Here is a 123,578-nt window from a genome sequence, read left to right on the forward strand (position 1 = left end):
GTATGGTTGCCTCTAGTGCGTCCCCTGCCAGGAACTGGCCTGCAACCCAGGCATGTGCCCTGGGAATTGAACTGCGATCGTGTGGTTTGCAGGCCTGCACTCAATACACTGAGCTACACCAGCCAGGGCTCTCCTCATATTTTTGAATTATTGTTTCTTCATTCTTTTCTGTTTGGTCATTTTTTTTCTTCCTTCTGGTCCACTCCATTGATTTGAGTCCCAGTTTCTATCACTCTTTGTTCCCTGTGCGTTTTCCTTCATTTCACCTAGTGTAGCCTTCATTTTTCATCTAATTTGCGACCAAAATCAACCAGTTCTGTGAGCATCCTGATCACCAGTGTTTTGAACTGTGCATCTGGTAGGTTAGCTATCTCTTTGTTGCTTAGTATTGGCTCTGGGGCTTTGAACTGTTCTTCTGATTGATCCATTTTTGGTCAGGTTGCACTTGTTATGTATGAGTGGTGGAGCCTTAGGTGCTCACCACGGGGAGGGGTGGGAGGGCAACCCAGTGGCTGGGTTGTGATGCTGTATATGGGGGCAGAGTCAGAGAGGCAACAATGGCACATGCTCCGCTCTCAGATATTGGTCCCCTCTGCTGCTTCCCACAAGCAAATTGGGCCCTTCTGGTGCTGGTTCCTGAGTGGGTGGGCTTGTGTATGTTCTAGGATTCTGTGGATTTCTCCCATGAACTCTCCTGTGAGGCTGGGAGCCACTCCTGGCACCTCAACCCCTGCAAGTTTTTTCAATCGATGCTTTTAGGCTTTATTTACTGTCACTGGGGCCCTGGGTTGTATGGTTTGTCTCATTGCCTGTTTTTTTTTTTTTTGGCCTGGTTCATCTGTGCACAAATGTGTGTCCACTGTCTTTGAGTGCCTCACTGGGTTTGCTAGTTTCCTCCCTGAGCCCATGTTTGCCAACCACCGCCTTTTCCTGCTGGGACCCCTCTCCACTGGCCACCAACTACAACCCTCTTACTGGTCTGGAGGAATGATTCATTGTTTTTGACTTTGGTACAGTTCAATTTTCTGTCTGTTCTGGTTGTATTTTTGTTTCTAAATCTTTGTTGTCTTTAAATTTGGTTGTGTGAGGAGGTACAGTATTTCCACCTACACCTTTATCTTGGCCAGAAGTCTACCCATTCTTTCTTAGGCCTGATTGCCCCAGGGAACCTGCCCTTTCCAGCACAGGGCTGCACCCACCTGTGGCATTGTTTCAGGCTTAGGTAGAGCAGGGGAAGTAAGGTAGCCAAGAAATTAGGAGAGTTCTTTGCAGACAGAATGAGGACTCAGGCTATGTCAAAGCTGAGGGGCAAGGGTCCATCACCCCCTTTTTCTATAGCCCCCCAAGTCCTTCCCTGAGGGCCCTTTTGTGACCATGCCTGTCTTAGGTTGTCCCTCTCTTGGGGAATCTTACCCATCATTGGCAACCAGTCATCTGCTTATGGCCAAGCAGGGTGAAGTAAAGGGGGGCAGAGGTGGTGCCCCTACAAGGAAGATAAGCTTTGTCTCCTTAATGGCTTATGATTCCAAGGTCTTTCACTCAGCCTTAACCATAGGGCAGGGGGTGGTTACAGCTTCTGAAATCAGGCAGAGGGTTTCCCAACACCTTTCCTAATCCAAGGTTACAAATGTATTCTCTTAATATTTTCTCCTAAAAGTGTTATATATTTGCCATTCATATTTAAGTTTTTAATTCTGAGGTTTATTTTCATGTACGGTATGAGATAGAAAATAATTTTTTTCATGTAATCTAATTACTGAAGCACCCCTTATGAAGTTCACTGTTTCTTGCACTGTTACCACAATCATATTCATTTCTCTAATAGCTTTTGAAATTAACTCTTTATCTCAGATGATTTTCACTTTATTAGAATGTATGTAGTTGCATATTTATAGTGATTTACCCTATGTGGTATTCAGTGTGTATGTAGGTATATGTGTGTGTTTCAATTTTGCACTTACCTGGTTATTATTTCTTCAAATATTGTTTCCCCACAATTCCCTCCATTCATCTGGAACTTTTATTGAATGTGGGCTGGAGCCTCTTGATCTGTTTTCCATGTTTTCTCATATGTGTGTGTGTATACATGTGTGTATGAATGAAATATGTATATATGTTTATCCATCTATAAGTTATCCAGCCATGTAAAATGAAAAATAGAGACATTTACTGAAGAAGATACAAGATATAAGAAACATTGTACTTAGGACAATGATGCCTCAGACCCATTCAAAGTAGGCAACTTGGGACCTCACACAGTTCTCCCAATCACCGTCAGCTGCCCCATTGTAATTTCTTGTATTTCATTATAGCTGAAGTTTCTTCCTTTTCAAAGGTGTTTTTAGTTTTGGAAAAAGCCAGAAGTCGCAGGGCACCAAAATCTGGGTGATTTGATGTTTTGCCAAAAATCTCTGCATGAGACATGATGCATGAGCAGGCATGTGTACATGATGTAGCTGCCAGTCAAGATTTGCCCATAGCTGTAGCCTTCTGAATCATCCGAATAGTTTCCACAGAGGAATGTTCAAGATTACTGCAAAATCTAATGCAGACTTGTTGCTGTATTGGCTCAGTTATTTTGAATGTGACAGCCACACAGTGCACATGCTCACTCAACAGTGTCTATCACCCCCACTGACTAGTACAGTGAAGTCATCACGGTTCACACATGTGCATTCCAGTCCACTCTCATTGGCTGCCATGTTACATCAATGTTGTGCCAACTGTTCTTATATATTAAAAATGGCTGGACTTTTTCTGGATATATGAAACAGGAAATTATATGTATGTAATTTCTTTGGCTTGCTGCTGTATTTTAGAAATGTCTCTCAGCACATCCTTTCATTTTAGTAAATTCACTCCAGCTATTAAGTTTTTAATGGCTATAAAAATTTGCAGATTCTCATAGCCTCTGGTTGCATCTTTTTTTCCTAGTTGTTTTTTATTTTATTTGTGCTTGTTTTTTTTATAAATTCTTATTCATTTTCTTTTATGTCTTTTCACATCCCAAAATATTTACTGTAAAATAATTGTCAAACTATTCTATAAAATTAAGTTGTAGTAAATTCATGTATAAATTGCTTATATACTTTATTCTCATAGCCTTGTTTTCCTGTTTTGTCATTTAGACTCATTTTGAGTAAGAGGTTTATCTGTTTGTGGTTTTTCATTTGTTTGCTTATTTTCTTCCCTCATTTCCTGTACTCACTCACTCCCCTTTATCTGTTCTGTGGCTACCTTTGCTCAGACTCAGTTCCTTCCATTCAAAAGCATGTGCTACAGTGGCATTTCAAAGTTCTGATCATTGCCTTGGGATATAAGGAAGGTTACAGATCTAATCACTGAAATAGTGCTCAACTTTGTTCAGTTCCCAGTTGCTGTGCCTTAGCTTCTCTACCTCCGCAGGTCCACAGCTCTATGTACTGCTGTAACCTCTGGAACAGCATTGGCATCAGCTTTGTATTCTATCTAGCCTATCATAAGTAGTGAACTTAGATTTGGAAGAGATGGGGTATGTCTAAATGTCATCTTAACCAGAAATCTTCTCATAGTTTTATAATTTTATTTTTTATTCTTTAAAGACTTTATTTATTTGTTTATTTTTAGACAACAGGGAAGAGAGGGAGAGAAACACCGTGTAGTTGTGGTCGCCTGTTGTGCACCTCATACCAGGGAACCGGGCCCACAACCCAGGCATGTGCTCTGATTGGGAATTGAACCAGAGTCCCCGCCCACGCTGGTTTGCAGGCCAGTGCTCAGTCCACTGAGCCACACCAGGCAGCGCTATCATTTTATTTCTGAAAAACACTTAAGTCTTTAATTGATCTGGAGTTTATGGTGATGTAGTTTTGAATTAAGGATCTAACTCTACTCCAAATAGCTAACCATTTGTTCCCACATTTATCACATTATTTATTGAATTGCTAATGGCCTATACTACCTTTTATTTTTTTAAAGGCTTTATTTATTTATTTTTAGAGAGAAGGGAAGGGAAGGACAAACAGAAACATCAATGTGCGTTTGCCTCTTACATGCCCCCTACTAGGGACCTGGCCCGAAACCCAGGCATGTGCTCTGACTGGGAATCAAACTGGCAACCCTTCGGTTTAGTAGCTTGTGCTCAATTCACTGAGCTACACCAGCCAGGGTGCCACTACTACCGTTTAAATAGCTTTCAAATATGTCTTACTCTTTTTATTCCCATTGTTACTGCCCTAGTTTAGGTCACTATCATCCCGTCGCCTTTCATCTAGCTTGCTGTCGTAACCTCTTAACTCTTGTTCCTCAGTCCCTTATGCACAAAATGACTTTTGTGTAACACTAAACTGATCATGGCACTCCCTGCATAAAACCTTCCAGTGACAATCCCATTCTCTCAGGGTGGAGTACAAACTGTTTAATGGGGTTCGGGCATTATATTAGCTTTCTCCAGCTTCATCTGTTGCCATTAATTCTGCTCGCCCTCATCTCTACTGTTCACGCCCCAGCTGTTTCGCTTCCTGAATATGACACGCTCCATCACATTGCCAGGAACATGCACTTCTGTGCCTCTGTCCTACCCACTCTGTCTTGGATGACTCAGTCATCGGTCCCACAGGTTTCATGATGATGTCTCATTTTCAAGGGAGCCTCTTGTGATCTTCCTTGAGCCCAGATTAGGAAATTCTCCTATATGATACTTTCCCTGTTATAACAAAAGTTGTACAGAATTGCAATTTCTTATATTCTTTCCTATTTACCTCCCTTCTAGATTATAAACCATTTGAAGGAATTATGTGTTCTACTTCTAAGTCCCTAGTAGCTAACATATACTATTTCTACAAATATTTTTTGAATTTAATAAAAATTTATCAAGTACTCATGGACTGCTGGTCAAGATGGTGGCACAGGTAAACAAGGCCACCATCCTTACATAACTACATCAAAATTACAACTAAACTACAGAACAACCATCATTCAGAACAACAGAATTAAATAAGAAACCACATCAAGATTGGTAGGAGGGGCAGAGAAATGAAATGGACTAATCCGACACCCATGTGTGGTGGCTAAAAATCAGGAAGGATCTCTCAGGAGTGAGGGTCTCAGCCCCACACCAGGTCCCCAAGCCCAGGGTTCCAGTGCCAAGAAGATATGTCTCCATAACTTCTGGCCATAAAAACCAGCAGTGATTGAGGCTGTGGAAGACTAAAACTTCTGGAGTCCCAGCCACTCCCTCTTAAAGGACCCTTGCACAGATTTATTCAGTCTCACTCCCTCTGAGTTGCAGTGCTGGGGCAGCAGATTGAAAGGCATTAAAGGCATACAGGAAGGAACATAAGTGTCTGGCATCAAGAGCTGGGTGGCAGCTTTCTCCCGGACAGAAATGTTGGCAGAGACCATTGTTCCTTTTTTGAACCCTCCCCCCACAGAGCCAGAGGAAGGTGCCATATCTGAGCGCCATCAACCTGGCTCACACAGTATGCCCTGCCCTGGTGATTCCCTGGGACCCTGTCCCACCCAACTTTCAGGCCCACCCAAGCTGTTTCTAGCGGCTTTTCCATGTGAATGGCTCACTTGGGCCCATGCTTCAGGTTTTCCTAAATTCTCTCAGACAAGCAGCACATGGCTTCAGCAAGTCCTACACCTCTTGCTAAGTTGCCCCAGGCCCAGCACTAGCAGCAGCCAGCCTTGGTACACGGCTTATCCTCTCCTGGGCACCTCCAAGCCCAGCACAAGTAGCAGCCATCTGCAGAATGCTTTGTAGGTTATACTGTGTGACCCCAGAGAGAACAGAGGCAGTGGCTGACCTTGGCTGTGCCAACAGCAATCAAGGCTCAACTTCAAAAGGAGGGTGTACACAGCCCACACAGTGGGTGCACCTTGAGTACTCAGATCAGGCAATAGGGGACAATCTGTAGAAAATTCTAAAAAATAATAACTCTTTACTTGTCAAAGCTGTCATCAATATTTTCTCCAGCTTTTTACTTGCCACTTAAATCAAATTTATTTTAATTGTTGACATAGAAGTTTGCCTCTTTTAGTTAAATTTATTGATCTTTACTTTAGTGATTCCTTTCCTTGCTTTTAAGATTAGAAAGAGATCTCCCCTATCCAGAGATTGAATAAACATACACTTACATTTTCTTTTTTTTCTTTCTCTCTTCTCTTCTCCCTTTCCTCTTTTTTTCCTCCTCCCTGTTGTCTCAAGGCCAGCTTTAAGTAAACTGAGCCACTAAGCTCACCCAATCACTTTGGTCTCTTGGGTATCCTGTAGACCAAGAAAAACGTGGGGTTGGGATGGATTTCTCTACGACACAACCTCCTCCCTTTTCCTTCTACATAAAAAGCAGTTCAGTGTCGAGCTCCCTAATAAGCGCATGTACGCCTGACAATTAATAAACTGCTGAAGTGAAAGGTGGCCTTTAGATATTCTGTGTATGAATTTAGCCAGTTATACAGAGAGAATGAAAAAAAAATATGGCCTGATTCTGATCAGATGCTGCTTGTTTCTCCTTACACCATGGGGTTCTGTTCTATGTCATTTCCTTTGAAGTCAGTGGGAGCTCTGTGCAGCACGGAGGGCCAGGCAAACACCGGCCTCTATACATGAAGGTGAGAACTGCCATTACGATAAACTATTCAGCAATGCGGTGGAGGGAACATTGGTTTAACACACTTGGTGGCTACCCTGCAGATCCCACTGTCTGTGAGAGCTTTGTTCAACCAGAGCAAACAAGAACTTTTTGAATCTTGACATACAAGGGCTCATTCAGCAGAGCATCCCCTGTTATGAGAGGAGGCACAGTGCTGGGCAGGCATTAAGGTTCTCAGCCGCAGCACACTGAGGGCATTTCTCTCACATTCTCTCCGTCTGGAAAGAGACTGTTTTCATGACCCCCAAACGGTTTTCTATAGATTGGAGAGATGTATAAATATTTTTACATGTTTGTACTCATATAATGGGGGGGGGGCAAATTGCAGTCATGTCAAAGTGGCCAGGCCTTTTCCAGATGGAAAGAAAGAATGCTTTGCACATTTTAGGGGAGAGTGTTACCTCGTGAAACGCCGCAGAGCTTGTAAGAGAAACAATGAGAGAAACTTTAACATGGGAAAGATACTGGGAATGAAGAGTCATGTGCATCCACTTTCTGTTTCAGGCGCAATTAAAAAGTTTCAGAAGTTATTGATCTGAGAGGCAGGGAGGGAGAGCAAGAGAGAGACAGGGAGAGAGGGAACAAATAAATTGTTCCACTTATTTCTGCACTCACTGGTTGCTTCTTTTGTGTGCCCTGACCAGGGATGGAACCTGCAACCTTGGCCTATCAGAACGATGGTCTAATCAACTAGGCTGCCTGGCCAGGGCAGAAGCATATTTTGTTAATTAGCCCACAAACACTTTCTCTCTCTCCCCCCTTACAATGCATTGTGTACTATTTTTCAGAAACCCAAATCAAGGGATGCTTTCACGTTGTTATACTACAAATATCAGAATGAACAGAGGTCAAAGAGCAAATCGTTCAAATTTGGTGATTCCCCCCCCCCCCCAACCCATCCGCTGACTTTTAAACAGACATGCCCGCTCACCGATTTCTTCATATCATTCTGCTCCTGTCTCCACGCCCTGGCTTAAGCTGTAGGCTACACCCGGCTTCGAGGCCCCCTCGCTTCCAAGGATTCCCCCGCAGAGCAGGACACCTACATTTGGTGTCTGTAATTCTCCTATTTTGTTCTTTTAATTACAAGTTTGAATTCTTTCCCAGACAACTTGTATCTACCTCTGCCTATAAAAGACCCTTTCCACAATGCATCAAGTATTTAACCTGTAGACAATATTTAAGTCTTTGGGCCTGGGTGAGATCACCAAGGGAGGAAACGTAGTTGGAAGAAAAGGCAAAGGACTAACTTTGGAGCACCCCAAATTTGAGAGATTGGGGAGAAGAGAAAATATATCTGGGAAACTATTCCCTTTTAGTAGAGGGAGCAGCATCCTTTTTGGAAATAATTGTTATAGGACAATTGTTATAGGACAATTGTTATAGGACAATTGTTATAGGACAATATAACCGTTAGAAACTATTCTATTCCGTGTGAATACGCACTAATTTATTTAGGCAGTCTACCACTAGCTTCTTATAACTGTTTCTCCTGCTCTCCGTTAGTTTATCCTCACTCCAATCTACTCCACATACTGCTTAAGTTAACCTTGGACTGACTTTAGTCATTTGTGCCTGGATAGAAAACGGAAAATTGGTTAAGTGCAATATATTACATTTATAAGATGAAATAAATTACTGTTCTTAATAAGAAGATACTTGCAAAATAATGTTGAGTGAATAAAGCACAATCCCAGCCTATGCACAAACACGCACACTCACATACACAACCAGAAACAAATCTGTTACCTGTCAGAAGTGTAACATGTCCGGGGTGACTTTCCTCTTTTATGCTTTGATGTGTTTTGCAAATTTCCTTCATGAACTATAGTTTTTCTAAAAGTGTACTTTAATTATGTTGCTTCACAGGCAGAAAACCAGTTTTGATTCTCTAGTGCCTGAAAGGGTAACGCCCAAATACCTTAATTTAGCGGTGAAGGCTCTTTAGACTAGAGTCCCAAACTCTGTTTCAGTTAAAAAAGTCTGCTCATTGTCTTCTGGATGTTCCCTGTATTTTTTCTACTTCTATACTGTTTTGAAAGCTAGGATTCTTTTAATTTTCCTCCTCTACAGGTAATTTCTACAAATCGTTGAAGACACTGTTTAGGTCCTGCCTTTTCCTTGGTCCTAAGAGGTCCCCAAATACTAATGACTCTATTATCCATTCAGCATCAACCACAGGATGCTTTGCATTCTTATAGTTCTTTTTCTATGAGTTCAAAATTTATCTCCCCAAATGACATTTTTGTTTCTTAAAGAACAGGTTCTGTGACTTAGATTCACACGCTGTGGAGATTAAAAAAAGGGTTGTATTGCAATGCCAGATGCTGGTACAGAGCTCTAAATATATTGTATTGGTAGTCCCTGAGCCACCGTGTCTTGTTCATAGTAAATGTGTAACAAATATTTGTGTATGTGTGTATTTATATACATGCACACAAACTCTGAATTCTTTACATGTATGTTTGCATCTTCTAAGTGCATTGGGCTTATCGAAAGACTAAGAATACAATTTCAGCAGGTAATTATTATAAAGGAAATACTTTAAAAACCATATAGTTACAAAGTATTGCTTAAGCATTCTTTCTTCCTTCACAAAGGGTCACTGGTCTTTTGTTCAGGGGATGTTCCTTTGGTGCTGTCTCCTGAAATACAACGTAGCTTTACTTTCTTCCTTACTCCCTGGTTCCAAAGTCTAATCTCCATATGCATTCTACCTTCGTAGGTAAAATGCTTTCCTGCCTCAGTGAAATCTAGCTCCCAAATGGATTGCTGTTGGTTTAGGGAGCAACTTGAGGGGTTTGTATTTGGCACTGTTCAATTTTCTTGGCATCTCTCCATAGTCACCGTTTAGAAAACTCCTGGTCGGCAGGATTTCTCTCCATCATACGTTCTGTGGAGATTACACAAAGGATTGTACTACATTAACTTGAAAACGTAGTGGAAAATAAAATGTGCTTTACCAAGAAAGGAAGCTTTTGAAACTCAAATTGTTCTAATAGGACCTTTATACAGGGATAGTTCTTAGTGGAGTAAAATGGCAGATATGGTGAAAGTTCCTTCTCATACAGATTACTGCTAAGTAAATACCACTATGTTTAAAATCACTTACACAAATAAAGCAAGTTGCAAAACAATATGATTATATTTATGTTCTAAAAAATATAGGTGTATATATCATTATAAAGTAAGGTTGGATTAAGATCTTCAGGAAGGTCCTGAGCACTGAAGAGCTTTTGCATATGAAATAATATCCCATTATTTACTTTAATATTAAAACCATGTTAAAGTTATAGCCCTGGCCAGGTAGCTGAATTGGTCAGAGCATCGTCCTAATACACCAAAGTTGCAGGTTTGATCTCTGATCAGGGCATGTACAAGATCAACCAGTAAATGCATAACTAAATGGAACAACAAATCGATGTTTTTCTCTCTCTTTCCCCCCTCCTCTCTCTCTTTCTCTCAAATCAATATCAAAATAAATAAAACCATGTTAAAATTAAATAAGCATAAGGAAGTCCCAACATAAAAATCTGACTTTATGTCTATGCATTTGTAAAAACATCTAATTCTCTATAAAATGTTTTTTGTCTGGTTTGCTGATGCCTTAAGTACATACTTCATCTACCTATTGAGTAATCCTGTTTTATTTATGTGAGCGCAAATGCACAAAAAAGGTGTGGAAAGGAACACACCAGGAAGGAATGAGGCGGAGCATTCCATTTTACATCTATAACCAAAATACAGTCATTTGTTTGATGCACAATTATTGAACACAGACAAAAACACACAGGGGAAGTAAAATACTTCATCTTTTCTTTCTCTATTCAAGTTTAATATTAAAATGTTTATACTTGATAAATGTTGACATAATTGTGGGGCAGCTCAAGTTATCCACCAAATTGAGTACATTGATTTTTCTTTCTCTTTAATTCAATAACAGAGTTAGATAGCTACCCAGTACATGGATTCTTCCAGATGCTGCTGCTAGTCACCATCACCACCAACATTCATCGAGCTCTTACAGGCTGCCAAGCGCTGGTGCCGAGCTCTGTGTGTATTAATCTGTTGAGCTGTCACAAAAATCCTGTGCGGTGGGACTTATTATCACTGTCATTTTACAGTTGAAGGAAAAGAGGCTGAAGAGGTTTAATTGTCTTGTGCAAGCTGGATCACATCACTGGCAAGTGATGGAACTGAGATGTGTCTCTGGCAGACTGGCTTCATATTCTGCACAGGAAAGAAGAGGGGAGTGGAACTAGTCTGGGGTTTAAGATTTTTACTTTATTTCAGAGTTGGCATATACACTTTTGTCTGATTGGGAGCTGAGTAAAGGCATCTGGATCTGGTGGATGTGTTGGTTGAAAATGACGATTATTATGAGGATTATTATAGTATTTAGTAATTATGCAGTGCTTTCTACTTCAAAGAACTGTGCTTTATGATCATTTATTAGCTATGCCTCAGAATATCTCTACCATATAAGATGCGCTTCATCATGCATATTTTGCAGAAAGAGAAACTGAGGCACAATAAGATGAGCCACATCTCAATAATATAGAGTGAAGGTGAAATGCAACCTCTTAGATTTCTGAGGCTCAGAGAAACAGCTCATCTGGACAACCTTTTAAAGGAAGGTGTCAGTTTTGATATTTTTCTCAGTATTTCATTAATTAAAAATTAAATGTGAAATATGCTAAAAATTGATGACCATTTCCTTTTAGTTCTCAATTTTGAGCTTTCGCCGCACTTCGGTCATGTAACACTTCTGCTCCCATTCGGCCTTGCTGTCTCCCATTTCTCCGCACTAGCACAATTTGACTACAGATACTGGTTTTCAGTGTCAATATTATATTGCTTCGAAGTGCTTCCATTGTCTTTAAAAGATGCCTTTTGTTCACCATAGGCATAGGACTCTTCACAGTAACTTTCAATAAATACAAACTTTGTTCAAGAATTATATTGGGATTAAAGAAAGTCTTAGATATTTGGAAGTTTGTGCACCTCAAAACGAAAGATTATAAGCACATCAGTATGACTTAGGGTGGGAGGGGGAGAGAGATGAGAAAGACCTGTTTGGTTTACTGCAGCACCCTATAAAAGGCCTGGAAAAAATACGTACACTCTTCCATAACTCTGGTAGTCTCTTTCAGTTGGAAGGCAGTCATGACCGTAGCACATAGGAAAGGCTCAATAAATATTAATTTAGTGGTTAAAACCATGCCTGTAGAGACAGACTACTGGGTTCTAATCCTGGCTGCATTACTTGTTAATTACCTGAACTAGCTGTGCTTATGTTTCTCCATCCAGAAGAAGATAGAAAGACTATCACACTCCACAAGGTCAGTTATTAAGACATTTATTCAAGTGTTTGCTATTATTTGTCCTTTCTATTTCCAAGGCAGTTGACAAATAATACCAGCTATAACTTCATTAAAATGTTGGTCATAGTGATATTTACATTGGAATAATTAGATGTCTGCACTTGCCTAACTTGTTTAGAAATGGTACAGTGTGGTACCACACAATTTTATACCCCAGAAATCATTTAAAATTACTTCAGACTACATTGGAATACAGTTATCAGCATGTGTAAAATCTATAAGGCAAAATTTTATACTTGTTTCTGGAAAACATCATATGATCGCACACATCAGTGATTCCAAGCTCAGTGTCTACTGTGAAGATTTCACAGGCAAGAGAGACCAACTCACTGTACAGCCTGAGTATAACTGCTGCACTTGAGTCCTGGCCAGGTAGTTCAGTTGGTTGGAACATCATCTGTAAACACACCAACATTTGTGTGTTCGATCTCCCATCAGGGCATGTCCCTAGGTTGCAGGTTCAATCCTGGTCAGGGTCTGAATGGGGGGCATCCAGTCAATATCTCTGTCTCTATCTTTGTCTCTGCCTCTGACTTTCTGGCTCTATGTCTCTCTCAAATCAATGGATATGTCCATGTCTCCTTGGGAAAGGACTTAAAAAAAAATTAACCAAGGGCCCAGGCAGATGTGGGTCAGTTGGTTGGAGTATCAACTAGTACACCCAAAAGGTCATGGGTCAGACTCCCAATCAGGGCACATACCTAGGATGTGAGTTTGATCCTGGGTCAGGGCACTTATCGATGGATGTTTCTCCTCCCCTTCCTCTCTCTAAAGAAAAATAATCAATTAAAAAATAAAAAAATAAAACTGCTGCATCTGAGCTAAAGACACTGGTGCCTTTGTGGGATGCACGCCCAGTTAGCCAGTGTTTAAATTTTCAAGGGTCTCCAGAAACTGGGATTACTTTTTTAATGTGACATTTCTCAATTTAGGATTTTGGGTTAATATATTTTTTGGTATGAAACTCTGTGTGTCAAACAACACACTCGAGGGCCATTTGTCAAATCTCTGCCAATTATACTAGTACCTACATAGGAGTACTCCGTGCTGTTATTCATAGCAGCGAATGCTTTCTAAGCACCCGTGCCAAGGTCTGGAGATGAGGTAGGGAGGACAAAACATGACAGTCTTCACAAAACTCACAAGTCTAGTGGGGAGACAAACAATAAATAATGATGTGGGAGAGAGTGAAAAAAAATACCGCATTTGCTGGTTTAAGTATTTGATCAGGCACACTAGTTAAAAAAAGCTAAAAATAAAGAACGTCATTATTTGAAAGCTTGGCAGATGGTGGTACCCAAGTAGATGGCTCTTTTGTTTAACAGAACACCTTAATGGATTTTGGGGGTGAAAGCTATGCATAGAAAGAGCCATAGCCTTGCACAGTTGAGGGACCATTCCTATTGTAGCCTCTGCAATTGGCACCCCTTGAGCCCCATTCAGGTTGAATTATTTGTGAACAGTGCCCCCTGGAATTGTGCAACTGGGCCGTTCTGGCAATAAACACAGACCTGGAGTCTGGCCTGAGAGGAGGATTGAGAGCTAAATTCTCTTTTTTTTTTTTTTTTGCAATTTTAAAAATATATTTTATTGATTATGCCATTATAGTTGTCCTATTCCCCCCCCCTTCATTCCCCTCCACCCAGCACACTCCCTCCCTGAGAGCTAAATTCTTTACATAATAAAGTAAGGGGGACAAAAAAAATAACCGGAGTTTTAAGTCTTTACCTAGTGGGTAGAGGCAGGAGGATGGAGAGGTGCTGTAATGGGGAGAGACAGGGGTTTGGAGGAAACAGCTATAGGATGAAGACGGGTCCCCCATTTGGCAAAAACTGGAGACAATGAACCTGGTGACGGATTCCCTGTAATTTGGAAGAGTGACACATGAAAGCATTTATCATCTTCTTTAACTGACAAGTGAAGTTGAACAACTGTTTTGTTGGCATCAAGTAGAGCCTTCGCACCTCTTCTGCGTGAATTAGGAGATAACCAGGAAAGGTGCAATACTCAAGCTCACATAGCAACACTCAGCTAAACATACAGTACTACAGTAACTTGCCTTTTAACTGGGTTTCTTAAAAAAGCTCAAAGTGCTTATACTTTTCATTTCCTCATTTGTTCTAACATTCCAGTGTGGGAGGGGGTGATTTATGATAACACTAGTTACAGATGGAGGAATGGAAATAGAGATTAAATCACTTATTCAGTGTTGCATAGTTGGGGTGGTGCAGCCCGCGCGGGAATTTGGTTCTCCAAGCTTCTGCCACGCAGTGGAAAGATCATGAGTTTTGGAATTAGAGGGCTCTTTGAACAACCCTGATTTCTGCCCCTTAATAAAAATGTGGCCTTAAGTCAATTATTTCATCTAAGTCTCTGTTTTTCTCTTCTGTAAAATTAAGACCATAAAACTTCATAGTAATGTAGTGAAGATTAATTTAGAAAATGCATATAAAGCCCTGGCACGGAATAGTCCTCAAATAAAATTAGGTCCACCCCCCCACCCCCAACCCAGGGTTATCTGGTTAAATTTCAGTACAAATTTAAAGTAATAAAAAAAAGCATTCCACATTAATACTAATTTTTTTTCTAGCCTCATCTCTCACTGACAGCAAAACATGAATAAAAATGCTTCAATACATCATTTAATTCAATGGGAAGAACTGTTGCTTCTGTAGAATTATTCCTGTAGGAGGCAATTAGATAAAAAAGAGGAATATGTGGAAGACAAGGGAGTAAATAGAGTGTAATGGTTCTAAACCTTGAGAATGCACCAGAATTACCTGGAAGGCCCGTTTAAAACACATTTCTGGGCTCCATCCCAGAGTTTCTGATTCACAGGTCTGGAGTGATGGCTAATTATTTGCATTTGTAACAAATTAACAGATGATGGTGATGCTGGTAGCTCAGGGACTAGACCTCAGAGAAGCACTGGCATGATTAATTATAATTCTGGGGTTGGAGCCGGCAGTCGGTGTTTTACCAAGACCTCCGGGTGATTCTGAGGCACTCTCAAGTCGAAAGCCACTGGTATAGTGGTGAAAGCTTCTGAGGAGACAGCCCCACTTTCAGATCCCGACTGTACCATTTACTAGTTAGATGACCAGGTTCAATGATAACTCTCAAGCACTTCTGTGTCTCTCAGGAAGCCTGAGAATGTCTGTGATTCAGGATTCCTCTCACTCTTCCTCTAAACTCTTGGTGGAAAGAGAAGTTAGTGAGTTCTACCAACCCAGGCTCTGTTTTTTATTCCTTTACACTCTGAGGCATGAAAGGCTGCTTAAATTTGGGTATTAGAGAAATATTTACAAACACTTCTGTGATCACAAAAATAAAATAAACAAGACGCCGCTGTAAATAAAGCCAATAGCAAAGGCATAGTTTGTATCTTAAATTCATAATAATGGGTTGTAAACCATTTTCATTTCCCCTGCCTTTTTAAGTAGAAAATTTAAAAAAATCTTCCTCCCCCACAGATGCTTGTAAATTTGTTTTGCAGATACTATGCATGCTAAGAGGCTTTAATTCTCCTGTATCTGGCTTGAGATACAGAATCTGCCTCAGATGTTTGATGCCTTTTTGATTTTGTAGTAGAGGAATCCCCTTTTTTCTTCTTTTTTCCCCCTTCATTCCCTGTCTGGCAGCTGACTGTGGGTCCTCATACTGTCTTGGCTCAGTGTGGCAAGTAACCAGGCTGGCCACGGGACATTCTTTGGCTCACCTACCTTCATCTTTCCCATTGCAAAAATCTCTACTCTTTTATTCCTTAATTAACCTTTTTCTGTGGTTTATTGCCAACCCAAAGTTTTCCAAATTACTCCCTGTCAGAGTGACTCCACGAAGAGAAATTGTTCCCACTGATGATGAGGTATGAGAATCGAGCTTTTATTCAATCCTGTGTTGGTACTGGGTACACTGAAGTGTTTATCACACATTTTCACTTTAAAGTCCTACAATTCAGAGATAATTATATATGTGTACACACACGGAGACATACACATATCAGATATTACAATGGAGGAAACTGAGGCTTAGTTTAGAGAGGTCGAGCAACTTGCCTGGGGTGAAAAAAAGTAACAGGACCCGGGCAATAAGTCAAAGTAACAGGACCTAGGTTCTTGGCCTCTGTTGAAGTTCCAAGTGATGATGGAATATAGAAACATAATTTGGTCCTTGCACTTAAAGAATTTAAAAGTCTTAGGGGTAGATGAGATTTTTACACATAACTCAGGTTAAAATCAAGAGCCAACGTTTATGATAATGTGTTTGGCATCTTTGACTTCTTTCTTCTTCTGCAAGGTGTACATAATAGTACCTATCTCAAGGGGCTTGGGGATTCATTAACTGAGTTAAGCACCTGAAGCGCTGAATAGGGCGCATAACGGGTTGTAAGCCTTCAGTAAAAGTGAACAATTATTATTTTCAAAGGAGGCAGACTGGAGTAAATGGTGGAGAGAGGAGAGGCCGGGTGTATGCTGTGGATCCGTGCCACCTAAATTTTCCGAGCATCGGTGTCCTCCTACGTAAAATTAGCTGGCTGGAATGGAACAACCCGAAGGGCAGCAGTAGCTTGGGGAACAGAGGTGCCACGGGGCAGAAAGGTTTCTCGGGGAGTGGGAGGGGGGGCGGATTTGCAGGCACCGGGAGGGAAAAGCCCCGCCCCGCGTCACGCCCGGGCTGCTCCAGCCCGTGAGCAGTTCCGGTGCCAAAACCCGTCCCTCTCCTGCTCCCCCGGAAGTGCTTTTCCAAGGTTCGGGCCAGAAAGAGGCCTGTAGGCACAGCAGCGGAGGCTCGGGAGGCTCGATCGCCTCCGAGTAGGGGCTCCTTCCCGGATCGGAATCCGGGGACCCTTGCCCGCCAACCCGCGCCCTGACCCCTTCCAGCTCCCGGGCCCACGGTGAGTGGCGTGGGGAACAGCCTGGCATGACTGTGGCTTTGGTCCGTGTCGGGATTGGCGCTCTCGGCTCGGGCCCCAGCTGCCCGCTGCGGGCTGCAGACTGCTAGCTGGGCTGTCGGGGTTTCGAGAAGCGGGATGTCTATCGCCGCGGTCTTTGCCGAACTCCCCGGGGCGGGGGTGAGCCGGTGGCTGGATTCTTGGGGTGGGCGGGGCGGAGCCGGGGAGAGGGTTCACCGAGCTGTTGTTGCTGTTGGGACTGGAGAGTGGGGATGGGCAGGGCCGGGCCGCGGTCCATCCGATCCCCTCTTTTCTGCTCCCTCAGTTCTTCGTGCTGCCTCCCAGATTTGGTTTTCTGCGTTCGACTTGGGTAGGGCTGGGAACCTGGACACCAGACTCAATCTTGGGATCCAGTTCCCTACTTTTTTGCCCTCTGGGTTAGCATTCGGGCTCCGTGATTAGCCCGGGTCCCAGAGGTGTTGTCTCCTCAACCCCAGGGCGGGGCGAGGCGTGAGTAGAAGCCTGGGATCTTTTGCAAAGCTTTTCGTCCAGACGCGCCTATGGGTTTCCCAGGATCGGTTTGGACTGCGTTTGGGACCGGCTGTGGATAGGTCTGTGGCACCAGCGTTCCTCCTATAATCTTTAGTGACTGGAAAGCTTGCCCAAGCTATTGTTACAGTCATTTAAAACGAACAGGTTGAGGAGAATCTGTTCAGCTAAGTTTCCTTTATTTTCTTGGAGACGTAAAATATGGTGCTGTTCTCTAATCTGTATTCCTAATTTCTGTGACTGAAGTCACTGTTGTATGATGAGTTCAGTCTGCGGTTGTTGCACAAATGGATTGCAAAGGGTTGGAGAACTGTTATACCTCTTCTTCCTTGAAGTGTTTATACCTCCTTTTTTGGAACTGTCATTTTCCTTCACTTTTAAAGAGTTGTTATTGGTAACTTCTGAGGTTCCTTCTTATACTGTTAACAGCTATGCACAATTCACACGGGTGGGCAGGGGTGATTTTTTAAATGTTTTTTTTTTTAAACTTATGAAGTATTTAGCTTGGATAACTTGAGAATTTCCTAAGCGAGACAGCAATGTAAGCATTTTTAACGAATAGATTTTAGGTAATAAATGCTGCTGAAAGGTTTGTAGGAAATAAGGGTTTTCCACATTTAATAGTAATTTTTCAATTATGATCATAAGGGAATGCAGTTAATGTAGTTTATGACTATCAGCAGATGACCAGTGTTTTTGCAGTGTGAAGTGTACAGAAATCGCCTCTGTGAAGCACGTGACACTTTCCCCACTTATATGTTAGGATTTATACTGAAGTTATTTTGGTACTTATCTCATTCTCTCTCCTCCCACTGACTGGGGAGGTAATATGAATTAGGGAAAAATAGACTGAAGTGACAAGTTTTGTGAGCTCTCCTGTGCAAAAGAAAATTTATTTCAGTGTTTTTGATCTTTGGGCAAATGGTGGATGATTTTTAAGTTCCTGGAAAGGATTGTGGGCGGAAGGTTAGTTGCTCTACATTTACCTTCAGATAGAAACTGTAGATTCTTAGCAGCCATTTGGTTAATTGTTTAAAGCATAAAGTTGGAATATTGTAATTGAGAGAAACTGGAAAAGGAGTCAAGTTAGATATGATTATGGATCCAAACTGGAGGTAGTTAATGTCTTTTGAAGGGACATATTTCAAGAATTATAACAGTTAAAAAAGATACTTGGGGAAAACCAGGTACCATTAGGCATTGTAAATTTTATTGTGTTCAAAGTCAATTCAGTAAATACTGAATATTTGCATTGTTAATTATGTTCAGGTCAGTTCAAATGATATTGAACATTTGCTATGTTAGACAAATGTGGGAGCAAATAAAGATACAGCCCTGGCAACTAAGATTCGTGTTTTGGCATTAATTTTCTATGGTGTTTCAGAAATTGTTAAGAGATGAATTATATTGTTTAAACGCATTAAACAGTTTTTCTAATTGGAGGTAGTGTGTGCTTCATGAAAAGCATTAATAGGCTTTGTAGGATACAATGATTAAGTCTTTGGTCTTGAGGAATTTGAAATCTAGAAGGGGATGTAAGATATTTGCATTAAAGTTTACAACTTAAAGAAATATATGTAATATTTAGGTTTGACCTAAAGTTTGGGTCATGAAAGGGAAATGGGTTCATTTTTAGCTGCGGTAATTATGGAGAGTGGCAGAGGTATAGTAATACTTCTGAAGTTATGTCTGAAGCTATTATTTATTGGGCAGTAAGTGACCACCAGCCTCTGCTAGTTGGGGACTATGTAGCTAGTAGATAACCAAGCCCTAATTTGGATTCAGATCTGCCTGGTGCCAAAGCCTGTGTGTTTCCACTGTATCATGTTATCTCCCAGTAAATGGGTGACCAAGTTCAGCATTGCAGAGGGTAAGACTTTTTTCTAAAAGAAAAATTTAGGTTTTGGGAATAGGTGGATAAAGAAGGCTTTTCAAATAAAGGGAATGATGTGAGCACAAGTGTGGAGGAGGGAACAGTTCATGGTGTACTAAGAGAAAAGTTAGAGGACCAAATTACCTAGAATATCAAGTTCATTTTGGGGACTAAAGGTGAGGTTTGAAATTTAATTTGGGGCCGGAACTTGTTTAAATGCTATAATTAGGAGTTCAACATTTTGGAGGTAATGAGAAACTAAGGTTTAACAGTGTAGTGTGTAGAATTTTTTGTTGTATAAAGCTGACTTTCAGTGTATGGACTTGACCCTTGAAAAACGTGGGTTGGAACTGAATGGGGCAGTTTATATGTGGATTTATTTTTTTCATTAAATCTATATAGTACCATAAATGTACATTTTTCTTAATAACATTTTCTCTTGCTTTATTGTTAGAATACAGCATATAATACATAAAACATATAAAATATACAGGGTGGGGCAAAAGCAATTTTACAGTTGTGTGGGAAATAATACAATAAATAATAATAGAAGAATAAACTCAGTTTTGTGTACACACAACTGTAAATCTACTTTTGCCTCACCCTGTATGTTGATCACCTGTTTCTAATGTTGGTAAGGCTTCTGGTCAACAGTAGGCTGTTAAGTTTGGGGGGTGTCAAAAGTTACATGTGGATTTTTGACTGTTGGGGGGGGTCGTCGGTGGTCCTAACCCCCACGTTGTTCAAGGGTGGACTGCAGAGTAAACACTGGGCAGTGCAATGGGGGCATTGAGATGATTTAGTAGGAGGGGTTGTTGGGGAAGGTTTGGAGGAAGTGGAAGCTGAAGGCTAGATTTATTTATTAAAAATATTTTTGTTTATTTATTTTTGGAGAGAGGGAAAGGGAAGGAGAAAGAGAGGGAGAGAACATCCACATGAGAGAGAAACTGATTAGTTGTCTCTCATTCAGCCCTGGCTGGGACGTGATGGAACTGGCGACCTTTTGCTTTGTGGGAGGATGTTCAGCCAACTGAGCTGCACCCATTAGGGCAAAGCCATACCTCATTTTAAGTGTGGATGATGGCGATGATGGTATTTACTATTACGAGAAATACGGGAAAGGGCGTGCATAATATATCAGTTTGAATATGTTGAATATGTTTTTTTATATGCTTGCCAAACACTGGAAATGCCCAGAGGCTTTTGGAAATGTGGGTTTGTAGTTCATGAGAGAGTGCAGTGCTAGGCATATATTAAACATGGGTGTAGATGATAATACAAAACATGTACTAGTTGAATCTATAAAAGGAAATGAAAGAAAGAATCAAGGGGGAGTTTAGAGAGGAAAGAAAAAACTTTTAGATGGCGTCTATTTAAAATAGAAGGAAAAGACAATATAGATATTTTTATATAGAGGGAAGAGAACTTGGTAATCTGTGTACTCTCTTTCATGTTGCAGATTCAGATGGGATAGAAAGGGTCCGATCATTGAAAGTCTAACTGGGAATGAAATTTTCTTGCTATTGCTATTAAGAATTCTATGCTATCATTGCCCTATTTCAGGGAGGACAAACTATTTCACATTCATTTGGTCTAGACTCTCAGATTTGGTTATTTAAGAGCTGTTTGGTTGTTTCTTTTGGACATTTGCTGGCAAGTGATATGTGAAGATTTGGAAGCAAATCTCTGATACAGTGTTCTGTTTATTTATATGTATGACTTTCAATTTTGGTTTCCACATCAAGAACCTTTAAATATTCAAGGATAATTTATATGCCTCCTATTACTACTGGGTAGTAATAGTGCCTTTCATAGGAAATAGTATTTAATTACATATTTTTCTTCTAACTCTCTTAATACATACTTTAAAAAAAGGATTTTATTTATTTATGTTTAGAGAGAGGGGAAGGGAGGGAGAAAGGAAGGGAAATATTGATGTGTGAGAGATACATTGGTTGTCTTTTGCACACCCCCAACTGGGACCTGGCCCAGCAAACCAGACATGTGCCCTTGATTGGGAGTTGAACCGGTGACCTTCTGGTTAGCAGGCCTGCCCTCAGTGCACTGAGCCACAGCAACCAGCACAGTACTTTTGATTAATATGAATAGTTTTCTCTTTAGGTCCTGATTATCTTAGAGGGATAGAATACAATACTTTTAACCATCATATAATGATACATATTTGGTTGGCCAAAAAGTCCATTTAGTTTTTTTTTTCCATAAAACAGACGCATTTTTCATTTTCACCAATAATTTTATTGATTTGGATCTTTTGAATATGTGGGTTGTCTCCCGCTATTTACTGGCTTCCAGTGGGCAGAGGCCAGGGGTGCTGCTACATATCTTCTAATGTGTAAGACAGCCCCCCGGCAAATAATTATTTGGCCAAAGTGTCAGTAGGGCCGAGAAACTTAGCACACTACTTTTGACACATTTGATCAATCACAGCACCTTCTCCATACACCTGCACAAATCTTTTTTTTGTTTTAGTTGCAATTTTACCTTTCTTAAAATGATAAAGTATAATACACTGAAAATGTTGTGTATCTTTTTCCATCTTCACTGTAAAAATGGCTGCACAAAAATTCACCAGTGCTGATAAGTTTTTTTAAAAGTGCACGCTGATATGACAGCTGTCACAATACACTTTAACAAAATTGTTTTGAATGAAGTTAAAGACAACTAAGCACTATTAGAGTCATTGTACAGAAAAAAACAGAATGGACTTTTTGGCTAGCCCAATATATAAAATCTGTTTTAATTTGGAAACTGTTTAAGAACTATGAATTTATAGAATTTTGTGTGGTTTTCTGTTTATATATTTAAGTAGCGGGAATCTGTGTATTAGTATATAAAAGATTGTAACAGTTTGCAAAATGAGGCTTATAGTTGTAATTTTTTGAGGGCAAGTTTATTCATTTTAGACTTGAGTTATCATGGAAGTGTTTATTTTCTTCTGGAAATTAATACATTCATTTTGTTTTGTAGGAATAGGTTTTTTACTATATCACAGGAACTTGGGACAGTCTTAAGGAGAGTCCTGCATCAGTGTTGTCGGAGGCGGGGGCGGGGGGGGGGGGTTCGTGTGTGCTTTGTCTGGGCTGGTTGGCTTAGTTGCTGTGAGCCTGGTATTAATGAGGCAAAGGTCAGGAGTTCCATTTAGCTTCATTCTGAATGATGGCTAGGGAGTACACCTCTGACTCCCTCCAGCTGTCTTGGAAATTCTTCAGTTGTCATTGGTCACAAAGGTGACTGGATTAGGGCCTATCTTTATAGCACTGGAAGAATATTAGAGGAAACATTGAAATGGTTAGGAACTCTGGCTCTGGAGTTATACAGACCTGTGTCAAATTCTTGGTCTGTGACCTTGGGAGAGTCCCTAAACCCCTCCAAGCCTGTATTTCCTCATTATTGAATAGGTTAATATTTTGTTTGGGCATGTCTTGCTGTTGCTTTCTTTTTCCAAGTGGGAGTTAGTTGCTTAGACCTGTGATTCCCAAACGCTACTATAGAGTGGTGTCAGTCCATGACGGCATTTTTACTTGTCTGAAGTGAAATGAGAATGAGCTAGCTAGCTTTTCTTAAAGCCAAATCTATTGAAGTTAAAACATATTTTTTCTAAAATTATCTTTTACCATTTTTGGTGTAAGCCTATTAGTTCTTTTATGAAATAATTGTGATGGTAATTGGTAGTTACTTTCTTTTTAAATGGCCTTGGCAAAATAAAAGTGGCACCTTTGATTTATTATGTACTTTTTAAGATTATGGTTCTGTGAAATCTGATCATCTTGGTTTAACCAGAACCAGGGTTTTGGAGGAGAGTGCTTGCTTATCCAACATACTTATGCATATTCAAGTTAGGTTTGTGGTACAGTCTGCCCTTGTACTCCCTACAGGGACTGTATTGGGATTCTCACAGCCATTGAATTTAACTTTGTCAAGTTTTACATTACTTATAGCACATTTCAAGGGACAGTTCAGATTGTTTTAAATTGAGTTCAAACAAGTTTCTCGAAATTACTTTTTTAAGGCTGTGTTTCCCAACCAGAGTCCCAGGAGGAAATTGGCGAACCGTGGGGGCTGCCTGAGGGTGCTTGCTGTTATAAGTCATTGCTCTGATGATTAGCCAATGAGATAAAAACCTTGCCTTTGACACAGTGGAGTAGTAGAAACTGGCTTTCCTTTTCACCTCTTCTGCAGGAAAGATCCTTGAAGCTACAGCAAGAAAAGCTTTTTTTATTTAGCATAGCAAGTAAACCTTGTACAAATATCAGTATTCAAAATGTTTCCTAGAAAAAGAATAGTTCAGCACTTTGCGTAATTGGTTATGTAAGTGGAGCCACAGAAGTCCTCCTGGGGACACAAACCAATTATTAGCATAAGCGCTTATTGAAACTGCATTCAGTTGTCTACATGAGAAGCTTATTGACTCCCTGGTTCACTTAGAATGTGTGTGGGGGTGACTAAAGGTGCAAAGCTTGCATAAGTGACTGTGAAATTAAAGCTTGACATTTGTTTCCTTTGAGTGTTTTTGGTTAGTAATTTTAAATATTGGGAATGCTATAGAAATGTGTATTAGACTTCCTGAAGCAAAATGTTCATGTTAGGTTGAAATAGCTTAGGCCCTTAGGTCCTTTAGTTTTCACAAAAACTGGAGGTTTGCTGCTTTAAATATTAAGAATGTTATTATTTTATAGAGTTTACTTGTATAATATTGATTCTGGTAAATAAAAATAATTATAAAGAATTCATTTATTTTAACAAAGCTTACGTTTTTAACAATGCTTTAAGTTTTTTTCCATAAAGCTCTACTGATGGCAGAAATGAATGGTATGCTCAGAAGGTAGAAATACAGGTTTGCTCTGTTACCTAGCAAGGGCTCACTGCCCCATGAGCATAAGCAAATGCTATGACACCTGCTTCTGATAAGAGAAAAAGCTTATATTATGAGATCAGCTGGCAAGAAGACTGGAAGGCAAGGCTCAGATCTGTCTCCTCCATCCAGGGTTTGGGGCAATATTTAAGGGTTTTCAACACCAGATCTTCCTCAGCTTTGCAAAAGGTTCTGCATTCAGGTTCTGGTCATGTCTGAGTTCTTTGCTCTGGAAAGAGAGGGTGCGGAGGGAGGGGCAGTTAGGGGTTCAACAAGTTTTTCTCCTGAGTGGTGTTCACAAGTGGTGTATCCAAGGTTTAAACTTTGGTTCTGGGTCTTGTTAGAAACAGGATAGGACCAGTTTGAGCTGGTTCTGCAGTGACATGAGTAGGACATTTCACAATGCCTATTGGTTTTTATTTTAAATATTCATAAGAATTTTGCATTTTGTGATTTTCTATGTATGTAAACAGTGTTTTAAAGTGCTGTCAACTAAAATTGGTACTTCCCAAAAAGGGATGATGTTCATTCTGTGAATGTTCTTGTTCCTGTGATAGGGCTTGTATTCAGTTTAGTAACACTGTGCTTAAGTATTGGGTTGGCAAAAAAGTTTTAGTTTTTTCCTTAGTGGCTCTAGTAGTGCTTAGTTGTCTTTAACTGCATTCAAAACAGCTTTGTTAGATTGTATTGTGACAGCTGTCATATCAATGTGCATTTAAAAAGAACATCAAAATTGGTGAATTTTTGTGTAGCCATTTTAATATTGAAGATGGAAGAAGATACGCAACATTTTCAGTGTATCTTTATTATTTTGCTCTATTATTTCAGGAAAGGTAAAACCACTACTGACATGCAAAAAAAAGGTTTGTGCAGGTGTATGGAGAAGGTGCCGTGACTGATTAAATGTGTCAAAAGTGGTTTGTGAAGTTTCTTGGTAGTATGGGCATTTTGGCCATATAATTCTTTGTTGTGAGGCTGTCTTATGCGTTGGAAGATATTTAGCAGCATCCAGTCTCTATTCACCAGAAGCCAGTAAATAGTGGGAGATAGCTGACATACTCAAAAGATCCAAATCAATAAAGTTATTGGTGAAATTAAAACTGTGTCTTCTGTTTATGGAAAAAATCTAAATGGACTTTTTGGCCAACCCAGTATTTAATTTTGGCTTGTTAAAAAAAATTCTTTGTTCTGGTGGTTTTGGTGGAATATTAAACAATTCTTGATACTTTCTATATATTTTTAACAAACAGCAAACTTTTAAAACTTACTAAGGAGCAGTAGTTTCAGAAAAAGAAAATGGCTTTAAAAGGACATTTAATAAATTTTAAGATGTTCTTTTATTTTTAAGATTATTTAATTATCAATATATTTCTAGTGTTACAAAAATAGCAGCACTAACAGAACGTTCTGCAGTTATGGAAATGTTCTGTATCTGTGCAGTTCAACATAGTGATCTTCATATATTGAACACTGAAAATGTGTCTAATGCTACACAGGGACTACATTTTAAATAGTATTTAATTTTTATTAGTTTGAATGTGAATAGCCACATGCGGCTAGTGACTACTGACTAGCTCTCATGGGTTAGAAAGTCAAGAGGGAGAAGAGGGTTAGAAATCTTCACGCCACCCTTCAGTTCAATTACAGGCAAAGATAAGTGTTTATGTAATGAAACAATGTATCTCCTTATTGTTTCAAGTTTTGTGAAGTAGTGTAGATTTTTTAGGGAGTGATCACTGCTAATTTGATTTTTTTCCTTTTATGTTGATATTTAAAATGTACTTTTATTGCAAAATCATACAGTATAATAAATGTACAATTTAAGTAATTATAAAATGAACTACCATGTACCACTAATTAGCTTAGAAAATCGAACATCACCAGGATCTTTGAAGCCCTTTATACTCCTCCCTATTTGTCTTTAATAATTCCCTAGTGCCCCTCCCACCAGCCCCTGGCAACAACTACCCGGTCTGGCAGGAGTGAGGCCTGCTTGAGTGCAGTTGGTAGAGTAATAATGTGGGTGTAATAATTTCTAGTTTTAATTAGAATATTTCACCCAAAGTGTCATACGGTATACTTGGCTGTGATATTATGTTATAGAATTACATACTTATGATTTTGTAATAGAACAGGGACGTTATTTGTGCTAGACCCTGTATTTTTACTTTGTCTCTGTGAATTGACTATTTTAGGTACCTCCTATAAGTGGATCATAAAATATTTTTTCTTTTGTGTCAGACTTATTTCACTTAGCATGATGTTTTCAAGGTTTATTATCTATATTGTAGCATGTTCATTGAGTTTTACAAAATTCCATGTACTATTTTTTATTTCCAGAAGTTTCATTTAGTTCCTTTTTAAGATTATCTTTTTTGTAGTCTTATTGCTTTTCTTGATCATGTTCTTGAGATTTTTTTCTTAAAAACCTATTAAATATATTTATTTTACATATTATATCTGATCATTCCAGTATGTTTGCAGATACAATTTTGCTGTTTATTTTTGCTGGATCTTGTTCATGTGCCATACTTTTGTGTTTGTTAATTTAGCTATGAAGTTTCTTAGAACTCTTTCTGTGTTAATTTTGCAGTGATTTTTTAAAATTCCTCACCTGAGCCCTGGCTGGTGTAGCTCAGTGGATTGAGCGCGAGCCTGCGAACCAGAGTAACGTGGTTCGATTCCCAGTCAGGGCACATGCCTGGGTTGCAGGTCAGTTCCCAGCAGGGGATGCATGAGATACAACCATATATTGATATTTCTCTCCCTCTCTCCTTCCCTTCCCCTCTAAAGATGAATAAATAAATTCTTTAAAAAAAATTCCTCACCTGAAGATATGCTTACTGCTTTTAGAGGGGAAGGGATGGGGAGAGAGAGAGAAAAAAACATTGATGGGAGAAAGATCATCAGTCCCTTGCCTTTCACTCACAGTTGCCTTTCATGCACACCCTGGCGGCGGACTGGGCCCAACCAGGATATGTGCCCTGACTGGGAATAGAACCCGCAACCCCTTGATTTAGAGATGATGCTCCAACCAACTGAGCTATACCGGCCACAGCTTACAGAGTAATTTTTAATAGTACTTTAAAATTGTATAGCTTAGAGCTTACAAGTAAACCCCTGGAGGTTAAACTTTTTATTTTGAATAATTTTAGACTTACAGAAAAGATGCAAGAATGATACAGTAGATTCTTGTATACCTTTTATACACATTCACCAATTTTTAACATTGTGCCGTATTTTTCTTTCGGCATATGTACACATTATTATGTATTTTTGTGAACCATTGAAAAAGTGAGTATGTTGTATGCTTTCTTGCCTCATAATACCTCAGGGTACATTTCCTAAGAATTAGGATGTTCTCGTATGTAATTATAGTGCCCTTATCAAATTCCAGAAATTTAACATTGATACCTGAGTCTATACTTTATATTCCAATTCTTTCAGTTTGATCATGTATTTGGTTGTCATTTCTTTTTACTCTCCTTTAATTGGGAAGAATTTCTTAGCTTTTCTTTGTCTTTAATTGAAGAATACCTGTCAGTTATTTTATAAAAGGTTTTCAGTTTGGATTTGTCTGATTTGCTCATGATTTGAATCAGGCTATTTATCTTCAGTCAGACCACTACAAGAGTGATGTATTCCTCTCAGGATATCACATCTGGATATATATAATGTCCATTTGCTCCTTATTAATGATTTTAATTTAGGTCAAGATGCTACCTGGTTTATTCACTGCACAGTTAACTGTTTTCTTCCCTGTGTAACTAGTAAGCCATATGCAGAGTGGTATCCTAGTGTTTTGTTTTTTCTTAATGAAAAGCTAGGTGCGGTAATATATATACCTTACATTCGTAGAGTATCTTCTATTTTGCTAGCCATTTTTATGGTTTTAATCTTCATAACAGTAGTACTTTTTACAGTTCTGGAAACTAAGACGCAGAGACATAGCTTGTAAGAGGAAGCATTGAAATTCCAACCATGTTTTTTTTTAAGATTCTTTTTACTTGCTTATAGTTGCCTTCAGTTACTAGATAGACCATAACTTGAACATGATCTGTGTCTTGTTCACTGTTATATTGTCACTGACTGTTGAATGAATAAACAAGTAGGCATGAGTTGCTGTTTGACCTAAATGTCTGAAGTGGTGGTAGTCCTAGTATAATTGCATTATTTATATATTATATATTTATATGTTATATATGAATATATTCATAATATATAACACATAAATATATATATGTTGTTGCTCAGAGCTTAAAGCTCATGTGGAAGGTGTTTCTGATGCTTTGCATAACAAGCTAAGATTTTTTCAGATCAAAAAGTTGATGGATTTGCACCTATCAAAGAAAATTTGCCTTTCTTGGCCCTGGCTGGTGTAGCTCAGTGGACTGAGTGCAGGCCTGCGAATCAAAGGATCGTGGTTTGATTCCCAGTCAGGGCACATAACTGGGTTGCAGGCCAGTTCCCAGCGGGGGACACATGAGAGGCAACCATACATTGATATTTCTCTCCTTCCCTTCCCTTCCTCTCCAAAGATAAATAAATAAAATCCTAAAGTTAAAAAAAAAAAAAGAAAAAATTTGCCTTTCTTGAGAGCATTATGTGATAATGATTTGTGAGGCAGATTTTCTGATACTAACTCAGTTCTTTTTCTAGGTGTGTCTTTATGATTTGGGTGATCAAAGGAAATGATTTAAGGTTTTTTCTCAGGTCAACTTTTGCATTGATACTAGGGTGTAGTGTTGGTTAAATGTCATTTTTCGACCTGGTGAATTGGTAGAAGTTGGATCCTATCTAAATTTACATCTTTTTTTCTCTTATCTCTTACCTTCTGTCCTGATTCTGTTAAAGCTGGAACATGGGCATTGAGTCTTAGTTAGAACATGAATTCATCCATTGACTAATTGATTCAGTAATGGTTATTGGGAGCTACTGGATATTAAGAACAGTGTAGTCTTTGAGGTTAAAATGATGAATTAAGATAGATGTCATTACTGTCATGTAGCACAATCCAGAGGCAATAAACTGTTATATCCTTTGTATTAGTCACTTATGTGTTTAAGTTGAATATATGTAAGAAAAGTTTTATTTATACTTGTTGGAACTTTTCTGGCAAGGGAGAAAATTCTGAGGGCTATTGCTTCATTGGTTATATAAGTATAGGTTCAAAAATGGTTAGTTAAGCTTTAATTCTTTAGTTAAGTTTTAGAATTAAACTAATTTAATTCTGAAAATTGATCAGTACTTTCATTTCAGTTGAAGCCTTGTAATCAAACCTGACCTAAGTAAATGATATTCAATCTGAAAGCTGCCATTTGCTTCCTGTGGGGTTTGGTGAATAGTGGGTTGTAGTGTCTTGGAAGTTATACAGGGTGGGGCAAAAGTAGGTTTACAGTTGTGAATATGCAAAATACAGAGTTTATTCATTTATTATTAACTATTTTTTCTACTCAAATGGTATGTATTTATCCATAATTATTGAGCATGAATCTCCAAATATTTTATAATCTGATTTAAAATCCTCAGATTTAAGAAACTTATACCAAGGCTTTGACTTCATTTGTGTTAAATTGTTTTTAAAATTCGTAGCTTTTTGTATTATAAAAAGCAGGTACTTGTATACATAAGTAATAAGACCTTAAAATTCATCATACATTTACATCATTTTTTTTAGCTTGACCTTCTAGTAAACCTTTAGCTTCATTGGTTTGTCTGCTATATATGGAGATCCTCCCTTGTCTGGATGATTTAAAAGCTTTCTTTTGTCAACGGGCATCTCTTATTTTTCCTTTATTGGCAGTAGGGACCTAGTATTAATGCTGCTTCCTGTTCTGTCACTTTGGGTTCAAACCCACCTCTGTAATAGCTACCTCTAAAGGCAGATTTTGGCGGACTTTGAAAAACTTGTTTGACTTGGGGTTCCATATGCTTCATGGCTTTGCAAAATGTAATGGCCTGCAAACCCTGCATCAGCACTTGTCATTCCATCTGCTACCACTGTACTGGCTATAGCTGGTGCTTGGTTCCTCTGCCTCCCGCGAGAGTATGGTTCATCCCAGGCCAGAGGCTGTGGCCACCAACTCCACGCCTCCACCATAAAGCCAGGTGGCCAACCCTGCCAGGGATAAAACGTCTAGACACGGGTGCCCCAGAAAACATGGTGATGGTGACCCTTAATTATTGTATTATTTTCCATACGAACAGCTGTAAACCTGCTTTTGCCCCACCCTATTTATTGCATGGTACATTTTACATTCCCATATCTCCCACTCCCTCAAAACAAAGCTTAATATTATACATACATGTTTATTTTTTATTTTATTTTTTTGGCTTTTGAGGTAAAGACTCAGGATGTTGCAAAAATAGTAGGGTTTTAACATCCTCTTCATTCAGTTTTCTGCTACATCTTATGTAGCAGTCATACAATATAAAAACCAGGAAATGGATATTGGTACATTACTGTTAACTAAACTGTGGAGCACATACAGATTTTAAGCCTTCCTTTCTGTGGGTGTGGGTGTGTAGTTCTGTGAATATTACTCCATGTATAGTTTTGTGTAAACACTACCACAATCAAGATAAAGAATTCCTGTTGTTACCTCTGTGCATTCACACACACAGCTACCACTACTTTTGTCATTTTCACAATGTTATCTGAATGGAATCATCCTGTATGTAACCTTTTGAGGTGCATATTTTAAAATTTAATTTGTTTTAATTCTAAAAGTAAAACAACATTTAAAAATGGTTAAATGATTGAAAATGTATTTTGAGTCTACCACCCTAACACAGTCATCATTTTGGAGTTTGTTTACTACAGCCTTTTCCATATGAAGTTTTGTGTCATTGTTATAGTATGCTGCTTTTTTTAAACTTAAAATATTAAGTGTGCTCTCTGTCACTGTCATAATTTTTGCTTTTATAAGAAATGTTGCTTGAAAAAAACCTTTGAGCATATAGATGTCTTCATATTTTTTGTTATTTCCTGGGGCAGATTCCCAGATGTGTGATACTGAGCCAAAGGATATGAGGGTTTCTTAGTCTTGAAACATTTGGTCAAATTGTTTCTCTAAGGGATGGTACCATTAGTACTATTTCACTGTCTCCTTGTTAGAGTGGATATTAGTGTTATTGCAGTTCCTCCCCCAACTTAATAGGTGAAGAAGGTACTTCATTGTTCTAATTTTAGAGTGCATTTCTTTATGTAACAGTTTTCTATGAAGAGTAAAATTGATTGTAATGTCAAAATGACATGAACTTTTAAAATGTGATTTTGTTTTTAAGTAATTTGGAAAAGCATTTTAATACCTGTACCAGTGTTCAACATTTCTGAGCAAGAGGTTGACTCACCAGTTCCATCCTCTTACCGTACCTGGAACCTCTTTAGCTTACAGGTTTGTTGCCTATAAAATAATTGCTAGTTTTTGCATTGTTTCTCTCCCTGGCCTCTGCCATTATCTTTTCTAGTTGCTTTTCTCAGTTTGGATCCTTGACCTTTGCCCACGTCTGTTCCCTCTTCAAAGAGCTGCTGCTCTGTCCACTGTTGCCACACTATACCTTATTCATTTTTCCTGTGTTCATGTCAGCTCATGCTGACATGTTAATGCAATACCGTAATGTTTCCTTATAGTTGAATGTAACCCTGGGTGACTGACTACACTCTCCTGGGGCTCTTAGGAGTATTGGCTGTCTTCGTTTTTTTAGTGGCTCCACAGAAGTTGTATGGCTAAGGATGTATGGAGTATAAATAATATATGTGAATACAAAATAACAGAGTAATAAAGAGAGTGTATATCTTTTACTTTTCTATATGTATTCTCAGAGCAGTAGACTGTCAGGGCAATAACAAAACCCTTAAAGCAGAAGTTTTTAATTCAGTATTACTAAGTGCCAACCATTGTGCTTAAATACTTTATTTAGTCTTTACAATATTCCAGTCCTGGCTGGTGTGGCTTGGTAGATTGAGTTACAGCCTACAAACTGAAAGGTCACCAGTTTGATTCCCAGTCAGGGCACATGCCTGGGTTGTGGGCCCCTGTCTCCACTTGGGGGAGTGTGAGAGGCAACCAATTGTACATAGATGTTTCTCTCTCTTTTTTTCTCCCTTCCTTCCCCTCTCTCTGAAAATAAATAAACAAAAAACCCCCAGAATATTCCTATAAATTTTTGTTGTAGCTACATATGTGGTGTTGAATAGGTATATGTGATGAAAAGTTGGTTATCAGGGATTCACAAAAAAATGTATTTTTAATTTTAACTTTCTTTCACCATTCCCCCCCCCCCCCATAAGGTCAAGGTTTTTCTTTGTGGATAGTCCTTAAGAGCTCTGGATTGTCTTTTTAGAACAATCCACACCCATGAAGCATTATCTCTGATAAGGATCTTTCTTAGAAAGGAGAATTAAAAGGCACTTTCAGTGTGTTGAAAATTTTACAGTTTTAGGCTTTTCTTCTTTATTCTTTTAGAGCTCCTACATACACTTAATTCCATAATAACTTTTAAAAAATAATTAGCCTTTGAATCTTTTTGAACTTTTCACAGAATTTCAGAGAAACAACCCCCTTCACACTCATACTTCATCAGTCTACATAATCTTAGATTACATAATTACAATAACAAGTACAGTTGGCATAAACTGGCGTGGGAACGAACAGCTGGCTCTTGTTAACCGTCCAGCTCATTTGGTGAGAGCAAAAGGGTGGAGATATATATATATATATATATATATAAATATACACACACACACACACACACACATATATATATATATATATATATATATATATATATATGAAAGTGGTCTACCTAATTAGAAGACTCTACTAGGTCCAAGTGACCAGCCTGGGGTAGGTGGGCATCAGGGAGTGATTTATGGAGGGATTGAAGAGCTTTATTTCTAGAAGTTGATATAGTAGAAGTCTGTTAAAAGAGTTTCCACTAAATTATTGTTCTTATTTTCATTTTATAGATGAGAAAACTGAGTCTTCAGAGAGTTAAGTAACATTCCCAAGGTCAGACAGGTAAGATGTGATGGAGACCCGGGGTTTGTATTTAGATTTTTGTAGGTTCATACATAGCATGCTCCCTTACTTGCTGTGCAGGTGCTAGATGCCTAGATGTTACCTGATTTATACCCAGTCATTAAGTATTCTTGACTGGTCTTCAAGTCATGTTTGGAGTAGTTCTTGAAATTATCTCATATTTTGGGTCCTAATTTCATTTTGGTCCTTAGTATTTCTTAGCGCTACTGCAATGTTAAAGATGCGAGTTACATTCCAAGCTGAAAATTTGGCTTATAATTTGTTTTATTTTATATTGCATATGTATCGGTGAGAACTGTAACTATGATTTTTGCAGAGTTGTACTGCTGAGGTAACTGAAATAAGAGTGTAAGGAGGAAAATGGAGTTTGGAGAACACAGATGTAGACTTTTCTTCCTGTTTAATTTTCTTCATAGTTGGGATCCGATCAATCATCTTTTCTTTCATCATTACTTATTTCTTGAAGCATCAATTGAGCCTTTAGGATCTACAAAAAAGTGTGTGTGTGTATAGTATATATATATGTGTGAACACACAAAAACCAAAAATTTGGGGGTATATATATATATATTTCATAAATATCTTTCTGTTGTTACCCAGAACACACAACAAACCTTTTCCTGATAAACTTAAATGTTTTCTTGATATGTATAGTTTAGTAGGTATTTTTAGTTTGCATTTTGCATTTTAGAACATTAAAAAAACTATACTACACTATTACCACTACTTTTCAGCTGTTAGAATCCAAGGTTATTGTTCCACAAAATAAAATGTTTATTACATAATTATTCATTGGGTTTTCTATTTTTATTGTTGAAGACTATAACTACAATGAGAGCTTCTAATCACTGTGAGAGAATTGCTATTACTACATTAAGTTTTAATTCCAGCCCTCTAAATGAAATTTGGTTATCTTAGTGTACAAAGCATTCTTTCATACAGTTTGTGAGGCTGTTAGGCTATTTTTAAATCTTGAAAGGAACTCTTAAGTTTTTGTCTCAGTGGTCCTGTGCTGAAGGTTAGAAACCACGGATGGGATATTAAGTTTTCATGTGCATAGTTGTTAATCCCTGACTTTGATATGATTATAATTGATATTAGCATTACTCTTTGAGTATCAAGTACCTCAGATACTCTTGAGTCATAAATATAAAATAATATAAATAAAAAGGAAAATTACCAGTTGGTAATATTCTTGTCCTTTTTTGGGGGGGAAATGTCAAGATACGTAATACTAATTTTGAGTCAGTTTTTACCTCCTGCTTTTTTAAGTGTACATTTACTTCATGAGGTTGGGTTTTATTTGCTTGTTTGCTTTTTGGCATTAGTCTTAGTGTTTGAATCTGGCAAAGGAATATACTGATTTTTTGATATGCCAGCTAGCATCTTTCATTTACTGAGTTATGTTCTAGCATGAGACTGTACTTGATTATGACAACAAACTTTGGGGCTGTATAGTTTGAAATTTTTATTTAAACACATTATTAAGTGTTTAAAATTAAAATTTGTTCATAGTGATATAACAGTGTGCTTACATGACCAAGTTATAATGTTAATAATGAGAGTCAATGAAATGATGTTTTTTTTAACAAAATAAATGTGATTCTCTTCTCAAATTTTACCATGTTATGTATTCCCCCTCTTCAAGATTTCTTTTTTCTGGTTTTATAATCAAACAGATTGTAATACTTTTGAATCAGAGGAAAAAGAGGGGGACCAGTTTAATATTAGCTGCTGTTATATTAATTTCTTTATCTAGTAGCAAAACCAAAAATCTCATTAAATAGCAACATTTAAAAATTAGCTTGAAAAAGAGTTTGAACTATTTCATTCAGTTTCTTGAGTTTTAATTACTGAAGGACAATTATGTTCAATTTTGTAATTTAAGAGCTAAAGGGGAAAATTCTCTTAGAAAAATGATATCTTAAAATGGTTGTTTTGGAGTTTGACACTTAGTGCCTATGACTTTGGCCCCCGCCCCTTCTCTTATTGTGAACTGCTTTTTGGATTCAAATGGTTTTGGTACTTCTTAGGTTCTTTACAATATATTTCTACATGCAACAGTGCATATAGCTGTTGAGATCTAGACCCTAACCAGAAATTCCAGCTAGATAGTTTTTTCCTTTTGACGAAGCATGGTTTTTAGAGTGCTGACCAAATTAGATTACATCCAATTTTATTTCCGTAATAAGGGTTGCTTTGGGTAAGACAAATTTTTCATCTATTTTTCACCTATTATACTTAGCTTTGATTGATGCAAAGTTGCTATAGTTGTATCTCTTTGCATTAAGGAGAAAATGAGCCCTCTACTGTAGTATATTGGTTATCGGTAACCTCTAGTAGCTTAGATTCTCAGTCTCAATAAATGTTGCCTGTAAATGAGGATAGAAAAATTATGTGTGATGGATGTAACATAGGATTGGAGAAAATGGCCTAAATTCTTTAGCCAATTTTTAACTTACTTTTAACAAAAGGGTAATATGTGTACACGGCCCCAAATTTAAAGGTACAGATAGGTTTATTGTGAAAAGCAAGTCTCTTCTCCTTACCTCCTTGTGTACTAGGTCCCCTCCCCTGAGGCATTTGCTGTTGGTACCAGATTTTCTTCCTACATTTATAACCATATCCACTTTTTCTGTTGGTTGCATAGTATTCATTGTACTGAATGTACTATAAATTAAGCTTGTTTCCTAGCTTTTGCTTTTGTAAATAATGAGGCAACAAGTACTGTATACATATTTCACATCTGTGCAAATATAGCAGTACTTTAAATTTTAGAGGTGGAATTTCTGTGCCAACAGATACATGCATTTACAGTTCTGATAGATATTGCCAGATTGTATTTCTTGGTGTATTCATTTCTCAAGTTAGATATTAGTGTTCTAAGGTACTTGTGTAAAAGTATGATCACTAGTTATATGCTGTTTATACCTGAATTTTATTTTTCAATTACATTCTAAATTCAGTATTGTTATGTATTAGTTTCAGGTGTACAGAATAGTGGTTAGACAATGATATATTTTAAAGTGTTTCCCCTGGTATTTCTAGTACCTGCCTGATGCCATACACAGGTAATACAATATTACTGACAGTGTTCCCCATGCTGCACTTTACATCCCCTTACATCCCCATGACTGTTTTGTAACTACCAATTTGTATTTCTTATTCTCTTCAGTTTTTTCACTCAGTCCCCTAAGTCTCCTCCCCTCTGGCAACCATCAGTCTGTTCTCTGTATCTATGAGTCTATTTCAGTTTTGTTTGTTCCTTTCTTTTGTTGTCTAGATTTCACATATAAGTGAAATTAGATGCGATTTATCTTTCTTTGACTGACTGACTTAGTAGAATACCTTCTAGGTCCATCCATGCTGTCACAAATGGTTGAGGTTTCATTCTTTTTAATGACTCAGTAATTGTATTAGATTTATTTTTTATTCATTATGTGGTTGCAAGGATGGGTCACTCATGTTGTACAAACTATTCATCATACTCAGTTGTTCACTTTGTCAAAAGTGTATTGATTACTAGTCGTTACTGTAATTTTACTTTTATATAGGTATGTTCTGTCTTGTAAATGAATTGTTTAAAAAGGATTTTGGCTAAGGATAAGGGAAAATCAGGACTTAAAAAGGGGAATTTGGAATTGGGAGCCTATTTTTCCAATAAGTCCCATAAGAAAGGTGTTCAGCTTACTAGGTCAGGCAATAAAAATGATGTAATCCATCATACTGCATTGTATTCGAACCACTCTTTGTATCACTGGAAAATTCAGTTCATCCTGCTGCATCCCTGCCTTGGGGAACTGTGTCTCCCCAAAACCTAGGACCTTGGTTGCGACTTCCACTACCTGAGGCAGGAAGTAGAGTTAAGTAGAGTTATGTAGGGAGGTCAGTCCAAGGAGCAGAATGCCTAGAAGGAGCAGTGAACCGAGTTAGGGGGTAGCAAGTGAGAAAGAGCAATTGAGTGAACTCAAGGTGTTTTATTCCTCCTGCTGTTGCTACTCTGCAAGGTCAGGGAAGGGTAAAGGAGGTAGCAGGGAAATGGGAAAGATGGGATTTTCCTTTCTTTTCTGTCCTGGTAACTTTCTTTGTTTATTAGTCTCATCCATAGGATCCTGACACCTGGGATTCAGGTGAGTTGAGATGAATTCGGGCTTGTTGGGGGTAGTGGAGAAGAGAGGAAGAATGAGTGCCTGTCACCATCAGGAAGGTTTATTGAGTCTGAGAATAGGGACATGGAATGGAAGAGAGGATTTTGAGTGATAAGACAACCAACCATCTATCTATGTGTTAAGCTTTTATAGTTTGTTCTTTTTAAAAAATGTTTTGTAGGCAAGTGGATGGGCAGTGTTGAGGGCATTTTAAGCATTGTTTTTTGGAGGAGAGGACAGTAAAATCTTGATTTCATGTGAATATTTTTAAGGGTACTCTAACCATTCTTACCTGAAGTGAAACATACACAGAGGCTTTGACTTAAAGAGAATGTTCTGTTATATCCTTGTTGGTTTAAAGCTTTCTCTGGTGGTCTCACTTGAAGTAGTAGCAATAATTCTCTTTCTATTCGGTTTCATGGCGGAGCAGAACAGAGTTGACTGTGTAGCCACTGTCCTTCAGACATGTCTGAATTTCTCAGTCTATTTACGAGCATCAACAAACACTTTGTGCATACTTCTGCCACGGGGTGAATGCGTCTCTTTTCCTTTAATTTAGCTTGAAACTAGTAATGGAATTCCTGAGGTTTTGAGAGGAATAGTGTTGGCAAGTTTAGTTTCAAAACTAAAGGCAAATTAAGATACCAAGCAAAACAGACTATTACTTTAGAAAGGGATCTTAAAACTCTGCTGACATTTGCAAACTTAGTGTCATATTTGTATAAGCTTTAGCTAGCAACTACTATTTTTCTAAAATTGTTGGTTTAAAAATAATTGTTATATTTATGCACTTAAAAATTTGCTTCTAACACACTTTGGGTGTGCTTGAGCTCAGCCTTTCAGCAAAATGTTCAGACATTTGGGCATCATCCCTTTTGGTCTTATTCTGTCTCAGGCCATTTAAGATAATTAAGATGGATTGTGGATGTCAGGAATTTGATAAGCTTCCATTAAAATCCAATGTTGTTTTAAAAATTGCTTAAAATGGCCTTTCAGCCTATTAAAATATGCTACCATCATCTGAATTATGAAATTTAGCTGAGTATTGCTACCATGACAAATGATAGCACTTGTCATTTTGATTTTGTTTTTTAAGTGTACTGTTTCATTGCCTTTGTAAGATATTAGTTGCATGTACTCTAAAGGATTATACTAATAAAAATAGGACTCCTCTGATGAAATCTGTTTAATTCTGACTTTTGTATGCATCTCATTGGTATTCATTTGTGACCTCAGCTAGTTATGTGAGCTTTACCCATAAAACCATGAGCTGTTTTTGAGTGTCTCCTTGTGTTAAATCTGTAATTTTGTTTTGTTGTTAGGCGTCTCTTACTGTTTTAAAATTTCTCTGGGACAAAATTGTTCTTGTACATTCTTTGATATTTGTCCACAATGCAATGCAATGCAATGCAATGAATTCCTTTGATGTTGTGGGTGGATACTAAGAGCTTATTTGCCCATTTAAAAGATACCTAATACTTACTTCGTTTTAGAGGCTGAGGATACAAAGTCCGATAAGGTAAGGACCCTGCCTTCAAGTTGCTTAGATTTTGATGGGAGATTCAGACAGTTAAATAAATTATAGTACCATGTGTCTTTTATATTTGGAAATGGTCTTGGTAGAGCCAGAGCTTTCTACCTCTGATAGAGAAGATTTTTGTACTTTGTCTGAAAGAATAGAAATTAACATTTGTAGACTAAAGGCTTCTGTATCAGTTTTCCTCCTAAATCTTTTAACATAAGCATGTTATCCATTTATACAAAAGGAAACTATCTTCTAGAGGTTATATGATTTGCTGAAGGCTCTTAGCTACTAAGTTACAGAGCTGGTATTCTTTCTCACTTAGTGTTCTTTTATTACCAGGGTTTCTTAATTTTAGCACTAGTGACATTTTGGGCCAGATAATTGTCACGGGAGACTGTCCTATGCACTGTAGGGTGTTTAGCAGTATCTGTGGTTCTACTTCGTGCCAGGACTAGGGTGAAACAAGGAGGCACCTGGCACACAAAAGTTAAGGGGTCACTCCCAGGGTCTTTAAGTGATGACCTGGCATTTAATCCTCACAATATCTGGTTCTCCCATAACAGCCTTTTGCTTCTAGGTTTTGATTCATTAAATACCCTAGACCTTGGGATGTTCCCTGGGAGCTGATGAAGAGCATTAGTGAGCAGGAACTTTCTGTGTCATTTGTCTTTATAATCCAAAAACACATACTCCCGGTTAAAAGTGACTAAAAGAAAATGGCATTTATAAGCACCAAGTAAAGGCCTCCTAAATATTACAGAACCAAGAGCCTTTAGGTGATATGTTATAGAACAAGAATAGCAATTGCTTCAGACTAATGAGAACTTAGAGCAAAAACTATATGTCGAACATACTCAGCTTATTTTATTTTGTGCCTGGAAGCCTGGCACTTACTGCTAATATTAACTTTATACCTAGAAATCCCATTAATTATTTTTCCATGTCTCTGTTTCAATAGAAGTTTATACTTGTATAGATAGATCTGTTAGTGCCTTTTGATTAGCTAGACTGTAGCTTGACACAACCTGGGTTCTTTATTTAGTGCTCTGCAATGAAGTCTTTAAAAAATAGAATAATAAAAACCTGAATTTTAGGAGTATTAACAAACAGTGCCCAAGAGGATTCTTAACAGAATGTCAGATTTTTGAATCTCAAGTAGTTTTGACTTATATTTAACTTTCTGATAAAATACTAATATTTGAGTCATGCTAATACTATTTAAAATTTTTTATACTCATAGAATTATAGCTAGATTATAGAAGTCCCTGAATTGTAGAAGTCCCTTTATTGTAAACAATAGAAAGCCATTAAATACTGTCAAATAGAAGAGTAATTTAGTAAAGGTAACTTTTCAGAAATATTATTCTGGCCACACTGTATATAAGGTATTTTTAATGTGTTGGGCAATGACCTTCACAAGGTCACTTTAGAGGCCAGTCAGCCATAATGAGAGCCTGGAATTAGGATACTTGTCCCATCTTACATCCTCCTGTTCCCACCCACACCCCCATTTTTTGAGAAAGAATCCGTGAGGTTATCAGTCTTTCCTCATAGATTATGAAGTTTTTAAAGAAATGGCTGTTTAGAATGACACAGTTTTATTCATATGCAGCAGGAACACAACAGGTGTTTGTGGAATGAATGAATGAATGAATGGTGGAATTAACGAATTAGTAACTGCTAGAATACTATACAAAGAAATAAATAAATAAAGCAGGGAATAGAGAGGGATGAGTCAAAGATAATGCGTAGCTTTTCAGAGTGTGTGAGCGGTGGTAAAGGAGAACTTGGCTAGCTTTTGATGGTGAGAATGGAAGTGGTGGAGGTGTGGAGTGATCCAGAAGAGAATGGCTTTCATTTGGAGGTGTTGAATTACATGTGCTAGTACTATATTGACATCTGGAGCTTAGCCAAGAATTTGGGTTTATCACAGAAGTGAGAAAATGTGGAGAAAGAACTGAGTTCAAAACCAGCCACAGTTTGGGTCAGAGCAGTGTTTTTGACAAATCTGTTCTTTGAGGACCACTCCAAAATGCAGACTCTTGTTTAAATGACTCTTTTACTTGAGTATGTTTATTTTAAAGAGACACTTTATGTGGTACTATAAATTGCAAACTAAAATCACTTGCTTTAAATAGTTGGCAATGGAAAATTAAAGTGATGACAACAATAATGGTATTGAATTTTAGCTAGATACTGTTGCGTGCTAACTTCTGAGCTTGAGTCTACTCAGTTTAAATTAAAAAAAAGCGAAGTACAAAGTTTGAGGGCTTGACATGCTGATTTTTCTCATGACATGATTCATTATTATATATGTGCCACCTGAAGGCATACATGCCATGCTTTGGGAAACACATAGGTGTGCTAGGGGAAGCGGAGCCGCTGTGAAAAGAGAGGCCAGCTAGTGATGAGACCAGTGAAAACCAGGAGAGAGCGCTGAGGTCCTAGAAGTCTTGGGGAGGTAGGAGTTTCAAAAAGGTATTTGTGGTGCTATTAAAAACTCAGGGAAAGGTTTGTGAAAACTTGCATATCAGTACATTATACTGTCTGTTAATACATGCCAAGAAGTTTCTGCATTCTGGTGATTCTCATATATTTGATTTAGCCAGTTCACACTGATCATCATGTAGGAATTGATCAAATACTTTCTTGATAGGTTTGCAACTTTTATCTGAAATGAGTAAATGAAAGTGTGGAAAAGGCATGTGGCATGATGAGGAAAGTACATTCCTGGTTTTCAAATAACTATTAGAACATCCTTGTGGTCATGTTCTTATTTTTATGATTGAGACTTAGCAGGGCTAGTTAATTCAATAATAAAAATTAAATAAATGAAATTTTTAGGTCCAGCCCCATAAACATGGATTAGGCCACCATATATGGACACAGACACACAATTAGTTTCTCTAAAGAGGAAGCCTTTTCCCTCCTCCTTTTAATGTTACTTTGAGGAAACCAGATTGTATATCTTTATAGGGATAGGATAATTTTGAGGAATAGTTTTCGTCACTGAGTCATATGCCAGAGTAAGGATCAACATTGGTTGTATTTCTTTGTTTCTTTTTTTTTACTTTTGGTGGGTGGGTTGGTGGGAAAATGAGTGTATTAATAGTTTACTTATATCTTTTGTTATCCATAAAATGAAAATTTGACCCTGGCTGGGTACTCAGTGGCTCAGAGTGTCATCCCAGTAAGCCAAGGTTGTGGGCACATACAATAATCAACCAATGAATATGGAACAACAAATGAGTGTCTGTCTATCTGTCTGTCAGTGTCTCTTTCTCTCTTTCCTTGCCTCCTTCCCTCCCTTCCTCTTTCTCTCTCAAATCAATAAATAAAAAAAGAAAAGAAAATTTGTTCCTGACATCTGAACATATTTTAGAAGTTCTTTGAATTTATGGCAGTAAAATGATTCTATAATTTTCTGTGAATTACCCGTAATAGTATGTTGTTCTTTGCATTATGAAATTCACTTTAAAGAATATCTAAGAACACGTTTTTTGATGCCTTATTTTCAAGCTGAATTTAGGTGGTTGGTCTCAATTTAAGATGAAACCTTTTCAATTACATGCATTTCTTTAGAAATTGCAGTACTAGAAAAAAAACCCACTAAATTGTTCAATACCATGATTCAGCCATAATCCCCTCCCTCTATTTAATGAATGGGACAAAATATACATAATGAAATACATAGTGGTGGATGCCAGGCCACAATATCCTGTACTCTACCTGTGGTACAGTGCTGTTCTGTATCACCTGACCACCATTTATAATGGTGATTCTGGGGAGCAAAAAGACATTCATGGCTCCAAAGCAACAAACCAACAAGTCATTTTTGGAATGTACCATTGTTAAGTTGGGGACTGCCCTAGAAGTCATTAATTTGGGCAGAAAAGACATGTGTTAAAAGAGACTTGAGCCCTGGCTGGTGTAGCTCAGTGGATTGAGTATGGGCTGTGAACTAAGAGGTCGCTGGTTCAATTCCCAGTCAGGGCACATGCCTGGGTTACAGGCCAGGTCCCAGTGGGGGCCACAAGAGAGGCAACCACACATTGATGTTTCTCTCCCTCTCTTTCTCCCTCCCTTCCCTCTAAAAGTAAATAAATAAAATATTTTAAGAAAAGAGACTTGAGTATCTCTGTATTACTTACTCTTGAAAGTATGTTAAAGATTTTGGGAGTCTATTTCTGTGGGGATATTTCTCTGCTTTTACAGTAGTGGGAAAGTAGGATTCACTGTGTAGTTAACCTTGGAAAACTAATTCCATAAAATGAAGGGTCTATATAATACGAATTAATCTGTTTAGTGATAAGGTTTAGGGATAAGTAAGTACTGACTGTATTTCATGCTTTGGAAACATTCAGATTGGTTATGTCAGTGAACAATGGGTCCCATGAGTTTTAATTTATATTTTAAAATGCAGGTGGTCTTAGTTAAATCTAAACAAGAACACCACTTAAAAGACTTCTAGTGGAGCATAAAAGTTCTGTTAGACATGGAGTTCTGTTTCTGCCAATAACTCGGCATTTTGAGGACAGATAGCATCCCATTTTCAATTTGACCTTGGGTACAAAAATATCCTAGGGCTGAGGAATAGGCGTAGTAAATTGCACCAACAAAAACCTTTTGTGTTTTTACATGTGCATGGAAAAAATGATACAAACTCCTTATGCTTTAACATAGTAGATTGGTCCTCATTTTATTATGGTTACTCTGTATGATTAATTTTCGATGCAAATTCCAAAAAAGTTTCTGCGCATGAATTGCTTGATGTTTTTTCTGTTATTTTCATCTTTGGTTAATTAGAGTCCCACTCTCCCTTCTCTGCCATAAGTGTTTCATTAATTTTTCTTCTCTTATTTTTATTTTCATATTTTTTAAATTAATGTTTTTATACTACTTTAAGCTTAAATCTTTTTCCTTGTGGTTTAAAAAAAAATATGGGACAGTAAAGTTGTCTTCAGATGTCTTTTATTTTCACTTTAATACTGTTTGAGTTGGCTTTTAACACATGCTTATTTTGCCCAAATTTCTCTTCAAGGAGAAGAATCACTTTTAGCATTAATACTACTGGGAACTGTTTCAAAGTTTAGTTTATTGTCTTAATGTTAATAAGATTTCCAGAAGTCCCATTTTTGTCCTATATCTCCAAAGAGTAGATTTGATTTTATTGTTTTAATTGGGTTCTATATCAGTTTGGTCCTAGATCTCTCAAGAACTTACAATTGACTTCTTTCTGATTTATTCAGTATTCAGAATGCTAATAAATTGGGAGAATACTGATATATATTCTTTAGGTAAAATAATTTAACAAGATAATACTATTAGTGACTTAAATATATTTGAGGAGACTGTTTAATAAATGTTAATATTTATTCAAGTATTTCATACAATTTTGTGGTGGCAGGAAGGAAAAATTTGGGTGATATGATTTTTGGTGAGCAATCAAAATTTATATAGCATTTTTTAATGATTATCAGTAAAATGTAACTAAAGTTAATGGTAGCTAACTGTCCATTAGGGCATATTTTGTTGGTTGAAAAATTTAGTCTGATACCTTACCATTGTTTCAGACTAACATTTTAATATATAACAGTGCATGTTGTGTGTGTGCCTGGGAGCATGGGATTCAATACATTTTTAGAGAATAAAAAATAAATTCCTGAATGGCTAATGAAGTACTTTAGTGAAATTTATTATTCACTATTGATTTTCTGAATGTGATTGATAAAGCACTGACTCCAGTTCCTGGTTTGCTTTTGATGACCACTATAATGATTTCCTCATGGATAGGCTCAGGTAATATAATTTAAAATGTTAATCCAAGACAGACATAATCAGGAAGATGTGTGCTAAAAATCACATAACATATCTGGAGAACGTAAGTAGAGATAATGGTCGATCCATTAATACGATATGGATGTTTAGTAGACTGATTAAGAGCATGGCTGGACTTCCAGTCAAGATGGAGGTGCAGGTAGACACATTACCTCCTTGCACAACCATGAGAAGGAAATAACTAACCTCAAAACAAAAAACACCCAGAACCGCCAGAAAATCAAACTGTGTGGCAGTCCAACAGCCAAGGATGGGTAGCAGGGGCGGACACTGGGAGCTAGGGCGGAGAGAATGCGGTATAACAATGGTGCTGAGGCGACAGCGGTGGCTGGAGAAACAGGCAGTCTGACACTCACACGTGGTGGATAAAAATCCGGAGGGACATCTTGAGGGCAAGTGATCCCATCCCCAGGCCAGACCATGCAGCCCAGGGTTCCAGTGCTAGGAAAATGAAGCCTTTTAACTTCTGGCTGTAAAAACCAATGGAGGTTGGGGCAGTGGAAGAAACTGCTGGTTTCTTGGGAGAGTATGTTTAAAGGGCCCTTATGGTCCTAAAACATGCATAAATCCACCTACTCAGGGAAATACCACCAGGGCAGGAGCTTGAGGGGCAGTCACCTGTAGGAAGGGGGTGAAGTGACTGGAAACAGGGCAAGGGCTGAGCAAGCCTCCAGCAGCCAGATAGTGGCATCGTCACCTCTCCTGCTCCTCCCCCACATACAGGGCCACAAAGTATAGAAGCAGGTTGCCTCTCCCGGGTTAATACCTAAGGTTCTGCCTCATATACCTTAACAGGAACGCTAAGACCAGGGAATCAAAATAGCTCTGCCTAATACACAGAAACACAGGGAGGCTGCCAAATCTAGGAGACAAAGAAATGTGGTCCAAATGAAAGAACAGAACAAAACCCTAGAAAAAGAACTAAATGAAATGGAGATACCCAACCTATCAGATGCAGAGTCCAAAATACTGGTGATCAGGATGCTCAGAGAACTCACTGAGTATAACAAAAGCATAAAGGAAGAAATGAACGCTACACTAAGTAAAGTAAAGGTAAATCTACATGGAACCAACAGTGAAGGAAAGCCGGAGTTCAGATCAATGATTTGGAACATATGGAAGAAATAAACGGCTAGAAAAGACTGAAGAAATAAGAGTTCAAAAAAATTAGAGAATAAGGAGACTCTGGGACATCTCCAAATGTGCCAACTTCTGAATCACGGGGATACCAGAAGGAGAAGAGGAAGAGAAAGAAATTGAAAACTTACTTGAAAAAATAGTGAAAGAAAATTTTCCTAATATGGTGAAGGAAACAGACATACAAGTCCAGGAAGCACAGAGAGGCCCATACCAAGACATCTGATAATTAACGTGTCAAAGGTTAAAGATAAAGAGAGAAGCTTAAAAGCAGCAACAGAAAAGCAGAGTTACTTACAAAGGAGTGCCAATAAGACTGTCAGCTAATTTCTCAAAAGAAACTTTGCAGGCAAGAAGGGACTAGCAAGAAGTATTCAAAGTGATGAAAAGCAAGGACCTACAACCAAGATTACTCAATCCTGCAAAGCTGTCATTTAGAGTGGAAGGGCAGATAAAGTGCTTCCCAGACAAAATAAAGCTAAAGGAGTTCATCACGACCAAGCCCTTATTATATGAAATCTTAAGGGGACTTACTTAAGAAAAAGATCGAAAGTATGAACAATAAAATGACAAACTCACAACTATCAACAACTGAATCTAAAAAACAAAAACAAACCAAGCAAACAACTAGAAGAAAAACAGAATGACATATGGAGATCGTTTGGAGGGTTATCAGTGGGGAGGCTGAACCAGGAGATTGGAGGAAATGGTATAGGGATTAAGAAACATAATTGGTAGGTACAAAATAGACAGGGGGATGTAAAGAATAGTATAGGAAGTGGAGAAGCCAAAGAACTTAAGTGCACAACCCATGGATATGAACCAGGGCAGGGGGAGGATTGCTGGAGAGAAGTGGGGTACCAGGTAGATGCGGGGGAAAGGGGAAATATTGGGACAACTGTCATAGCGTAACAATAAAATATACCCCAAAAGAATAAGAGCATGAGTAGTATCAAAGACTGCTAAGTTAAGCTAGTTTTCTAGATGTGCTTCTGGAGGCTGAACATGGCAAATTGAAATGCTAGGCGGAGGAGGTCACTCAACTAAGAAAGTGACAGAGCTGGGATTGAGACTCTGCTCTTCCACTCCAGGTGCGTTGCTTTTTGTGCTCTGCCACAGCCGCTTTACAGGGCTGAAGGTTGTCTTTGGCTCTTCTGTGCCTCCATTCAACACTCCCTGCTCCTATCAATCACACGTAGACACATGTAAAAATATTGGAAGGAACTTAGTTACATCCTTCTGTATACTATGTACTGGATCAGTTAATTCAGTATTGAATCTTTCTGGAAGTGGGAGGGAACTTTGGCTACTATTGTTCAGGGGATTTTTCAGCTACGGGTGTAATGGGAAAGCGTGAGAATCTCTTATGCCTTTGGTTGTGGGAAGACGGAAGTGAGAAAGAATATTATTGTTCCTAGATGCTGGACCAACGAGTGCTTTCTAGTCGATTGTGAGTCTTAATCTGGTTTAGCATAGACTAATAAACATAGATACCCATCTTTAAATGTGGAAAAACTAATAAGGTCTTATTAATTTAGAGAAGGGAAAATTTTAGGTGTTAAAAGTAATTTACTTGTAATTCCTGAGACAGTTTATAAGTTTTTGACTAATTGGGCATAATTACTCGTGCAATTCATGAATGTGACTATTTTGTTTCATTTAGATATATTAAGTATGTATTGTTCTTTGCATTTCAGTCTCTATGCAGTTATTATCATACAACCAAAATAATTGACAATACACTAAAAAGTTTTCACTCTGAGTAGCTTTGAAATTTGCCTGAGCATCATCCTCTCTCCTTCTGACTATTATTAGAATGGCCTGTTGGCTAGGGGACACCCTGGAATAGTAGCATCTCAATTTACTGGAAAGCCCACATAGTCTGGTCATACAAATTTTGTGGTTCGAATACATGAGTTCCATTTGGCTCTTATGTATTGCAGCACACTTTACATGGGCATTTTAAAACTAGCTGTAGCATCCCAGTGTTTGGGGAGATTGAGGTTGAAGTAAGAAGCTAGAAGTTAAGTAAGTAAGTCTAGTGCGAAATACTTTATGAGTAAAGTAGTGTGTAAAATAATGGATAGATTATAGGACGGGGAATCAGGAAATCTTAGCTGTCCTTAATGTAGTTTTGCTGCTAAACAAAACTTTTTTGGTCACTCTTTTATTGCGGAAATAGGATTGTAAAGCTTTTACTCTTTTATTCTTCAGATAATGGAATGAGGCTAGTTAAAGTAATGTGAACACTTATTGATACACAAGATATATGGTTGTTCATTTTTTCTTTGTTTTTCATTTTTTGAAGTTTAGGGGAGCTCTGATCACTACTTCATTTATTTTTTCTTTTCTGGGCCAGTATTATCTTTCAGATTATCTTTTTTTTTTAACATAGATTTGCCCCTGAATTTCATTATGAAAAAGTTTTAAGTATACAGCACAATCTAGAGGGTGAGAATGGCATTGATCTTTCTCTCTTATTTCTTCAAATGCTTTTCTAATTTTTTCAGGCACTCCAGATCAATGACTACCTCCTCTTTTAGCCCGCTAATAACTACCTCTGATCTAAATTTATAATTATCATTTATATTGTATAGTTTAGTGCTCAGTCATTCCATGGTTTTATATTGTTCATGGTTCTTCATGCCTTACTTGGCACCCCTACCTCTACATGCTTTTTACCCCTTCTCCTTGCACTTCTAAATTCCAGACTCCCTGAGTGCAGGACTTGTCTCATCCTATGCATTTCTTTCTCATGGTCCCTGGCACATGGGCACTTAGTGTTAAATACTCAAGGTTTTCTTTGGTAGCTGTATTTCTGACTCTCATTTCATAATGTCAGTGTTCAGTGTAAAATAACATATATAATTTCAAGGCTCTTAAACCTTTTAATAATTGTTTAATTTGTTACATACACATGAAATTGAGTAACTTATTTTCTATATTAGCACAGTGCATTCATTGGTACTGCTGTAAAACCTAAGCCTCATAGTTTTGTTTTCTGTTTTTATTTGAGAGAGAGAGAGAAACATTGAGTTGTTCTACTCATTATGCATTCACTGGTGGATTCTTATATGTGCCCTGACCAAAGAGTGAACCCGCAGGTTGGCATAGTAGGATGATGCTCTAACCAACTGCGCTACCCCACCAGGGCCTAATTCTCATAGTTTTTAAATGAAAAGAACATTAATTTTTAAAATATTTCAATAGATTCTGATGTAGTTGCTCATGTTTTTTTAATCTTGTACTTTGAAGTTTGTTTGTTTTTTTCCTGGAATGAGGTTCTTGGTTTTGACTGTAGAAGAAATATGTTAGACTATATTTAGTTGGTGAATTTTGCCCACAAGAATGTGACTTTTAAAAAGTTGCAGGTTGCTATAGTTCTCGCAGATAAGATTGTTTCCTGTTTTCTTTTTGTGTATTTTGTATCTTTCCAAGAAGTAGCCTTTTAGTTTGTCCATTTGTGTAGTTTGACATTTAAACTGTAGTAAGTTCAACTCTACCATCACTAGTACTTACAAATGCAAGTCATTCAAAATGTCAAAATTTGGGTTTGACCCAAGAGTTACAAATAATATAAGCTTTTATATGAATATATCCAAACACATGGTCTTAGGAGGAAAGGAATAAATAAAATACTGTGTTTATGGAGTGGTTTTTAAACAGTCAGGCTTTAGAATTGCTACATGCCCAAAGTATTTCTCCTTTGAACTGCATACTGTATCAGTTCATGAGTCGAATTGTAAGAAAAGTTGTTAGGCTGTGGCCGGGTGGTTCAGTTGGTTGAAGTGTCGTCCTGGACTCCAGAGGGTTGTGGGTTCAATTCCTAGTCAGGACATATACCTAGGTTGCAGGTTCAATCAGTTGGTGCACAGGCAGTCTGTTGATGTTTCTCACCTCTCTCTCTCCCACTCCCCATCCTCCTCTTTCCCTCCCCCCAAAAATCAATAAAAAAAACTTATCCTTGAGTGAGGATTAGAAAAAAATAGTACTATTGACCTCAATACTACTGAAACTTCTAGTTAACAGAAACCAATATAACAGTTTGGAAAAAATGATATATACTCAATTTAGATCATTTTAGATCTTTTTAAAAAAGATTTTATTTATTTTTAGAGAGGGTGAATGGAGGTGAGAAAGAGAGGGAGAGAAATGTTGATGTGAGAGAGAAATATCGATTGATTGCCTCTTACATGCCCCTTACTGGGGACTTGGCCCACAACCCAGGCATGTGCTCTAGCCAGGAATTGAACTGATGATCTTTTGGTCTGCAGTATGATGCCTAACCCACTGAAGCTACACCAATCAGGGCCAATGTTTGGGTATATGTAGTGTTAAAGTCAGGTTATATTTCAAGGCTTATAAAAATAGCAGTTACCCATCTTTTCTCTTCCTACCTCCAATTTCCAATCTTTAGAGGCATTCAGCTTCAATTTTTTTAGCTCTTTGTTCTGATTAGTGCCTTTATTTTTCTCAGTTCTATTTGTTAGCTTTTAATTTTAGACAGAAGATCCTGACTTCCTTCTAAGAAAAGTGAGGATTAAGTAACCTTAATCTCTGTACCACCTGCAAACATTTACACATGATTCCCTTTCTCTCATCTTTCTTTTGTAGGATGCCAGATTTGGGATTACATTCTTTATTTACTATTAAATTATGACTATACAATTTTTTTTATAGCTGAGTCACAAAATTCACTATGATTGCATTTATTTCCCAGCTCATTGTTTTCCTAAATAATTATTTGAGTTTAAAATTTGGTGTACTTTCTGCTGATGATTAATTCATTTGTACTTCTCTGACAAATCTAAAATGCTTTTCAGTATTATTGGACACAATCAGGTAATCCATTTTTTTCTTCCATGCCTTCTGGATCCTGTTTAGAGTGCAGACTTTCACATAATTCTTCCTGTTTTTCAGTAAGGCATTTTGTTTAGTTTTCTTTCATTTGTGATTTGTGTTCCTAAGATCAGGGTCTCTGGTCCACTCTCTTCAGAGGCGCATCTCTAGACTTTTATCAGATATGAGCATAATAATTGGTTATTAGCATAAGACCACTAAAATGAACTTTCAACCAGTCACCTGGTTTCCAGAGCCTTCCTGCATTTTTGTCTTCTTCATGCTTCTAGTACCCAAATCACTCCAGGATGGGGCAGCTTGCTGCTGCTTTAAAAAAAAATTTGTGGCAATGCCATTAAATATACATGACATAAAGTTAACCATTGTAACCATTTTAAAGTGTACAGTTCAATGGCATTAAATAGATTCACACTGTTGTGTAACCACTACTCACTATCCATCAGTCTCCAGAACTTTCCCATTGTCCCAAACTGAAACTCTGTATCTGTTAAACTCCAACTGCCCATTTCCCCCAGCCCTTGGCCACTATGACGTATTCTACTTTCTGGCTGTCACCTTGCTTCTTGATGGCTTCTTCATGTCAGGTTTAGGCTTCACTTTTCTTTGTCTTGTTAGGTTGGTTGTCACTTTTCTCCCTTTCTGGCTTTCCAGACATTGTTCACTTCTCATAGAAGTGTCTTTCCCCATTCTCTGTATCCTTATGGACTTTATAATTCTAAAAAAGTAATTTAAAAAAATCTTTTAAAAAAACTTTTTAAATTTATTTATCTTTAGAAGGGAAGGAGAGAAATATCTATGTATGGTTGCTTCTGGTGCATCCCCTGCTGGGAACTCGCCTGCAACCCAGGCACGTGCCCTGACAGGGAATCGAACCGCGATCTTTTGGTTCACAGGCCCATGCTCAATCCACTGAGCTACACCAGCCAGGGCTCAAAAACTGACTTTTTAAGGTGAGGTATCAGGAAAGAGTCAGAGTTAGTTATGCTTAACTGGGGGCCTGCTTTCCCCTACATTTCATATCATTTAAAAAATTTTTTTAAAATCAGGAATTTAGATACAGGTTTGCCAAACAAATAATGGCAGTTGTATAGCTGTTTTGGCTATAAAATTAGGCTCGCTAGATGGGCACCTTCCCCCCCCCCCCACTGGTTCCCATTGTATTGGCAGGGGTTTGAATCCTGAAACCTATTGTAACCCTGTAGTCCCTTCCCCTCTCCCACTAGCAACCTAAGATAGTGCCACTGTTTCCAGACATGTTCTGTGCTATTACATCAGTTTTCATAGCAGTGAGAACCTGGCCTTTCCATGGGAAGTAATCTGGGGAGATGGACTGTTACCTAGAAACTTCTGTAGGAGTTTGCTATTCAAGGTGCAGTTGAAGTATTCCTTCTCTGTGCAACTTCTCTGAGTGCCCCAGGCAGAGTTAACTGGTCCTTCTGTGCCGTGACATCTGTGAACAAGTCTATTTGATTCTGTTGCATTAGATCTCTCTGTCTACACCGGGTACCTACATTATATGGCCTGTCTTCATCTTTCTTTCTTGGGCCTAGTGTTTCTGAACAGTTGGAGAACATTCTGATAGTCTTTGGTTCACAATACATAATAAATAATTATTTACTAAATGAATAATTATTTATGATGGAATTTTCTTGGCCCTTCATCACCAGTGTCTACTGAAAGCTGTACCAGAAACTGTTAAATGCTTTTTGCTTATTACTGGGAGTTAGTTTTGTGTAGTGAGTTGGGGTGGGGCCAGAATGTCTAGGTTCAAAAATCTAGCAGTGGGACTTAACATGGAGGTGTAGGTAGACACATTGCCTCCTCTCACAACCAAAAGAAGGACAACAATTTAGAAACAAAAAACAACAAGTACTGACAGAAAATTGAACTGTATGGAAGTCCGACAACCAAGGAGTTAAAAGTAGACACATTCATCCAGACCGGTAGGACGGGTGGAGACGGTGGCTGGGCAGAAAGGGGTCACAGCGAAGAGGCAGTGGAGGACCAGGGCGAGTGAGGGGTGGCTGGTAGACCGGCAAGACTGCAGCTGGTGGAGCAGGAGGAATACTTGGGGAGTGAGACAGCCCTCACAACCTGGGGTCTAATCAAACCATTGACTGAAAACACATGTGGGGGCTGACGTGCCGGGAGAGACTTCCATTCTCACAGGAGAGTTCATTGGAGAGACCCACAGGGTCCTAGAATGTACACAAACCCACCCACATGGGAATCAGCACCAGAAGAGCCCACTTTGCTTGTGGGTAGCAGGGGAAGTGACTTAAATATGGGAGAGAGTGGAGCAAGTGCCGTTGTTCCTTCTTGACTCCTCCCCGCATACAGTGTCACAACACAGTGACATGGGTTACCCTGCCCTGGTGAACACAAATATAGCTATTAATAAAATATTTTAACTTCTGGTCAAGATGGTGGCATAGGTAAATATGGCTTGCCTCCTTGCACAACTACATCAAAATCACAACTAAAGTATAGAACAACCAGCAGGCAGAACTGTCCAAGATTAAGCTGAATGGAAGTCCTACAATTACAGAATTAAAGATGAAACCACATGGAGACTGGTAGGAGGGATAGAGATGTGTAACAGGTTGGTTCCCATACCCACATGTAGCATATAAAAATTTGGAGACATATCTCAGGAGCAAGAGGTCCCAGCCTCACACAGGATTCCAGTTCCAGGAAGATAAGTCTTCATAACTTTTGGCTGTAAAAAACAAGCAGGGATTGAGGCTTTGGAAGACAGAAACTACTGGAATCCCAGGCAGTTTGTCTTAAAAGGCCCATACACAGACTTACACTTAAAAGGCATACACACGAACTTACATGGATTCACTCCCTCTGAGCTGCAGTGCTGAGGCAGTAGGTTGAAAGGTATTGGAGACATATAGGGAGGAACTGGGTTGTCTGGCGTCAGGGTGAGGGTTAGGGGCAGCTTTTCCCCAGACAGAAGTGCTGGCAGAGGCCATTGTTTCTTTTCTTAGCCCTACCCCCACAGAACCACAGAGCTGACAGGTGGGCACCATATCTGAGACTCCATCAACCTGGCTCATGTTGTTTATCCCACTATGGTGGTTCCCAGAGGCCTTGCCCCACCCAACTTTCAGGCCCACCCAAGCTGTTTCCAGTGGCTTTTCCATATGAATGGCTTGTGAATGGCTTTTCCATATGAATGGCCCATGCTTCAGATTTTCTTTCTTTTTTAAAAATATTATTTATTTATTTTTAGAGAGAGGGGAAGGGAAGGAGAAAGAGTGGGAGAGAAACATCAATGTGTGTTTGCCTCTCATGTGTCCCCTACTGGGGACCTGGCCTGCAACCCAGGCATGTACCCTGACTGGGAATCGAATCAGCGATCCTTTGTTTCACAGGCCTGTGCTCAATCCACTGAGCTACACCAGCCAGGGCCAGATTTTCTTAAATTCTTTCAAACAAGCAATAATTCGCTTCAGTAAGACCTATACCTCTGGCTAAGTTGCCCAAGGCCCAGCACTAGCAGCAGATGGTACACAGTGTGGCCTCTCCTCTGCACCACCAAGCTCAGTACAAGTGGCAGCCATCTGCAGATAGCTTTATAGCTTATTGTGTGTGACCCCAGACAGAACAGAGGAGGTGACTGACCTTGGATGTGCCAACAGCATGCAAGGCTCAACTACAAGAGAAAGTTATACAGCCTTCCTGGTGGGTGCACCTTGGGAACCCAGCTTGGGTAACAGGGGAGGCTGTGCCACTGGACCCTACAGGACACCTACTACAGTAGGCCACTCATATGAAGTCTGAAAGATGTAGCACCTCTACCTGATACATAGGAACAAACATAGGGAAGCTGCCAAAATGAGGAAAAGAAATATGGCCCAAATATAAAAACCGAACAAAATTCCAGAAAAAGAACTAAATGAAATGGAGACAAGCAATCCACTAGATGCAGAGTTCAAAATGCTGGTTATAAAGATGCTCAAGGGACTTAGTGAGGACCTCAACAGCATAAAAAAGATCCAGTTGGGAATGAAGGATACACTAACTAAAATAAAGAACAATTTACAGGGAATCAACAGAAGAGTGGATAAAGCTGAGAATCTGATGAGCAATTTGGAACATGGGTAAGCAAAAAACAAGCAAACAGAAGAGCAAGAAGAAAGAAAATCCTGCCCCCCTCAATGAAGATAGTATAAGGAGCTTCTGGGACAACTGCAAGTGTTCCAACATTTGCATTATGGATGTGCTGGAAGGAGAGGAGAGAGCAAGAAATTGGAAATGTATTTGAAAAAATAATGACAGAAAACTTCTCTAACTTGGTGAGGATAATAGACATAAGTTCTGGAAGCACAGAGTCCCAAACAAGATGAACCCAAAGAAGCCCACACCAAGACACATCATAATTAAAATGCCAAATGTTAAGGATAAAGAGAGAAGCTTAAAGGCAGCAAGAGGAAAGTGGTTAGTTACCACAAGAGAGCTCCTATAAAACTGTCAGCTGATTTCTGAAAAGAAACTTTACTGGCAAGAAGTATTCAAAGTGATGAAAAGCAAGGACCTACAACCAAGATTACTCTATCCAGCAAAGCTGTCATTTAGAATGGAAGGGCAGATAAAGTGCTTCCCAGACAAGAAACAGCTAAAGGAGTTTATCACCAGCTAACCAGTATTATTGAAGTGTGAAAAGAAAGGTCTCTTCTTTAAGAGAGACAATATCAGAACTATGAACAATAAAATGACAACAAATACGTATCTATCAATAGTTGACTCTAAAAAACACGCAAGCAGAACAGAAACATAATCATAGATACAGAGAATGTTTAGGTGGCTTCCAAATGGGAGAGGGATCTGGGGGGTGGGTGAAAATGGGGAAGAGATTAAGAAGTACAAATTGGTAGATACAGAATTGTCATGGGGCTGTAGAGTATAGCATACGGAATAGAATAACCAAAGAACATACATGCATATGTGAATAAAAGGGAGAATAAGGCATGGTTGTTTCTTTCAAGGAACCATCATCCCTTCATCTTTTTAGTATTATTAAAATCATATGTTCTGGCAGAATGTATTCACAACTCTTTGACCCAGAATTCCATTTATAATACTTTAAAAAGGGAATAAAAATGTGCACAGAGATTTATATGTACAAGGTGTTCATTAAAATATTAATTATAAAAGCAATAAAAAGAAGTGAATTTCAGTACATTCATTATATTTTCTACACTTTCGATTAGAAACGTGTTATTACTTAAAGAACTAAAATTTATTTTTATTAAAGATCTGTTCTGGTGGATTTACAGTGGTGGATGGAGAAAAGGTAGGTCAGTTGTTGAATTCCGTGAAAGGAGTGGTAAAGTGCTTGTGTCCTTGTTAGAGCCCCAGGTGCACCACTTACTCTCGAAACTTGTGTAAACCTCAGTTTTTTCTGTACATAAAATGGGCATAATAAGTAGTTATAAAGTTTTTCATTCGATTTAAATGCAAGAGTATGTGTAACCTAGAACTGTAGAATAAGAAATAGCCCAGTAGATATTTGAGGCTGTCCTGTTACTGTTTTTCCTTATACCTATTCCCTCCTTAATAATTGTTCTCCATACCCTTCCTCTAGTCAGTCCGAACCAGGAATGGGAGTGTTTTGTTGGGTCTGACAACTCCCATTGTTTTGTAACACTATTCTAGATGTTGCTGATGCCTCTGCCAAGCTCCATAGAACTGTCACATGTTATCTGTGTTGGCCAGTGTTGAGGGTGGGGAAATAGAGTTGTACTTGCTGTAAACCTTCTTTTGCCTCTTTATACACATAGTCTCTCACTGTTCTCTTTTGGGTTTTATGTACTTTTTGTTCTTACGCCTTATTTTGATAGGAGTCATTAGGTCTTTTTTTTTTTTTTTTAAAGGTTTTGGCTGTTACTGTTGTTGTTTCATAGCATAAATTACTCTTCATAATAAGGTACTAATCCAGAGCTAGCCTTAGGTCCTTTTTAGCCTTGCTGCTTATAGGCTTCTTATAAAATGCAGATATAGCTCATTTGTAAGGCTGACTTGGCCATGCCTTATTTAAAGATTAGGTTTTGTGTGAACATTTTCTTCTCCCCTGAGTAGAAAGCTCCTGTGTTTAGTATAAGATAACCAAATGCAAAGGAACTTTTCCATAAGGGATTTTTTCCTTTTAGGGCAGATAGATTAAGACCAGAATTCTTGTTGTTGTTAGATGACATACATTTAAATTGATGGTTTTTAGGTATAAGTTATGTTCTAAGGACATGTAGTAAATAGCAACCAATAAATTATAACTGGTGATTAATTAAATAGCCAATAGCATACAGGCAAAAATGATTTTACTATTTAACACATTTTGGGAATTACATAGACATGAACTTATGAATGCCTTAAGAAGTTTTACTTTTTTTGAAGATTCTATCTACATTGATAAGTCCACAGTATTTATAAATTAACATAAATCAGATTTTTATTTATATTAAAGGGTATTAGCAATTGGGTTTTGAAATCACTTGCCTTGAGTTTATAAGTATTTTTGTTATTTTAAATGCAAGAATTCTATCATGGTGTTCGGTTAACTTTATTTTGGCTTAATTTGAAGAATAAGCTGAAGATGTTTTTAATGGCATCGCCTAGAAATCAGAAGATAGGCTCCTTGGGTAAGTTGCCACCTCTCAAGGCCTGAACCACTTCTGTCTTACAGCATACCTCTAATGCATGATTTCAGGAGCCCTAAAATTCTATGGATGTTTTTCCTACACAATCTCTGCCAAAACTCTTTTTTTAACTATATTTTTAATGCTAGGTGGGTATTAGACGTCAGTATACATTTCTAGTGCTTGATTTTTTTCCTTTAAATTTTAATCTGAAAAGACTTTTTTTTTTAAAAAAAAGGTATGTTTGGTTTTGCTTAGATTGTTCTTTTATTCATTAAAACATAGTTTCAACTCTACATGATAACTTGCTCCTGAGCTTTAGAAAAGAATGCATTTAGTGCTCCAGTTTCACTGTCCCCATAAACCTTGTATTGCATTTATATTGATAAATTCATATAAATAAATAAATAGTAATGGATTTGAGCTTTAGCATTCTAGATAGTGGAAAAAAAGCAATGCTGAACTATAAAATAGCTCTGCAGAGAAATCTAGCATTGGAAGAGGAGTGTTTTACTAACTGAAAAATCAACCTATGGTAATGAAGCGTGGACTTCCTGTGTACTGTTTTAACAGAAAATTGAATAGTTTTGTTATATGGATTCTTTACTGAGTTATTTGTTAAAAGCAAAAGAGGAAAATGTAAGTCTTTTTGTTAATAATTAATTTTTTTCTTGCCTTAAAATGACCCTCAAGAGGCAGAGGGAATTTCTTGGTTATAGAACCTCAGGTGAAAAGCCCCTGCTGGGAAGAAAGCTGTGGAGGGTGGCTATAGGCATGTTGGAGTAATTCCTGTTACTTCAGTGCTAGCTAGCTGCTCCATGGGCATAGGTGTGTCCCGCTGTCATTTCTTCTCTTTTACTCTATTCCTTTGAAATAACTTTAAAATACCTTTAAAATTGATTGGACATTTGTCACATTCTAAATTAGGGAAATGATTCAAAATTTATAAAAACAAGTTTTCCAAGACGTCACAGGGTAGATCATTTGGTTGAACATGAATAAGACTTTTGTGTTTCTTTGGAAAGATTAAAAATAATCTTTTTTTCCCTGTGGCAGTAGGGCAGGTGAGCATGAAGATTACCCCTACCTGATGTGTCAGAATTCTTGGTGGCAGTAAAAACCAATTCAAAAATATCATGTATTCTAAAAGGATATTAGGTAGAGCTCAGTAGTTCATCAAATTGTTGCAAGGGTTAGAGAACCAGATTTAGGACTAAGCATCCAGAAATAGTGCCTCAAACCACATTGCACAATGATTCCCATGAGGAATCCGTCACCAACTAGAGACAGAGAGACGCCACAGCCTTCCCAGGGACACTGACTCTGGATGACTCTAAATGCTGTCACCTCTGCCCTGGACTTGACCTGGCTGCAATTATTTCACTGGTAGCAAGAGAGAGTTCCTTCTGGTCTTTACTTTTCCCACTCACTGGTTGCCCATTTCTAGTCTGGGCTGGGCATGTGTGTTTGGCCCAGCCCATGTATAGGACATGTGGAAAAAAGTGTTTGACCTTTTGAAATTATAAGGTATGGGGAAGTTCTTAAATTTAAGATGTGGAGAACTATTTGCCCTTCTGAAATCATAAAATGAGGAATTTCCCAAACTTAAGAAGAGTAAGTTAAGATGCAGGATGACAGTGTTCACTGCATCTGCTGTTTTAGATGTAACATGTGTTGAGCCGTCACTGTGTCCATGGTATTATTATGCTAAGAGTCTTACAAGCATTATGACACATTATCCCTACAACATCAGACATAAGCTAATAGGCCAAGAGAGAGTAGGTACCCCACTCCAGATCGTAGTCAGTCAGTGCAGAGCTGGGACACAAACTCAGAGCAATGATTCCAAAGACTTTGCCATAACCTCTGTATTTAAACTGTATTAATTTTTCCCCTGATATATTTAGCTCAAAATCCTGTAAGTAAATCTGTTAAGTCGACTCTACTAAGTTTATTAAAATCTTATGTATGGTATGTGTATGTATTTAGGCATTTTAAATGAAGTTGAAAATTTTGTGGCTTTAATTGTATCTATTTTTAACTAATTGAATAATTTCTGATTCTTTTTGTCATTTTGTAACTTACTATAATTCACTTGCCACACTCTACAACCTGATAAAATTCTCTCTCTCTCAATATCAGTGTTTGGAGGCCAGTTATTGAGTGTGAGAGAGGTCAACAATGAGAGGGCCATAGAGTGCCCCAGACCGAGGTGAGGAGGTAGAAATATCACACGCATGCACACACAAGAGGCAGAGGCAGAGGCAAATATATATTGAAGAAATGGGAACACATCCTACTGAGTGATATTCTTTTTACCCGTTGTAATGGTTGAAAAACAATGAAACTGACCCTCTGCTTTAGGAAAGTTTTAAAAGTTAGAATTAATACTATCTCTAGAGTAAACAAACAGTAAGTTTTAAACCTCTGTACCAGTTTGTATTTTAAATTCACTTAGGTACTTCTATTTGAAATATTAAAAAATTGTGATATATAGGAGTGATAAACAGAAGCTCTTCTTTAACTTGGGACATAATACAACTTGGTTTTGGGGGGTGGATCATAAGGACAAACTCACATAGTTACTATGATGTCAGCCATGTTGAAGTATTTCTTTATAAATTTCTTAATTATTCCTTTAGTACAAGTCTGTCTGCACTGCAGATTTTCCTATGGTACCAAAGCTGCATTTTATAATAATGTTATTTTATTCACGTCTGCCTTTGGGAATAAATGGGCAGCTATAATTTTTGTTCGAGTAAGTAGATCAAGGGCCGTTCCACACATGTACTCTTGTAGACTGTCTAAATGTGGGCTGAATGCTAGAGAAGTACTTGATACACAGTAAATATCTATGAAATTAAAGTTGATTTTTTGTTTAAGTATTACATTTTTAATACTGAATATACTGTGCTTTTAATCCTTACCTCCCTTTGTGATCTTTTCCTAGATCTTAATTGCTGCACTTTTCCCCCCATTCACCATCCATCCCCTTTCCCCTCCCAGCTCATAACCTCCAAATGATCTAAATATATATCATTCTGTTTCTGTTCTGCTTGTTCGCTTAGTTTGTTTTTTAGATTCAATTGTTGATAGTTGTGAATTTATTGCCGTTTTATTGTTCATATTTGTTTTCTTCTTAAAGAAGACCCTGTAACAATTTATATAATACTGGTTTGGTGATGATGAACTCCTTTAGCTTTTACTTGTCTGGGAAAGCTCTTTATCTGTGCTTTAATTTTAAATGATAGTTTTCCTGGGTAGAGCAATCTTGGTTGTAGGTCTTTGCTTTTCATGATTTTGAATATTTCTTGCCAATCCTTTCTAGTCTGCAAATTTTCTTTTGAGAAATCAGCTGATAGTCTTATGGGAACTCCCCAGTAGGTAACCTCTGCCTTTTCTCTTGCTGCTTTTAAGAGTCTCTCTTTATCTTTAACCTTTGGCACTTTAATTATGATGTGTCTTGGTGTGGGATTCTTTGGGTCCATCTTGTTTGGGACTCTCTGTGCTTCCTGGACTTGTATGTCTATTTCCTTCACCAAATTAGGGAAGCTTTCTTTCATTTTGTTTTCAAATAAATTTTCAATTTCTTGGTTTTTCTCTTCTCCTTCTGGCACCCCTATAATTTGGATATTGGTACATTTGAAGATGTCCCAGAGGCTCCTTACGCTGTTCTCATTTTTTTTGAAATTTTTTTCTTGCTGTTTTGATTGAATGTTTTTTCTTCCTTATGTTCCAAATCGTTGATTTCATTGTTGGCTTCATCCCCTCCACTGTTGGTTCCCTGTAGATTTTTATTTATTTCACTTAATGTGACCTTTATTTCTGCCTGGGTCTTTTTTAAGCTGTTGAAGTACCCAGTGAGTTCCTGGAGCATCGTGATAACCAGTGTTTTGAACTCTGCATCTGATAGATTGCTTATCTCCATTTTGTTTAGTTCTTTCTCTGGAGTTTTGTTCTGTTTTTCCAGTTGAGACATATCTTTTTCTCCTCATTTTTGCAGCCTCCCTGTGATTGTTTCTATGTATTAAGGAGAGATGCTTTGACTCCCTGTCTTGACCTATTGTAGAAAAGCGCACCTGTAAATTATATAGGGCGAAACCTTAGGTAATCGCCAGGGTAGGGCAATCCATGTCACTGCTCTGTGGCTCTGTGTGGGGGAGGGCTCAGAAAGGGAACATTGCTACTGCCAGGCCTCTGGACCTTTGCCTAGGGGGAAGTTGTCTCCTAGCACTCACCCTTCTGCATCACTTCACTTTCTCCCCATATATCACTTGTGCCCTTCCAGCTGTTGCCCTGGTGCTGAATCCCAGAGGGAGTAGGTCTGTGTAAGTCTCAAGTCTATTTTGGGCCCTTTCAGAGGAGGCTTCTGTGAGTCCCGCAGTTTCTTCACCACCTCAACCCCAACTGGTTTTTACAGCCAGAAGTTATAGGGTCTTAACCTCCTTAAGTGGGTACCCTGGGCTGCGTGTTCTGGCCTGGGGCTGGATCCCTCACCCCTGAGGTATCCCTTCTGATTTTTATTTACCACAACTTAGATGTGGGACCACCTCTTCTGTGTCTTTGCACTTCTCCGCACTTTGTTTCCCCGCCCCTCATACCCATCTGTATGAATGTGACTTCTTTAAAACCTTGGTTGTAGGACTTCTGCTAGCTCAATTTTGTGACAGTTCTGGATGATACTTGTTTTGTAGTATAGTTGTAATTTTTTCTATAATTGTGTGAGGGAGAAGGCATGTTTACCTGTGCCCATCTTGACTGGAAGTTTTTTTGAGAGTACGCCTTTTTTGTGAACTGTTTTAGTGGACCAGCAATCTTCAGATGGTCAACAGTCCTGTTATCAAGCTACCAAGTTGAAAACAGGTGTTTTCATATACACAGTTTCTTGTCTTTATGGACATTAGCTAATGATGAATTTAATTAGTCATCTACAGAAGAAATGCCATGCTGGGCCAGAGCAGTGATCCATCAAGCCCAGACTGTACTAAAGAGCTACATCCAAGGAAACAGGTTAATTTTGGAATTCTGTCATTCTTAAAAGATCCCGGGCCATTTCCTGTTTTCCTTAACTTAAATACTCAGAATTCATGCGTTCATTCAAAATCTTCAACATTGCAATCCATTTTATGTATTAAGTTACAATACTTATAGATTTGTTGGAAAAAATAATTCTGGGAAAAATGCCACTTCTAACGTGAACTTCAGTTCTTTCCTTACTTATAAGCTACTTCACTTTTTCACCTGTAAAACATAAAATTATTTCACAAGTTTATTTTTTCCTACTTTAAAATCTGCTGTTATTTCTAATATGGCCCATTTGTGAGGTTTATTTTTCTCACCCTCCTCCCTAGCATTTCCTACATACTAGTTAAGTGTAGAATATTAAGTTAGTTCTTTATGTAAAATGAAGGAGACACAAGTTATGGAGGGCCACTGAATTCCTTTGAATTATTTGACTACTGTAATGAAAAGTTTTGTGGATTTGCCCTGCCTGGTGTGGCTCAGTGTATTGAATGCCATCCTAGTGACCCAAAGGTTGCTGGTTTGGATCCTGGTCAGGTACGTGCCTGGGTTGCAGGCCAGGTTCCCGGTTGGGGGTATGCGAGAGGCAACCAATGTGATGTTTCTCTCACACCTTGATGTTCTCTTTCTTTCTCCCTCCTTTCCCCCCTTACTAAAAATAAATAAATAAAACATTTTGAAAGCTTTGTGGATATTAGGTGAAGCAATTTTATAGCTGTAGTTCAGGCAAAACAGTTATAGCCTGTATTGAGTATTTGGGATATAGATTTACTGAAAGTCCTTTTATGAGACACAAATTCTACTTAAAGACATTGGTCATTCCCTGTTTGATACCCCAATATTGATTTCAAAACTATATATTATTTAGTCTTAGTGGTGACACAGAAAAGTGTTTTGTTGTTGAGAAAGAAACAACAAAATCCTACAGTGTTGTTTTTTATTAAAAATAAGGTTATATTATTTGTATTTGGTGTCCTGGGAAAGCATGTCCTCCTATCCCTCTCCTTCTTTTCATCACTCTTTTCTTTTAGGTATATTTTATTGATTATGTGTACTAGTACAGGTGTCCCAGTCCTGGCCTCCTGGCCTCCTTCCCTCTCTGTTGGTTCCCTGTAGATTTTTCTTTATTTCACTTAATGTCACCTTCATTACTTCCGTTATGTTGTTGCTATACTCGGTGAGTTCTCTGAGCGTCCTGATCACCAGTGTTTTGAACTCAGCATCTGGTAGGTTGACTATCTCCATTTCATTTAGTTCTTTTTGTGGGGTTTTGTTCTGTTCTTTCATTTGGGCCAAATTTCTTTGTCTCTTTGATTTGGCAGCCTCCCTGTGTTGGTTTCTGTGTATTAGGTAGCACTGCTTTGACTCCCTTTCTTAATAGCATGGTCTAATGCAGAAAAAACACCTGTAAGTTGTGTGGAGTGGAGCCTTAGGTAATCGCCAGCTTCACTGCTTTGTGGCTCTGTGTGGGGGGAGTGCTCAGAAAGGGGATTGTGCCACTGCTGGGCTTCTGGAAGTTCGCCTGACATTTGCCCTGTTTCCAGAGACTTCACCCACTCCCTCAGTGCAACTGGTGCTCTTCCAGCTGTTGCCCTGCTGCTGAATCCCAGAGTGGGTGGGTTTGTGTTCATTTTAAGACCTTGTAAGCTCTTTAAGCAAAGTTCCCTGAAAATCTGGCAGACCCTTCCACCACCCCAACCCCCACTGGCTTTTACAGCCAGAGCTTCCAGGGATTTATCTGCCCTGGCTCAGGAACCCTGGGCTCTGTGGTCTGGCCTGGGGTTAGCATCCCTCGCTCCCAAGATACCCCTCCTGATTTTTATCTACCACAGGCGGATGTGGGACCGCCTGTATCTGTTCCGCCCCTCCTACCCATCTGGACGAATGTGGCTTCTTTAAATCCTTGGTTGTCGGACTTCCGTACAGTTCGATTTTTCTGACAATTCTGTGGGTTGTTTTTAGATTTAGTTGTAATTCTTTTTGTGGTTGAAAGAGGAGGCGAAGCATATCTACCTATGCCTCCATCTTGACTGGAAGTCTCTCTCCATTCTTAACCATCAGCGCAATGGTTAAGATTGTTAACCATCACAATGAATTAAGATTGTGAGGGAGATTTTTTTGATAAGGGTTATTTTATACTGAAAATTCCCAGGACATAATCAAGTGCAGGGGTTCCCTACTATCTGAAAGTAGTATTTCTTTAAAACCTTTGTAGCTGAGCCCTGGCCAGGTAGCTCAGTCGGTTAGAGGATTGTCCCAATACCCCAAGGTTGTGGGTTTGGTCCCTCAGTCAGGGCACATACAAGAATCAGCTAATCAATGCATAAATAAATGGAATAACAAATTGATATTTCTTCCTTCTTCCCACTCTCTAAAATCAAGTAAAAAATCTTTGTAAGCTGAAAAGGTGTAAAGTGAGGTGTAAAGCGAAGAAGCAATTACCATTAATGTATATGAAAAAAATTTTGAGTGTTCCCAGACCCACAAAGTACCCTGCTGAATCATACCAAATAATGCATAGAGCTAAACTAACACTGACATAGTAAAAGCAGGAATGATATAAATACACACTGTGCTTTGTACACCATCAGTACTCTTGGTCAGAAGATTTTCCACTTTATCCATTTCTGAAGGGACGGAAAGAGACTGCTTTGGTGCTAGCGGAACCAGTAGTAACTCCAGCAGCTTTCATTCTTTCTGAGTGTAAGGAGTAGGAATGGCGGATGCAGGCAAGGAGCTTGGTGGTGCCACTCTGGCTGTTTGGGGTACACACTGCCTCTGTGACGGTCACTGCAGAACAAATGTTGAACACTATTTTTGCTTTAGCTAACTTTGTATTGTAAAGGTGAAAAACCTCTTCAATTTCTTGCAGTTAGTAAAACACAACAGGTCCTTGAATGATATTGTTTCATTCAGCATCATTTTGTTATAACATTGAGGAGATGCTGTAGGAACTTAACTCTTGTTTATATGAATTAGCCTTTGTTAAAGTTGGTTTTGAAATATGTCATTTTGCCACAGTTCCAAGAATCTATCCACAGTGTTAAGTGAGGACTTACTATAATCATACAGGTCTTTTGTAAAATTGAAGTAGTTACACAAACTTTCAAAAAGCTGGGGATACTTTTACTTAGAAGGCTAGTGTATATATTTATTTAGGCCTTTGAGAAACTTTAAACAATAAATTTCTTGAGTCTCTCCTCTATAAAACAGTAAGTTGTTTAAATGATATGGTTTTAGTCATTGGGTATGATTTCTTCCAAGGAATTTTCACTTTCTCCAAGTATATGAGGACCTCTTTAGTGTAACAAGGCTACATTTCCTGGGTAGTATGTGTCTTGATAGTGAAATAACTGCCCCTTTTTTAAATAATAAGGATATTACTTTTATTGTGTGATAGGCAGTGCATACATCTCACAATAACCAATAAGTTTACAATTTAGAAAGAAAATGTTCCTACAAAATATTTTCTGATAATGACATGTTAAAAATCAGAGTCTGTTGAGTGTAAGGAACTGATACCAATAAGTGTTATTCTGTACTGTCAGGAACTAAAGAATTCCACGTGAAAGGATTTTCCAGAAAGGAAAAATTAATCATTATAAGTAGTAATTTTGCTGTAAATTAAAAAAATATATTTTTAAAGAGAGGGGAAGGGAGAGAGAAAGGGCGAGAAACATAGTTGTACAAGAGAAACATCGATCTTGCACGGCCTCCAACTGTTGGCTCACAACTGAGGCATGTGCCAAGACCAGGAATTGAACCAGTGACCTTTCTGTTTGTGGGACGATACCCAACCCACTGAGCCACACCAGTCAGGTCAATTTTGCTGTAAATTTTAATAAACTGATGGAATACTTTAATATGTGTATTTATCTACTTCTGTTGTAAAGAGAGAAAGAAGCATTTCAAACATCCAGAAAAAGGACAGAAACTATTTTGATGAATAATTATGTTCCTAGTCTCTTAAATCTTAACATTTCTTTCCTGACTTCTCAGTGTGTAATGAAATAGCCAACACTTAGAGGTGATTAGATTAATCATGAATGAGTACTAATTAGTAAGTTGTGCTAGCCTAGCTTGCTCTTACTCAGTTCACTTAGACCTAAATGTAGCATATTCTTCTGGTTCATTCCTTAACGCCACAGTTTTCTTATTAATGTATAAGAGTAAACCTTCCCTCTTTACCTTTTTATCTAAAGCAGACTTTGGAAGAATGAAACAAATTTCTTAAAAGAGCAGCCTGGATTTTGTTACTCCTATGGAGCAAATGTGATATTGTGACTAATAATTTTATCCCAGTTTACTGCCGATTGTAATAGTGAAAAAGAAAGACTGAGATTTTGCATCGTGGTGGTGGTGCTGTCTCTTTCTGGTTTGGACACGATCTTTAACCAATGTATGTGCTTTGTTAATACCTTTCTCACAGGGAAGCTCTGAGAATTGTGAACTTAATACAAATATCTGGCACACAGAAGTTGGCTCATAAAGATTACTTTAAATTCACTAGCCTTGTTTTAAGTGATAGGACTTGTTAAAGTGTGATTTCCAAGTAAGCAGGGGCAGTTCTGCAAAATATACTCAAGGAGTCCTCATCCCAAGCGAAGCAGATTTTAACATTGCATTTCATCATTCAGCTCTTAGAACCCCTGCTGATTGTTTTCATTGTACTCTTGGTTTATTTTTGTACCTAAGGTCTGATAGGCACATAATAAGTGCTTTGTGAGCCTTAAACTAAGTGAAAATAAATTGTTCACATGAAAGGTATGTGGATAAGTCAGTTTGGGGGCAATTCTAGAGAACTCTCGCCAGAAGTGGTATCTTTGTTAAATGTGATCACTGAGTCATACTTGCTGTTTTCTCTGTCTCCTGGCTATCTCTTCTCTTAAGACTCTGAAGCTTGCCAGCCATAGGGTGTTTAAAACTAAAACGAGTAGGCCTTAACCCAGGGGGAGTTTGTTTATTTAAAGAAAAATAATGAAGTTCAAACATCCCAACCATGTCATAGCTTGTCTAGTCACGTTATAGTTAGTGAGTTCTTTCTGGGGGGCCATGGTGCCTGAAGGAAACAGATACATTTGAAAGGGAACTTGCCCTGAGATTACTTGGAACTTTATCAGGGATTCTCTAACAGAAATCCTAAAAGGAGTGTGAGGAAAGGGAATGCCATTTATTTTGCTAGTTGGTTTTTAATGGGACCCACTTAATTCAAATATTTAACCTTCTCCTTTCTAGTGTTATAATATAGATTATTTAAAAAACAAACCTAAAAACCCCACAATATGGTAGTTCTGTCTTCATTAATTCTTTGAAGTTGGAATCGTGGAATCTAGACTCTCTTAAAAAGGATAGTATAGTTCTATAGGTGTTTAGACAAAGATATGAAAATTGATGGATTTTGTGTTTTAAATGATTGGCAGAGGGAAAAACAAATCCTGAGGCCCTGAGAACATGCCTGATGTGTTTAAGGGTAGGAAAGAAATCAATATGGCTAGAATGGAGTAGACAAGAGGGAGAATGGTGGGAAATGAGGTTAGAGAGATGAGGAAGGGAAATACCAGATCATGATCCTATATGCCTTTGTAAGGACTTTGCCTTTAGATCAATGAGGTAGACTCAAAGGTTTTGAGCGGAAGAATGATCTGACTTACTTTTTGAAAAGAACCAATCTAACTGGGTTTTTTTAGGTGAGCAAGGGAAAGAGAGGTTGGGAGATCAGATAGGAAACTGTTGTAATGCAGATGAGAAATAAGGTGGCTTGGACCAGGTGGTAGGTAATATTGTGGATATCATTTGAAATGGAGCTTCCAGGATGAACATTTAATGGATGGTCATGAATATTTCTGCACATATCTGGTTGACACATTTAAAAAATATTTTATACTGGAATGGAAGTAAAAGGCAGAAAACGTCACCTGAACAACAATTAAAATAAAAAAAATTATTTTACTTATCTATATTTATAGAGCAGGGAAAGGAGGGAGAAAAAGAGAGAGACAAACATCAATGTGAGGTTGACTCTTGCACATCCCCAACTGTGGACCTGGCCTGTGACCCAGGCATGTGCCCAGGCTGGGAACTGAACCAGGACCCTTTGGTTCACAGGCCAGCACTCAGTTCACTGAGCCACACCAGTCAGGGCTAGTTGACACATTTTTAATGATGTTAAGATTAATCACTGCGTTCAAGTTTTGTCAACTGACTTATCCATTTAAGTCATTTAAGTTTCTCATCAGCCTTTTTACCTAATGGTTTTGACAATCATTGATGACTTTTAAATATCTCTTATTTCATTAGGAGTTACAAAATGGTGATTTCCTAATCCTATCACTACTTCTATGTTTAAGTTAGGAACCTTATAAAAAAAAAAGAGCTTTCATTTATTGACTGCTATATTACCCTGAGGCATTTTTCACAAAGAAAGCCAGGATAAATGCTTGATTATTCCCCTTTATCGATTTTCAGATGATAATTCTCTTTTATTAATTTTCAGTTGTTAGTGCCCTAGCAACTTCCAAAGATGAATTTTTATATGTTATGTTTCAGTCAATGGTAGTCATTTTTTTGATACTCAGAATGTCAGTATCATTTGATGTTCATTTTCTCTTAAAATATGTCTTCAAAGTAAAAACTAGAAAGTATATTCTGAGAAGTCTTCCATTTTTGTCCCTTATACTGTTTTTTTCTCTTATCTCTGTAGATAACCCTTTAAAAAATGGTTTTAGTTTATCCTTCCCATTGATTCCTTTTTGAAAGGAAAAAGAAGCAAGTCTGTGTTAGTATTTGTATTCCAGCTTTTTACAAAAAGAGTAGCGTTTTGTGGGATACTGATTGAGCTACAGGATTGAAAATAGGGAGCTCCTGGGTTCTGTGAAGGTTATTTCTGAGACTTGTCAGCCTGTCACTCCTCATGAAAGATTTTCTCTTATATTCTTAGCTCTCTTCACAACCAGCACTTCAAAGAACACACATATTTATAAGAGAAAAAACCCTCACTCACACCATTTGGCAGTATTTAGCAAAATTGCCTATCTAGCAATCCCCCTTCTAGGAGTCTTTCCCAGAAGTTGCACTCACAAAATTAGGAAGTGACATATATGCCTTTGTTCTGTTCCTTGAAGGTTGGGATTTGGTCTTGATTGTCTTTTAACTGGGGCTTTGTTTATTGGAGAACAAAGCAATAAAGATAATGTAGTTGGCATTAGCATCAATGGTGTCTGTGTGGAAGATACCACATTTTGACACTGTGCCATTTTGAGACATGTTAAATCATTCATCAGTTTATTCGTTCTTTCAATAAATATTTATTGAACACTTAATGCATGGTAGTCATTGTCTTTGGTGCTTGAAAAATATCATTAATTAAATCTGACAAATCTCTGGAGCTTACTTTATAGACGTGAGAAGGAAAATAGACAAACAGATATAACAAGTAAGCTATTTCTTTTTTTCAAGTGTGCAGTTTTAGTGCTTATCTTATACATCTTTCTTTTTTTCTTTTTCCAATCTGTAAATGGCATTTTTAACAATTGCAAGACCCTGGTGGGTGAAAGGGGTCCAGGACTGAAGAGGTTATGGATTTTCATACTCATTATGTGTAACTTAACTATTGAATTCTGGGCCAGTGGGACGATAGCCTGTACCCCATCCATCCCAACTTACCCTCAGTCCTGCTAATGTTCTGTATTGGAAGGTTGCCCAGGAACTCTCTTGATAGCTTCCTGTAGTCACCGAAATTTAGGTAATTGTCATTAGAGATTTCATGTTTTTATTATAATATACTTAATTGCTACATCTTTATTTCAGAAATGACCATTAAGAAGTAGATGCCCAGATGCAAAGTGATGAAACAGCCAATTTGTCTTAAAGTAAAATGCAGCTGTGGCTTTTCAACCAGATTAGTAAGTGTGGCCAACATTTTCTTTAACTTTATACTTATTTTATCTACTTTGAAAAACAGTAAAAAAGCATAGTGGACATTGTTAAAATGTATATATGCATTTTTTTCTTTAATGCATTTTTTCTTTTTTTCTTTACTGTTGATTATAGTACAAATTCTAACATATAGCTCCAGAAAATGTACGTTTGTGCTATACCTTTTAAGAAAAATAAGGTAATACTGTAAAATCATAGCTTTAGAGGGAATGTATGAAAAAGAGTCAGTCACTAATACAACTACTCTTACAATTTTACAATATTTGTTTTCCCTACCAGTCTCTGTTCTATACATTTAAAAGAACATAGCCCTGGCTGGTGTGGCTCAGTGGATTGAGTTCGAACGAAACAACTGTGGTTCGATTCCCAGTCAGGGCGCATACCTGGGTTGCAGGCCAGTTCCCAGCAGGGGATGCATGAGAAGCAACCATACATTGCTGTTTCTCTCCCTCTTTCCTTCCCCTCCCCTCTAAAGATAAATAAATAAAATCTTAAAAAAAAAACAAAACAAGAACATAATTTTGATCATTGTGTTATAAAGAATATGCTTCTTATAAATTAAAAAAAATTGTTTCAAATAGTCCTCCCTAAAAGAAAAATGTTTGCTTCAGTACAGGGTTCCTTACTGGAGTGACAAAAGTTTTTTGGCGTTAGATGGTAGAGAAGGTTATACAACTTTGTGAGTATAGCAAAAGTTACTGAATGTTATGCATTGGAAGGATGAATTTTACGACATTGTAGGTTATGCCTAAAAAGTACCCTTGAAAATATCAACTCTTGACTAGAGTAAAACCCAATCGATTAACAGTGTTTTAGAATAATGTGCCAAACATTGTGTACCTAGCAAAAATGATTTGATTGTTATGAGTATTTCTGTAGTGATAAAATAACTATTTTTATAAAAATAATAAAGTACTTTTATTGTTAAAGACTTACTGTCTCTTCCTTAAGATTTGGTAATACTAAATGTTATAATACTTTGTATGTATTGTGTTAGCAGTTTATAACTTTTCATTTTCAACAGACTTTGTTTTGAAACTAACATTTCAACTTTTCTACCTGAAATTTTTTAGGAACAAAATTGTATCTGTTTTTCTCAGAAGAGAATTCTACAAGGTAAGAAATTATTGGTATAGAAATAAAACAAATATAGTTGAAAACAGGCTAAAATTTTATTGATTTTTAAAAATTCCTTTCCCATATTCAGACCTTTTATTGATTATTGAAAGATTGTCACAGATTTGTTTGCAAACCTTGACTACCTCAGAATTTGCTAGAAACACAGGCTCATCTTATTTGAAATTAAGATAAAAGAGTGTGATTCACTTTTGAAACTCAAACACTGCTTTTCATGGTCAGATTTTATCCTGGTGTCCATAGGAGTGGGTTTTTATTTATCCTGTGACAGGTTCTCTTCTTCCACTGGGACCCGTCTACCTTCTGTCTCAGTGGACATTGCCTAAATGACTTTGCTGAGTACCTCTTTTAGGGGCTTGCTTTATTAATTTTTTTTTACTTACTTTTATTTTAAATAATGGGATGTTTTTATCTTTTTAAACTTCCATTAGTACTGATGGTTTTATTTTTATTTTAGTATATTTTATTGATTATGCTGTTATAGGTGTTCAGATTTTCCCCCTTTATTCCTCTACCCACTATCCCTATTCCCTCTGGTAATCCCCCCACCCCCTCACTTCTCATCCATGGGTCATGCATATAAATTCTTTGGCTACTCCATTTCGTATGCTGTTCTTAACATCCTCCTGCCTATTCTGTACCTACCATTTGTACTTCTTAATCCTTATACCTTTTCCCCCATTCTCCCCTCCCTCTTCTCAAATGGTGCCATTCCAAATGATTTCCATATCTATGATTCCGTTTCTGTTCTGCTTGTTTGCTTTGTTTTTAGGTTCAGTTGTTGACAGTTGTGAATTCATTGCCATTTTAATGTTCATATCATAATGTTCATATCATATCATTTTGCTCTTCTGTTTCTTAAATAAGTCCCTTAAACATTTCATATGTTAAAGGTTTGGTGATGATGAACTCCTTTAGTTTTACCTTGTCTGGGAAGCACATTACCTGCTCTTCCATTCCAAATGATAGCTTTGCTGAGTAGAGTAATCTAGGTTGTAGGTCCTTGCTTTTCATCACTTTGAATACTTCTTGCCAGTCCCTTCTGGCCTGCAAAACTTGTTTTGGGAAATTAACAGACAGCCTTATAGGAATTCCATTGTAGGCAACTATGTGTTTTTCTCTTGCAGCTTTTAAGCTTCTCTCTTTATCTTTGACCTTTGCATTTTAATTTTGATGTATCTTGGTGTGGTCATTCTTCTGTTCAGCTTGTTTTGGACTCTTTCTGGACTTTTTCAAGTAAGTTTTCAATTTCTTACTCTTGCTCTCCTCCTTCTGGCACTCCTATGATTTGACTGATGGTACACTTGAAGTTGTCTCAGAGGCTCCTTACTCTATCTTCATTGTTTTGATTCTTTTCTTGCTGTTCTGATTGATATTTTTCTTCCTTGTGTTCCAAGTCATTGATTTGATTCTTGGCTTCATCCACTCCACTGATGATTCCCTGTAAATTTTTCTTTATTTTACTTAAGCGTAAACTTTATTTCTGCCTGATCTTTTCTATGCTGTTGAAGTACCCAGTGAGTTCTCTGAGCATCCTAATAAGCAGTGTTTTGAACTCTGCATCTGTTAGTTTGCTTATTTCCATTTTGTTTAGTTTTTTTCCCTGGAGTTTTGTTCTGTTTTTTGTGTTTGTTTGTTTTTTCCCTTTTGGGCCATGTTTCTTTGTCTCCTCATTTTTGTAGCCTCCCTCTGTTTGTTTCTATGTATTTGATAGAACTGCTTTGACTCCCTGTCTTAGTAGCATGGCCTAGTGTAGAAAAGTGCACCTTTAAGTTGGGTGGGGCAGAACCTTGGGTAATCACCTGAGCAGGGCAACCACTGTGACCCAGGTTGATAGAGTCTCAGATATGATGTCACCACTCTGTGGCTCTGGGTAAGCAAGGGCTCAGAAAAGGGACGTTGATTGCTGCCTGGCCTCTGGAGTTTTGCCTGGGAGGGAGTTGTCCGCTGGCACTCGCTCTGATGCCAGACACTTCAGTCTCTCCCCATATGCCACTGGTGCCTTTCCAGCTGCTGTCCCAATGGTAGAGCTCAGAGAGAGTGAGTCTCTGTAAGTCCTAAGTCCATTCGGACCCTTTAAGGGGAGAGGCCTGAGAAGAATCCTGCAGTTTCTTCCACTGCCCCAACTCCAATTTTTTTTTTTGTAGCCCAGAGTTATCAGGACTTACCTTCCTGGTACTGGAACCCTGGTTTGGGGGGCCTGGCGTGCAGCTCAGATCCTTCACTCCTGAGATATACCTCCTGATTTTTATCCACTACCTGTGGATGTGGGACCACCTCCTCTGTGTTGCCACATCTCTGCTCCTCCTGCCTGACTGAATCAAGTAAAATAGATAGTATTCTCATTTTACAAATGATGAAAGCAGTAGTGGAATTAGCTTTAGGTTATTTGTACTAATCTATACTGCTACCTCATCATCTGACACGTTTTTCTGTATAGAACATACAATTACTAGGATAATTTTAACTTTAAAGAAATGTTTCTAACCAGGAAGAAACTTACTGTCTGAGAAGTTAAAAAACGCACATACAAACAAAAATATAAGCAATGAATAATGTAGGTGGTACTTACTTAACTATAAGGTTCAAACTTTTAAGTTTATACCTCGAAGTTTAAGTTTTAAACTTTGAGGTTAAAAATGTTTCATTTTTAATGAAACATTTATTAAATTAATACAGATTTTGTGTGCCCCAGTTATATAGAAAATTATTTCATAAAATATTTCCCATTTACAGCGAGGGCCATAAATTGTAGGTGCCTTTTAGTTTCCAGTGTGCCTATATACTCTCCTTAAAGATGAGGTGTCTCATTTTGATGGATGGGAGTGTAGAATCCCTTTGTGGGTCTGGAATGTGATCTCACATATTTTAGAACATGGCAGTTCTCCACCCCCAATTATTCATTCATAGTACAAAAATCAGGCAAACTTCACTATAAAACTATATCTTTCATCTCAAGAGACCTAATTTTTTTCAGGCCCAGCTTTCATGGTATAAGCATAAGATCAAGATTGGTTTTCAGTAATCCAGTGCTATTCTAGGTTATTGTAGGTCTGGAGAATTCTCAGATATACTAGCCACTTGGTTTCAATACCTAATATACATTTAAGGCTTTGGAAAGATTGTGAAATTTTACATGTAAGTAGGGGGAACAGTCTGTTGACTCACAGTGTATTGAGTAGATTGAAGTTGTAGGACTTTGAAGTTTAGCAATATTTTTGTTGTTCAATATTAGGTTATGTTTAAAAATACATATCTTCTGACTTCTTATTGCATATGAAGGCTTCAGATGTTATAGTTCAATTTAAGTGAATTTGAACTTTGAACAGTGTGGATAGCTTTATCATTTTATAAAAGAATACAGTTATTGCAGATACCTTTGTTTTTCATGTTCTGCTCTTCCTTAGAATTCCATATGAGCTACCTTTATTTCATTTTTAGCCATTTGCTTTAGATTTAAAAAAAACAAAACAAAACACCAAAAAACCCAAACTCAGAATAGGTTGAAACTCGACCCAGCTTACTGCCACAGAACAAAAGTGCTGATCAAGTTGAATCAACCCCTGTAATGTGTATTGAAAGGAAAACCTCTTCTTTCTCCCCTAATTTGAAGAACAAGCATTTTCCCTGCCAAGAAGGGCTGACTTTAAATGGACCAGCTGTCCATATTAGGAGCATAGGGTTGCTAAGGTGACCATGGCTGTTTGGAGAAGAATGCAGCTGAGAGGGCAAGTTCTGGATGTGTGAGCTGAGGGAAGGAATGTGGTGTGATTGCGCATCATTCCTCCGAATCACATGCTCACAAAGTGCTGTGTGGGCAGCATGGAGAAACTACAAGTCTGAGTGCTGGAACTTGTGTGGTTAAAATCATTTTGTTTTTCATGTGAGCCAGATGCTTACAGTTCATATTGAAAATGCCTACTCTATATTAATAGAGTGTGTGTTTTTGGAGAAGGGGGAGGGTGTTTTGGTGGTGGATGAAATGGGAATTAATTTCTTTTGCTTGATGGACACACTTCATATTATTAAAAAAATTATTTGGGGGTAATTATTTTTCCAACTTATCCCTTCCAATTACATGTATATATTTTTATATGTTGTTATATAGCTATATGTTTAATAACATGTATAGTTAATAGTTTCCCAAGGGAATTATGTATTCCTTTATTATGCTTATTTTCGTGCCACTTTGAATTTCAGAATTATTTGAAAGTTCTTCAGTCTGTGTTTTATTTTTAAAATAATTCTTACTCTTTCCAAAGGAGATCTTATCTTAATACATTAGGTATTTCTTCCCTGAAGCATTCAAAGAGAGGTTCTGGCTTTTAGTAAAAAATGTGATTCAAGGAGCAGTGGGGAGGTTCAAACCAATACCCCACTTACCTGAAGCACCACTTAGATTTTACCATGGGCATCACTGCTAATATTTAAGATGAGATATCAGCACAGACATTGATACAGACACTTATTGAACCATTAGATATTTTATATTTTTTAAAATTCTTGTTAACAGATCCTTTCAATAATGTGCTGATCTTAAGTGAGGGCATAAATGTATATTATATTTAGGATGTGAAGTAGTTGGAACATTGGAGGCTCTGTGTTACATTAGCATCCTATTATTTTTTTTAAATCAGATGGTCTACTTCCTTTGACATGATTACTCTGATTAATATGTAAAATATAGAGGGAAATTAAAAGATTAAAATAATTTCATCTTTGAATTCAGTTGGTTATATGTCATTTCTCATGTATACCTTAATAACTTCTGATGGCATTCTCAACTAAAATCTTAATGGTTTTGCCTTTCACATTTTTCTTAAATATGCTAGAAATTGTTTTATTTTAAAAGTATTTTTGGTTATGCTATTACAGTTGTCCCAACTTTTCTCCCATTGTCCCCTTTCTACCCAGCACCCACCATTCCCTCTGACAATCACCCTCTTTAGTTCATATGCATGGGTCATGCATACAAGTTCTTTGGCTTCTCCATTTCCTATACTTGCTCTTAACATCCCCCTGCCTATTCTATAGCTACCAATTTCTACTTCTTAATCCCTTTACCTTTCTCCTATCCCCCAAACCCCCTTTCCCACTGGCTGCCATCCCAAAGATCTCCATATCTATGATTCTGTTTCTGTACTGCTTATTTGCTTATTGTTTTTTAGATTCAATTGTTGATAGTTATGTATTTATTGCCATTTTAATGTTCATAGTTTTGATCTTTTTTTTTTTAAATAAGTCCTTTTAACATTTCATATAATAATGGTTTGGTGATGATTAACTCCTTTAGCTTTACCTTGTCTGCGAAGTACTTTATCTGCCCTTCCATTCTAAATGAAAGCTTTGCTGGGTAGAGTAATCTAAGTTGTAGGTTATTGATTTTCATCATTTTGAATACTTCTTGCCAGTCCCCTCTAGCCTGCAAAGTTTCTTTTGAAAAATCATTTGGAAGTCTTCTGGGAACTACCCTGTAGGTAACTCTCTGCTTTTCTCTTTCTGCTTTCAATCTTCTCTCTTTATCTTTAGCCTTTGGCATTTCAATTATGATGTGTCTTGGCGTGATCCTCTTTACATCCATCTTGTTTGGAACTCTATGCTTCCTGGACTTGCATGTCTATTTCTTTCACTAAATCAAGGAAGTTTTCTTTCACTGTCTTTTCATTGGATTTCCAATGTCTTGCTCTTTCTCTTCTTCTGGTATCTCTATGAGGCGAATGTTGAATCATTTGAAGTTGTCCCAGAGGCTGTTTATACTACCCTCATTTTTTAGTTTTTCTTTTCTTCTTGTTGTTCTGTATGGTTGTTTTTGCTACCTTATGTTCCAAGTCATTGCTTTGATTCTTGGCTTCATCTCCTCTACTGTTGTTTCCCAGTAAATTGTTTTTTATTTCAATTAGTGTCTCCTTAGTTTCTGACTGGGTCTTTTTTATGATGTTGAGGTCCCCTCTAAGTTCCTCGAGCATACTTATAAACAGTGTTTTGAACTCTGTATCTGATAGATTGCTTATCCATTTTGTTTAGCTCTTTTCCTGGAGTTTTGATCTGTTCTTTCATTTGAGCCATGTTTCTTTGCTCATTTTGGCAGCCTCCCTGGGCTTGTTTCTATGTTAGGTAGAGCTTCTTTGACTCCCTGTCTTGGCTGTATGGCCTGATGTAGTAGGTGTCTCTTAGGGTCCAGTGGCACAGCCTCCCCTATCACCCAAGCTGTGTACTCAAGGTGAGCCCTTTGTATGGGCTGACCCTGTAGTTGAGCCTTGATTGCTATTGGCAGATTAATGGGCGGGGTTTACCCAGGCCAGTCAGCTGCAAGGACTGCCTCTGATCACTGACCACCACCCTCTGCCCTCTGTGGAGGATCAGCTGTGCAGGGGCAGGGTGGTGGTGCTCTGATATGGTCTGTAGCTGTCCACCGGGTGTGCTGGCCCTGGGGTTTCCCAGATGGAAACCCCACCAGAGTCAGCCCCAACCTGTATTTTGTCTTGGACACCCTGAACAATCTGAGGTGCAATCAGAGATGGCTGCTATTTGTGCTGGGCTTGGAGATCCCCAGGCAGAGGGACAATGGCCTTTGCTCTCCCATAAGCCAGACACTTCAGTCTCTGCCTGTTTACCACTGGGGCCCTTCAAGCAGCCACCCCATTGTTGGAGCCCAGAGAGAGTGGGTCTGAGTAGGTGAGTCCTGAAGAGGAACTGCTTAGGTCTCTGTCAGCTGCCTCCACTTACTCAATCACTGCTGGTTTTTACAGCCAGAAGTTGGGGGCACTTATCTTCCTGGCATAATTTGTTTTGGGATTCTGGGTTGGGGGTCTTGGCGTGGGGCTGGGACTGCTCGATTTTAAGATATCCCTCGCAAATTTTTATCCACGTGGGTATGGTAGCAGCCTGTTCTGTGTCTGTGCCCCTCCTACCAGTTTGGATGGATGTTGTCAGATTTCCATTCAACTCGATTCCTGATGTTCCTGAATAACGGTTGTTCCACATTTTAGTTGTAATTTTGATGTGGTTCTGTGAAGAGGCAAGCCATGTCTGCCTTCATCACCATCTTGACCAGAAGCCCAATTTTCATTGGTTTGAGAGAGAGAAGAAGTGGGGAGGGAGGGAGGGAAGGAGAGAGAGAAAAAAACTTTGATGTGAGAGAGCAACTTCTATCGATTGCCTCATATGCCCCCCACCAGGGTTGCAACTCTCAAACTGATATCTTTGCCTCGACTGGGAATTGAACCTGTAACCTTTTGGTGTAAGAAACAGTGCTCCAACCAACCACGCCCAACCAGGCCTGCTGTTATCTTTTCGATTATAGTTATCCCAGTGGGTGGCTGCGAGGCAGAATATGTGGATTTGATTTGTATTTCCCTAAGGACTAGTGATGTTGATTATGTTTGTTTTTAAATCCTCACCTGAGAGTATGTTTATCGATTTTAAAGGGAGAGGGAGAGAGAGAGAAAGAGAAACACATTGATGTGAGGGCACAATATCGGTTGCCTCCTCTATGTGTCCAGACTGGGAATTGAATCGTGCCTTTTTGGTGTTCGGGACCGTGCTCCAGTGAACCAAGCCACCCGGCCAGGGCTGCTGTCTTTTTTATGATAGCCATCCTACCGGGCATGAGATGAAGTATGTGGACTTGGTTTGTATTTCCCTAATGACTAAGGATATCGATTATCTTTTCATTTTTAACACTCACCTGAGTGCATGTTTATTAAGGAAGGGAGAGGGAGAGAGGGAGGAAGAGCGTGACACATCAGCGTGAAAGGGGAACATAGTTTGCCTCTCACATGCACCCCTCCTGGGGATTGAACCCACAACCTAGGCATGTGCCCCGACTGGAAGGCACACCTCCAGCCTTTTTTGGTACACCGGGCAGTGCTCTGATCAACTGAGTCACCTGGCCAGAGTGACCATCTTTTCATGTACTTATTAGTTATTTGTATATTTTCTTTGGAGAAATGTCTATTCAGATCTGCCCATTTAAAATTTGGGTTATTTGTCCTTTTATTGTTGAGTTGTAAGAGTTCTTAATATTCTGGGTATTAAACTCTTTTTAGAAACATGGTTTCTAAGTATTATCTCCCATTCTTCGGATTGTCTTTTTTACGTTTTTGATAGTGTCCTTTAAAGCACAAATGTTTCTTTCTTTTTTTTTTTAAGATTTTATGTATTTATTTTTAGGAGTTGGGGAAGGGAGGAAGAAAGGGAGGGAGGGAAACATTGATGTGAGAGAGAGACATGGATGGGTTGCCTTTCGTACGTACCCCACCTAGGGCCAAACTCGCATCCCAGGCTTGTGCCCTGATGGGAATTGAATCTTGGCCTTCTGTTTGCTTTGCCACAGCTGGTCTGGGCACAAATGTTTCTTATTTTGATGAAGTCCAGTTTGTATATTTCTTTTCTTTTTTTCTTGTAATTTGGTATCGTAACAAACGTTTGCCTAACTTAAGGTCATGAAGATTTATGTTTTCTTCTGAAAATTTTATGGTTTTAGTGCTTACATTTAGGTCTTTGATCCATTTTGAGTTAATTTTTTTTATACAGTATGAAGTAGAGGTCACATTTTTTTTTTCTATTGGAAATCTAGTTGTCCTGGCACCATTTGTTGGAGAGACTCTTCTTTCCATATTGAATTAGTTGTCCAGGCACTCTATTGAAAACCAATAGGCTATGAATATGTGGGTGTGTCTCTGAATTCTCAACTTTGTTCTGTTGGATCTGTATGTCTTATGCCAGTAGCATGCTTGGTGACTTGATGTTTGATGACGGTACGTTTGTGATAGGTTTGAATTAGAAAGTGATAGTTCTTTTTAATAGATTGTATGTTCTAAAAAATTTTTAATTTAGAAATTTATTACAGTAAAATTGTCTGTAATATCCTCTTATTAGTTTCATCTCTACAGCATTTGTAATGATGTTCCCTTTAGTAGTTTGTTTTTTTTCTTTTGCTTGATTAGTTTTTTCCAGGGGTTTATCATTTTGATCACTCTCTAAAAGAATGAACTGTTGACTCCGTTGATCATCTCTGTTGTAAATGTTTTCTGTCTTTTTAAGTCCTGCTATTTATTTCTGCTTCCTCAGAATTTTTAGGGTTTTTATGCTGTCCTTTTAAAAGAACTTTTAAGTTTAAAATCTTAGTCTTTTAATTTGCATCTAAGTATCATCTTGGCTGCCTTCCCACACATTTTGGTACAGAATATTCTTGGCTTTGTTTATTTTAAAAGTGATTCTTATTTGACCCATGAATTGTTTAGACATGTACACTTAATTGTAAGTATACAAGTTTTATTTTTAATTTTTAATTTATTTTTTGTCATTTGTGCTACTTTCCCAGTCCCTCTTTAAGAGGATTTCATTGGAGAGTACTCATTTTGTGTGAGGTTTGTTTTTGCTTTAGGTATTGTTTTAGTTCTGTTTATTTTTTTATTTTCATTTTTTAATATCATTCATTTTATTTTTTACAAGTGTATTTTATTGATTGTGCTATTACAGCTTTCCCAGTTTTTCTCCCTTTATCCCCCCTCCACACTGCACCCCCTAACCCTCCAACATTTCCCCACTCTACTTCATGTCCATGGGGTTGTACATTTAAGTTCTTTGAGTTCTCTGTTTCCTATACCATTTTTGACCTCTCCCTATCTATTTAATGCCTACCAATTATGCTTCTTCTTCCCTGTACCTTCCCCCCCCATTCCTCCTTTCCCCCTTCCTACTGAAAACCCTCCATGTGACGTCCATTTCTCTGGTTCTGTTCCTGTTCTGGCTGTTTGCTTAGTTTTTGTTTTCATTGTTTTTCTTTCTTTTAATTTTTTAGGTTTATTTGTTGATAGTTGTGAGTTTGTTGTCATTTTACTGTTAATATTTTTTATCTTTTCTTAGATAAAGAAATCCTTTTCTTTTAACATTTCATGTAATAATGGCTTGGTGATGATGAACTCCTTCAACTTGACCTTATCTGGGAAGTACTTTATCTGCCCTTCCATTCTAAATAATAGCTTTGCAGGATAGAGGCTTTTAAAAAAAATTACTTTATTGTTGTTTAATTACAGTTGTCTGCATTTTCTCCCCACCCATCCCCCCAATCCCAGCCAAACTCAACTCCCATCCTTGCTTCCACCCTCCCCCTTGGGTGGAAGGTGTCCATGTGTCCTTTATAGTAATTCTTGAAAACCCTTCTCTCCACTGTCCCCTCCCCCTCTCCCCTCCCCTCCGAATATTGTTAGATTGTTTTTAATTCAGTGACTCTGGTTACATTTTGCTTGCTTTTTTCTTTTGTTGATTATGTTGCAGTTAAAGGTGAGATCATATGGCATTTCCCTCACCACCTGGCCTATTTCACTTAGCATAATGCTCTCCAGTTCCATCCATGCTGTTGCAAAGGATATAAGCTCCTTCTTTCTCTCTGCTGTGTAGAATTCCATTGTGTAAATGAACCATAGTTTTTTGATCCACTCATTTGCTGATGGGCACTTAGGTTGCTTTCAGTACTTGGCTATTATAAATTGTGCTGCTGTGAACATTGGGGTGCATAGGTTCTTTTGGATTGGTGTTTCAGGGTTCTTAGGGTATAATCCCAGCAGTGGAATTGCTGGGTCAGAAGCCAATTCCATTTTTAGTTTTCTGAGGAAATTCCATACTGTTTTCCACAGTGGCTGTACCAGTCCGCATTCCCACCAACAGTGTACCAGGGTTCCCTATGGAGAGAGTAATCTTGGATGTAGGGCCTTGCCTTTCATACCTTCAAATAATTCTTTCCAGCCCCTTCTTGCCTGTAAGGTTTCTTTTGAGAAGTCAGCTGATAGACTTATGGGCACTCCTTTGTAGGTAAATCTTTCCTTTCCCCTTGCTGCTTTTAAGATTCTCTTTTTGTCTTTAATCTTGGGTAACTCAATGATGATGTGCCTTGGTGTGTGTTCTTCTTTAGGTCCAACTTCATTGGACTCTTTGGGCTTCCTGGACTTCCTGGAAGTCTATTTTCTTCTCCAGACTCAGGAAGTTTTCCTTCGTTATTTGTTCAAATAGGTTTTCAATTTCTTGCTCTTCCTGTTTGCCTTCTGTCACCCCTATAATTTGGGTATTGGAACGTTTCAAGTTGTCCCAGAGGTTCAAAAGTCTATTTTTTTCTGAGTTCTTGTTTCTTCATTCTGTTTCAGTTGAATGTTTATTTCTTTCTTTAGTTACAAATACCAAAGAAATGCCAAGTCATTAAACCAAAGGTGTTGGTGTTGGAATTGCGTAGGGCAGGTAATTCAAGTGATATTCAAAGAAAATGCTAGTTAATACTAAGCACCTTTTAAGGTTAAGAATGAGAAGAACTTAGGGGAAGGGTTGACATCAGAAATTCAACACAAACAATGGTTTCAGCCCTAGAGTTCCTCACCTTCACCTAGGCTCATCCTAAGACTGCAGGAACTTAAAAGAGTGACCTGGCTTGGAGGGAGTGAATACAGGTTGGGAAATGACTTTTTGGCAACTGACTTGCCTAGGTAGAATCATGAGACATCACATCTGCTATAATAACTGCAATTCGAATGACATCTGGTGGCTGCTAAGTCTTGTGAATATTCAGTACTTGTACACTTTCGTGGCCACAGTGCTTATAAGCATTGCTTCTGAGAAATGTTTGTTATACTACATGCTGAATTTCAAAGCATTTTACATGAAATAGCTGTTAATGTTCAGGTAAATCTAAGTGATAATTGTAAGCCACATTTCTTAAAGTAATCAGTAACTATTAAGTAAATTAGTAATAATGTAAGATTATTTGGTTGTAGTTTTATTGTTAAGTTTTTGCATAACAGAAGTTCAGGGACAAGAGTTATCAATAAGTATGCTGCTGTTTTGAAACACTACTATTAGAGTATTTATTCATTTAACTAAAACTGAGCCTTTAATGTTTTGGGCATGCTAGGCTCTAGGGATATAGCAGTGAAGAAGACAGAGTCTTTGCCTCAGTGGAATTTACATTTGTTGGCTATGGGGTAGAGAGACAGGGACTCAAAAGTAAAGTTGATATAGTGTGTCAGTTGGTAATAAGTCATTTGGAGAATAATCGAGTAGCATATGAAGAAAGGGAGTGCTGTTACAAGTTGGGGGTCTGCCTGTTTCATATAGGCACTCAGGGGAGTCCTCTAATGAATGAATTTGTGAACAAAACAACCTGGCACGAGTGAGGGTGCAAGCTCTGTGGGTACCTGGCAGAAGAGTGTTCCACAGAGAACAATGGTTGCAAAGGATCTGCAGTAGAATCATGCTTAGTTTATTCAGAACCAGCAGGGGAGGCCAGTATGGCTGAAATAGAGTGTGGAGCAGGAGAGTTGTAAAGTATTAATACAGGACATTAGTAGTGGAGCAGGAGGGAAGGGCAAGAAGCAATACAGAACATTTAGGACCTTGTAGGCCAGGCCACTAAAAAGTCTTTGATTTTTACCTTCAGGGGAATAGGGTGTTATACAAGATTTTGTTAGGAAAAATTATGAATTACTTTGAAACGGGCAAAAAATGATGAATGGGTGTTCTGTCTTGTTCATCCATTGAATTTATCTCCACCTCATTTTCTTTGAGTTACTGTGCAGTTTTGTAATTTGTAGAAAGCTTAAAAAGGCACATGAGTCACATCCATAGAAGTGCAAATAAATTGTGTCCAGTGGAATGCAATTGATTGTTGCCCTGTGAGTAAGAACTATTTTACATCTATTTGTAAATTCATTCCAGAATTCCTTATTCTCTACATAGGTGTGGTTCTTGGAACTCTCCTTTGAACCAGTTGTAGCATCTTAATGGTTCCCTCATTAATTAATGAGTTAAATAATATCGTTGACATGTGTTCATTTGACCATATTTCTAAGAGTCATGATTTTTACCATTAAAAAATATGTGCAATCCAGTAACACTTTTTAACAAAACTACTCTGGTTGCTCTGATGAGAAAAGGCTGGAGGAGGACGGGAACAGAGGTGGAAGCTTTCAGTCAGAAGGCTATTGCAAAGTTCAGACAAGAAGTGATGGTAGCTTGACCCTGAGAAGTAATGGTGGGGGTGGTAAGCAGCTGTTGAACTGGGCTGTATTTTTCAGAGATCTGTAAGGATTTATAGATTAGAGATGGGATATGAGAATGAGGTGTAATGGGTGACTGCAAGATTTTTGAGATTTTTTTTTTTTAATATTTTATTTATTTACTTTTAGAGAGAAGGGAAGGGAAGGAGAAAGAGTGGGAGAGAAACATCAATGTGTGGTTGCCTCTCGTGAGTCCCCTGCTGGGAACTGGCCTGCAACCCAGGCATGTGCCCTGACTGGGAATCGAACCACGATACTCTGGTTTGCAGGCCCGCGCTCAATCCACTGAGCTACGCCAGCCAGGGCGATTTTTGAGATATTAATCTTAGTAATATTTACAAAGAATTCCTTCCCTCTATCCATTTTTGTGTTGGTAATTTTTATTTTTCATTCTTAAGAATTTAGTTTGACCAGAAATGTAATAGGATCATGGCCCTTTTCTCATGCAGTGTTTTCTATAATGGTTATAAGTACAATATATAATTCCTGTATTGGAAACATCAGTAACAGTTATGAGTCTGGGTTCTGGCAAAAAACAGTAGTTTCTTAAAACTAACTGTTAATAGAAAAGAATTTAATGAAGAGATCATTTACAGAGTTTAGGCAGGTTAAAGGAAACCAGCAAGCAATGATGACTAGGCTAGCTAGTAATAGTAGGAGCTGTTACCACCTTGGTTGGTCTGAAAGGGACCGAGGAGGGGGAGTGATCACCTGAACCAGCAAGAGCTGTAGGTATAGGAGAGGGTTGTCTGGTAGGAGCCATCAGTAGAGAAGCATCAGTAAGGAATGGAGCCACAGCCAACCTGGTCTGTTGGTGCCCACGAAGTCAGGCTCCTAGGAAGGCTCTGGAGGAGACCAGATGCAAAGTATCCAGCATTGCAAATAATTTTATAAACTGTCATAAAACAAACAGAAAAACAAACATAAAACCAAGTAAACAAATACAACATAAAAGCAAACAAGCAAGCAAACAAACTGATGTACCTGAACTTTAAAATGAAGAAAAGAAAGAATATAATTTTTTAGTAGTAAAAAGTTATATTGTAAAAACTCAGCTGGGTAGGTTTTAATGACATGGAACAGACATCTTACATCTAAAATCAGTCATAAAAGTTTTTAAATCAAGTTAAGTTTTTTACTTTGGGCTCACGAGGTTATAAAAATCCCTGTCCCTCTTTTATGTGTTTTACTTATGTGTTTTAATTTAATCTAATTTTAAAAACTTTATACAACCATTACTTTCCATTTCTGAGTATTTAAAAGCTTTTTGGTTGTGTCTTTCCCTTTGTTCTTTTTAATGCAAGGTCTTTGAAATTTAGTTTGGTCCTTGAAATTGAAATAAATTGAAATAAAGCCCAAGTCATCTCATCCAGTTTCCTAACCAGTAGTGGACTCTAGTGAACTCAACATTTAAGGGGAACTCAATGCTTTGTTAGATAGATGTCTGTTTTATTCCCATAGATGTCTATGGTTTTGTCCAACTTCTGTTTAAGGAACAAGCAAGTCAGGTTATTCCATAAAACAGAGAAATTTGAAAACAGCTGACTATTCAGTCCTGCTGTTTTTTACTGCTCAATATTTTTTTCCAAAAGTAACTTTCTATTGTTTCTGCAATCTTACCTTAATAATTAGACACCTTCTTACGTGATTCGCTTTGAGTCTCTCTCTTCCTTAGGCTTCTGTAACACTGCTGGGGATTTTCTTCCTGCTTCTTAGACGGTGCCCATTCAATTTCCTTTGTGGACTTCTCTCCCTCTGTAGTTCTTTTAAATGTTGGTGTTTATAAGTTCCTGTAGGTTTTACTTTTCTTCTTATTGGGCAATTGCATCTTGTCCCATGCCTTGCATCTTTCTATAAGCTGATGACTCTCAGGTCTATTTCTTCAACTCAGATCTTTGCCCCACCTCTGTAATCATGTTTCAGTTTGCCCATTGACCACTTTCACTTGTGTATCTTACAAGTACCACAGTACATTCAAGACTGAGTTTATATGCTTTAATAAATCTTGTGTCCATCTGTCCCCTAGCTCAGTAACTGTGCATCACTTAAAAGGAAATTGTGGAAATGTTCCTTGACTCCTGCTCTTCTTCCCAGTCTAATTAACATTGGCTGTTATTAATACCAGTAACTTCTAAATATTGCTCTAATCCATCCTCTTCATCTTCATTGTTCACTACCGTAGTTAGGATACTCCCCACTCTTATCCCTGCAAGAGCCTTCAAACCTAACAACCATAGGAGGTAGGTAGTGGTGGTGGTGTTTTTAACTTTCCTATGAGGAAACTCAGATTCAGAACGGTTAGATAAGAACTCAGATCTCTCTAACCCTGAAGTCCATCATATTTCCACTGTGTTATATTTGACTGTATTCATTGACCCAAGTGATATTTTCCAATTTTATTCACAAAAATTTGGGTGTATCAGTCAGTGACATGTCATAGGTTAATTGGCTGCTTGTATACGTTAGTGGTCCATAAGCTATTAGCCTTAAAATCAACTGTTTCTCAGCTTTGATGAAAAACAGTATATATATATCTCCATTAGTATTCAAAATAATAACAACAATAATGATATAGTGGCTTCTATACCTGTGGATTACTATTTTGGTAAGCCTCCATTTTCTTAAGCACAGCCAAGAACTGGAAAGTAAGCAAAGAAGGCTTCTGGTGCTTAAAATTGTTGTTATAAAGCTCATAAAGTAAAGATTATGTACTTTAACATAGAGTATTTTGTCTCTGAGTATAGGGCTTTATTTTGCAACTAGTTTTAATATGCTGGGGTATCTGATTATAGAGTCTGTAAGGAGTCAAAAGAGTAAACTAAAAATAAAAACAAGCAACAAAAACACACATGCATGTTTATTAAGTGACAGTTCTGGGACCTGCTGTACTATCAGGTGAGAGTGAAGGTAACCAACAAAGTAAGAATTAAAAACTGCTTTTAAAAAACAAGGTAAAGCCCAGACTGGCCCTATAACCCTACTTCACAGCCTGATGACACACACAAATCACCCTGATTACAGCTTGGAAAAGATTCTTTATCAGAATAGTGTGTCTGATTCCATTTTTGGCATATTTTTTAAAGGACAAAATGTATTTTATTTTCTCATTTTGATGGAAAACATTTGTTGTTGATTAATTTTTCCCTCTTATGGCTTAATGGAGTTTCCTAGAACATATTTTGTCCTGAAAATATCAGGGGGAAAAAAACAACAAAGAAGAACTTTTTTGATACTTGTCAAACACCTGAAATAGGATTCGTGCCTGTAATCCCACTGGTGTCTAGACCCTGATCTTTCTACCCATGTCGCTCAGTGGCACTGGAGGGCCGTGTTTAGGCCTGGGGGCTATCTATGGACTTGGGTATAGGCTGTTAGGAAGGTGTTAGAGAAAAAAGACATAAGTAGAGGAGAGAAACTTAAAGAACAGACTGTGTGGCACTGAGGACTGTTTCTAGAAGCTCTCAGTGGGCAGTTGTGCACCAGATGGCCAACTGCATTATTTTTGTTTGGAATAAACCCAGACTATGTATATCCATAAATTCTTAGCATTAGGGGGGCCTTTCGGGACATTCCCCTAAGACATGTGAGTTCTGAGAATAACTTTGCTGACTGCAAGCACCTTGAGCCTGAGTGGATGTTAAGTTCTGTGCGTTGGCAGATTGCCAGGATTTACTAATTAGGTTTTGCCTACTTAAACTCTCCCGGCAGTTTCCCTTGGCCACACTCTGCCCTAACCTGTTTTGTATGCAGTCTGCCTTTGGGCTCTGCTTAGACATTTATAGCATTTCTTTCTAAAGAAGCCTTTAATAAAATACTGATTTGTATATTCTTTAGCTAATAATTTGTTGATTAAAAAGCAATTCACACTCAATAGAAAATATAAGTAGAAAAATGCCTTTCATATTATCACCAAGTGAACCAATGTTAACATTTTAGTATGCTTTGGTATAGTTATTTTCCCCTGAGTTTATGTATTTTGTGTAGAAGAAAGATAAGTATGAAGGCTATTTTTCTTTTTAATAAGAATCCTCTCAAATTTGGTACTGGTCACTAATAGTAATTTTTAAAATACATTTTTTTCAGAAAAATTTTAGAATCACAGAAAAAGTAGAAAGCTAGTACAGAGATTCTTAATTATATAATGTTAATCATACACAACTGTGATATATTTGTCAAAACTAAGAAATCAATTCTGGTATATTACTAGCTAAACCATAGACTGTATTTGGAAAAACTTTGCCAGTTTTTCCATAAGGTTCTTTTTTTTTTTTCCCCCTGTAGTGTAATTGCTAATGTGAGGTATAAGTCCATAAGGTTCTTTCAATATCATATTCAGGATCTAGAATACCATATTGCACCATGGCCTTTTTTTCTGTTTAACTTCATACCATGAACATCTTTTTGGTCATTGAATATTCTTTAAACAATTCTTATTAGTGGCCTCATAAAAGTACATCAAAGGGATAGATGCACTCTGATGTAAATATTTCTGGTTAAGTTTTGAGGAGGTATTTTGTGAGGGTAGGAAGTGTTAAAAAATACACACATGCATTGAACATTTTTAGTAGTGGTATATTCGAATCAGGTGAGTTTGCTAGATTGTAACAATTTCTAATGCATTGCTCTTAAAGTAGAAAATAAATAATCAGTATTTTTTTGAGAATGTGTTTAAGAGCATTTTAAATTGAGTGAGATATGGAAACTGATGAACTGTTTGTGAATTAATTTGTTTTGAGGGTTACAGTTGCTTGGCATTTGCCTTATTTTGTGTAGATTGTGTGTATTAACACATAGTTAATGTTTAGGCTTTTAATATGAGTCTAGTAAGGAGCATGATAAACACCTGAATTTGGAAATGCAGATTTATGGTATATTCTACTTATACAGTTGTATATTCGGTTTTGAAAATCACCCTTTTTAACTTTTTTGTTATCTTTAATTGTTTATTTAGTTCTAGGTTAAGCATATTATATAAAAAGTCAAGATGCCTAGATATTTTCGTGCCTGTCTTATATTCTCTTGTTGATTGTTATTGAGTAAGTTGTATATTTAACATGAAGTTTAAAGTCACAGTGACTGGCATTTAGTGCTTTGTGATTTTAAAGAATAAAGCCATGAAGCCAACTGTTTTCTGAGAGCTGTTAGGTAGCATACTAAGGAAAATACTGTAAAATTCATTCTTGGGGTCTACTGTTGCTCAGTTTAGTAAAAGCTCAAAGTTAAGTTAAATACTATGTTAGAATTCAGTCCTTGCCAGTGAACTAGTGTCTAATAGTATATTTATAAGCTAGAGATTTATTATGAGGGTTAAGTAATCATTTGTTAATTTGACACAATTATATGAATTAATATATAGAAATAATAACTGAGTCAAATACAAACGGGATACTGACATACAGTACTTACAGAAAATTGAATGCACTGTCCTTGTAAGGTCAAAAGTATTCATCACAATTTTCAGAATCAGTGATCAGTGCTTTCTGGAGAATGCCTGTATTTTCTTCTGCTGTCCTAGACAGTCGTTTCTCTTGTTGGGGTGCAGTCTGTGAACATTTAGTGGCAAGAGCTCGTGATCTGTCACACAGAATGTTCATCACTTTGATGTTGCTGGAGGATAGTATTTGATTTCCTTGTAATATTTTTAGACTGCAACATAAAGCACTGAACTAAGAGTTTCTTTGAGAGTTCCCAAGGCTGATGATTTTTTTTTTCTGTGATTAAAGGTGCTGGGAGCTTTGCCATTGGCACTAATTACATTATTGAATTAGTTAATGTGGGGTGACTCATCTGCTGGGTTTGCACATCTGTAGGTGTATTTTTTATATCTTGGGGCAGAGATTATGGGCACGCTGACTTAATTGTGTAAATTTCATCACCAGGGTTTCTGGGTGTAAGTATGTTCCAAGGCTATAGATGACTCTAGGATTGAATTAAAGCAGAGATGTGTTTTATATCATTTTCCATTTTAGCTTTCTTTCGCTTTAGCAAGCCATATTAGTACCGTTTTATCAGAGCAGACAACTAAGTATACATAGTTGTACATTAATAGATCGATAGATGGTATTTAAAGATACAGATATAGCCCTTTTGGGGTGGCTCAGTTGGGTGGAGTGTTGTCCCATACACCGCAGGTTCCATGCCTGGTAGGGGGCTTGTAAAGGAGGCAATCAGCTGATGCTTCTCTCTCTCCCTCTCCCACTTCCCCTCTCCCTTCCCCTTTTTCTGCCGGCCTCCCTTCCCCTCTAAAATCAGTGAGCATATCCTCCAGTGAGGATCTTTTAAATAGTCAGATATGATACAGATACTGATTCTTTTATTTCTGTTTCTAAAAGTCAAAATGCATAATTGAAAGTGAGTTTGTCAAACTCAGTGTGAAATACGAAGTTAAAGTGGATGACTTTCTCTAGGTCTGGGAGGAGTATCTGGGTATATGTCACCATTCTACAGTAATACTGCAGGTGCAGGGGCGTTTGGGAGGATGTTTATGAGATGGGTGCTGTTACTTTTACATCAGACTCTGGGCATCATAGATAATCAAAGACCATTAGGTGCTGGATATTTTTGTATGTACTCTAGATTTTCTGCCTCTATGAGAAAGCATTTGGTAGGACATTATTGGTGTCTTTAAGATTATAAAGGAAATGCGAACTGCCCTCAGTGATGCAAACCGGCTCTTCATGAAATGGTATGCACCTACCTCCCGGCCCATCTCCTAATGTTTTCCCATGCATTACCTACATTTCAGTTATAAGGAAGTACTTACTGCTTCTGGAACAGGCCATGTTCTTTCACACTTTTGTGTGTTTCCATGCAGTCTTGATCTGGATTGCCCTTGCCCTAGCAAACTCCAGTCTCTCTTTCAGGACTTGGCTTAGAGGTGACCTTTCCCAGGAAGCCTCTCTTGTCACTTCTCTCTTTCCTTCTGCTCTGAGTTGAGTGTTGTGATGGTACTAGTGCATGGGTCAGCAACTCTGCCATGTGTTGATTTTCTTGACGGTCTCTTTCACTAAAGAGTAAGCTCCTTGGAATCAGGGAATGTGTATCTTTATTTCTGGTATTTAACTCAGCGCCTGGCAAACAGAGTTAGTGCTCAGAAAATACTTGTTGAATGCTTCAATGTGTAGATGAAGAAATGAATGAACTAATTTTTTATTCTCTCCTTAATATTCATAGCTTCTACAAACCATTTTATCTCTAAGTAGCCTTTTTGTTATTTCAACAACTATGTCTGAAATAAAGAATTGTCACTTTATGAATATTTTAGATTTATCCATAGGAAAATGATTGATGACAGTGTAAATACATGTGTGCATGTGCTTAATCTCTGTTGATCATCCTGGTTTTAACTTGTCTCTTACAGAGAAAACAGACATGAGAGGAATCTCGTTTAAATTACAGTACAAGGAATTTAGATTAGACAAAGAGTTTCCAGAAAATAAAGTACCAGATATTGAAGTGATTTGTAAGTAACATAATTGATTTGTTGTTGGTTTTGTTTTTGGAGAGTTAAAGAAGTGTGATGTGGATAAAAGGTTATGAATTGTGAACTGGTTCACAAACATTGCCCTTAGTAAAATAAAAACCTACAGGAAGGAAAATTTATTTAGTACTAACCAGATGCAACCATATTTATAGATAGATGCTTAAAAGTAGTTAGATGCTTTTTTGGGTTTGTGTGTACATTTGTTCTTGAAATTTTCAGCTAATAGGGAAACTATGCAGGTTGTAGGTGTCCTTACCTTTCCAGAATGGTTTGGGTTTCTGGCTAAATATACAGAGAAATCTCCCTCCTTAGTTTTTTGAAAATTATTTTTCTTCAGAATAACATAAATACAATGAAAAATCCTTAACAGTGTTACAAATAATCCGAGAACTAATGTGTATCAATAAAAAAAGACCTACTCAGCCCTGGCTGGTGTAGCTCAGTGGATTGAGCTCGAGCCTGCGGACCAAACAACCGCGGTTCGATTCCCAGTCAGGGCACATGCCTGGGTTGCAGGCCAGTTCCCAGCAGGGGATGCATGAGACGCAACCATACATTGATATTTCTCTCCCTCTCTCCTTCCCTTCCCCTCTAAAGACAAATGAATAAAATCTTAAAAAAAAAAAAAAAAGACCTACTCAATAGTTTAAGAATAACACAGCAAGACCACTGACACAAAGAACAGGTTTTTGAATCTCATTCTCTTGATTTTTTTAATGTAATTAAATATGGCAGTTAGCTATGCCCAAAATTTAAAGTTATATTACTAAACTTCTAACTATAGATATTCTGTCCTGGCTATGTTTGAACAGAACTTCTGTGGTATAGGCCAAATTCACCCTCAGAGCTAGTGAACTGAAAGAGCAAATACACCTTTCTGAGCACTAAATTTATAATCACACTTATGAATAGAGTTCAGTGTTCTCTTTGCTTGTCGGTCTGCAAGAATCATATTGGAATAATTTAGGATAGTTTTACTAAATTTATTAATGTAACTCTTGTTATGAAGATGGTGCTTAAGTTTTAGGAATCTGTGCTTATAGTGCAAAAGGCTTCTTTGTGATTCAAGAGACAGACTTTACTGATAGTGATGATATATCATCTTTTTAAACAGTATACATTTTTCTAAATGTCTATATAGCCCAAAATTATTTTGTTGTTTTCACAACACTTAGGTGAAACGGGTATCCTAATTTTATAAATGAAGACATGAGGGACAGAAAGGTTGACCAACTGCCAAAGGCATAGAACATTGTTTTAAGATAAATCATCATTATTAGTTCCATAGCTAATGTTTACTAAGTACTTACTATATGCTAGGCACTAGTTAAAGCTTTCTACGTGTATTAATTATTAAGAGTCAGATATGGATTTAATTCTGCCTCTTCCTCTTATCAGCTGTTGATCTTGGGAAAGCTACCTAACCTCTTCAAGGCTTGGTCTCCTCATTTGGAACATGGAGATAATGGTAGTGCCTACCTCCTAGGGTGACTGCATGGATTGAGATAATCCAAATAAATGTGTGTCTGTCACACAGTTAGGGCTTTAAAAATCAGGTTATTGTTGAAAAAATAAGGTGCTGGTAGATAGTATTCCAAATAATTTTTAGCTTCTTGATGATTGCTCTATTAAAATCATTATATTCTTGAGTATAAAATGATAGTAAATGCTGCTATATGTTAACTATTTTATAGAAAAACATCCATGTTACAGTAAGATCATAGCTCCATTTAGAAGCTATTGCTACCTTTTCCCTTTCACTATTTCCCAGTCACTTTTTGGTTCTAAGCCTTCTCCTAGTGGGAAGGAACTGAAGGGAGTTCAGCAGTCCTGGAGAGTATATAAGGTATCTGTGTTCCAAAAGCGGAGCAGGACACCTGCAGTCCATTGTGTTGTGTCATTCCAGAAGTATTGTGGTATATCAGGTATTTGGAAACCCAAACGTGTTTTCTTGTAGAAGCTGTCCTTTTAAGTAAGGCACACACAGTCTTTTAGTCCTAGTTACAACTAACGTGCTGGATAGTTTCACCTAAAAACAAGCAAAAACTCCACAGTACTTTGGCAGTGTCAATATTCAAGGTATTTAAAACAATAAAACAATATATATTGAGCCTCACAAAGAGGTCTGGAGAGGACTCTGGGAAGACAATGCAGTAGGAAGCATCAGGATGTATGTCTGTCCACCTACATAGCAGTTGTACTGCCAGAATCTGATATGATTGTTCGAGCACTCTGTGGTTATTGAACATTGATTTGCAGCTTCTAGGAGAAAAGGCTTAGATGTAAAATTGCACTTAATATTCATCAGTTTCAGGTTTTAACACAGTAGCATCTACTCTCACACAGCTTGTAGGATCCATGAGATGACAAAAGGACCCTCTTCTCCAAATATCAGGGAACTGTGCTTGGATCACTGATTGCTACTTTTGATAACAGAGGCGTAGTTTAAGAGGTGGGCACCCATTGATGTTGCACCTCCCCATTTTGCAAGCACCTTCCCCTTCAGCTGAAATGACTTCTAGGATATTTAAAGGGCTACCGCCCTCTTGCTTCATTCATTTTTCTTTTTTTCCCCTATTTGGGAGTCTGAAATTAAAGACTCAGACATTCAAAAACAATTGCATGTACAGGAAAATTTAGAAAGTGCAACTATCAAAAGGCTCAGAAAAGACCTGAGGACACCCTAGGTTTTTACCTCAGACTAACAATTGGAACAGAGACAGCTTACAACAATCAAAAAAATAAAACTAAAAAAATACAGTGAACATTAGGGAAGGGGGAGACTCTTGAGTTCAGTAGTTACACCATTATTAGATTCATATGTGTCCAGTTTTCAACAATAAAAAAAAATCACAAAACATGCTTAGAAATAAAAAAGTATAGCTCATTCGAAGGGGGAAATCAATATAAACTGCTCCTGAAAAAGACTCAATGGCAGATATATTACACAAAGACTTTAAAACAACAGTCTTAAAGATACTCAGAAGACTAAAGGAAGATGTGGAAAAGTCAAGAAAATGATGTATAAATAAAGGAAATATCAATGAAGAGATAGAAAACATAAAAAGGAACCATATAGAAACTCTGGATTTGAAAAGTACAGTAATTAAAATTAAAAAATGGGCAGAAGGATTCAAAGTCTGATGTAAGCAGGCAGAACAAAGAATCAACAAAGCTGAAGCTAAGACAATGGAAATTATCAAGTCTGAGAAACAGAAAGAAAACAGGTTGAAGAAAAATGAACAGAGCCTAAGGGATCTGTGGGACACCTTTGAGTAAACTAACATACACATTGTGGGAGTTCTAGAAGGGGAACAAAGAGAAAGAAAGGGGAAGAGAGAGTATCTGATGAGACACGTGAGTATAAACATCCAAGGAGCTCATTGTACTTGAGGTACACCCAAAGAGATAGACACCAAGACGCATTATAGTCCAATTCCCAGAAGCCAAAGGCAGGAATTTGGAAAGCAGCAAGAGAGAAGCAAATTATTGTTGTTGTATGTACATTGTACATACAAGGGATCCTCATTAAGATTAGTACCAAATTGCTCATCAAAAATTTTGGAGGCTAGATGGCAGTGGACATACACATCGAAAGTGTTAAAAGACAAAAACAAAAACCAATAACAACCACCAATAAAACACATGTCAACCAAACAATCCTATATTTGAAAAACTGTCCTTCAAAAATGAGGGAGAAATGAAGACATTCCCAGATAAACAAAAGCCATGGGAGTTTATTACCACCAGATCTGCCCTGTAAGAAATGCACTCCCTAAGAAAGAGAAGCCTGCAAGGTGAAACAAAAGGACATTAGACAGTAACCTGAAGCCCTGGGGAGAAGTAAAGGCTTCTAAAGGTAAATCAAGGGAATTTTAAACACCAGTACTATTATAACAAAGATTTGTAACTGCATTTTTTGTTCTCTGATTTAGCATTTAAGAGACTAATACATTTGAAGAAAAAGGAACTTATCTTAAAAGCTAGTATTTAAACTTTAGTTTTTCACTATTTTCTATATAGTTTAAGAGACGAATATTTTAAAAGAATTCTTTATGTTTTGGGGTACACTGTATAAAGATGTAGTTTTTTTTTAAAGGTGTAGTTTTGTGACACCAATAATTGAAAGGAGTGTGGGTAAAGCTATGAAGATGCAGTTTTTGTATGTTAATGATATTAAGCTGGTATAAATTCAAATTGGACTGTTATAACTTCAGAATGTGAAATGTAGTCCCCGTGGTAACCACAAAGAAAATAGCTATAGAATATACACAAGAGGAAATGAAAGACAAAAAAGCTTAAGGCAAATGGAAGACAAATAGCAAAACAACAAATAAATCCTTCCTTATTAGTAATTACTTTAAATGTAAATATATTAAATTCTCTAATCAGAAGACAGATTTGTAGAATGTATAAATACATGATTCGCCTATATGCTGTCTAAAGAAGATTCACTTGAGAACTAGACACTAGTAGATTGAAAGGGAAAATATAGAGAAAGATATGTGCAAAAAGCAACCAAGAGAGGGGAGGGGTGACTATACTAATACCAGACAAGAAAGACTTTTAAAAAGTTAAAAGAGATGATGAACATTATACAGAATATTTATAAACAATTTGGTAGAGCAAGAAAATAGAATAATTATAAACATTCATGTGCCTAATGACAGGTCATCAAAATATACAAAGCAAAAAATGACAAGTAAAGGGAGAAATAGTTCTATAATAATAGTTGGAGACTTTAATACTCTACTCACAATAATGGATAGCTAACCAGACAGAACGCTCTACCCAACAGTGACAGTATAAACGTTTTTTCCAAGTACAAATGGGACATTTTCCAGAATAGACCATATGTTAGGCCACATATTAAGTACATAGCCTTTAAAATATAGCTGTCTTACAGATACAAAGTATCTTATATCCAGCTATAAGGGGATAAAGTTAGAAATCAACAACAGAAGAAAAACTAGAAAATTCACAAAATTGTGAATGTTAAATAACATACTTTTAAACAACCAGTGTATCAAACATGAAATCAGAGGGGGAATCAATGCAGCCAAAAGTTTGTTCTCTGAAAAATTCAACAAAGCTGGCAGATTTTGGCTAGATGAATTATGAAAAAAAGAGGGAAGACTCAAATTACTTAAATCAGAAATGAAGTGGGACATTGCTACTGATTCTGCCAAAATAAAAGGGGTTATTTAACTGTGAACAATTATATACCAACAAATTAAATAATCTAGATAACAAAAATTCCTAGAAACACCAAACATACCAAGAGTAAGTCACAAAGAATTAGAAAATCTGATTAGACCTATAACTAGTAAAGAGATTGAATCAGTAATCGAAAATCTCCTGACTAGAAAAGCCCTGCCTTCACTGATGAATTCTGCCAAACATTTAAAGAACTAATATCAATCCTCAGACTTTCCCAAAATATTGAAGATGAGGGAACACTTCCTAATTCATTCCTTGAAGCCAGCATTACCCTGATACCAAAGTGAGACAAAGACAGTACAAGAAAACTACAGACCAATATTTCTTATGAACACTGATTCACAAATCCTCAAAAAGTACTACCAAACTGAATTCAGTCACATATTAAAAGCATTATACACCATGACAAAGTGGGATTTGCTCTCGGAATACAAGGATGTACAACACTCAAAAGCCAGCATAATAAACCACATCAACAAAAGGAAGATGAACTCATGATTATCTCAACTGGTGCAGAAAAACATTTGACAAAATATAATACTTTCTCATCATAAAAACACTAAAAAGCTAAAAGTAGAAGGAAACTACCTTGACATTATAAAAAACCATACATGAAAATCTACAGTGAACATCATACTCAATTGTGCAGGACTGAAAGCTTTTCCCCTAAGAGCAGGAAGAAGACAAGGATACCCACTTTGACCACTTTTATTTAACATAGCCCCGGAAGTTCTAGCCAGAGCAATTAGGTAAGAAAAAGAAATAGAAGGCATCTATACTGGAAAGGAGTAAGTAAAATGATCTTCGTTTGCAGATGATAAGGTCTTAGAACCTAGAACACCCTAAAGATTCCACAAAAAAGTACTTAAAATGCAAAAATTAGTTGTATTTCCATATGCAGTGAACAATCTGAGAAGGAAATTACAGAAGCCATTTTATATACAGCAACATCAAAAAGAATAAAACACTGAGGAATTACGTAAACCAAGGAGGTAAAAGACTTGTACAAATGGAAACTATAAAATGTTGGTAGAAGAAATTAAAAAGAAAATACTGTGTTGATTAGAAGGATTAGAAGGTGTAATAATGTTAAAATGCTGTCCAAAGAGATGTACAGATTCAGTGCAATTCCTATCAAAAGCCCCATGATTTAAAAATATATATATAGAAAACCCCATCCTAAAACTAAGATGGAATCTAAAGGAACTCCGGATAGCCAAAACAATCTTGAAAAAGAACAAAACTGGACAACATAAACTTCTGATTTCAAAACTTAACTACAAAGCTACAACAATCAAAACTGTGTGATGCTGGCATGAAGAAGAGAGAACCCAGAAATAATACCTCACATGACCAAAACCCTCATGGTCAAGTAAGTTATGACAAGGGTGTGAAGAAAATTCAATGGGGGAAAGGACAGTCTTTTAAAAAAAAAAAATGGTGCTGAGAAAACTGTCCACATGCAAAAGAATGAACTTTGACCCTTACCTAGTACCATATGGGAAAATTCACTCAAAATGATTCAAAGACATAAATATCAGGCATAAAACAATAAAATTCTTAGGAGAAAATACAGGACAAACCCTTCACAGAATTGGATTTAGCAATGCTTTCTTGTAAATGACGCTAAAAACACAAGCAACAAAAGCACAAGAAGACAGATTGGACTTTCCGAAAAACAAAAAAACTATACATCAAGAGAGGTGGCTCAGTTGGTTAGAGCATTGCCCTATCCACCAGTGTCGTGGTTGGATCCCTGATCAGAGCACATCTGAGAATGTACCAAGGAATGCATAAGTAAGTAGACCATCAAATCTATGTTTTTCTCTCTCCCTTTTTAAAATCAATAAAAATGAAAAATAAAGAAAAAGACACTATTAGTAGAGTGAAGAGTGCAACCCACAGAATGGGAGAAAATACTTGCAAATTATAAATTTGAATGAAGTAAATAGCCAGCATATATAAAGAACTGCTAAAATTCAACCACAGAAAAACAAACAACCTGGTTCAAAAATGAGCCAAGGTCTTGAATAGGCACTTCTTTAGAGAAGATAAGCAAATGGCCAATAAGCACATGTAAAGATGCTAAACATCACTAATCATTAGGAAATGCAAACCAAAACTACAGTGAGATACCACCTCACATCTGTTAGTATGGCTGATACCAGAAACAGAAAACAAAGTTAGTGAGGATGTGAAGAAATTGGAACCCTTGTGCATTGCTGGTGAAAATGGAAATTGTGTAGTCACTGCCGAAATCAGTATGATGGTTTCTCAGACTATTGTCAGTAGAGTTACCATATGGTCTCATAATAGAATTAGATACCCAGAAGCAATACTACTTCTGAGTCTGTATCCAAGAGAATTGAAAAGAGAGTCTTCAAGACATACTTTGTATGTCTGTGTTTGTAGCATTATTCACAGTAGCTAAAAGGTGGATGAATGTTTAATAGATGAATAGGCGAACAAAATTTGGTATATATATACAATGAAATATAATTCAGCCTTGAAAAGGAAAAATTCTGACATGTGCTACAACATAAATGAACTCTATAAGGACGTTAAGCTAAGTTAAATAAAGCAAGCACAAAAAGATAAATACTGTATGAGCTCACTTACATGAGGTACCCAGAGCAGTGAAACGTATGCGAACAGAAAGTAGAATGGTGGGTGCCAGGATCTGGGGGGATGGGAAGTGAGTTGTTTAATGGGTAGAGTTTGAGTTTTGCAAGATAAAGTAGTTTTGGATGTTGGTTGCATAACAATACTGAATATATTTACAGTACTGAAATATATACTTAAAAGTGGGAAGATGGCAAATTTTATGTTGTGTACATTATACTACAATAAAAAAATTGGACAAAGGGAAAAAAGGAGGCCTGATGGTGGGACAGAATAAAAGTTTATAGAGATTCTAGTGGAGGCTTTTTAATATTTTCAAGGGCTTATAGATTGGTACAGTGATTCTTTAATATGTTTCATTTTAAGAATTAGGTCTTTTACTTGGTAGAGTGGTATAGACAGATCACTCTCATCTTTCATTGTATTGACTGTGATTAAACTCATTTCAGGATGGATATCCTGGAATGCTTCTAAGTGGAGTGAATAAAGAGAGGAAGACATTTTCTGAGTTGATTGGCTAACCTTAGAGAGATGGACAAGTAGAATCTGTATTCATATAAAAGCAATGAGTTGTGGTAGAATTAACTGGACAGTTTTGCAAGCCAGAGACAAAGCACAATGTGTGTTTAGTTGATTGTACCAATTGCTATAACTTACAAGTAGATTGTCCTGTGAGTCTGTGACATGTTCATTCATGTGGACTGTTCAGTGATGACTGGCTCCTGTTTTGGCTCTGGGGGAATCTTACAGAACAGGAAGATACAGAGGGGGGATTCTAAAGAGAGTCAGCTCTTTGTGGAGGGGTGATGGTGAGGTTTAAGAAAAGTGATGGAAGGTGGAAATTTAGCCTGACACTGGCTAGAACAGCTTTTAGAGCTGGAAAGGAATCTTGGGTGATGTAGTCTAACTTCTCATGTTGTGGCTGAGAAGTATAGGGAAGCCATAGCTGTAGTGGAGGAACCACAATCACTGGCTTCTAAAAGTACTGCCATCCAAATACCATAGAACTCACTGTTGCATTTTTACTCTTTCTGTTGAAAAGGCCATGTTAATGATAACATCTACATACCACATTCATTTTTAATAAATAATTAAATCAAATTTTAGACAGTGGAGTTTAAGTAGATAATTTCAACTAATAGTGCTGCTAGAAGTCTCATAAGGACAATTATTATTTTAAAAGAAATAAAATTCTTAAAATTTTTTTTTAGGTTAAGTCATCCAACAAAGAAAACATGGTATTTTGAAGTATGATTAAACTCCTGATGCTACAGAGGCTAAGAATATTAATGGCCAGATCTAGGTAAGTTGAATTTTACCTTCAAAAAAATCGTTAGGTCCACAAATTATATTTTTTAAATAAGAGATTTTGATAATATTCTTTGATTTTAAGTTTTCCATAGCAGTTCACATTCAGTATTATTTTATATTAGTTTCAGGTGTACAGCATATTGGTTGGACAATCATAGACTTTATAAAGTGTTCCTCCTGATATTTCCAGTACCAACTGGCACCATACCTAGTTATTAACAATATTATCTACTGTATTCCCTATGCTGTACTTTACATCCCCATGACTGTTCTATAACTACCAGTCTGTGCTTCTTCACTCCTTCACTTCTTTCACCCAGTTTTGTTTGTTTATTTTGGTCTTTAGATTCCATATATAAGTGAAATCATATGGTATTTGTCTTTCTCTGATTGACTTGTTTCACTGGGCGTAATACCCTCTAGGTCCATCCTTGCTGTTACAAATGGTAAGATTTCATTCTTTTTTATGGCTAATATTTCTTTGTACATATGTACCACAGCTTTTTTTTTATTGGCTTGTCTGTTGATGGACACTTGAGTTGCTTACATATCTTGGCTATCGTAAGTAATGCTGCAGTGAACATGGGGTGCATACGTTCTTTTGTGTTAGTGATTTAGGTTTAGGATAAATCTTTAGGTTTAGGGTTATCCTAAACCTAAATCACTTTTTTTTTCTTTTATTCTAAACCTAAATCACTAACTTAGGTAGGTTCTGAGGTTTGGATAAAATGCCAGAAGTGGAATCACTGGGTCAGAAGGCAGTCCATTTTTAATTTTTTGAGGAAGCCGTATACTGTTTTCCATAATGGCTGTATCAGTCTGCATTCCCAGGGCACAGGGGTTCCCTTTTCTACACATCCTCATCAGCACCTATTGTTTGTTGATTTATTCATGATAGCCATTCTTTTTTTTTTTTTTTTTTTTTTTAATTTATCTTTAGAGGGGAAGGTAAGGAGAGAGGGAGAGAAATATCAATGTATGGTTGCCTCTTGTGTGTCCCTTGCTGGGAACTGGCCTGCAACCCAGGCATGTGCCCTGACAGGGAATCGGTGGTTCGCAGGCCCGCGCTCAATCCACTGAGCTATGCCAGCCAGGGCTTTTTTTCTTTTTTGATGATAGTCATTCTGACAGGTGTGAGGTGACATCTCATGGTGGTTTTCATATGCATTTCTCTGACAGTTAGTGATGTTGAGCATCTATTCATATGTCTATTGGTCATCTGTATGTCCTCTTTGGAGACATGTCTCTTCATTCCTCTGCCCATTTTTTAACTGGATTGTTTGATTTTTTATCATTGAGTAGTTTGAGTAAGTCATCAAAGAAAACTTGCTATTATTTTGCATATAAATTTTGGATATAGCCCCTTAGTCAGATGTATTATGTGTTCTCCAATTTGATGGGTTGTCTTTTAGTTTTGTTCATAGTTTCCTTTGCTGTGCAAAAACTAGTTTGATGATGTCCCATTTATTTTTTCTTTTGTTTCCCTTGCTAAGGAGATGAATTGGAAAAAATATTGCTAAGAGAAGTGTTTGAAATTTTACTTCCTATAGAATTTCTTCTAGAATTTTTATGGTTTCGAGTCTTACATTGAAGTTTCTAATCCATTTTGAGTTTATTTTTGTATAAGGTGTAAGGTTTCATTTTTTTCAGATATCTGTCTAATTACTCAGCACCATTGATTGAATAGACTATCTTTACCCCATTGTATGTTTTTCCTTCCTTTGTCAAATATTAACTGAGAATACAGTCGTGGGTTTATTTCTGGGCATTCCTTTTTTTTAAAGATTTTATTTATGCATTTTTTAGAGAGAGGGAGAAGGAGAGAGAGAGGGAGAGAAATATCAATCAGTTGCTTCTTGTATCTGGACCGGAGACTGAACCTGCAGCCTAGGCATGTGCCCTGACCCAGAATTGAACTGGCGACCTTTGGGTTTGCAGGATGACACCCAGTGAACTGAGCCACTCCATTCTGGGCTATTTCTGGACTTTCTGTTGTGTTCCAGTGCTCGATATGTCTGTGGTAGTGCAGAGGCTTTTCAGGTTTTTTTTCTGTGTGTGGTTCTAGATAAATTTCCAAATTATTGCTCTTAATTCTGTGAAATAGGCCATTGTTATTTTGAGGAATTGTGTTCAATGTATATAGATTGTTTTGGGCGGTACAGACATTTTAATGATGTTAATCCTTCCTATGCAAGAACATGGTATATACTTCCATTTATTTGTGTCTTTAGATTCTTTCTTCAGTGTCTTATAATTTTTCAAATACATGTGTTTTACCTCCTTGTTTAAATTTATTCCTAGTATTTTATTGACTGTTGATACAATATAAATGGAATTTTTTTAGTTTCCCTTTTTAATAGTTAATTATTGGTATTTAAAAGTTAATTATTGGTTGCATTCAGAAAATGCAACCAATTTCTGAATATTAATTTTATATCCTGCCACTTTTCTGAATTCATTTATCAGTTCTAGTAGTTTGGTGGAGTCTTTAAGGGTTCTGTGTATACAATATCATGTCATCTGCCAATAATGACAGTTCTACTTCCTTTTCAATTTGGATGTTATTTATTTCTTTGTGTCTAATTGCTGTGACGGGTTTCCAGTGCTGTGTTCAGTAAGAGTGGAGAAAGCAGATATCCTTGTCTTGTTTTCTACCTTAACAGAAATGCTTTTAGTTTATCCACATTGAGTAAGATGTTGGTGTGTGTTATATATGGCCTTTAATGCATTGAGGTATGTTCTGTCTACTCCCACTTTGCAGAGAGGTTTTTACCATTAATCAGTACTGAATTTTGTTCAAATGCTTTTTTCTGCATCTATTGATTTGAACATGTGATTTTTATCCTTTATTTTGTTTGTGTGGTGTACCACATTAATTGATTGGCAGGTATTATACCAACCTTATATCCCCGGAAGAAATTCCACTCTTCTCATGGTATGTGATCTTTTTTGTGTATTACTGGAATAAGTTTGCTAATACTTTGTTGAGGATATTTACATCTGTATTCATCAGGGGTATTGGCCTATGATTTTCTTTCTTTGTAGTGTCTTTATCTGGTTTTGGAATTAGGATAATGCAGGACTCACAAAATGAGCTTTGGAGTCTTTCCTCCTCTTGAAATTCTTGGAATAGTTTGAGAATGAATAGTGTTAGTTCTTTTTTTAGTATTTGGTAAAATTTTCCTTTGAAGGCCTCCAGTCCAGGACTTGTGTTTGCTGGGAGTTTTTTGATTGCAGCTTTGATATCATTAGTTGTTATTGCTGTGTTCTGATTTTCTGATTTTTCTTGATTCAATTTTGAACGATTGTATATTTCTAGGAGTTTATCTGTTTTTTCCAGATCGTCCAATTAGTTTGTAATATTTTCTTATATTTCTTTGTGTTTCTTTGTGGTTTTAGTTGTTACTTTCATTTCCGATTTTATTCATTTGGGTCCTCTCTCTTTTTTTCTTGATGAGTCTGGTTAAAGGTGTATCAATCTTGTTTACCTTTGCAAAGAGTCTTGCTCTGGTTTCATTGATCTTTTGCACTGTTTTTTAGTCTCTATTTTGTTTATGTCCACTATGATCTTTATTATTTTCTTCCTTCTACTCACTTTGGGCTTTGTTGTCCTTTTTCTAGTTCTTTTAGGTATAAGGTTAGATTGTTTATTTAGATTTTTCTTGCTTCTTGAGGCAGTCCTGTATTGCTATGAATTTCTCTCTTAGGACTGCTTTTTCTATGTCCCGCAGAATTTTGGTGTATTTATTTTCATTTATCTCAGGGTAACTTGATTTTTTCCTCACTTTCATTTTTAGCCCATTCATTCTTTAATGATACGTTATTTCACCACCATGTGTTTGTATGTGTGTATTTGAGTTTTTTTCTTGTAATTGATTTCTATTTTTATACTATTGTAGTTGGAGAAGATGCTTGATATGAACTCCATCTTATTTCTTAAGACTTGTTTTGTGTCCTAACATGTCTATTTTAGAAAGTGTTCTGTGTGCACTTGAAAAGAATGAATATACTTTGCTGCTTTGGGGTAAAAATTATCAATTAAAAAATCTGGTTTAATGTGTCATTTAAGGTTGCTGTTTTCTTGTTGACTTTTTGTCTGGAAAATCTACCCGTTGATGTCAGCGAGGGTTAAAATTTCCTACTAAGACTATATTAATGTCAGTCTCTTAATGTTGTCTTGAATGCAATTATTTTGCCTCCTTCCACCTTCCACCCTCAAAGGATAAAGGCCAATGGCTTTAATTAAACTAAGATAGTGTTTACTAATTTAAAATATTCAACAAACTGTTGCAATATTGATCCTCCCAAACGGTACCTACCTTTCGTTCTTGAATGTACCCTAGTTAATTTCTTTAGTTGCTTTCTTAAGGGAACATCGTAAGTCTGTGTTTTTGCTGAATTATGAACTTGGCATTGTGAGATGATGAGGTCACATGGTTTCTCATGAAGTGTTTATAGTATTGGTGCATATTATTAGGTCTTATATAACTCAGACGTGGTCCCCAAATATTAGTCTGGTGGTCATAAGTTAAGAATATCTAATATCTTGTCTTTCTCCGTGCCCAGGAGTTAGCGGATCAGGAAGAGGAGCTAGAGATATGGACGAAAACTCCACATTTTAAAAAAGGCCTCTTTTATGTTGAAAATGGAACACAACTGCCTATTGTTTCAGCTAATTTAGTTTCTCACTCATACTAAGCCTGTTCTTCAACCCCACTGAAGCCTCCTATTCCTTTTTGCCTGCGTTTTCCCCCATTGTGTCAGCCTTCTTTTTTCCTGACCAGACCTGATGATCCATCACTTCAGAAGCTGTCCCCAAACCCCTATCCTTGGGTATTGTCCACATTCTTTAATTTTCTCATCCTCTTACCCTCTGATCCTGGCTCGTTGAACTTTCTATTGTCCAGATTGCTGAGCACAGCTAGACAAACTGCATAGCTTTGCAGCCTCTCTGAGCTCTTAGCACGGCCTCCTTAGTAATCCTGCAGTCTGTCTTGGCAGCTCCTTGGTGAATAATCCTTTCATTCTCTTCATTCTGCACACTTGCTTTCTATTTTGCAAAGGAAATTGAGGATGACAGATGCTGATCTTCAGCTTCTCCACTATGCTCCGTACATCCTTGTTTTCTTCCCTTTCCTCTCAGAGGATGAGGCATTTCTCTGGCTGGCGTAGCTCAGTGGATTGAGCGCAGGCCTGCGAACCAGAGTATCGCGGGTTCAATTCCCAGTCAGGGCACATGCCTGGGTTGCAGGCCAGTTCCCAGCAGGGGATGCATGAGAGGCAACCATATATTGATCTTTCTCTCCCACTCTTTCTCCTTCTCTTCTCCTCTCTCAAAAAAAAGATTTTATTTATTTATTCAGTTTTAGAAAGGGGAAGGGAGGGAGAAAGAGAGAGAGAGAAACATCAGTGTGTGGTTGCCTCTAGTACATCCCCTCCTGGGCACCTGGCCTGCAACCCAGGCACGTGCCCTGACTGGGAATTGAACCATCAACCCTTTGGTTCCTAGTCTGGCATTTGATCCACTGAGCCACACCAGCCAGGGCTGTTTTGTAGGTTTAAATACCACACGTGTTCTAATATTTTACCTTCTTCAACTCATACTCATGTACTTAATTCTCATTGCATATCTCCATCTTATTCTCTAGAATCTCAGTTTAGCACATCTAAAGCTGAATTAATCACCATTACTTCCCATTGAAAACACCAGTTTTTCCTCTCAGCCAGTAGAGCCAGCACCCTTCACCTCCTACCCTGGTAACTGCCTCTGCCTTCCCTTGTACTTAGGCAGCCACTCAGTGTCGCTGACTTGTTTTCGTAAATGTTTCTTAAATTCATCTTTTCGTCTCTATCCCCACTGTTGCTGTTCTGGTTTTATGTCTCTAGCATATTTCTTTTTTAAAGTAGCCTCTAACTGGTTTCCCTTCTTCTGAGCTAAACTTTGACTTAAATTCATGCTGCAGATGTATTTATAATGAAGTCCTACAAAGCTTTTGTATCATGTGGTAGGCCATTAATTACGGCTGTTCTGAAATACTCAGTGTCCATCGAGTCCCCAGTAGGCTGCACCACCATTCATGTGTCCTTGCCAGCATGGGACAGGCTGCTGCAGGTGGCCTGTGAAGATGGCCAGTGGAAGAATGATTTTTCTACTCCTTTGGAGAAATAGTTTTAAAGTATACCTTTGAAGTCCTGTCTTTTGAAGCCAAAGCTGCACTGTAATAATCTTTTAGTTCTTCATATTCACGAGGTCGTTGGGGAAGATAAATATGTAATTTCAAGAAACTATGTTTGCTTCTTTGTTTTTATCAGTTATCCTTGTACTTTACAAAGTTTTAGCCCTGGATGGAGTTACTCAGTGGATTGAGTGCTGGCCTGTGAACCAAAAGTTCACTGGTTCGATTCCTGGTCAGAGCACATGCTTGGGTTGAGGGCCAGGTCCCCATTTGGGAGCATGTGAGAGGCAGCCAGTCCATGCCTCTCTTGCACATCAGTGTCTCTCTCCCTCTCTGCCCCTTTTTCTAACAATAAATAAATCTTTAAAAAGTTTTAAAATAGTTTTTGTCTCTTTCTCATCCTATAATTTATGAAACATTAATTTAAAAAAATTAAGCATTATGGACTATCTGCTAAGTAAGCAGTACACTTAGTGCCCTAGAAAATTGGGAAGACAAGGCTCTTATTTTCAGGAAGATCACAGTGAGGTGGGTGGTAAGACATAAATGTCACAGTAGAATAAGTGAATACCGTGATAGAGTCTTTTCCATTGGACTGTGAGGACTGTGGACGCAGGCCAGCTTCATGTTGCTGGTGTCCCTCAGGATGCGTTCTGGTTTGGGGCCTGCTTGGGTTGCAGCTCACCCTCAATTCTGATTGTCCTGGGCACCTTACTTTCTCCCGACTGCAGTGCAACCAGCCTTTCATGACCTTCGTGACTTTTTATGACATTCTCTTTCTCCTTCTCAAGTAGTCATTTCTACTTTTTGCCTAGTACACTGTTTCTGCTCACCTTTTTAAGTACCAGCTTAAATGGTGCTTCCCTGCCCTGCCTGACCCACAAAGTTAGTCACTCCGTTTTCTGTACCCACAGAACTTTTTTCATATTCTTTTTTAAAAAAATATTTTACTTATTTATTTTTTAGAGAGAGGGGAAGGGAAGGAGAAGGAGTGGGAGAGAAACATCAATGTGCCTCTCATGTGTCCCCTACTGGGGACCTGGCTCACAACCCAGGCATGTGCCCTGACTGGGAATTGAGCAGTCGACCTTTTGCTTCACAGGCACGCGCTCAATCCACTGAGCTGCACCAGCCAGGGCTCCTCATATTGTAACATAAGGTTTATCATAATGTATTATCTGTTTATGTATCTATCTTTCCCTTTAGACTCATGATTCTTCAGAGGTTCATACTGTGACTTAATCATCTCTGTGCCATGATATTTAGGTGGCATATTAGAATGAGTCTTAGTTAATTTTACTATTTTATTTTTTAATTTTTTTATATACACTAGCACACTTTTTTTATCTTAATAATTGTACCTGTCAGCCATTCTTTACCTTTGCCTACTACAGTTCATTCAACTTACAAGAGACTTAGAGCACCTACTGTATGCTGGTGTTGTGTTCAGTGTGGGCAGCGCAAAAATGAAGAAGGTTCATGCCTGCTGAGAAGGAACCCATAGTAGAGGGAAGGAAATAAGTAAATAGACAGTGTACCACAGTTTCTGCTAAAGTAATCAATGTGAAAGATGCTGTGATCTGGGAATCCCAGGGTGCTGTGACAAAAGAAGTGTAAGTCACCCAGTTGGTTGGAGTCGGAGAAGGCTTCCTGAACACACTTGGGTGGGTTGAATCTTGAGAAAGGAAAGCAGAAGCAGGGCAGTGTGGAAGGGTGTGAGAAAACAAGATGCTCTGGGGAAACTGCTGAATGTGCCCTGGTAGGGCTTGGAGCAGAGAGGAGGAAGAGTTCAGACCTGTAGACAGGGACCAGACTGGGAAGAGCCTCGTGGCAAACGGACAAGCTTTGAATTTTCCCCCGAATATAGTGAATAGCCACTGAAGAATTTTAACCTAGTTTTAATCAGATTTATGCTTTTAATGTTTAGAAGCTTCTTGTGCTCCCCCCTCCTTTTCAAATATTGTCACATTCATTCTCTTCCCCTTGTTTGGGAAAGAGTGACATTTTTTATTTTTCCTTTGTTCATTTGGTGTGTTCTTGAGAATTTAATGTCACCTGTAACCTGTGGGGAAGGAAGATTAGATAGATACACTCAGTTTTGCCAATATTTTCTTTTAAGAGATTGCTTGAATTTTGAATTGTTTTTCTCTCTTAGTGAAATATTCCAAGTTTGTTTTTGTGTCTTATTTACCAATGAACTCTTGCCGGGTGGACTACATAAAAGATACTACAATGAGGAGTAAAGAAACCTGTCAAGCCAGAAGTCTAGCATCCCTATGGAAATTTATTAAAAGAGAGAGGTGAAATTCCTCATAAGCCATAAGAGGTTAATTCCATGAATGACTTTAATAGTGCTACATATGAGACCTTAAATTGACTTGCTTTTTAAGATAATTTTAAAATAAGCAGACCTTTGGAAGTTAAACTGGAAATCTGAGATTTCTCTGATGTCTACCTTAGAAAATTATTGTCATTGTCTCTGAGCAAAATTCACCAGTTAGTTGCATGAAATCTATCTTCAGCCATATATTTTCTTGGACTTAATTTTCCTCATCAAAATAATGCAGAGTTTGTGTTACATGATTTCTAAAACCTTTTTTTTATGTTATGATTTTTATATCCTATGTCTAATAATTTTTTCCAAATTATCTTTCATGTAGTGCTCACATGGTCTTCTGAAAGAAGCCATGGGTAGCTGTTGTAGCTGTCCAGGTAAAGACACTGTCCCAGATAACCATCGGAACAAGTTTAAGGTTAGTACAGCTGCTTGAATTACTCTTACTGCCCACCTGGACATTCTTTTACTTTACTTAATATAGCTTTTCACTTGTACCCCCAGACCCTTTTACTTCCTTTTTTATTCATTCTGCCTTTACTTATTTTAATAAATGATGATGATATTTGCTTGCTGACAATGTGGAATATTCTTTTTCTTTCCCTTTAGTCCTCTGTTTCTTTCCCTTTGGTCCTATGATACCAGAGATACTGTTCTGGTATCATTTTGTTTAAAATGCCACTTTATGTGTTCCTCTTTAGTCATCGATTCCACCTCCAGTCACTGGTTCATGCCTGGATGATTTCTTAACTGGACTCTACTTTGAGTCACCACTGCGATCCATCCTGCAGTCGACATCAAATTAGTCTTCTTCTGTCATCATTCTGAAACTTGTGGTGTTCTGTTACCTAGAGGCTAACCGCTCCATTCCTTACTCATCCACAGCTATTTTGTCTCTTGTAGTCTTGCTGAGTCTGCGATGAATCATGGTCTCTGGATCATGCAAACTTGGGTGCAGATTACCACCTCATTGCTTCATAGCTTTGTGACCATGGGCGGGTTACATTATCACTAAGTCTTTGTTTTCAATTTTGTAGGATAGAGAGAACAGTATTACCTAGTTTAGGAGTGTTATGAGCATTAAATGGGAAAAGTATGTGTAAAATACTCTGCCTGGTTACAGGGATATAGTCAGGTCTCCCTAAGCGATCTGTTCTTTATGGTCTCTGGCCATTTTCTGAAACTTAGTAGTAAAAGGCCTTTAACTTATCTCCCCAGTGGGAATGTGAATTCCTTGCTGATACAAACTGTGCATTATATTGCTACATAGTCCTACGCACATATTGGTTGACGAATGAACTAACTAAAGGAGCGAGTAACTGAATCAGTCCACAGTTGGTGAAGTATGAGTATAACTGTCGAGTTGAAGTGTTAGGCTAGCACTAAGTACACTTTCTTTTTTTTAGGTCATTAATGTGGATGATGATGGGAATGAGTTAGGTTCTGGCATAATGGAACTTACAGACACAGAGCTGATTTTATACACTCGCAAACGTGACTCGGTAAAGTGGCACTACCTCTGCTTGCGCCGCTATGGCTATGACTCTAATCTCTTCTCTTTTGAAAGTGGTCGACGGTGTCAAACGGGACAAGGTAGGTAGAGCCTTTAATTTTTTTCCTACAAAATTTGTCACATTTGAAATACTTTTCTTTCTGTTATTCTATATAGAATGTTTAGTATTTTACTTTCTCCTGCCTGAAAAAAAATTACACAAATAAATGCCTTAAGAAAAGAGATATAGTAACCAATGCATTTGTTTAGCAAGCATTTATTAAGCACATTCTCCATGTATAGAATTTTGACCCATATCACCTTTAACATTTTCAGTAAATAATTAGTCCCAGGAAATTGTGTGTTTTTCCTGTTATAACTTACTGGGAAAAGATCCTAATTTTTGGAGTCAAACGATACATAGTCTGATTATTTTGCTACATACAATTTGAAAGCGCTTGAGCAAGTTACCTCTGTCAAACATCACATTTTTTCTCCATGAGAGGTGAATGATAATCCCTGCCTTACAGAATTATAATAACTAAACATAGTGACAAAGCCAGGCCTGTCAAATGGTGTGGATCACCTTGGTAATGGTGAGTTGGGCGCCCCCTGCTGTTAAAAGCAGATTGAAGTGAGTGCGAATCTTGTTTTCATCTGCCTTATTTTGAGCCATCTCCCTGAGACATATGGAAACTAATCTGTGAACTTTCTTTTGGGTTTATGTTTTGAAACAGGGAATATCATTAATTTATCAGGTATTTATTTAAAACACCCTTCTTGGTTTTGTTATACAGAATGCTTATTTTACAATTTTAATTCTTTCACAGGTGCTCCTGTATCATTTTAAAAGATAAAACCTTTGTTCCCTTCTGGTTTATATTTATAGGAATCTTTGCCTTTAAGTGTGCCCGTGCAGAAGAGTTATTTAACATGTTGCAAGAGATTATGCAAAGTAATAGTATAAATGTGGTGGAAGAGCCAGTTGTTGAAAGGAATAATCATCAGACAGAATTGGAAGTCCCCAGAACACCTCGAACACCTACAAGTAAGTATTCGTTTTCCTTCTTGTATTTTATAAACCATAGACTATGGATATTTAATCTATAAAATTTAATCTATAAGAAGTCATCACCGGCTGACCTAAAGTGTAATGGTTGTCAGTCTTTAAAAGCTGTTAGCTATAATTATAAACATGTTTAATATTTTAAATATGTAACATTAAATGTTTCATGTTATCTAAAATGTGAATAGAAAGTTGGCATGGAGCGTCTGCCATCTTCCCAGAAAACTCCTTCCTTAGTCCTGCCGGTGCAGGTTGGATTCTTACTTGTTTTTATTCTCTCTTCCCTACCTCTGTATCCTGCTTTTCTTCTTAAACCAATAAACAAACAAAAACTCAGCTCCAGGGTTTGCTGCTCAGAACTTACCTAATGGATATCCCCGATATCCCTCATTTGGAGATGCTTCATCCCACCCTTCAAGCAGACATCCTTCTGTGGGAAGTGCACGCCTGCCTTCAGTAGGCGAAGAATCGACACACCCTTTGCTTGTGGCTGAGGAACAGGTACGCATGTGCTACATTGTCTAACAGGATAATGGCTTGTGTGGAGTTGCAGATTTCAGTTTGAATTTAGCTTTCACTCTTTCTGTGTGAGTTTTGTAATGAAGAAAGAATCAGAGCAAGTAGTGTATATTTACTGATTTATGCTGAAATCTGTGCCTGTGCAGGTGCTGAGGGAAACTTAGCATCGCGGTAGTTTGTGGGTTCGGGACAGGAGCGTCTATAGGTAAAGATAGCCATGACTAATGGTCAGTCCCCATTGTAATAACTTCCAGTCAATCCAGAATTTATGGTACTGCTTATATTATAGTTTATAATTAGTGGACCAGTAGCAGGAAGGTAGATTTTATTGGTGGTGTTTTTATAGAATTATATAATATTCCTGACCATTCTGTTTTCTTTTGAGGAATGAAGTAGCTGGTTAAACCTTGTGCATGCATTAATTAGCTGTGTACTTATCTATTGTAAACCCCATGGTCATTATCATTAAGACATTTTTGTTGTTTTAAAATTCTTTTATTTTTTACATGGTATATGAGTTCTTTTATTATTTACTGTAATTACATTTCACTCAATTTCGCATTTTTTGAGCTTTTCATATTTTATGTATAGACCTCTAAATGTTTTTTGTGTTGCCATCCAAAACACCATTGAGTTTTTCATTATGACTTTATTGATTATTTCTTAGTAGGTAATATTTATTTTATATCTGTGAATTTTACAGAATTTTTATTAAATCTAATAGGGTTTATTTCTTTATATAGTCAGATCATCTGTAAATAATGATATATTTGTATCTTCCTTTTTAATATTTATTTATTTCTGAGCCATGGCTTAATATATTCATGGGCATTTCTAGAACAACACCAAAATTATAATCCCTATTTGTCCCTGATTTTTTTTAACAGAATGCTTTTCATGTTTCACTATCAAGTATAATGTTGCATGTTAGAGTAGGTTTTCTTTTTAAAATTTTTTAAAAAATATTTTATTTCTTTATTTTCAGAGAAAGGAGAAGGGAAGGAGAGAAAGATTGATGTGAAAGCAAAACATCTTTTGCCTGTCATCTGCTCCCTGACCCAGGCATATGCCTTAACTGGGAATTGAACCAGTGACCTTTTGCTTTGTGGGACAATGCTCAACCAACTGAGCCACACTGGTCAGGGCAGGGTAGTTATTCTTTTATCAAATTAGGAAGCTACATTTCTATACCTTCCCTCATCCTCCCCCAACATCTTTTTATTAGTAAAAACACAGGTGCAAAAGCTTCAAAGCAAAAGTATATTTAGAGAGAAAGCTAGCTAATCAGTAAAATTAACAGATGTGGTCAGGCTTCTTTTGTCTTATTTTCATTTTTTAAGCAGATTACTGATTCACTTTACTCTTTTGTTTTAGGTACATACCTATGTCAACACTACAGGTGTGCAAGAAGAGCGGAAGAATTGTGCAAGTGTGCATGTCCCATTGGAGGCAAGGATTTCTAATGCTGAAAGCAACACTCCAAAAGAAGAACCTAGTAGTATTGAGGACAGGGACCCTCAGGTTCTTCTTGAACCTGAAGTAGTCAGATTTGTCTTAGGACCAACTCCTGTTCAAAAACAATTAATGGAAAAAGAGAAACTAGAGAAAATTGGAAGAGATCAAGTCAGTGGAGGTGGTGCAAATAACACAGAATGGGACACTGGATATGACAGTGACGAACGAAGAGATGCACCCTCTGTTAACAAACTGGTGTATGAAAATATAAATGGGTTATCTATCCCTAGTGCCTCAGGGGTCAGGAGAGGTCGTCTGACATCCACCAGTACCTCAGATACCCAGAATATCAACAACTCAGCTCAGAGAAGAACTGCGTTACTAAACTATGAAAATTTACCATCTTTGCCTCCTGTTTGGGAAGCCCGCAAGCTAAGTAGGGATGAAGATGACAATTTAGGACCAAAGACCCCATCTCTAAATGGCTACCATAATAATCTAGATCCAATGCATAACTATGTAAATACAGAGAATGTAACAGTGCCAGCAAGTGCTCACAAAATAGAATATTCAAGGCGTCGGGACTGTATACCGACAGTCTTTAACTTTGATATCAGACGCCCGAGTTTAGAACACAGGCAGCTCAATTACATACAGGTTGACTTGGAAGGTGGCAGTGACTCCGACAACCCTCAGACTCCAAAAACGCCTACAACTCCTCTTCCGCAGACCCCGACCAGGCGCACAGAGCTGTATGCTGTGATAGACATTGAGAAAACTGCTGCTATGTCAAATTTGCAGAAAGCACTACCACGAGATGATGGTACATCTAGGAAAACTAGACATAATAGTACTGATCTGCCCATGTGAGCCTGGAAAGCATTACATTGTTTGCACCTTTGTGAATTTTTTTAAAAATGAAGATGCAAGTGCTTCATTTTCTTTTCTAAACACTAACTCCTTTTATAGACTGACAAAAACATTTTTTTAATATTTCATGTGCTTCTTTAAAGGGAATTAATGTAGAGCAGGTACTCATTAGAAACACTAATTTCACTATGTACCACTCACGACTGTACAGCAGCACTCCCGTTTTCACAGTGCCTATTTCAGATGAGAGTTGAAGTGAGTGACATGCTGGTCGATTTTTATCAATATTCTGGACTTCGGCATATCATCCATGCCTAAGTCATGGTTGGCATTTAAAACGTTTTATAAAGCCTCTTGATAATGTACATTGCTAACAGATAAACTCTAGGCTTTGAAAGTAATATTTGTAGATTCACTGTACATGGTGTGTGGCATCTAGCATGTAACATGAGGAATCCTTTATTTCATTAATTGTAGGCTTTTCGACTTGAGCCAAACCATATGTAAAGGAAATAGAAGTACCACACTCCTTATATACCAGTCAGTTCCTTTGCCTTCAGCTTACTAGAAAGCCCTGTGTTTGAATATGGTTGCTGTTGAAAGGCAGGAAAAAGACAAGATTTTCTGTGTATTCATCTCATGTTATTGGAACGGCATGCTCTGATGTCTGAGTCAGAATTACGATGGGCTCAAGAATTGGTCTCAGGTCACTTTACCCCAAAACATTTGAAAATCTGAACCAAGATCTCTTGAAAGAGTCTCGCCTATGGATTATTGACGGTCACATCGTTTATGGAGGCGTCGGTGCCATTAGATTGCCATTTACCTTCAGTTTTCCCCTGGTGTTTGGGATGTCTCATTTCGTTGCTTACTGTCTTTTCCAATTTAAAATGTTTGAGTTTGTATATAGTTTTAAAATTGGATTATGTGTTTATTGTGTAGTGGCATTTTTGTCAAATCGTGGTTTTGAAGGTTCATTTGGAACTTACTGTTATTCTATAACAGGGTTACCCTTGTCCAGTATTTATTTATGTGCTGTTTACTTTTCAAGTTGATAAAAACATTCTCTCAGTTTTAAAATTTACTTGTGTCCATAGATGATCTCTTTAGCAGCTGAGGGGAAAGAAAAAGGAAGCTATTTTTAACATACAGAGTTCCCTGAAGGTACTGTGTCTGCTCTGTGGGCACCCCCACCCCAGCACTTTAGCAGTGATTCCCGCGAGTGGCACGGCTGCGGTTGCACTCTGCCCACTGTAGTGCTCCTCAGCTCTGCTGTCCTTTCGCTCGTAGGTGGGTCTTTGATTACCCCTGGTTTCAATGGAATGTTAAGATTATTGCCAGCATAGCAGGTACAGTGGAAGTCTTGTAGCAATGAGATTATGTTATAATTTAGGATTTTAAATGAATTGAAGCTTGTGTAAACTGACAAGAGGTCATATGTCCAACTCTTGGAAAATCAAGAATGTTCCAGTTTCCTAAATACTAGAGAAGACAAGAGAAGATAGAGTGAAAAGAAGGTTAGGTAACCTTGCAAAATAATTTACCGTTTTCTCTAAATTTGAGGAAATTTGAGATTATGATCTGGATCTACCAGATGTAACTAAGGTTAAGTTAGCATGAAAGTTTCCGTCGTGTAGCATCCAGCCTGTTCAATAAATAACCAATTCTAGGACAGTGAATGGATTAGCAAAATAATAGAATGGGACCATTATAAAGAAAATAAATTATTAAAGGTGTCTATTTTCAGTGCCATTGGTTTATGTGCATAGCAGAATTTCTTCTTTTTTTTGAACTTCTTTTTTGTGAACTTGGTGCTTACTAAAGTGTTCACTGTTCTCTAAAAAGAGAGCAGTGGTGTAGGTGTGCAGTTTCCACTTTTAATATATTGTTGCATTTATGTTTTCTTCTGAGTAGATTGCTAATCGTGCCAAATTTATGTGGTTTTTGTAATGTGGAATATGAATTGTGATGGAATTAGTACACACGGTTTTATCTGAAATAAGCAGTCAAGACAGAACATTAACCTCCAAATAGAAGGGCTGACCTATTTATTCATTTTGGAGGTTGGATACTTTATTTTCTTTTTCTAATCCTTTGTATTTTTCCTTCCAGATTCTAATTAGTTTTTATATTTTTTAGGTAACTCCAATATAATCACTGCAGTTTATGCTTTAAATACTGAATGCTTTAAAAACAGAAATGGGACCAATTTGTCTGCTAAGAATTTGATTTTTAGGTACTATGAATATTAGGAAGATGTATACATAAAACTGGTGTTAATTTCTAGATGTCTCTGGAAATCACCTGTGATCCTATTTAATAAAAAGTAATGTAGAACACTCCTTGTCCTTTGCAGTAGTCTAGTCGTGGGCATTAAGCTCCATCCTGGAAGAATGAACCTACTAGCAGGTGCATTCTAGAATGCGATATTTTATTGGGATACAGTTGTGGCCATATGTTTCAGATTTTCTGAGGCAGACCTGATTTTAGATATTCTGTTCTGTTGATAGACCATGTGATCCCACTTTCAGTTTTGGAACTCTAGTCATTGTTCATATATTTTCCCAAACAGAATCCCCTTTTATCCATATAGATCAAAACAGCTTTTATCCCAGACCAGGGTTGGAAACTGATATGGGTATTGACTCTGTTTTGTCTTAGTGTGTTTTATTTCCCAGTTTCATCTTCTTTTAAAACTGAAAATATGGTGCCTTTTCTCCCTCCAGGAAGATTGGCAAATAGTTCCTTTTATTTACTGCTGCTGTGGAGTGATGAGATATGCACTTTACTCTTGAAGACTTAGCAAAAAGCTTTTCACTTCTCAGTATATACAGGATAGATCACATTTAGGACGTACGAAGATTTGCCAAGCAGTCTTTGTTTTTATAGATATTGATGTTGACCCCACAGTTCAATGTTGTAAGTCAAGCTAGTGTTTATCAACCCCCCAAAGGAATCTGTGGCACAACATAGAAAAATGTACCTCAGTAATGTTCTATTAAAAATGGGACAGGGGCCTTATGTTTTCATAGTTTCCCAATAATGTGCCACCATAGTTTTGCCTCAAGGTAAAAGTTTTAACAAGCTAAAAAGTACTTCCCACTTTCTCCTGTGCTGTTCCTAACTCATAATGCCCAAGTGTTCTGTGCAATGTGTAGTGTGTGTATGTGTAAATATATATGTATATGAACATATATACATATATATCCTTGAAATAGATATACCATCAGAGACAACATTCAGAAGTAACTGATGTATTGGCATCTCATTCATATTTCTGATATGTGAGGTATATGGTACTAATTACCTTTTCCCTATTGTTTGCCAAATTTGAATAAAGGCATTGGTACGAAATTCCAAAATGGATAGAAAATGTTTTTGGTTTGAAAAATTAACAACTATTTTATGACATATCACATGATACTCTGCCCAAACCAGCACCATATCTCTCTTTCCTGTTCTTTACATCCCTATTCCCCGTTCCTACTTCTTCATTTTTGGGGGGGTAAAACAATTCTTTTGTAGCATCATTACAACTGCAATTCTCTGACGGACTGGTATTAATAGTACAGTAGTCACCAGTGTGCCACATTTGCATTAGTAAATGCAAAATACACATTTGATAAAGGACAAATTTTGTGTTAATGTTTTTATTTTCATTACATTGTATAATATTGTAAGATTATTGTATGTCCTCATTTGCATTATAAATGTTTTTTTCCTACATAAAGGCATAAATATAGCAACTTTGTATAAAGGTAGCTTATTAGATTTTTAATTTTTCTTTTATAAAAAGTTGTTTAACAGTGGGACTACCATTGCCAAATTGTATATGAAATATGAATTTTACCCCCTGTGGTTAATTTCTTTTATAAACATTCCACATTTCTCTAATAAAAGATGTAAGTGATACTGTACTATGCATAAAATGTATTTTAATGCTGTTTCATATCAGCATTTTAAATAATGGTTTGCATTTTTGAAATTGGCAAAATTTACCACTGTTGATGGAAATCTTGTTGTATATGTAACAACATCTTTTGCCCACTCTCCTTCCCCACCCTTTGTGCTCTGTTTCTTTCTATCAGTGCCAACTTCATACATTTTGTAGCATGGCAATAAAATATAGCTTTTACACTGAGGCCGAGTGTGGCTTTTTGGAGGATGTGGACATGGGAGGATTGCCCTCGAGTGCTTTGCATATGACTTTTTGCCATACGAACCATGTCTCCAGGCACGAGAGGTTATATGATGTAGACATGCTTTAAAGAACAAGTGTGAATGTGCGTTTAAGCTGAATTTTTGTCATAACAAGAACTAATTTTTTTATCTTTGGAGAAGTCATAGTTCTTGAAGTACAATCAAACCTTTATTAACTGGAGTACTTAAAGAATATGCTAATAATTGAATTTAGTTCAACAAGGGCTAAGCGACACTTTTTAAATCCTTATTTATTACAAAGTATTTAGTATACTTTATATGTACAGTATGGTTTAATCTTAGATGATTTGGGATTTTGCGATGGCTTACTGTTGTCATTCTGGCCTAAATTTCCACGATGAGGTACTCGAGTTGATACTGGAAGCTGAGCTGACTATATACACTGACCTTAAGCGTTCATGAAAAATTGCTTTGTCGAATAAAATCTGGTCGGACTTTTTATGGTTCCTTTCCCCTTATTGCTGAAAGTAGATTGCAATAAAACCCCAATAAAAGTTTGGTTGGATACCTATTTATAGTTTTACTGTATTTATATTTTATACATTTCTTGAAGCTACAATAGGAGGTTTTATTTCTCAGTCTCATATCACTGCCTCCATTTCAGGTGGACATATAATGGGTTAAGGGTTATGTTTCATCAAAGTAAAAATGAAGTTTTAAGTATATGACAGACTCACAGTTTCATCTCTGGTCATGCAAACCAGTAGTTCTCAGCTCTGGGTCTCCAAACCTGTTTTTAGCCACTGAGTGACACTGCAGAGCCTATTTGGACACAGCTCAAGGTGGAGAACATTTGAGCCGTGAAAGGGAGCCATGGCCAGGTAGCTCAGGTGATTGGAACTTTGTCCAGATTTGCTAAGGTTGCAAGTTCCATCCCTGCTCAGGGCACATACAAGAATCATCCAATGAATGCATAAATAATTGGAACAATGAGTCAGTGTTTCTCTTTCTCTTCCCTGCTTGTCTTTTCTCCTTCTTCCCACCCTTCAAATCAATTAAAAAAGAAAAAAAAAACAATGAAAAGCAAAGACAAGTCCATAAATAAATGGGTGCTTGCTATGTGCCGGACATCTGTGGAACACATGATTGGTCAAGATGTGGCGGAGACCAAGTCTTAGAAAACAGGCATTTGCTCTCAGAAATTAAAAACTTAAAAAAATTATTTGTGTTTTTTCTTTGAATTCCTTAGAAGTCAGTAGCTATTCACTTGTTCTTATTTAATGAATGAGCATGAGCTAGGCCCTATGCTAGTAATAAAGATACCAGTCCTTGTCCTCAAAATATCTGTAGTTTAGAATAGCCTTCTAATGGGGCAGTGCCCTTTCTCCCCCCGACAGGACTGAGCCCTCACAAAGTGTAAATGATGAATTAACTTCTCTCAGATATCTTTAGAATGAGTAGTAGCTATATAGCTTAGGAGAACTGACATTTGTCAGTTCTTGGGAGGAGCAGTGTGATAAAGGCACAAAAAAGGGAAGGGCGTCTAACTTGACCAGAGAACGGGTTTTGAGATTGAAGGAGGTAATCCCTGAGGTGTTTGATGACAGCCTTCGTAGACTAGAGGAAGGGAGAGGATGTCTTAGGGAGGAGGAGTAGCATATGCAAAGGTACAGAGGTACGGAAAGATCGTAATGTTCAGTGGTGGAAAGGGGTTCGATAAGAGCATGGGGTGCAAAAGCAGGGTGAGAAGAAGGGAAAAATGACAGACATCAGTACCTATCGAATGCTAAAGCATTTTTGTTTAAATTAGAGAATATGAAGGGTTTTAAAAACACTGGAGAAATAATAGTTTAGGAAGAACTGACAGCAACATTGATGATAACAGGACATTTAAAATAGACTGATGAAGAGGCTCCTAAAGAAATAGAAGCAAAACTGTATAAATGCCTATTCAAAGACATTGTTAAGTGTTTGTTATTTATTGCTGTACACCAAACCACCCTGAAACTTTGTGGCTTAAGTCAAATTTTGTTATTTCTCACTTTGCTGTATGTAGATCAAGGTGGTTGGGCCTACGGAACCCATTCTAAATGACAAAACTAGTAAATGGAAGAATTGAAATCCAGACACACACAGCCTGGTTCCATTTCTGAACAATTAAACCCTGGGGCACAACCCTGGCCAGGTGGCTTGGTCGGTTGGTGCATTGTCCAGTACTCCCAAAAGTTGGCAGGTTTGATTTCCACTCAGGACACATACCTGGTTTGGGGGTTTGATCTCTGGTCAGGGCCTGAATGGGAGGCAACCAATTGATGTTTCTCTCTCACATGGATGTTTTTATCTCTTCCTCCATCCCTCACTTGCTCTCTCTTTGAAAAACAGTAAAAACATAGCCTCTGGTTTAAAAAGAATAACCTGAAATATGAGGGTGACACCAAAGGAAGTAGGAAAGTGAGAAGAATCAAAAACTGCAACGAAAGCTGAGAGTCCTCTCTGCTCTCTCCTCCTGTCTGTGTCTGGCCTCAGCTGCCCAGGTGGCAGGGCCTGCCTCCCAGTGCCTGTGCAAAAGCTTCTGGTCTTTCCACTTCAAAGCTCGGCAGGGAAGCAGGGTTGGTTTCTCCATCACCCTGTCTCAGGCTTGCCTGTGAGAGGACGTATTTCTAGGGACGTGATTTGACCACAATAAAAACTTGTTTTGTGAGGTATCTTAAGCTTCTTGTTATTGTGACTTGTCATTCTAGTCTCGGGTGTCCAACCCGCAGCCCAGGATGGCTCTGAATGCAGCTCTACACAAAATTATCAATTTACTTACAACATTATGAGTTTTTTGTTTTCATTGTGTTTGTGTGTTTTACGTGTGGCCCAAGAAAACTCTTCTTCCAGTGTGACTTAGTCACGCCAAAAGACTGGATGCCTTGTTAGTGTGTAATTTGGCATATACCTATCAAAGAGCACTTCCTGAAAGAAGAGCAAATTTTTCCAGGAACACACAATTTGGGGTAGATTTAAAATAACAATTTGTCCAGTCTGAACATCCCTTATCATGATGGGCCTTGGGAATAGTGTAAACCAGGGTCAGCAAATGTTTTCTATAAAGGTTCAGATGATAAAATATGTTAGGCTTTATGGGTTATATAGTCTATCACAACTATTCAACTCTGCCATTCTATAATGGTATTGTATTGCACAGTATCAAAAATGAATAGGTATGCTTATGTTCCAGCCAAGCTATGGACACCAAAATATGTTCCATATAATTTTAATGTATTATGAAATAGGCAGGTGGGATTTGGCTCCCCATAGCTTGTCAATCCCTGGTGTAAATTAACCCTTTTAGAGTGTACCTCTAAAGGGTAATAACAAAAATTGAAAACATCGAACAATGTTAACAAATGCCAAAAATCCACAAACTTGCTAACTGATAAGTTTGTCAAAAGGAGAAAAGGGTACTGGTAGATGGTAGAAAACAAATAGATTTTTTATTATATATATATATTTAAAGATTTTATTTACTTTTAGAGAGAGGGGAAGGGAGAAAGAGAAACATTGTTGTGTGAGAGATACACACATAGGTATCAGTTGCCTCTCACAAGTCCCCAGCTGGGTCCTGGCCAGCAGCAACTCAAGTCATGTGCCCTGGCTGAGAATGAACCAGTGACCTTTTGGTTCACCAACCAGGGCTATATCCACAGAACCACACCACCCGGGGCTTTATTTTATATTTTTAATTGATCATAGAAAAAGGAAGGGAGAGGGAGAGACAAAGAGATTTGTTGTTCCACTTCATTGATGTGCTCATTGGTTGATTCCTGTAGGTGCTGACGGGATGGAACCTACAACCTTGCTTGGTGTGTGGGATGAAGCTCTAACCAACTTAGTTACACAGTGAGGGCTAGAATTTTTTTAAAGCACCTAACGGCCCTAAGGGGTCAATTTAGGGAAAGCAGACAACTGCTTTTGATAAACTGGAGTGTTTTGGATTAATCTCGACCTCTACCAAGACACTGAGTGAGAGTCACTCTATTAATGGGGGAGGACAGGGATGAGTGAAATGCAAACCCGGGAAGGAGAAAGCAGGGCAAAGATAAAAGTAGATGTTTCTTTCCATCATTAGATGCTGTCCTGGACAGTCAACATACAATTAAAAACAGCGTTTTAAAACTCAATAAAAGGAATGAAAGTCTTTCTCTAATAGATAATTTTTAAATGAAAATAGCAAAAAAAAAATAGCAATAAAAATATTATTTAGGAACATGATGAATAATGACCACAAAACATAGTTGAAAAAGTTGAGGGAAATAGCTTCTTGGGAAATAGGTGATGAGGT

The 123,578-nt window shown here is 37.6% G+C and overlaps 1 protein-coding gene across 5 annotated transcripts; it reads left to right on the forward strand.

The window, feature by feature from the left end:
• The first annotated feature begins 16,761 nt into the window (after positions 1–16,761).
• On the forward strand, positions 16,762–119,822 carry FRS2 (fibroblast growth factor receptor substrate 2). Of its 5 annotated transcripts, none has more exons than XM_053661558.1 (12): positions 16,762–16,913; positions 33,177–33,228; positions 70,230–70,324; positions 71,432–71,474; positions 91,902–92,003; positions 101,078–101,169; positions 101,524–101,623; positions 110,014–110,106; positions 111,095–111,281; positions 112,070–112,228; positions 112,584–112,747; positions 114,140–119,822. In XM_053661558.1, the coding sequence occupies exons 7-12, from the start codon at positions 101,621–101,623 to the stop codon at positions 115,088–115,090; spliced, it is 1,557 nt and encodes a 518-aa protein (XP_053517533.1). In that variant the 5' UTR covers positions 16,762–16,913; positions 33,177–33,228; positions 70,230–70,324; positions 71,432–71,474; positions 91,902–92,003; positions 101,078–101,169; positions 101,524–101,620; the 3' UTR covers positions 115,091–119,822. The 5 variants fall into 5 exon arrangements, with proteins under 5 accessions (XP_053517533.1, XP_053517537.1, XP_053517536.1 ...); XM_053661562.1 differs by lacking the exon at positions 101,524–101,623 and adding an exon at positions 109,509–109,653; XM_053661561.1 differs by lacking the exon at positions 101,524–101,623.
• Positions 119,823–123,578: the final 3,756 nt, after the last annotated feature.

The sequence above is a fragment of the Artibeus jamaicensis genome, unplaced genomic scaffold, assembly GCF_021234435.1.
Source record: "Artibeus jamaicensis isolate MK-2021 breed Jamaican fruit bat unplaced genomic scaffold, CSHL_Jam_final contig_233, whole genome shotgun sequence".
Classification (NCBI taxonomy): Eukaryota; Metazoa; Chordata; class Mammalia; order Chiroptera; family Phyllostomidae; genus Artibeus; species Artibeus jamaicensis.

Excerpts from the sequence above, each read along its gene's own strand:
- FRS2 (XM_053661558.1), top strand. Across the intron at positions 112,229-112,583 it reads AACACCTCGAACACCTACAA|CTCCAGGGTTTGCTGCTCAG; the intron begins GTAAGTATTCGT and ends ACAAAAACTCAG. Across the intron at positions 112,748-114,139 it reads TGCTTGTGGCTGAGGAACAG|GTACATACCTATGTCAACAC; the intron begins GTACGCATGTGC and ends CTTTTGTTTTAG.